A 144,179-nucleotide genomic window follows, 5' to 3' on the forward strand; every position below is an offset into this window, starting at 1 on the left:
ATTATAACAGAACATGGCCAAGATGTTCAAATGTTCATAAATGACCAGCATGGTCAAATAATAATAATCACAGTAGTTGTCGAGGGTGCAACAAGTCAGCACCTCAAGAGTAAATGTCAGTTGGCTTTTCATAGCCGATCATTGAGAGTATCTCTACCGCTCCTTCTGTCTAGAGAGTTGAAAACAGCAGATCTGGGACAGGTAGCATGTCCGGTGAACAGGTCAGGGTTCCATAGCCGCAGGCAGAACAGTTGAAACTGGAGCAGCAGCACGGCCAGGTGGACTGGGGAGACCAAGGAGTCATCATGCCAGGTAGTCCTGAGGCATGGTCCTAGGGCTCAGGTCCTCAAACTTTATCTGGAGGAAACTCCAACATGGTTGCTGAGGTAAGGGATTAAATTGAAGCCGTTAACGGGAAGAAAACTCCATCTGTAGCTCATTTATGAGCGGAATAGCACGGTTGCTAGGGTGAAAACTGTGGTTGACGCCTTAGCTAGAGGAATTGTTGGATTTCCATTGTTGTTTTCGTTGCACTTGCATTCCATAACATCTATGAATCACATTATTATTAATAGTCTTGACGTCAAATGGGAGAACCAAGGACACAGGTGGCTCTTAATGTTGTGAAATTCTTCCTAGTGTTTACAGAACAACTGGTTCTGAGAGGTTAGGATCAGGACCAGAAAATGTAACAGTAAGCAAATGTAACAAAATGGATGACTGCAGTGTAGCTGTTATTATGAGTACATGTTGTTTGGATTGCTAAGGCATAAGAATATGAAAATGTGTATTCTTATTTTAAATGTACAGTATGTAGTTCTGTACCAGTCTATTAATATTATGTATTATGTCATTTTATGTAGTTCTGTCCTTCAGCTGTAATTTACTATTAATATGATGTATTTTGTGTTTTGTGTGGCTCCCAGGAAGAGTAGATGCAGCTTTGGCTGTAGCTAATGGGAATAAAAAAAACAAAATACTTTCAAATAAAACGTAGGTTATATTCTGATTTCTCTAATTGTTCTGTTGTTGTTTGATATTGTCCATGGATAGACTTGACTTTGTATTTTATAGTGTATACGCATGACTTGAACAGCTTCGTCCCAAATGGCACCCTATTCCCTACACAGTGCACTACTTCCTTATGGGCTCTGGTTAAAATTAGTGTACTAAATGGGGAATAGGGTGCCATTTGGGACTCTAGCCTAGATAGTCTATCAGACTGTTTTTTAATTACTCACCAGTTTGTTACTCACCAGTTTTGTTTCCTTTTCCTTTTTCCAGGAAAAGTATAGCACAATTTGTGGAACGTTCACAGGATTGATAAATGTTCTAGGGGAAAAGAAGATGGAAACATCAGGGCCTCGTTTCCCAGAGCCTTCGTTATTAACTTTGCTCTTAAACACCTTCCCACATCTAAGAGTGATCCAGACCACTCATAGAGCAGCCAAAGGACATTGTTCGATTTTTTTTTGCCCTTTTTTAACTACTTTATTCACAGAAGATCTCCGCTAAACATAGAATCAAGATGTTTAGGCTAGGTATCTGTTTGACTGTGACCGCAGATTCAGAACGAAGTTGACAACCAACACAAAGTTCCCAAAGCGTTTTGCAATTGTTACAAACAACAATGAAACGTATATGGGTTAAGAACTTTTGTGAAAGAGCACAGTTTGAAATATATGGCAAATAGAAATCAAACCGGATGGACATCAGAAATAGATGGGGGAGATTGAGGGTAGAGGAAGGACAGGAGTAAAAACAAACAAAATCTAACTATTTTAAAATAGACTGTGTCCATAAAATGTATATAGTATGTATAAGCTGGAAGTAGAGGCCTAAGCGTTGTTGTTCACTATATATATATATATTTGGCAAAAAATATATGGGGGATTGGAAGTGATGCAGCCAATTACATTGATGGATGCTACAATCTATCTGCAATATTAAAGCTGATCTACCCCCTAAAAAAAGAAGAATAACTAACATCACACAAAAATTCCCATCAAAATCTGTCTGTTGAAACTAGAGATATGTTATTGTTTTTTTTGCATGGGCTGCGTCTCAATCCACCACATCCGCTGACGTCGCCCTGAAAGGTGGCAGAGCTAGAGCGGTGTTTGTCAGATCATGAGACATCCTGAAAATGGGTCTTCTCACCAAAACGTCTGTTGTGTCCGAACGGTTTGGCCTACAAACTATTATGACCACTCTATTGAAAGATGAGACACTCACTAGCAGGATGATGTTCTCCGTTTTGCTTATGGTCTCGGTGCCAGTATATATGGAGATAGTTTAGCGCCTAAAATAAAGGGATAAATACATGCAAAAACATTTTAAAATAGTTTCCTGATCTTTCTTAGAGCTCTCAGATATACAGTACCAGTCAAAAGTTTGGACACTCCTACTCATTCAAGTTTAAATTTTTTTTTTTTTTAACTATTTTCTACATTGTAGAATAATAGTGAAGACATCAACACTATGAAATGACACATATGGGATCATGAAGTAACCAAAAAAGTGTTAGAAAAATCAAAATATATTTTATATTTGAGATTCTTCAAAGTAGCCACCCTTTGCCTTGATGACAGCTTTGCACACTCTTGGCATTCTCTCAACCAGCTTCATGAGGTAGTCACCTGGAATGCATTTCAATTAACAGGTGTGCCTTGTGAAAAGGTGTGCCTTTCCTTAATGTATTTGATGTGTTTAACATGTTTGAGCCAATCAATCAGTTGTGTTGCGTTGTGACAAGTTAGGAGTTCGCTGCAGCTAGCGACTGGAACGAGCTGCAACACTCAAACTGGACAGTTGTATCTCAATCTCTTCATTCAAAGAATCAATCATGGACCCTTACTGACAGTTGTGGTTGCTTTGGGTGATGTATTGTTATCTCTACCTTCTTGCCCTTTGTGCTGTTGTCTGTGCCCAATAATGTTTGTACCATGTTTGTGCTGCTACCATGTTGTGTTGCTACCATGTTGTTGTCATGTTGTGTTGCTACCATGCTGTGTTGTCATGTGTTGCTTCCTTGCTATGTTGTTGTCATAGGTCTCTCTTTATGTAGTGTTGTGTTGTCTCTCTTGTCGGGATGTGTGTCTTGTCCTATACTATATATATATATATATATATATTTTAGCCCCCGTCCCCGCAGGAGGCCTTTTGGTAGGCCGTCATTGTAAATAAGAATTTGTTCTTAACTGACTTGCCTAGTTAAATAAAGGTTAAATAAAAATATGGTAGAATTGCTTCATGGTAGAATTGCTGAAAAGAAACCACTACTAAAGGAAACCAATAATAAGAAGAGACATGTTTGGGCTAACAAACACAAGCAATGGACATTAGACCGATGGAAATCTGTCCTTTGGTCTGATGAGTCCAAATATGAGATTTTTGGTTAAAACCAACCGTGTCTTTGTGAGACGCAGAGTAGGTGAACGGATGATCTCCGCATGTGTGGTTCCCACCGTGAAGCATGGAGGAGGAGGTGTGATGGGTTGGGGATGCTTTGCTGGTGACACTGTCTGTGATTTATTTAGAATTCAAGGCACACTTAACCAGCATGGCTACCACAGCATTCGATACAGCATGCAGCGATACGCCACCTCATCTGGTTTGAGCTTAGTAGGACTATCATTTGTTTTTCAACATGACAATGACCCAAAACACACCTCCATGATGTGTAAGGGCTATTTAACCAAGAAGTAGCGTGATGAAGTGCTGCATCAGATGACCTGGTATCCACAATCACACGACCTCAATCCAATTGAGATGGTTTGGGATGAGTTGGACCGCAGAGGGAAGGAAAAGAAGCCAACAAGTGCTCAGCATAAGTGGAAACTCCTTCAAGACAGTTGGAAAAGCATTCCAGGTGAAACTGGTTGAGAGAATGCCAAGAATGTGCAAAGCTGTCATCAAGGCTACTTTAAAGAATCTAAAATATATTTTGATTTGTTTAACACTTTTTTGGTTACTACATGATTCCCTATGTGTTATTTCATAGTTTTGATGTCTTCACTATTATTATACAATTTAGAAAATAGTAAAAATAAAGAAAAACCTTTGAATGAGTAGGTTTGTCCAAGCTTTTGACTGGTACTATATGTCAGACTCTTCAGAACAAACTTATATTCGATTTTGTTGGGGGACTATCTGTTGTTCCATGTAGTGAATCTGTTATTCAACGCTTACTATTGGCTAATAGCAGTAATGCTAAATTCAATGCTGCAATCCAATAAGTTTTTCTATTTTTTTTATACCTTCAGGGGTCTTAAAAGTCTAAATCAAATAGCTAAATAATCCTTGCTATGACCATCTTAAAAAATTCCATATGTTAGCTTAGAATCCTCCCCAGGTTTAGACAGGGCTTAGACTCTAAGAGGGTTTAAGGTAAGATTTGAGTGCAGAAGGCTGATCTGAGAGCGGCATTGCTTTTAATGTGATCCTACAAGTATCGACCTACGGTCTAACGACGCATTTAGCGAAAATTCTCTCTACGTGCTTGTTTGGGAAACACTCTTAAAAAGTTGGCTCATAAATAAAGATGCAACTGGTATGATCCACTTCCGAAGATGTAACATGCGTTTTCCAAAACACCAAGCAGATAGAACGTTTGCAAAGTGCGTTGTTGAGGCATGTGTCGACACTGATAGGATCGAAAGAAAAGCAGTCCTGCTCTCGGATCAGCTTTCTCATATTTTTTTTACATTTTAGTCATTTAGCAGACACTCTTATCCAGAGCGACTTACAGTAGTGAATGCATACATTTCATATATATATTTTTCCATACTGGTCCCCCATAGGAATCAAATCCACAACCCTGGCATTACAAACACCATGCTCTACCAACTGAGCCACACATATAAACAGGTAAACATACTGATTATATGTTTAGTGCAGGAGGGCATTGTCATGCTGAAACAGGAAAGGGTCTTCCCCAAACTGATGCCACAAAGTTGGAAGCACAGAATCGTCTAGAATGTAATTGTAGGCTGTAGCGTTAAGATTTCCCTTAACTGGAACTAAGGGGTCTAGCCCAAACACTGAAAAACAAGCCCAGACCATTATTTCTCCTCCACCAAACTTTACAGTTGGCACTATGCATTGGGGCAGGTAGCGTTCTCCTGGCATCTGCCAAACCCAAATTCATCCGTCGGACTGCCAGATGGTGAACTGTGATTCATCCCTCCAGAGAACGCGTTTCCACTGCTCCAGAGACAATGGCGGTGAGCTTTACACCACTCCAGCTTATTTATTTTAATGCATTCATCTTGGTTTTCATTTTAATCATCATTTTATCCTTCACTTGTTTGTAACAATTGCAAAGACTTTGGCAACTTTGTATTGGTAGTCAACTACGTTGTGAAGTCATCGGCGGCCACAGTGAGACAGATAAACTTCTTCATTCAATGTTTAGCGGAGATCTAAAGTGACGGGGAAGGGGAAAAAGCATCTAACGACTCACTTAGCCTGTTCTATGAGTGGTCTGAGGCAGTCGGTAAATAACAAGCGTTTTCAAGTGCAACTTTAATAACGATCGTTTTGGAAAACAGCTCTAAATGTATTGATGCTCCTACGAAAGTTCTAAAGATGAACTTAGCCTTAATATGTAGGCCAAATCATATTTAATAAGGCAATATACAAACTTACCAAGATATATTGATAGCATGTCAGTGAGTTCTCCAAGACTATATTATAGGCTACTTTATAATTCACACAGAGCTTTTTGCAACATTGTTTCACCCTCACCTTTAATAACATTGCTGCAGCAAGGTGCTTTGGGCGGTACTGGTTGTTGCTGTTGTCGTCACGTTAGTAACTGTCCCCATGGCAACATATCTAAACAGTAAATTGCTTTATCTTATCATTCATGGATGATTTCAAAATTTTATTCTATGAGAAATGGTTTTCTTTCTGACCAAGGACCCTTCAAATTGATACGAGCATTCATTAATTAGTCTTGTTTCTAGAATTCTAGAACTCTTTACATTTTATAAATCGCAAAATCCAAAGATGAGATAGGATGGGGTTTATTGAACCACCAATGTGAACATTGCAAATTCAAGTCGGCCTACTACATGCAATATAGTATACCGATAACCATGTGTTTGCCACCAAGTGATCGCTATTGCCTCTGTGGATGATTCGTTGAAGATATTGTAACGACCCCTAAACAATATGTTTATGTTAGATCTGACACACTGTAGACAGATATCCACAAGTTCATTTTCATGTTAGGGAAGGACTGAAGCCCCACGAGGCCTTTTACCCTAGTCTATATCATTCCAAAGATTATTTCAATGACACCATTATTAGGTATAACATCTATACTTTGCGATTGATATCAGGTATTTCATTGTTTTGTTTATTCAATTGCTTCCAATAGAGTATGCATGCATTCCTTGTCATTATCAGTTTTGTTTTTGAAGTGACCCCGTTTTGCCCATGTGTCTCAAAAAGTAACATTTCTGTCTTATTGTCCTATAGATAGCGAATACCTGCACAAAGCGAGACAAGGCAACATGATGCTTCACAATGCGAAACACAGGATTTATTTATATATATTAGCAACAAAACATTTGTGATGTATTTTTCATGCAAAGATCATTTTGATGGGGCTTCTCGTTAAATTCATTTAAAAACACAATTTATATGTATTTCTAATGTGCATTAGTTTTACTGACCATAGTAGCACCGATTCTGTATAGGCATTCATCCACTAGTGGAATGACAAGTCAACTTCTTCGCACACTCTCTGGATGCCAAATAATTAACATAACGCAGAAAAACTGAAACTTAAGCACCAAAAAAATTAAAATATTACTCATTCCAATTAAAGTTGCACTTGGCTTCCGTTATTAAACTCCAGGATGCAACCGTAAGGAAATGCTTGGAAATGCTTTCTCAGTCACAGGGATGCCTCCTCGAAGTCAGCAGCCCAAATATCTTTCAGAGGGCGCTGAACTTTTCAAGATTTAGGAAGTGGCTTTTCTATTCACCACATATCACAAGCAGTCCAGCTATTATCAGTGAACATGGGTAACCTTTGGAATGATATAGACTACATTCGCAAGTTGTGGAGTTCTGGGCATTTTGTGAATAAATAAACACTAATTTGTATGTCTGCAAAGTATATACAGTTTATTCCATGCAGGGGTGTGCCAAGTGACAGAGAGGTTTGAAAGCAAACACACATTGAGGCAAATTGCCTGCTCAATTTATTGTCTCCTCATACACTTTACACATGGAAGAAATGTGTATTTTGGAAATATTTAGAAGGCTATGATTTTAGGATTAAACAAAACAATGAAGAAAAAAAAGTAACCATGGGGCACCCATATTCTTTCCCTTAATTACTCCCTGAACTATCAAATCACAGTAGCCAGGGCAACACATCACCATACCCCTGGACAGGTCACACCTGTGACATTGGCAAAATGATAAGTGAATTTACTGACAATGCACAACAACAAAAAACACCTGTCTAGTGTGTTAGATCTAAACAGAAACATGTGTGCTGACAGGTGCACTGTAGTTTAGAAAGTACCAAAGGGTCCTGGAAAAAACACCAGAGGAGATTAAGTGTGTCAAGAAGTTCAATTTCATCTTTAATTTGATCCATTCATGATGTATGCAGTGTCTGACAACAACAACAGCTCATCTAGCACAGATTAGAAATGTTTTTAAAGAAAAAGGAAATGGAGAAAAATAAAATGTTTGCACGGCATATTCAACTAGTCATCTCTCTTCCTGCTGAACCAGTTTTCCCAAATCAGTGATTAAGCATGGCGATACCTAGGGCACATAGTAATGTCATATTTTCTCCATGATCTTTTTTTCAATCACAAAAGCACATTATTCATTTGATTCAACATTTTACTGATAGTCATAGTCAATAAATTGAATAATACAATGATTAATTAGTGACAATTAAAAGCAGCAACTTGTTAAAAATAAGACACATGAAACCCCCATATGATTCTGCATCAATTATGGCTTTCACAATTAAAAAGATATGAGCAAAGTCACATTGTAAAAGCTTGCACATGTGTAACTTCAAGTGAAAATGTAAGGCTGATTTATTCAATCCAGCTACCACAGATACATGGAGCTGCATGCATTTGTTTTGATTCTTACTTTTCGCAAACCAATTCTTGTAGTTTCCATATTATTACATTGATTCTTCATCCTCTGAACTTTCGGCCACAGATCGAGCGTGTTCAGCATAGTCAAAGGCAGGTAACTGGATACCCAGCTCGCTCCACTTGTTGATGTTCTTCCTCTTTTCATCATACGTCACCAGGAAGTTCTTGACGTGAAGACAAGGACACTCGATTCCACGGTAGAGCATCATTGAACCCCACCTCTGCAGGAAGAAAATCGATGTGAGTGGACAGTTGGCTTTGTAACGTGCATTTACAGTAGATATAGATTGAAATGTTTGAATATCTATTCAGGGATTGACATTAAGGGTTGCCCTGTTGCCTTGGGAAAATGAACTAAGCAGTCACGCAAGTTGAGCCTGCTCTGAAAACAACCAAACAGAAAGAATTCTAGTAGCCTAAAACTGATCATTTGGGTTTCTCCCAATTGTTTAAGTGAAAGACAGACACTTTTTGGCATTTATGGCAGTTGGGCAAGTTGAGCCTGCTCTGAGAATCTTTTACTGATAACAACCAAAATACAATAATTCCAGTACCGATCTTTCTGATTCCTCCCATATGTATAGGTGTAAAGTAGGTAATATATGGCTCTCCTGCATGTAAAAAGCAAATGTAAATTTTTAGGCAAATCTTCAGGCAACCCCCCCAAAAAAATACTCCTTACTTGCTTGATTTGCAAGTGCCTTTCAAACTTTAATGTCAATTGTTGTTTATTATAGGTGAACACCAACATCTTTCTCTCTTTACAGAATTAGGAAGGGGCATAGGCCTACCTGTCCACAGTCTTTGCATGCTATGAAACCATTGGTGTCGTAGTCCAGTAGCCTCTTAACAAGTGAGGTGTTTTCTCTTTGAATGAAAAGTTCCCTGCAAAAGAGAAAACAGACATTGTTTCAATAATAACTTACATTTGTGGTTGAGGGGCTGTATGCAGACTCAAGGCAAGCATTTTAAAATGTGAATATAGGGGTTTGGGGTATATCTTTTAGTTCTCTGATGCTAGAACGTGTGTACAACACATCTTTACCAACAACCGTGTACTGTATAGTAGGCTACAAACTTGCACAGGTTGGGTTACTTTGACAAGAGGACAGCTGTTTGCAGCAAAACATACTTAAATTGGGGTGTTACGTTGACTCTGTGCATATTTTCAATGATTTCAACATCTTCCCCAGAGCAGACTGGTTTGTTGCAGCTTCTACAACTGAACTTCACTTTGGACGGGCTCTCCTTTTTCATTCCTTTCTGCTTCTTCTTGGTTGTTCGCACTCTTTCCTCCATGATCGCCTGAATCTGGAATTCTTTAATCTGGCAACAAACAATTAAAATGCAATTAGTATATCATTTTTTTGTTGTTGACGTTACTCAACTAGGTTTAAGAAATCAAATCTTAAAATATATTTCATTTTAATATCAAGCTGGCAGTTAAGAGTTGAGAGGAGACTTACCCTCTTTTCATATTCCTCTTGATCTAATTTCTTGACTTTATCGATAGCTTTGCTCATCATCTTCTCACGGTACTCGTTGACACTCTCTCGTTCAGCGACCCCAGAACCCTCCCCTGCCACTAAGGTATAACTACTGTCCTCAGCTCTGCCTCTGCCTCGGGCCTACAAGACACAAACACAGTAAACATGTTCTCATTAAACCATGTGAGTGAGCGCTTGAAGTCATGCTAACAGCATGATAATGCGGCTCGAGTTATACAGCGAGTACATTGTCTGCTAACCAGTGAATACTATTTATTTGGCGCATACCAAAAGAGTTAGCAGACGATACAGAATCTAAGTTCATAGTTCTTAGTTAATAATGACACTGTGGATATTGACATGTTTTTGGCAAAGCCAGTTAACCATTAAATCACTGACCTGAATCATAGCGATCTCATTGGTCACAAGCTCATATCGTATCACAAAGTTACATGCTGCTATGTCCAGACCCTCTTCAGCCACTGTTGTTGCAATCAGCAAGTTAACCTCCGCATTCTGAAACTTGTTCAAAACATCCCTTTGTTCTGCCTGAAAAACACAAACGTGGGCAAAATACATTATTCAATACAATGTAATTAAGCACAACTTTACACAGAAGAGGATGTATGACAGTGTGCATTAGTCAAACAAAGATGAACCAATTTGATGTAATACTACCGTCATCCACTTAAGTACATTTTCACAGTGAATGTTTTCAAAGTAATCTGTTTAAGTAAAAAAGCAGACTCGGCTGACAGCCAGCCTTTGTAAAATGTGAAACAGTGCACTCACAGCGGTCATTGGTTTCACGACACTCTGGCCTCCTCCTCCAATCACATGGCAAGCTTTTACTCCGACTTCCTCGAACTTGGAGTTCTCCTGAACCCATTGAGCTAATGCGATGGCACTGCGACGGGTTTTGGTGAAAATGATCCCTCTAGCCTTTTCTCTAGATGTAAACTCATGCAGGATTTTGGTTCTCAGCTTAGCTAGGCTATTATTTTCATACTGGGGAAGCTTAGCCAACTCCTGCAGTTTCACTTTGCTATCTGCAAGAAAGTAGATTTTGAAGAAAGCCGTGAAAAATAAACTCCCAGATATCTATGTAGGGCTACATTACAATGTACTAAAAACATTAGATGTACAGTAAGCTACCTTTAAAGAGTGTGAAAAGGAATCTCTCTGTGTCGGTCTTGATGATGGCCTCCTCATCCTCTGGGGCCACTTTCTTCTTCAGCTCCTCGTCAAAGTATTTGTCCAGGAAGCTGAAGGCATCCCACATGCGGATGGTTTTGCCTAGGTACAGGGCCTCGTTGTACTGCCGTAGATGCTCAGCACAAACTCGCACTTTCTGATTCTCCTCTTTTGCAGCTGTAGGAAAACATCGATAGTTGCTTAGGAACGTACACTGAACAAAAATATAAATGCAACATGCAACAATTTCAAATATTGTACTGAGTTACAGTTCATATAAGCAAGCATTATCTTGGCATCGGAGAAATGCTCACTAACAGGGATGTAAACAAATTTGTGCACAAAATTTTAGAGAAATAAGCTTTTTGTACATCTGGAAAGTTTCTGGGATCTTTTATTTCAGCTCATGAAACATGGGACCAACACTTTACATGCTGCATTTATATTTTTGTTCAGTATACTTTTGGGGTATACCAGGGTGTCTATTTATTCAGCTATCACACTTGGTTGGTATAGAGAATGGTTGAAATATATTTAGATCAAAAGAACATGAAAATAAATGTGTTCCCTCACCATTTTGTTCTTTCTGGACCACCCACTGCTCATAGTTCTGGGTGCCTAGGTCACAGGTAGGGTTCAGTTCAGCATGGACGTGAATGGCATTCATGATTCCTTTGATAACATCACCAAAGGGATCCTGACAAGAAATAATTAAACAGATGTAAGTACATAAATACATTTACACACTTCAAAAACTCAGGATTATGTGGATTTTCATGAAATAATATGTATACATCTCTTTCTACTGGGAATAAATAAATAATTTATTTTTTTAAAAGAGTACCTCTTTTCTCTCTTCGGCAGTGGCAATTTTTTTGTGCGGTTCTTTTTTGTTTTCCCCAAGGTTCCCCGTCATTATTTTGTATGCGTCTAAGTTTGCACAGATCTACAAAAGGCAGAACATGAATTGAACGAATGAGCAAAAACATCAAAACAAATACGATGAGGTTTATTAGAAACCACCTACCTCTGTAATAAAGATCAGTCACAATGCATAGCAATGCAATACTGTACTTCCAAAGTAGTGTTCTATTAATCAATCACACAGTATATTCAGTGGTGGACAAAGTACCCAATTGTCATACTTGAGTAAAAGTAAAAGATACCTTAGTAGAAAATGACTCAAGTAAAAGTGAAAGTTACCCAGTAAAATACTACTCGAGTAGAAATCTAAAAGTATTTGGTTTTAAATATACTTAAGTATCAAAAGTAAATGTAATTGCTAAAATACACTTAAGTGTATCAAAAGTAAAAGTATAAATAATTTCACATTCCTTATATTAAGCAAACCAGACGGCACTATTTGATTTTTTTAAATGTATTTACGGATAGCCAGGGGCACACTCCAAAGCACTTGTGTTTAGTGAGTCCGCAAGATCAGAGGAAGTAGGGATGGTCTCTTAATAAGTGCATGAATTGGACCATTTTCCTGTCCTGCTAAGCATTCGAAATGTAAAGAGTACTTCTGGCTGTCAGGGAAAATGTATGGCGAAAAGTACACTATTTTCTTTAGGAATGGAGTAAAAGTTGTCAAAAATATAAATAGTAAAGTACAGACACCCCCAATAAACGTAGTAGTACTTTAAAGTATTTTTACTTAAGTACTTTACACCACTGAGTATATTCAAATAAAATAACAATAACATCTATTTTGCATCACCACTTCAGTGTGACCCGTTGAGAGTTAAAACCAAAAGCTGTTTCCAATTTTTTCCTGTGTGGAGATTTTTTAATTTTTTATTTAACCTTTATTTAACTAGGCAAGTCAGTAAGAACAAATTCTTATTTACAATGACGGCCTACCCCGACCAAACGAGGACGACGCTGGGCCAATTGTGCACCGCCCTATGGGACTCCCAATCACGGCTGGTTGTAATACTGCCTGGATTTGAACCAGGGTGTCTGTAGTGACGCCCCTAGCACTGAGATGCAGTGCCTTAGATCGCTGCACCACTCAGGAGCCCAAAGTAGGCATGGTTAAAAAAGGCATGGTGAGGTTTACGGCTGCCTGAAGTGCAGAGGCCATGTGGAACATTGGAAACAGCTTGGCTGAGCAGGGGTGAGCACTGAGCAGAGTAGTAACTGAATGAGGGAGGGACAAAGGGCGGGTGGGGAGGAAGGGAGGGAGGGAGGGAGGAAAGTGCTTAATGAAAAAGAGTTATGGCAAGAATGAGAATGACGAGGGTGTGTGTCTTGAGAGAGAATGAGAAAGAGGGAGAGAGAAAAAAAAGAGATGTAGTGTATGGTATTTACTCGTAGAATGTGCTCCTCTGCTTTCTCAATTTTCTTGGCTCCCCCGACGCCGGGTGAGGCGGTCAAGCCTAGGATCTGTGGGATGTCCACTGTATCCTTCTGCTCTTTCTTTAACTTGGCGTTCTTGTGCTTCTGCTTGAGGTAGCGGATCATGATGTGGTTATAGACTCCTCCCTTCTGTGTGTGGTGGCACTCATCGATCACAATCAGTGACAAATCTACACGACAGAAACAAGGAGCAAATACACTCATGCGATTGATTGGAAGACAAAATGAAACATATTGGTTTAACGTAAGAACGTGCCATATAATGGATATAGGAGACAGCGGGTGTACATTTCAAATTACAAACATTCCTGCTGTTACGCATTCAACAATCTAAAACCGTCTAACCCTCATAGACCGTAGAAAAGCTTCCGCCGAGGCCAGTTTGGTCTGCTGATCACTTTGTCTCCTCTAAAGTCTGATTTTCCCATTACATTGTGCCGTGGGTCTGGTTACATTGCTGTAGGGCTCCTAGGAACAATAGTTGGCTCTAGCTTTACTACCTGTATTCAACATTCCCTTTGTTTTATCTCCCATAATGCTAGTGCTGTAAATATACTTAAGTGGTTTATTGACACCCAGAAATTACACCCTCCCTGGTCTGGCTCTATGTCTGAGGCCCTCCCACACTAACCACTACTTTTCTAGGAAGTCTACGATGCATTTTCCACCACACTGCATGACTGCTGTGTCGCTAGAGTCCATTTCTCAGAAAGGTTTAAATGTGTATTTCACAGCACTGAGAGACACGTGATGAGGTACGAACATCCACAAATACAACTTTAAACAGAAGTGCTATAATTCCCTTCCCCAGAGGGCATAAGAGTCTGGAGTGGAACATTCAGTCTGATGCAGTGACAGAGGCTCTCATGTGAATTTGATCAGCCACACACTGATGGCTTGAACAGACGTGTGGCCTGGAAAGCACCAGAAAAAAACCTAACCCTCTCAGGCGTTTCAACAAACAGCATATGTTACACTGGAGGGATATTCCACCTTGGACTGGCGAGTGCCAGCAAGAGCAAGCAGGAGAGCCGGAAGCAACTGACTGACAAGAACCTGTCAAATTAATTCTCAAGAGGAAACACGTCCTGTTTACTTTCCATTTCCAATTCCAAACCCCGCTTAACGTCCATCGCTGTGGCCAGCAAACTGACTTTGGACTAAGGCGGAGATAAAAACCCACGGTCAAAGTTTTACATAAACATGCCTAGCTTACTGTAGATATGTTTCCCATTAACATTACTCCCATCCCGGATTTAGTAATTAGGAAACTCAGTTCAAGAAAATGATGTCAAACCTGAAAGTTTAATCCCATCGTCATCTCCACTGTGAGCCCTTTCCAAGTAGTTCTCCAGAATCTGGGCTGTACAGATGACGATATCGTTTTTCTGGACAATGTCTGTGAAGGAGATTTTGAGCTGGGAGTCCCCACTGACCCTCTCAACTTTGTATTTGTTTTTAAGGAACTTCCAGAACTCTGTGGAGTAATGCTGCTCTACCAGGGGCACCTGAAGGAGAACATATAATTATTAGAAAGACTAGCGGTTAATCACATTCAATATGTGAGGGCCTGTCTCTAAAAAGAAAGCAATACTGTATTTCTCACTGTCAGTATGCACTTAGCTGGTGCATATGTACAGTTCTTTGTTTGAAAGTACAACTACTTATGAACAGAGTTAATTAAAAAAATGTTTAGACTGACAAATTGGACGTGTGTTACAATAATGCGTGCAACAAGATCACAGATTGTGTTTTTTTTTTTAGTTTGGGGAGGTACTCAAGTTATTTCTACTTCAATGAAGATGCATATCATGTTGTGTGTTTTATTGAATACATTTTTCAAATTGGATCGGGATGTATATTTTAGATGCTGAGAAAAAGAACACTGAGTAACTTCATAACACAGTCATACGTGTAGGGGTGTGCATCGTTTATACAGTGGGGGAAAAAGTATTTGATCCCCTGCTGATTTTGTACGTTTGCCCACTGATAAAGAAAGGATCAGTCTATAATTTTAATGGTTGGTTTATTTGAACAGTGAGAGACAGAATAACAACAAAAATATTGAGAAAAACGCATGTCAAAAATGTTATAAATTGATTTGCATTTTAATGAGGGAAATAAGCATTTGACCCCCTCTCAATCAAAAGGATTTCTGGCTCCCAGGTGTCTTCTATACAGGTAACGAGCTGAGATTAGGAGCACACTCTTAAAGGGAGTACTCCTAACCGAAGCTTGTTACCTGTAAAAAAGAAACCTGTCCACAGAAGCAATCAATCAATCAGATTCCAAACTCTCCACCATGGCCAAGACCAAAGAGCTCTCCAAGGATGTCAGGGACAAGATTGTAGATCTACACAAGGCTGGAATGGGCTACAAGACCATCGCCAAGCAGCTTGGTGAGAAGGTTACAACAGTTGGTGCGATTATTCACAAATGGAAGAAACACAAAAGAACTGTCAATATCCCTCGGCCTGGGGCTCCATGCAAGATCTCACCTCGTGGGGTTGCAATGATCATGAGAACGGTGAGGAATCAGCCCAGAACTACACAGGAGGATCTTGTCAATGATCTCAAGGCAGCTGGGACCATAGTCACCAAGAAAACAATTGGTAACACACTACGCCGTGAAGGACTGAAATCCTGCAGCGCCTGCAAGGTCCCCCTGCTCAAGAATACATATACATGCCCGTCTGAAGTTTGCCCATGAACATCTGAATGATTCAGAGGACAACTGGTGAAAGTGTTGTGGTCAGATGAGACCAAAATGTAGCTCTTTGGCATCTACTCAACTCGCCGTGTTTGGAGGAGGAGGAATGCTGCCTATGACCCCAAGAACACCATCTCCACCGTCAAACATGGAGGTGGAAACATTATGCTTTGGGGGTGTTTTTCTGCTAAGGGGACAGGACAACTTCACCGCATCATTTGACGGGGCCATGTACTGTCAAATCTTGGGTGAGAACCTCCTTCCCTCAGCCAGGGCATGGAAAATGGGTCGTGGATGGGTATTCCAGCATGACAATGACCCAAAACACACGACCAAGGCAACAAAGGAGTGGCTCAAGAAGAAGCACATTAAGGTCCTGGAGTGGCCTAGCCAGTCTCCAGACCTTAATCCCATAGAAAATCTGTTGAGGGAGCTCAAGGTTCGAGTTGCCAAACGTCAGCCTCGAAATCTTAATGACTTGGAGAAGATCTGCAAAGAGGAGTGGGACAAAATCCCTCCTGAGATGTGTGCAAACCTGGTGGCCAACTACAAGAAACGTCTGACCTCTGTGATTGCCAACAAGGGTTTTGCCACAAAGTACTAAGTCATGTTTTGCAGAGGGGTCAAATACTTATTTCCCTCATCAAAATGCAAACTATTTTGTAACATTTTTCACATGCGTTTTTCTGGATTTTTGTTGTTGTTATTCTGCCTCTCACTGTCCAAATAAACCTACCATTAAAATTATAGACTGATCATTTCTTTGTAAGTGGGCAAACGTACATAATCAGCAGGGGATCAAATACTTCTTTCCCCCACTGTATGCAGTGCTTGACTTGGGCAGGAGCTCACTGGAGCTGAGTACGGGCACCTACATTTTTCTACTGCTGGACTTCCTGCACCTCATATAATATTAGCTCAAAAGTATTGTGAAGCTCCTGCACTTAAATATAAACCGTAGCGGCACCCAAAATGAGTACCAGCATACCCTACATGTGAACCGTGCTAGATGTGATATGACAATTGTTTTTACAATATAGAAAAAGAGCATGGGAATGACTGCCAAACTGATTGTTGTAAAGTGGTGTATTTTATTACTCTTAAAGAAATGATTTGTGTTGAGTAGAGACTAACTGTGTCACGCCCAGTACTGTGCTAGCAGCTTTCTTTGTGATCTCTATAGGCCTAGCTACAGTATGTGACAATACACACACACATACTGTACAGACAGGTTGTGTGCACGGGACATTGTATGGGAAACTGGAGTACCTTGTTAACCAAGACAACCACTTTCCCTGGTTGGCCCTCCTTCCTCCTGCTGTCCAGATGTTCTTTGGTAATATAGACAGCAACTCTGGTTTTACCACTTCCTGTTGGGAGACATATGATGATGTTTTTTCCCTCCAAGGCAGGCCTGGCCACGTCCATCTGATAATCTCGAAGAACAATGACATCTTTTGGGGGGCTTTCAGCAGCAGCGGCAATGCAGCCTGTAGAGTAGAGGAGAGAGGTTCAGATCAAAACTGTTGTCCACATTAGCACCCTGAAAATCCTTGTTTATCCCACCTACTCCCCTTCACCAACATTGATTGAAGTGGATTTAACAAGTGACATATAAGGGATCATAGCTTTCACCTGGTCAGTCTATGTCATGGAAAAAGCAGGTGTGCTTCCATGTATAACTACAAGGAAAACATTTTAATCTCCCTACGCATACATTGTATGTTAGAGGTCTCTCGTCTGAAGTAACATTATTAAATTGGACTCCTGCAACACAAACTAACGGAGAGATATGGTGTCTTAAACTCAATAGGAAATAGACAGTGAACTTTGCTCTCCTGGTATTTTATCAGCAAATCCCAGACTTATTAGAGAGGAGATTCCACCATGGTTAATGCCATGTCAATAAGATATGAATCCCACAGAGTGTTTTTCCACCTGATGGAGAAAGCAGAATGCAATATACTGTATTTTAATGAAGTACTCCCAATGTCTTCTTTAAGCCGCAGAGCACATATGCCACAGGTTTATGGAAACGCACCATAACCCCATATGTATTGGATCTGCTCACATCAGGCATTCTGCCCAACTTCCAGAGTAGCTAAATAAATAAAAAATCCACAACATGTGGCTGAATATGGTGACTCACGGTCTTGATAGCAGAGTAATGTAAGCAAGATTGAGAGTAACTCAAAATAAAGGCGATACAAACAGACACACAGTGGTGTCAGAGGCTGGTTTGAGTGACAGGAGCTGTCCGCGTCGGTGTGTTAGGCTTCACATTAACGTCCCATGACTCATCACTCCGCATCATCATCATCATCATGATGTCACAGACCCCTTGTGGCGGATTCATGGTATAAATATCAATTGGCTGATTTATAAAAGCCTATTAAAGTGAACTAATCAGTCACATTTTTTTATGTGAGGTGAGAAATCTAAAAGTGTTGCCTCTAAAAAAGCAAATGCCTTCATACTTAAATTGATTTCAAGCGTGTGAAACGTGGATCCCAAGGCATCACTGTCTAACATAATGGTACTGCATCTACTCATTCCAGGGTTTTTCTTTATTTTACTATTTCTTACATTGTAGAGTAGTGAAGACATCACAACTATGAAATAAATATGGAATCATGTAGTAACCAAAAAAAGTGTTAAATAAATCAAAATATATTTTAGATTCTTCAAAGTAGCCACCCTTTGCCTTGATGACAGCTTTGCGCACTCTTGGCATATTACTGAATCATAACCATGTAACGACATCCAACTCTTCATTTAGTCCCTATTTGGACTCTAAATAGCATGTGTTTGCAATTGGGAGCTTTGGCTATGCTCCGTCCTCTTTAACGTGTGTGGCTTGTCATGATACACATGGAACCTATTCTCTGAGCCAAATAGGATAGGCTCTAGGAACTCTTCCATTCAAACTTGTCTCTCATTCCAGTTCTCTCTCACCCAAACTATGGATTCTCCTCCAAACGGAAAAACCAATTGAAAGTTCCTTTCATTCTATCATATTCAAAATGTTAACTAAAGTACAAGCAACAATGCTTATTATAACTTTACTATAATTACAAATTCATCTAATTATTTTCAGGGATCTGAATTATTCATCAGCGCAACACCTGGTTTTGAAATTCGATTGATCGAGGTCCTGACAGATATTATGGAATGTTTTAAATGCATAAAACAATGAAGAGAGCTTTCAAAGAATGTTATGAGGACATGATGCAATATAAGACTAACATCACAGCAGGTTGACAAGAAACAACAATAGCAGACTGGATTTCATTGCATATCTGGCCTTCATTTGAGCAAGCTTTGCAAGCTCCCTCTCCTTCTCCTACATAGATAGTTCCAGCATTTAATCACTCATTCCCAAAAGTGTTCAACTGATTCCACCATTATCATTTCAAGATTAATGCTAACAGACACCGTGCAAGTGCTGCTAACTTAATCCAAAACTGCAGACGGCAGACTAGAGTGAGGGATGATTAGAACTCCCCTTCAAGTGTGACTTTGATGGTTCCCCATTTTGTACATGGTGGAGGAGTTCAGTAGGACTATATTTGTGATTGACTGATGACTCGCAACACTTCAAACTGTTTTAAGAAGAGCCTCTGCTATGAATCTAACATGTAATCCAACTGCATTATTTTCTAAGGTAATGTCAGATACAGTTTCTAACTTTTGTTCAAAGGATGATTAGGGGTTGAGCTATTTTCCAAAAATTGCTGCATATGAAACAGAACAGGAGAAGGTGAATTAAATATTACCTGACGTTGAGAGATCCAAGCTATTTTTCGGTGTCCCATTTTCCATTGGTTCTTCTGTGCCACTATATAGGTCTAAAAATATAAAAACAATTATTATTTACACAACTGACGTGTTAATAATTTTCATCCATCCATCTCAGTGTGATAATTTCAGTTTAATGTGTTAACATTTGTTTACACAGATTTTATACTGCACAAAATATAAATGCAACATGTAAAGTGTTGGTCGCATGTTTCATGAGCTGATATAAAAGATCCCAGATATTTTCCATACGCACAAAAAGCTTATTTGTCTCTAATTTTGTTCACAAATTGGTTTACATCCCTGTTAATGAGCATTTCTCCTTTACCAAGATAATCCATCCACCTGACAGATGCGGCATATCAAGAAGCTGATTAAACAGCATGATCATTGCACAGGTGCACCTTGTGCTGGAGACAATAAAAGGCCACTCTAAAATGTGCAGTTTTTTCACACAACATAATGCCACAGATGTCTCAAGTTGAGGGAGCATGCTGACTGCAGGAATGTCCACCAGAGCTGTTGCCAGAGATTTTTATGTTAATTTCTCTACCATAAGCCGCCTCCAACGTCGTTTTAGAGAATTTGGCAGTATGTCCAACCGGCCTCACAACCACGTAACCATGCCAGCCCAGGATCGCCACATCCGGCTTCTTAACCTGCGGTATCATCTGAGACCAGTCACCTGGACAACTGATGAAACTGAGAAGTATTTCTGTCTGTAATAAAGCCCTTTTGTGGGGAAAAACTCATTCTGATTGGCTGGGCCTGGCTCCCAAGTGGGTGGGCCTATGCATGGCTGCACCCCAGCCCAGTCATGTGAAATCCATAGATTAGGGTATCATTTATTTATTTCAATTGACTGATTTCCTTATATGAACTATAACTCAGTAAAATTGTTGCATGTTGCGTTTATATTTTTGTTCAGTAAAAATACTGTACAGTTGAAGTCGGAAGTTTACACACACCTTAGCCAAAGTTTTTCACAATTCCTGACACTTAACCCTAGTAAAGATTCCCTGTCTTAGGTCAGTTAGGATCACCACTTTATTTTAAGAATGTGAAATGTCAGAATAATAGTAGTTTGTAAAACAAGACATTTGTGGAGTTGTTGAAAAACGAGTTTTAATGACTCCAACCTAAGCGTATGTAAACTTCCGACTTCAACTGAATTTACTGCTTTGAACTAGTACTGCTTCAGTGTTTCAAAAATGTGTCTCCAATGCACCTTCCTCTAGCACTCTACTTATTTATCCTTAAAGGTTGAATATCCAACCGGGGCCCGTATTCATAAAGCGTCGCAGAGGAGGAGTGCTGACCTATGAACAGCCCCCCCCCCCCCCCCCCCCCAGTGTCCATTCATTATCATCTAAAATGCTAAACTGACCCCAGATCAGCACTCCTACTATGAGACGCTTTATGAACAAAAGGCCCAGTACTACAACCTTGACTCTCATGATCAATGGTGTAAAGGTCAGTAAAAGGGTATGACTGTGTTATATTGCACCTGCAGTTTCTGAGTCAGCCTCTGAAGGTTCATCCAGATGCATGCTGGTCACACTGCTGTCCAGTGTCTCCTGCTCTGGGAGAAAAGAGTTCCCTGCTGCTTCTACAGGACCCTCCTCCACCATGTGATCCACATTCCCTGGAGCTTCATTCACAGCCATCAGGACACCTGGCTCATCTGATGTATTGATCATGTTATAAATTATATCATGATGAGAAAAAGACAGGGATAGGCTAGTCAATATGTACAACTTATTCAAAGCTACTATTCAAGTTCAAAGGAGCATGGTTTAGGCTAGCATGAAGGACAATATATGGGCAATCTATAAAATCTTACCTATCAAGTTATCACCAGGTGACTCCCCTGTCAATTCTTTAAACAGGTCCTTGTGTTCAGTGTTCAGTAAGGCCTTCAAGAAGATGGAGAACCATCCGGGCGGGAATCTCACGATTCTCTTGAGTAGTTCACGAGCACCACCCATATTTCCTCGGTTTTTACATTCAGCTAAAATCTAAAACAGAAATAGAATCAGTTAAATATAGGATCATGTAAGAGTTATGCACTCACATCAAAGCTGCAGTGCAGTTAGTGGCATTAGTCTGCCCTCATCTGGTCCAGAGATATATTACATAAATACACTAAGTGGACAGTTTATTAGGTACACCCATCTAGTACCGGGACGCATCCCCCTTTGCCCGCAGAACAGCTTGAATTCTTCGGGACAGTAAAACATTGCTGAATTGTCATCAAGGGACGTAACGTGTGCTAGGAAAACATTCCCCACACCATTACGCCACCAGCCTGTACCATTGACACCAGGCAGGATGGGGCCATGGACTCATGCTGCTTACGCCAAATCCTTTTCCACTCCTCAACTGTCCAGTGTTGATGATAGCTGCCCACTGGAGCCGCTTCTTGTTTTTAGCTGATAGGAGTGGAACCCGGTGTGGTTGTCTGCTGCAATAGCCCATCCGTGACAAGGACCGATGAGTTGTGCATTCAGTGATGCTGTTCTGTACACCGTTGTACACTGCACCATTATTTGACTGTTTGGGGCCCGCATGTCATCTTGATGATTTTTGCCATTCTCCTTCTGGCACTGACGATCATACCACGCTCAAAAATGATTTTCTCTGATTGTCTATGCTATTAAAATGTGGGCGAAAAAAGGGAAACAAATAATACATTTAGTTTTTGAGAGGCGAAGGACACGGTCTACCAGTATCCTAGCTAGCTGTGTACTGGTGACCTCCTAGCTAGCTAACACACAGTGTCCTTTGCTCCCACCTGCCCTTGTTAGCAGAACAGTGCCTGACAGGTGGGGGCGAAGGACACCGTCTGTGTCCTAGCTATCGTTAGCTTGCTAGCTACCTATCCCGCCTGCTGTGCACCGTAGTCCTCGCTAGCTAACTGTGTCCTTTGCTCCCGTCTGCCGAACACCTGCCCTCAGAGTTGTTAACAGCATTGTGGGAAAACAGTGCTTGACAGGCGGGGGCGAAGGACACTGTGTATCCCAGTGTCCTAGCTATCGTTAGCTAGCTACCTCTCCCGCCTGCTGTGTACTGGAGTTCTAGCTAGCTAGCTACCGGCGTTGTCGCCCCCGCCTTTTCTTCTGTGGAATTTATCAGCGGTTGGCATCCAACGTTACGGAGCATTACCATACTGTTACCATGCAGTACTGTACTGTACTGGAGCGCCCCAGCCTCATACCTGTGTACCGAGAAGAGTGCAATTGCGTTGCTGGATGTGGGATAAATCCATTTGAAATCAATCCCTTTTTTACAGCACCCCTTTTTTATTTGAACGAAACCATCCATACATACAGTGCCCTCAGAAAGTATTCACACCCCTTGACCCCCCCCCCCCCCCCCCCCCCCCCAAAAAGTGTGTTACAGCCTGAATTTAAAATGGATTAAACTGAGACTTTGTGCCACTGATCTACAAACAATAATATGTGGATTATTTTTTAGCTACTAGCTAGTACAACTGTAGACAGTGTTTTACCGCTTAACGACGGTATGTGTTCGGCAGGCATTAGCGAAGGACACTGGGTGCTAGCGAGCTAGCTAACTACGGTATACAGCAGGTGGGATAAGTAGCTATCTAGCTAACGATAGATAGGACACCGGTAGATAGTGTTCTTCGCCCCCGCCTGTCGGCAGTGTTTTCCCGCAGTTCTATTAACGTCGGCGAGGGCAGGTGTTCGGCAGATGGGAGCGAAGGACACTGTGTGCTAGCTAGTTATCTCTAGAAGGACTCCGATACACAGCAGGGGGGTAAGCGGTGGTGACACTGGTGGTGACACTGGTAGCTCAACAAGGTCTCACTGCAGAATTAGACATTCATCCACGTTCTCCAAAAGTCAAATTTCGAAGTGTTTTTGTTGCTTCTGCTGCTCTGTATCATTCCATTTCTCCAAAGGTCAAATAGAAGAAAAAAAATATTCCAAAACACTAATATAAAAATTTAAACCAGTGTCCACGACTGGGATCGAACACAAAACCTTCTGATCCAGAGTCAGGGGATTGTTGCTCCTGCTGCACTCTATCGTTCCATTTCTCAAAATGTCACATTTTAAGGGTTAAGTTGAGGCACTCATTCCGAATGGTTAAGGGTCAAGGTCTGGGATAGGGTTAAAACATTCAGTTTCGGCACTCATTCCGAATGGTTAAGATATGGGTTTGGGATAGGGTTAAAACATTAAAACAACCTTTTGGACCAGAGCCATGGGATTATGTTCATCCACCACCCACAACACTCGTTACAGAATCCCCCTGCCGATGCCACTGTGGGACTAAATTCCAGCGTGTTTTGTTGTTGTTTATGTGTGGCTGGAGTTGCGCTGACTGCCTCTCACCAAACCTCACCCTTTCTCACCTTCACATGAGAGACCAATATCACCTCCAGCTCATGGCTTCAGCCAATCGGACAATAGCCATATGTCGCACCCCTGTGCACGCTCTAGCCATGCAGTCTCTCTAGGCCCGGATTGGCTTTGCAAATCATACTTTACAAATATCTATTCGGGCCTGTGTATTTATCTCCTGTATATTATATTTATTATATATCTGTTTCTGTCCATTACAGAACCATACCCATGTATACACATTTACATACCCATGTACATAACCATGTTCATCTTCTCCTGTGTGCGAGTAAAGTTCATGTGTGTGTTAAGTCTTAGTCTGATTTATTCCCCTCTAACCAAGGGGTGTCAGTGACTCACAAACCAGTAAAATATATAGAGCCGGGTCGCTCTCTTTCAACTAGCAAAACCTAAGCCTACTTGATGGTAATTGTGCTCACTGTTGCCCCTAGGGTCCGGTTTTGAAGGCATTTCCGAACATCCTCAGGACATCGATATACGTCAAATTTCCACATCAATCTTGAACGACCTGAATGGGTAGCTAGTTAAAAACTCAGATAATACTGTTATTTCCTTTTTGACCCACATTTTAAATCGCACAGACAATCAGGGGAAATCCATAATATTGCCTTGCAATGCCCTGATTGCGAGCCGAAATTGCACCCTTCTTGTACATTTAGGTCATCATTAATAATCTGATTTAATAAGAGTTAAAAAAAAAATTGAAATGTTTTTATTTAACCAGGCAAGTCAGTTATGAACAAATTCTTATTTACAATGACGGCCTACAGCGGCCAAACCCGGACGACGCTGGGCCAATTGTGCGCTGCCCTATGGGACTCCCAATCACGGCCGGTTGTGATACAGCCTGGATTTGAACCAGGGTGTCTGTAGCGACATCTCTAGAACTGAGATGGCGTGTCTTTTAAGACCGCGCCGCCACTCGGGAGACAGTAGAAATTTAGGCTATGGACCTGTTAGGTTCTTATTTTTCAGAGTAAATAACTCGCAGACACTAGAGAAGCTTTAACCAAGTTTAATTCTTCCCAAAGGGTCTGTATAGCTGTAATTCAGACAGCCAAACATTTTTCACCATCACAGGTTTTATATATATATATATATATATATATACATACACACACATACACATACACACACACAGCTCAAAAAAAGTAATACAATTAAACAACACAATGTAACTCCAAGTCAATCACACTTCTGTGAAATCAAACTGTCCACTTAGGAAGCAACACTGATTGACAATAAATTTCACATGCTGTTGTGCAAATGGAATAGACAACAGATGGAAATCATAGGCAATTAGCAAGACACCCCCAATAAAGGAGCGGTTCTGCAGGTGCTGACCACAGACCACTTCTCAGTTCCTATGCTTCCTGGCTGATGTTTTGGTCACTTTTGAATGCTGGCGGTGCTTTCACTCTAGTGGTAGCATGAGACGGAGTCTACAACCCACACAAGTGGCTCAGGTAGTGCAGCTCATCCAGGATGGCACATCAATGCGAGCTGTGGCAAGAAGGTTTGCTGTGTCTGTCAGCGTAGTGTCCAGAGCATGGAGGCACTACCAGGAGAGAGGCCAGTACATCAGGAGACGTGGAGGAGGCCGTAGGAGGGCAACAACCCAGCAGCAGGACCGCTACCTCCGCCTTTGTGCAAGGAGGAGCAGGAGAAGCACTGCCAGAGCCCTGCAAAATTACCTCCAGCAGGCCACAAATGTGCATGTGTCTGCTCAAACGGTCAGAAACAGACTCCATGAGGGTGGTATGAGGGCCCGACGCCCTGTGCTCTTCACAGATGAAAGAAGGTTCACACTGAGCACATGTGAGAGTCTGGAGACGCCGTGGAGAACGTTCTGCTGCCTGCAACATCCTCCAGCATGACCGGTTTGGCGGTGGGTCAGTCATGGTGTGGGGTGGCATTTCTTTGGGGGGCCGCACAGCTCTCCATGTGCTTGCCAGAGGTAGCCTGACTGCCATTAGGTACCGAGATGAGATCCTCAGACCCCTTGTGAAAGCAGGTTCACACTACTGTATATGCTGGTGCGGTTGGCCCTGGGTTCCTCCTAATGCAAGACAATGCTAGACCTCATGTGGCTGGAGTGTGTCAGCAGTTCCTGCAAGAGGAAGGCATTGATGCTATGGACTGGCCCGCCCGTTCCCCAGACCTGAATCCAATTGAGCACATCTGGGACATCATGTCTCGCTCCATCCACCAACGCCACGTTGCACCACAGACTCTCCAGGAGTTGGCGGATGCTTTAGTCCAGGTCTGGGAGGAGATCCCTCAGGAGACCATCCGCCACCTCATCAGGAGCATGCCCAGGCGTTGTAGGGAGGTCATACAGGCACGTGGAGGCCACACACACTACTGAGCCTCCTTTTGACTTGTTTTAAGGACATTACATCAAAGTTGGATCAGCCTGTAGTGTGGTTTTCCACTTTAATTTTGAGTGTGACTCCAAATCCAGACCTCCATGGGTTGATAAATTGGATTTCCATTGATTATTTGTGTGATTTTGTTGTCAGCACATTCAACTACGTAAAGAAAAATGTATTTAATAAGATTATTTCATTCATTCAGATCTAGGATGTGTTATTTTACTGTTCCCTTTATTTTTTGGAGCAGTGTATATATATATATCCCACTTAAGACAAGCCTCCTTCTCTACAATCCTTACATATTATGGTTCCACAGGAAGAGGGTAACAGGATACTAAACCCTTATTACTCCCTTCGGGGGATCTGACCTCACCCCCTCCTTGGCCTAGTCCACAGTTGTCCATCTGCCTCCCTATAGCAATCCTTTGATCTCTTCCCGTCCACCCAGCACATTCCACAGCCACTGTCTTTCTACAGAGCTCACTCCTTAATATACTATGCGTCTGATCTATCATGTCTTTAATATCTCAATGTTCAAAATGTCGAATCCAACAGATCATACAGTCTACACATATATTTCTTTATTTAACTAGGTAAGTCAGTTAAGAATACATTCTTATTTACAATGCGGCCTACCCCGGTCACACCCGGACGACACACATACAACTACTTACAATTTCACGGTCCTCTTCGGTGAGAATTTCTTTAGAAAAGCAGTCCCAGCAAACATCAGTAGTCTTCATCTTCAAAAGACTTGGCGACAGAAGTTCAATTAGTCTGACGCAGTTGTCATTCTCTGCCTCCAGAGCAGGACATGGAGGGCTATCCTCCACGTAGACGGCCGCATGTTTACAACCCCCAGCTGACAGTGCATCCACAAACTCCCTGAACCAACCGTTCGGAAGTGGCCGGATCCTGATGATTGTATCAATAAGTAGATCCACTGCCTTTAGATTGCTCTCTTTTCTCGCCTTAGTTCGGATCAAGTCCTTGTTGTCATTGTCTAAGAAGTTCAGGTGATCCAGTACAAACTCGACTTCAATGAGTTTCCGCAGCCTAGGTCTGAAATCGTCAATCAGACGGATGTTGGCGGCGTTATCTTTGTCAGCGGCCATCGATCAGGTTGATCAGAGATATACACGAAATGCCTGGTCACATCGAAGTCCTGAGTCACGTAGACAAGCACACGGAAGAGTAGGCTAACTGCAGTGCAAATAGTTAAATCAACATGCATCAATCGAGATTCTATTCCCGTCAATGCAAGCACTTTCAGTTTCGTTTCTCCCTCTGCAGTCTGGTTTCCACCAGTTACCACAGCCACAAAGTCAAATATGAATGAAAACTTAAATGAGCTGTTTGGTCTTATTTTAAGGTTAGAGTTAGGCATAAGTTAAGCAGTGTGGTTAGGTTTAAAATAACATTTTAAGAAGATACATTGTAGAAATATGCGAGGTTTATTTTTTATTTGTTTTTATTTATATATATATTTTGAATTAACAATAAATCAATACAGGAAGTACATGTGGGAACACAAGTATGTATGAATAATATACAATGGACAATTGGGCTAGGGGGTACAATATCACATTACACAAGGGACATACATACACTTATAATTCTAACCGTTTTTTGTATTGTTTAATTGTCTTAAAAAACAGTTCAATTTATTTTTGTATGGTAAGATTTTTTTTTTAAATTTACATTTGTGAAAATGAATTTTGGCCAAAAGAATAATGAAATGAATTACATAAAACTGTTTCAGCTTATTTCTATCGTAGGTAAAGATTCCAAGCAGTACATCTCTCCATTGGCGAGGTGTATTAGTTTGTGGCTGTGGAAACTAGTGACGACACTGCAGTCTCGAGGAAGCACTGCCATATAATTGCCTACCGCTAGAGCAATGTATTGATAAAAAAACGAGCTGTTGACTACTAAACTTCCAATAAATGGAACGATTGAGGAACACCGGTGTGATTTTTAGCAAAGGGAAGGGAACGCCTCCAACCAACGCGCATGAATACAAGAGCAAACTGAAGTGAATAGGAAATTCAGCAACACTTGATAAAGTGCGTCATTATTAAACGTAAAAAAACAACGCATTTCGGTTTCATAACTTTCATCAAGGCTTTACAGATAGAAAAGTGAAGATGGCTTTTATACATTTCAAAACAGCCACCTATGGATTCAGGGACCAATCAAAATACAAAACAAACCAGCCCGGTCTCAGAGCATTTTGTATTATTCTATTCATAAATCTGAGACACTCGATTTAGTATGATATAATGTTTGGTATGGTTAAGTAAAAAAGATGGGTGGGTGTATATCGCAAACATCTAGCAACCCAAAGGTTGTGAGTTAAATTCTCATCATGGACAACTTTAGCATTTTAGCTAATTCAACTACTTACTACTTTTTACCTACTTTGTGCCTACTTAGCATGTTAGCTAACCCTAACCCTAACCTTAACCCTTTTAGCTAACCCTTCCCCTAACCTTAACTCTTTAACCTAACTCCTAAACTTAACCCTAACCCCTAGCCTAGCTAATGTTAGCGACCTAACTAACGTTAGCCACCTAGCTAGAATTTGTAACATATCATACATTTAGCAAATTCTTAACATATTGTACGTTTTGCAAATTCGTAACATATCATGCGAAACAGGTGATGAAAATCGTTGAGCACAGCGTATGTCTTTAGGGCTCGGTCTCCATTGTGAAGTAAGACCTTCATGATCTTTAGCATTACTTTCTCTGATCGGTTGGGTCTGTCCAAGTATACCTTGGTTTTAGGGACACTCAACATGAGCCTGCTTTTCTGCTTTTCCTGTATGGTGTCATGAAAGATCGTTAGGTGCTGCTCTTTACATGTCTTGCAAGGTCGTCTGAGGGTGCAAGCATCAGCTTTGTGGGATCGTCCAGCTTTTTTTCTCCATCCTTTAACCACTTCACAATCTGTCCTGTGTTACGCTTCTTGAACTCTTTACATGAGTTGAGAAAGGGTTCTTTATTGTCACAGTGGGGACAGTATGGCTTGGGTTTGGATTTCTCCTTGGATTGAGCAGGCTCCTTGGGGTTTGGATCTCCACTTGCGTTGAAAAAGATTTAAGCAGATTTCTCCATTTGCTTAGGCATATCACATTAATAGAGGACTGCAGCTCTGCTTAATATGCGCTTAGCCTGGGATTTCTTCTGCAACCAGGCTGCCAAGTTGTGCAGGGTGTACATCAGGTCTGTGCCAGTCCTGAGGATGCCGCAATCGAACCAGTACTCAATTAATTCATCCCGGTAGCTCTGTGGCATCTTGCTCAAGAGCCGGTCGATGTTGGATCCACATCTGAGCTCATAGCCGTTCTGCCCCTCAAGGGTCCTGAGCATGCCTACCAGAGTGGATAGACAGTACTGACCGTACTTGTCCTGCAGAGCTTGTAAGGCAGCAGTGTAAGGTCTCATGTTGTGCATGTAGGCCTTAGCGAGCTGGACTGCACTCTGTAGTTTCAGGTGGGCCATGAGCACTTGATACTTATATATGATGAGGCAATCAGCAGGCTCCGGGTAGAGTGCCATCTGTCCCGGGGCAGGATAATGTGCATCTGGACTGGGATAGGGCACGGCTAAACCTGGATGGAAGCCTGGTGTTGCTGGAACTGGATAAGGCATGCTTTGTCCCGCAGGTAATTAGGGTTCACCTGGAACAGGGTATGGTGTAAATCCTGGTGCAGGATGTGTCGATGGTGCTGACGGAGATGGCAGCATCGCGACTAGCTCTTAGAAAACTTTGCAGTATTTTTTTTTTTTTATGTACTATTTTTTTTACATTATTAGCTCAGGAAATGTTTTGTGTCATTACATACAGCCGGGAAGAACTATTGGATATTAGAGTGCCGGTAAATCACCAGGACTACCAGCATTATGACCAGGAATACGACTTCCCTGGAGCAGATCCTTTGTTCACTCTCCCCAGAGCAATTGAACTTATTCAGGAGGCCGACCCAAAACATCACTGGTGGAGGAGAGGCACTCGAGGCGGCCTGCTGGTTCGAATTCGGAGGCGCGCACACCACCCACCGCTTCCGAGTATATTACTCGCTAATGTTCATTCTTTGGATAAGAAAGCTGATGACCTTAGAGCAAGGATTTCTTTCCAGAGAGACATCGAGGCCTTTAACATACTTTGTTTCACGGAAACATGGCTCTCTAGGGATACTCTGTCGGAGTCAGTAAAGCCAGCAGGAATCTCAGTACATCGCGCAGACAGGAATAAATATATCTCCGGGAAGCAGAAGGGCAGGGGTGGGGGGGGGGTTCATGATTAACAACTCATGGTATAATTCTAGGAACAAACAAGAACTCAAGTCATTTTGTGTACCCGACCTAGAATACCTCACAATTAAATGCCGACCATATTATCTGACAAGAGAATTCTCCTCCGTCATCGCCACGGCCGAAACCTCGACTGCCCTCAAAGAACTTCCCTGGACTTTATGCAAACCGGAAACCACATATCCCGAGGCTGCATTTATTGTAGCTGGGTATTTTAACAAAGCAAATCTGAGGACTAGGCTGCCAAAATTCTATCAAGACATTGACTGTCCTACTCGCGCTACTAAGACTCTCGACCATTGTTATTCAAACTTCCGGGATGCTTACAAGGCCCTCCCTCGCCCTCCTTTCGGCAAACCTGACCACGACTCCATCTTGCTCCTCCCGTCCTAGAGGCAGAAACTCAAACAGGAAGTGCCTGTGCTTTGTACTTTTCAACGCTGGTCTGACCAATCGGAATCCACGCTTCAGGATTGTTTTGATCACGTGGACTGGGATATGTTCCGGGTAGCGTGCAAAATTAATCTAGACGTATACACGGATACGGTGACTGAGTTCATAAGGAAGTGTATAGGAGATGTAGTACCTACTGTGACTATTATAACCTACCCTAACCAGAAACCGTGGATAGATGGTAGCATTCGCGCAAAACTGAAAGCGTGAACCACCGCATTTAACAATGGCAAGGTGACTGGTAATATGGCAGAATATAAACAGTGTAGTTATTCACTCCGCAAGGCAATCAAACAAGCTAAACGTCAGTATAGAGATAAGGTGAGTCGCAATTCAACGGCTTAGACACAAGACGTATGTGGCAGGGACTACAGACAATCACAGACTACAAAAGGAAAACCAGTCACATTGCCGAGACTGACGTCTTGCTTCTGGACAGGCTAAATACATTCTTTGCACGCTTTGAGGATAACACAGTGCCACCGACGCGGCCCGCTACCAAGGACTGTGGGCTCTCCTTCTCCATGGCTAACGTGAGTAAAACTTTTAAACGTGTTAACCCTCGCAAGGCTGCCGGTCCAGACCAGGTGGCTGGTGTGGTTACGGGCATATTCAGTCTCTCCCTATCCCAGTCTGCTGTCCCCACATGTTTCAGGATGGCCACCAATGTTCCTGTACCCAAGAAGGCAAAGGTAAATGAACGTAATGACTATCGCCCCGTAGCACTCACCTCTGTCATCGTAAAGTGTTTTGAGAAACTAGTCAAGGATCATATCATCTCTACCTTATCTGCCACCCTAGACACACTTCAATTTGCTTACTACCCCAATAAATCCACAGATGATGCAATCGCCATCACTTTGCACACTGCCCTCTTCCACCTGGACAAGAGGAATACCTAAGTAAGAATACAGTTTATCGACTATAGCTCAGCATTCAACACCATAGTACCCTCCAAGCTCCACTCAAAAACATTATTTTGGTATTTTTTTTATTAATCCTAGAGATGTGGACTCGAGTCACGTGACTTGGTCCCGAGTCGCTAATTTTGCAACTTGAGACTTAACATGGCAAAAAGAAAAATACTTAAGTCGACTTCGACTTGTGTATCTATGACTCAGCACTCACATTTTACTTGAGCTGTAACACTGAAGAGACTCGAGAGACTTGGATTTACCCCTCCCAAAAGAGCAGCACCACCTTCCTCTCCTGTTAAATTCTGTTATTACACCGTAAACAATTCCGTTGCTCAAAGTAGAGAATCGCATATGGGAAATTACCATTCAATTATGTTCTTAGCGCCACAGTGCCGGCAGGTGCGGAAACGCAAGGGGGAAAATAGAGCACTCTCCTATACTTTCAATGCTTGTCACTTGAAAATATGCGCTCTGAGCAAGAGTTTATGTGAGTGTTTATTCTCAGTTCACCACAGACCTCTCAACGTGCATGTAGTGGGCGCGGAGAAAACACTTGATTCTAATTGGATATTTCACAATGTCAGTCAAACGGTAGCTGATTATCAACACTAGCTGTAAGTCATCATTTGGATGGCATTTGTATGAGTAATGATGATTCAAAAACTTGGGGACTTGACTTGAGACACTAAAGTTAGGACTTGGTCCCATCTCTGATCAGTCCATGGTTGAGGGAAGGGAAAACCTAGTTCATGTGACGGGCCATAGTCCGGTGCCCCGGGGCTCAGCATAATCGAATCTGCCAATTCCCATCTGTAAAACCATGATGGATGTGGCTAAGGGGAAAAAAATAAGCATTTCTATAAACTTTTACTGTCCTCCAAGCAGGCCCAGTCCTGGCCATTCTCCCTCCCTGGGCGAGACAAAAAAAATACCCCCCCTCTAGGGGCACCACCCGGCATCCCACCTGGGCGAGCCTGAAGGGCCGGCCAAGGCATGGGCACTGGACAAGCCGGCTGGGGAGTAGAAGCCCGACGAGCCGGCTGAGGTGTGGGAGCCTGGCGAGCCGGCTGAGGTGTGAAAGCCTGACAATCCGGCTGAGGCGTGAAAGCCTGACGCTGAGGCTGGGAAGCCCGACGAGCCAGCTGAGGCATGGAAGCCCGATGGGCCGGCTGAGGCATGACGTGGGATGGGCGCCCGATGAGTCTGCTGAGGTGTAGGAGCCCAACGAGCTCGCTGAGGCATGACGTGGTATGGAAGCCTGCCGACCCAACCGGGGAAAGGAAAACTCTCGAGCCAGCTAAGGCGTGAAAGCCTGACGAGCCAGCTGAGGCACCCCCGATTCCATCGGCGGCGGCACCCGGACCCGACGTCACTAACAAAACAAAAAACAAAAACCTCCCTGATGCTTCGTATAGGGGTGTCAGCATTCTGTAAGGATCACCGCTGAAGACGAGAAGCAGGTACAGGGACTGAACATTTAATAACCACGGACAGGAACAGAATACGGACAAAAACGTGAAGGAGTCCAGGTGAGTCCAATGAGCGCTGATGCGCGTAATGATGGTGACAAGTGTGCGTAATGAAAGGCAACCTGGCTCCCTCGAGCGCCAAAGAGGGAGAGCGGGAGCAGGTGTAACAGAATAGTCCCAATAAGCAAAATGAGCTGCATTCAATCGGAATGTGCCCAATCCCTCATTCAATCGGAATTAGCCCAACCCCTCTGAATCAGAGTGGTGCGTGGGTCTGCCTTAATCGACGTCATTGACAAGTGACACTTAATTGATGTGGCAAGTGACACTTTTGGGACTGAATCAAACAGTGGATAGATTTTGGTAGAATTTTTCCTTTAAGCTTTGGCCATTACTTTACCTATATTTCTGTAAGGATAACATCCTTATTGGACACTATTTTTAATCAACAAACTGTTATAACTGTAATTTTGAGTATTCTATTTATTTGGGCACACTTATCTATTAATCACATCCATTCAGTAAAAACAGCTCTCAATTGTCATTTCCACTTTACTTTACTGACTTTACTGTTCCTGTTGGGAAATGTTGTTGCAGTATCATGTACACGTTTAAAGTGGTGTTTAAATACAGTAGACAATACAAAATGAATAACAGTTACAGTAGATAGATACAGTATACATTGATGAAAGAAGACCAGCCTGCTGGCCTTACTGGGTGGATAGAAACATTAACCTGAGCTGTTTAGGAGGGATATCACATCTGGCACAAATTATTGTCTAGTTCTGTTTTTCCTGCCGGGGGGTGCCCTATACCTGCACCCAAAGGGGAGTTGTTCAAAGTCCAGGTACAGGGGGTGGCTTAGGTCTAAAAGGATTTTGTGAGCCTGATGAGGGCCCTGACCTTAAAGATCTCATCCAAGCCTGCCTGTTTGACTCCAAGTAGTTTGTTTGCTGTGGTGATAATCCTTCTTAGCATCTTTTTCTGTCTGACAGTGGCATTGCCAAACCAACAAACAATACAAAAAGTAAAAATTCTCTCATTGAAAGATTTCTAAAACAGAGTCAGTATAGTACAGTCAACATTAAAAGATCCCAGCTTTTTGAGAAAGTACAGTCTCTGCTGACCCTTTTTGTAGATCCGGTTTGTACATTTACTCCACTGAAGCTTATTGTCCAAGAGGACACCCAGATATCTCTATGTTCTGACCTCTGATAGATATTCAGTCAGTATAGTACAGTCAACATTAAAAGATCCCATTAAGTAAAAACAGCTCTTAATTGCCATTTCCACTCTAGTCAGTCAAGTTCGTAGAGTGTATGGGGCACGAGATAAAGCGCGTTGAAGTGCAGGCATGGAATCGATATTGCGCTCAACACTACAAAGTGTACCTTTTAATTGTTTTCTTGTGTTAATTGTGCAGTGGGACTGTCTGAGGAAGTGCTATGACGCGAAGGCAAAACAATAGTGTTAAGTATAAACCTACGTCCCGGAATACAAGCAAATTGGGATTACTTACGACTCGACTTTATCGCTTGAGAACCTTGCAAACCATGAGATGGAGGCGGATAGTGGGAGTTCAGAGATCGAATCTGACAAAAGTGAAGAGGAAGAACCTGCTTTGACAGGTGTGGGGAAGGCTTCTGAGCCTCACCCCAATGAGCAAGAAAATGCCCGAGATGACTCTGGCCCAGTGGGAGTGCATTTTGTGGAGAAAGTGGAGTCATGTCTTTTGGCCGACCCATTTGTGGCATCTGGCGGAGTGGAAAAGCAGTTGGCTGTTGTTAACACACTCAAAGTATCCAGAAGTGGATTTTTTGTATGTCTTCCCCCAAGAAGAAGCGGGCGCTCTGCCTCGCGCCCTCAGGACAAGAGCTGTATATTGCTTTGCTCTCAGGAGCAGAGTACCACTGAAAGGAATGAATTCCGGGGTGGCTTTGAGTGTGAAGATGGATCAACTGAAGTTGAGGATCCATGGAGTCTGTAATGCATGCAGTTTGGTGAGACGCAGACCTGGTGGCGAGCGTGAAACTGAGGAGACCACGTCTATCCTTTAGAGTTTTGATATTGAGTGCCTGATAAAGTCATGCTATGATATATGGAGTTATCCATTGAGAGCCTTTGTTCCAAATCCACTACGATGTTTCAGGTGCCAAGGCTATGGTCATGTAGCAGCAGTGTGTAGGATGAAGATGCTGAGGTGTGAGAAGTGTGCAGGAGGGCATCGGACAAAGGAGTGTGTAGGTTTGGAAGAAAAAGTAGTGTTTCAATTGTGGGAGGAGCCCATGTTGCTGGGGATCAGAAATGTCCTGTGTGAGTGAGACAGGTTGAGGTTGCCAGGGTTCGAGAAGGGCAGAAAGTGTCATATGCTGAGGCAGTGAGGAAAGTAGAGGATGATGGGCAAAGGGTGAGGGATCATGAGAGGATACCACTAAGTAGTAGACCAGGTCTGAATGACCCGAACAGTTTGTGTTTTATCAAGGTTGGTTTCTTGGCATTCATTGCTATGGTAATTAACTGTACTGCAAAGTGTGGAAAGGAAGTCGCAGAAGCTAAAAAGTAGCAGCAGCAGAAAAGTTATTGGAAGTGAAAGATTTTAAGGCAGAAGAGTTACAGGAGGTGTTGAAGGGAGGAGTCCTGTCCCCCCAGGCTGGTGGCCAGGAGTAGGAACGATTAGGGCAAAGTAGTGGGATAAGGGAGGTGTTTAGTAGTTTTGGTTTTATAGTTGCAGGGTTATGTGTGGTGCAATTTTTTTTCTTCTTCCCGTTCTTTTTCTTTTTTGTTTTGTCACAATGTGGAATGTACATTCCGAACTGAGAAAGGCAGCAATTCACCAAAAAACGTCTAGTCTGCCGGAAATTCACACGAAGAAGAATTTTGCCGGTATTTTTAATTGATTGGCTATACACCTGTTCTTGATTGTTTGAACTCTTGGAGCTTGCAAGTTCAGACTGGGGAATAATGTGTTTGAAGAGAAAGGTATGAATGCTGTCCATCTTTTGTAGACAAGTTTATAGCATGTTAAACTTTTATCTTTCGGTTTGTTTTTACCTGTCTTCTGAAAATATCCTAAACTTTTGATATCTTGGTCCTTTTGATTTTAAACCTCTGAAGTGCACTGAGCGACTTCAGTCTCCAATCCATTGACTGTGTTAAAACATCTGTCCTGGCCAATAAACAGTTCCATGGATTTTATGTTGCAGGCCTTTTGGTTGTTGTTTTGCCAAATAGGGCCTACCTGTGAGTTCCTTGAAAAACATTGCATTATGTTCTGAATTCCTGTGCATTAGCGCCATCAATATGAAGAGTTAAGGCTTTACACAGGATGGTTGATGTGCATTGATGACGACCATCCATGAAAAAATGATAAAAGACATGGTACACCTGACCTTGTATTAAATATACTTTTTATTTCTTGAAATAGGCAAGATAATTAGCTAAATCAATTGTACTCTATACATTGTGTCTGTAATCACTTCAGCGCAGAAACATTCCAATTATTTGTAGTGGAGTGTAAAAAGCATGACACGTTGAAAATCCATCAAAACATAATAAAAAAAAATAGACCAACTAATTGTTTCTCTTTCCCCCTAGTTTGTGTGAATCAGGCCAAATTTCTGCAAAAGCTTACTAAGGACTTTACCACGTATTTACTTTCCATGCAATACCTAGGCTACTCATTTCAGGAAATGTAAAAATAAACATTCATTAGTTGGAATATTGTGATTATACGTTTACTGTCTGCTACTCTGTTATATGTGTCCTTGTTTGGAAATGGACTAATGTGACACACTCGTTCTATAATTATAATACAGTAATCATGGAACCTAAATCCTTCCACTGCTTGAACATTTTAGTGCTTTGGACATGCAAGTATACTGTCTTGTCTTCATTCATTTATATTGAAGAGAGAGCAAGGGCATTTGTTATCCCATACTGTAAATACTACAGTACACCATTGATAATGGATGCTAAATGCATGCATGAGACAAAATAATTGCATTGCTGAATATTCAAGCAGCTTTTAGTGCAAAATACATTTCCCCCACGAAAAGATATGGTGGACCAAATCTTTAGAAAAAAGGTCAACCAATTGGACGTTCTTCAAAAGTAAATGCTTCAGTTTCATTTTATTGCTCCCATAGATTCAGGACAAACATATGGTACCACTAACATTTCAATTGCACCCCATCCTTTAATGTATTCCTTAATAAATAAAAATACATTTACATATTTGTACATGTCTTTCCTATAAGATTTTATTCATGTGCATTTACTATGAGAGCAGAATACATTGGAAAACAATGTGATTGAGTTGATGTTGAGAATGAGCAGAGTGAGGCTACATAAAGCTACTGATTTGATTTTTGGATTTAGTTATAGGCACAATACACCATCTATATTTCCTGGGCCTATTGATAAGCTAACATTATATCGCTCCATGTGCTACATAACATGTAATACTATGTATGCATAATCATTTAGTAAAATAAGCTGCAATCTAAAACAAAGTCTGAAGTATATGGACAATGCCTTTCTCATACAGCTACTTGTGGTTCAAATAAGCAGTGCAAATAAAAGAAACATACTACGGTGAAAATAAATGTACTGTCTTGTAAACCTACCAAAATCACACTTGCCTGTCAGAGGTCTGAATCAACGCTACCATGCAACGTAAACAATCTGTCATGCAAATCATTTCAGGAGGAAAACTACAAGATACTTCACATATTGCAACGCAATTAAGAGAGAATGAAACCCTGAGTCACACTTCAGAGAAGACAGGCAAAATGAAAATAAGAGATCTTGCTCTATGGCCTTGGAGGTCCTGGGTCTGAGACTGGCCTATGAAGTCCTGTGTTGGGAGATGAGTCTGATAGTGGAGAGGAGTCCTCAATAGGAAGAAAGAGAGATTTGGAATGCTGATGCCCTGCAGGTTTGTTCTGTGTGTGTCTTTGTACAAGCAGTACTGTAAGGCTGTCCTCTATTGGTGAATCATCCATGTAAGCCAAGCCTGACAGCGAGTCTTTGGATTCCTGATGACTCCTCTCCAAGTTGAGTTCAGGACTCTGATAATGTAAAAGAAATAACAGCAAACACACACACACACACACACACACACACATTTCAACGTAAGTGTGTGCTTTGACCATTAGAAAGTGCCTCAGAACCCTTGGAGCTGGTCATCACTTTTCAAAAATGATATCCATTCCGTGTTTAAAAAGTCTTAGTCCTTGATTTCCATTGTCTGTCTGTTCTGTGGAAATCAACAGTTCAGTACGTACTTGTGATGATGAATGGCTGAAGCAATGGGTGCTGGTCAAAGCAGCAATTGGCTGGACCCTAACAGCTGGCCTTTGATAGTCTGGACTAGCGGTCACAGTGCTGTAGGCAGGAGGTCCCAGTGTGGACTGCCTCTGCAGGAGCTGCAGGATGGTCTGAATATCTGATGTCATCTGGGACTCCAGCCTGCAAACACAGAATGCAGAAAATGAACGGCTACTCTTGGTTATAGGGACTGGAGGCTAATGGAAGACAAGTTCAACACCAATCAATAACCATACTGTCTCTAGGCTATCGTTGTTTTGTTTTTATTGTACAGTTGTTGTATGTGTCACATTCTAGCACTAGGGGGCGCTTGTGATCTATGTTGACATTACAGGATCATCATGGTTGTCAATTAAATCAAAAGGCTTGGGAACATGTTCTATCGGCTCTCTATGTCTAATAGTCCTACCGATTCTCTCTCTGGGAGTCATAATGAATCAGTAAGGGTGGGGTAACAATGTCTGGCTAACTCACATTACCGGTAGTCATAATGGATGCATATCCTCCTGCTGCTATATATAGAGCATTATCTGTGGTAATGCTGATGAATCATTGTAATTGCCCTTAGCAGCCATCCGACAATCAGAAATAGTGCCATTATGCACATGCTTGGTAAAATGCCTTCATCATTTCTTCAGCAGGCCGTCACTCTTGACACATACGGGAAGACGGATTCTCTGCCATTCAAATAACAGACAACCTTGTTTCGTTTAGTGTAATATAATGGCTGTGTTGAGGAGACCAGCAATTAGAAATTATTTTAGCGCTGCTCCCCCCCCTTTGAACGATGGTCATTAGGCTACCGCTGAAATAGAGCCTAAATGGTGGAGACATGTTGCTAAAACCACACAAAAGGTAGCTGCTAATGGTTGGGTAAAACCCAGGGTCAGAAAGAGTGCACTGGATAATGTGAGTCTTTTGGAGACAGAAAAATGGGCCACCCGGATGCAGGAGCCCTCCAATGCGTTGTCTCCTATTCTGTGATAATTTCTGCTAAAAATACGGTACCACCTGCTGTTTGACTGTCTACTCTTGGCAGCCTGCTGGCTGCAGGTGTGTTATCTCTCCACTCAACCTGTTTGTCTGCCTCAGGAAATGAAGGGGGTTCAAATGTACTGTATTAATGCACATGGAACAAGTAGTCCATTTACATGTAATGTTGACATGGATGGAAATGAAGCTAGCTCGCTAGCCCGAGGCTAGTACTTTTCAGACCAGGCTAGTAGAAAATGTGCCAAACTAGCCCGAGATCCAGATGAAATGTTGTCTTTTCCATTATCGCATAGCAGATTTCAGACCAGGCTACTTTTCAGACCAGGCTAGTAGAAAATGCAGTCTACTAGTGCCCAAAATACTTCTAGGAAAATTATACTCAAACTATATTTTGGTATTTGTTTCATTAATCCACTGTTGATACAGTCCCAATATGTTTTGCATGTCAACAATCAAGATTTCAAGATATAGAACTTTCAAAATACAGAAAGTGTCACAGTATGAGGCATTTTACAAATACTATGATAGTTTTTGTGTGGTATTTTCCTTTAAGTTCCATCACTGGATGTTATCAAATGTTGTCTCCCTTCTGGCTCTCACATCTTATTATTGGTCTTTATAGCTGGAGTGAAGCTAGATGTTCATGAATGTTTGACATTACATTGTAGATGTCAGAGACGGCCAAAGGAGTGCAGTACAGTAGGCCAACCTGTTCAAGTGCTCTTCGAGCTGATCTAAGCGTTGCTCCACCTCTCCGTATGTGATTTCACTGGCATCGCCGTCCTCGCCCCTCAGGTCCTGCAATTGTGCTGACTCATCCAGGTAGTCTCGGGGCTTCTTGCAGACCCATTTGTCATTGCACAGATCTGGCAAGGGAGGGAAATACACATCCTTTATAAGCTCACATGTGGGTCAGAGCACAGGTGCCTGGTAATCACTAAACCATCCAACCATTGAAAATAGAACAACACTATTCTATTCATCTTTGGGTGAAAAGCTTCTGTATGTTGTTCCTTGTGTTTGTAATTTATTAGCCTAGCTAGTGTTTCAGGAGACAATGGTTCTATGTCGTGGTGGGACATTCGGGCTAACTCTGGTGTTATCTCTGCTAAACACACTGCTAATACGTGCTGTATACACTGATTAATGCTGGTGTGGGTAAAAGCAGCCTTTTTTTATGATTTGAAACAACTGACAGGCTGATAATGAACTTTAATCACGTTTATCTGTTGTAGCAGGAGCCTTTGGGATGCCCAGACTGAAATACACACTCCTCTTTCTGTGGTCTCTATTGTAAACATCAGGCCATTCATAGAACAATGTGAGCCTATTGGAATAGTCATCATCGCGAATTCTACGTGTGACTTAGTCAGCGACACACTGTTGTGTGTGTTGTAAAGACGCGTGAGTAACATTGATTTTCTCCATCAGAGCATGGAAATCAATTGCTGTTCTCCTATAGACACTCATCTACAGTCACCCCAGGTAACGCTGTAGGCCTATTTCTTATAAGGTATTGAACTTCTGGGATGAGAACTAACTAGGACGTACCGTGCACATTTGGAGGGCGAACATCTGTGCGAAAGCAGTGCAGCAGCTTTCCCTAAAGTCTCTTAAAAAAGGCTGCCTGTGACTTAAGCTGGTGAAAGAAACTGTTCCACTGAGACTCGTTTTGGTACACATTTCAGCTCCATGCACATGGCTCTACTCAGGGATTTACAGTGGGGTGGGGTTTGATTGATAGGCCTATATTGTCTTTGTGTCTTCGCTCTTAGCCTCCTACACAGGTGCATTTACTGTCTCACTGTTTCTGGATACTTCGTCTTGCACCCACCCACTGACATGGTGGGGTGTTTTTGGCTGTACAGTATGTGGTACTTTTCGTCACCATGTAGCTGAGGCAATGACCAAATCAGAGGCCTATCTTAACAGTATGACTGTGACAAGACAATGATGGGGGGGGATAAGTGGATGATGTTCTATGATCCTCTTAAAAGGGATGTTTTACAGCGGTGGTCATCTCCCAACTGATATGAAGTCATCCCTCTTAGAACTCAGGGGCCCAATCAATGACCTTAACAGCACGTGGCCCAGGGACCGTACAGGCCGTACCGTACAGCTCCTTTGAAATCCACTAATGAACTGTAGATCATTCTAGAAAGTAGTATGAGTAGAAAGATCTGACGATTAATGTGGGGACATTTAGTTCCTGTGCTCCAACAATAGACTTGGGTGTTAATGTGTGAGCACAGAAAGGGTTACGATTGTATTGCTGCTCACCAATGTTATCGTCATAAGAGGGAGTTCTCTCCATGATGTCTCCAGGGGGATTGGAGTCGAGCCCCAGTGCAAGGTCTTCCACCGAGGGACACCCCTGGATGGCCGACCCCTTGGACATCTGCTCCTCCTTCCCTGATTGTTTCAGGTCAACTGAAGTTCTCTTTAGGCACAAGTAGGACTCCCTCTCCCTCCCGGAGTCATTTTCTGTTTCCTTGTTGCTTCCCCCTGTGGAATTGTAATCAAGACGAGGCAGTGGAACACACCGTGCTCTAGTATTACAGAGAGAAAGCACTGAACTCCTCTGGGACTGAGAGAGCTGCTCAGTGAAAAATGACAAGAGGAAGTGCTCGTGCAAAGTGTGGACACAGAACTCGCCTTTAGTTGGATGTGGTGTGAAGGAGATCCTTCTTGTGATCTTTGTGCTCTTAACGTCTTCCTCTGGATCTGAGTCACTAGCGTGAGAATACGCGGCCTGCAACGATGGAAACGTCAGAACATACAATCACTGAAACTAGGCCCACCTCGCTAATGTAATATCATGCAATAAATATTACATAATTTGCTACAGCAACATCTAATTAAAGCCACAATGTAGCATCTCTGTTTAATAGCGGTGGCCGTGAGCATAGTCAATGAATACTAAGTAATGTCAGTGTAGTCACATACCCTCAACATACACATTAACATAACGTCATAACGCATAATTGTCATCGTCATGCAATGACCTTTCCGAACATATAGTTAAGAAATACTTATGAATACAGGGAGTGAGCTTTTAAAATATTATTACAGATTATATAACGTTTTGTTTATCACAATCTCATATGGTAATTATAATATTTTTTTGTTATAGTCGGGCCTATTTCATTGTCAAAATATGCTACAGAATACTGTATGTTTATTGACCATACAGTTTCGACAGAGGACCCAACAGGCTAGTGTTATGACCATGTGCACTGTCTGACGTACAAAAACATAAGCGCAACATGTAAAGTGTTGGTCCCATGTTTCATGAGCTGAAATAAATGATTTTCCATATGCACAAAAAGCTTATTTCTCTCAAAATGTGTGCACAAATTTGTTTACATCCCTGATAGTGAGCATTTCTCCTTTGCCAAGATAATCCACCCACCTAACAGATGTGGCATATCAGGAAGCTGATTAAACAGTATGATCATTACACAGGTGCCCCTTGTGCTGGGGACAATAAAAGGCCACTCTAAAATGTGCAGTTTTCTCACACAACACAATGGAACAGATGTCTCATGTTTTGAAGGAGTGTGCAATTGGCATGTTGACTGCAGGAATGTCCAGGAATGCACAGAGATACCGTGATGAGATCCTGAGGCCCTTTGTCGTGCCATTCATCCACCACCATCATCTCATGTTTCAGCATGATAATGCACGACCTGTACACAGTTCCTGGAAGCTGAAAATGTCCCAGTTCTTCCATGGCCTGCATACACACCAGACCTGTCACCCATTGAGCATGTTTGGGATGCTCTGAATCGACAGCGTGTTCCAGTTCCCGCCAATATCCAGAAACTTCGCACAGCCATTGAAGAGGAGTGGAACAACATTCCACAGGCCACAATCAACAGCCTGATCAACTCTATGCGAGGGAGATGTGTCACGCTGCACGAGGCAAATGGTGGGCACACCAGGTACTGACTGGTTTTCTGATCCACGCTCCTACCTTCTTTTAAGGTATCTGTGACCAACAGATGCATATCTGTGTTCTCAGTCATTTGAAATCCATAAATTAGGGCCTAAATCATTAGTTTCAATTGACTGATTTCCTTATATAAACCGTTACTCAGTAAAATCGTTGAAATTGTTGCATGTTGCGTTTATGTTTTTTGTTCAGCGTCGATATACCTTGCCATTCTCGTCTCTGAGGTTGAATGTCAGCTCCAGATTTGTCAGGAAGAAATCGGCAAACTCAGGGTACATGTCAAGCACCTCTAAGAGATCATCTCTCTGTATGGTATGCAGGTCACAGTAACTCAGGGCTCTGACGTCCGCATTGGACTTTCCAGGTTTGGCATACAGATGGATCATTTCTCCAAAGATGTCATTCTTTCCTGGCGAGTAGAGAGAGAGAGAGAGAGAGAGAGAGCGAGAGAGAGAGAGAGAGAGAGAGAGATTGGAGATGAGGTTAGGTTCTTCTTAGAGAAAATTATCAGGAGAATACACCAGACATCAGGAGAGCTGGTTGGAGTCTCAGCGAATAAAGGATGGTCATATAATCTCAGAAGATTAGGAGAATTGCTCTGGTCTGTCTGTGTGTAGACTAATGGATTGGACTGATGTAGAGAAGGACGTCCTGTCTGGGTTTGCCTTTTGAGGATACGAATGCCTATCGAGTGCCTATTCTGTCTGTCTAACCGCCTGTTGTATATTTTTGTTAGTGTATCATCCACCCTTCACCAAATGTCATAATGTAAACACTTTTAAATGGACATGCATCCATAATTTCAAAGCTCCTTACATTGAATCACATCTCATTTAAAAGCCCATTTCATAGAGAATGTTAAAAACTGGATTATATGTAGTAACATCTGTAAGTCCGGTCCTGGAGTGTCTTAACAAAATTAAACCAAAAATATTTAGGCCTATTAGGGTGTGGTGCCTGGCCTTAAAGGGCATCTTAAGAGACCTTTCAGTGGTGTCAATTCTTAATAAATGTCAACCCCTGTGCAGCATTTTGTGTGAATGAGATGCAATAGGTTGGACTGCTGTGTGGCTTTAAGTGACTTATGAGGAGTGGTCTCCAGCCTTAGTGTTCCAACTCAGCAGGGACCAGACACCTCCAACATGGAAGCCTACACATAGCTCACACACCAGGGCTTTGTACCAGGGTTACAATAGAACAATAGTCTTCAATGGAATATTAGCATACAAACAATCGTCATTTTGGAGGGTTTTGGTTCTCAAAAGCATTCATTATACATACAAGTTGATTTCCCTATGGCTCATTGCAGTTTCACTTTCTTAAAAGTGTTCCCTGGGCAGATGTGCTCTAGTGGCAGAATTCATTTAATTGGCTTTTGGAACGTTGCTCTGATATATCAATGTATTGTTTCCAAATATGCGGATCTATGAGATATGCATCTTCCAGTGTAATTCATATTATTGGTTTTGTATTACACAGCAGCTTTGGCCTGGTTCTGGCCTTATTATGTCAGGTCTTTCATGTGATGAAAGATGCTCAATTTAATCTAGGCTTAGCCTGCAAAACCTGGTAGTCAGTGGGTTTCAAGTGTGATATTACTGTATGGAAAACAATTCCTTACTACTCTCATGTGTAGGCCATTTTAATAACTACTAACCAATATTACCTCAGTGCTTCCCCCTAAGATTTTTTCTTAGCAATGGAAGCTAATTTCCAATTGTACACATTTTGCCATGGCTTATGCCGTGTTCTTATGCTATCTGAGTGACTCAAACATTAGAACAAAAATCGATGGGGGCCCCATGCCATGACATTTTTGTAAATGTAGATTCTCCCTGACTGTTTAGTTTTGATTTAGGTGATTGTCGGTTCTCGAAGATAGTCTTATTTAAAATTATATTGCTCCATTATATTTTGTAAATACTTTATATCTGGTTATAGTCGGTTAGGTTTACACAAACGTTTTACCATCACAAATGTGTAATATTTTATTTTTCCTTTTAAGTGGCGGCCACGATTTAGCAGTGGCGGTGTGCTGCTGCCAAATGCATATAGGTGAAACACTATACCTATAAAACAATACTGTTAAGAACTGTTGACAATCAGATAACAGAAGATAACATCTCCTCCTTCTATTGTTTCTTATGCCTCTGCTATGCCTCTGTTGTGTTCCTTCACTTTTGCAGCTATTAAAAGAGCAGTGGTGCAATGCAATGACAGCTGTTTCACTTTGCTCTTTGAAGTTGCCAAACAGTCTCACGCGGAGCCACTTAATATAAATGTCAGAGCCTCCATTCTGTCAGATGAACAATTCTAATGCAATAACGCTGTACCTACATATACAGAGCACATGTGTAAAAGAGACCGAGGTCTCAATATGTCTTCCCGGTTAAAATAAAAGGTTAAATCAAAGAAAATAAAAAATAAGACCTTAGGAATGGAGGTTTTACTATTATTGTTTAAGAATAATAAGAGAATAAGATAAGGCAGCTGGTATAAAATACATTCAGGTGTTCACGCTTACGAGTCCGGGTAGATGAGACAGAACACATTGTTGCAGTCAGTTGTCAGATTTGGACAAGAGAACTCCCACTGCAGGACTGCTGCAGTGGGTCGGTGTTTAAATAACCAGCCATCTTTCCTCTGGGAGGTGACACTGTGTATCTCTGCCTGAGTTGACATCTAGCTCTACACATTGCCAAATATCATATGAGCACGAAACCCTACACTGGCTAGGACGGAATAATTCAAATCAATAATTAAATTCAACCCATCCAGCAAACATGCCAAAACATGCTTAAAAAGCTACCAATCCGCATTAGCTGTCTTCCAATCAGCATGTATAGAGCCTTGAGTTTTTCCTGCTCAGATCACATGGTAAGAAAACCCCCCTGCCCCTAACCAGGCTCCGAACTAACCTTTCCCCTGGTGGCACCAGCCCATAAAATCATTCACAATGATACTTAAATAGTTTGATTCAAGAAATAAGTTGTTTCATCTAACACACAGGTGTCAAACTCAGTCCATTGAGGGCCATGTGCTGCGCGTTTTCACTCCCCCTTGTGCTTGATGGATCAATTCAAGTTCACTGATTAGTTAGGAACTCCCCTCACCTGGTTGTCTAGGTCTTAATTGGACACATATTGAAAGCAAATAACAAAAACCAGGAGACACTCCGCCCTCCATAAAATGCATTTGACACCTGTGATCTAACATGTCCAAGCAGCAGGAATGCATAATTCAAGATATTGTATTGATCGTCGCAATATGAGCCACATTACGATTCCCACTTCGTGGGTTAACCCTATTGGTGCGGGTGGGTGTTTGCCTTTCATGCCAGCGACCTGGGTTTGCTTTTCAGAACCCACCTTTTGCTGCATTGGTGTAAGAAGTGAAATGGTGGGCATGAGTCATAGGAAGGCACAGCCCGGACGTGTGAGGGGGTTGAGTATTCAATGCAGTGGAACTTGCCTCCCTGTTTGGAGTGGGCAGTGTAGTGATTCTTGCTATATATGCCACCTTACAATTCCCACCAAGTGAGTTGACCCTATTGGTGTGATGTGTAGGGTGTTTACCTTTCATGCCAGCAATGTGGGTTCGCTTCCTTGCTCCACTATGGCTACATTATTTTGATGAGCAACCAGTGATTTTCATGAATTTGGGGATGACAATTAGGCCACTGTTGCGATATCAAAATAGGGCTCCAGAATTTGACTCCTTTGTTCAATAGATTAATTTGCTTATATCTTTTTTTGTGTACTCACATCACATAGGCTAATTTTTGGGGGGAAATTCATCATCTGAGGAAGTGGAACGTGCTGACAATGTACATTGACACGGTCGCCAGGTGTACGGTGTTTCCTCCGACACATTGGTGTGGCTGGATTCCGGGTTAAGCGGACGTGTCAAGAAGCAGTGCGGCTTGGCTGGGTTGTGTTCCGGAGGATGCACGGCTCTCAACCTTCGCCTCCCCCGAGTCCGTAAGGGAGTTGCAGCGATGGGACAAGACTGTAACTGCCAATTGGATACCACGAAATTGGGGAGAAAAATGTGTAAAAAAAACGAAATAAAAAAATTCTACTTGAATGGGTAGTAGAATAGGCTAGAATAGAATCAGAACAACAGTTTTCAGCTGTGCTAACATAATTGCAAAAGGGTTTTCTAATGATCACTTAGCGTTTAAAATGATAAACTTGGATTAGCTAACACAACGTGCCATTGGAATATAGGAGTGATGGTTGCTGATAATGGGCCTCTGGACGCCTATGTAGATATTCCATAGAAAAAGCAGCCGTTTCCAGCTACAATAGTCATTTACAACATTAACAATGTCTACACTGTATTTCTGATCAATTTGATGTTATTTTAAATGGACAAAAATGTGCTTTTCTTTCAAAAACAAGGACATTTCTAAGTGACCCCAAACTTTTGAACACCAGTTTCTTCAAACAGTTGAAGTCGGAAGTTTACATACACCTTAGGCAAATACATTTGAACTCAGTTTTTCACAATTCCTGACATTTAATCCTAGTAAAAATGCCATGTCGTAGGTCAGTTAGGATCACCACTTTATTGTAAGAATGTGAAATGTCAGAATAATAGTAGAGAGAATGATTTATTTCAGCTTTTATTACATACACTCAATTAGTATTTGGTAGTATTGCCTTTAAATTGTTTAACTTGGGTCAAACGTTTCGGGTAGCCTTCCACAAGCTTCCCACAATAAGTTGGGTGAATTTTGGCCCATTCCTCCTGACAGAGCTGGTGTAACTGAGTCAGGTTTGTAGGCCTCCTTGCTCGCACATGCTTTTTCAGTTCTGCCCACAAATTTTCTATAGGATTGAGGTCAGGGCTTTGTGATGGCCACTCCAATACCTTGACTTTGTTGTCCTTAAGCCATTTTGCCACAACTTTGGAAGTACGCTTGGGGTCATTGTCCATTTGGAAGACCCATTTGCGACCAAGCTTTAACTTCCTGACTGATGTCTTGAGATGTTGCTTCAATATATCCACATAATTTTCCTCCCTCATGATGCCATCTATTTTGAGAAGTGCATCAGTCCCTCCTGCAGCAAAGCACACCCACAACATGATGCTGCCACCCCCGTGCTTCACAGTTGGGATGGTGTTCTTCGGCTTGCAAGCCTGCCCCTTTTTCCTCCAAACATAACGATAGTCATTATTGCCAAACAGTTCTATTTTTGTTTCATCAGACCAGAGGACATTTCTCCAAAAAGTACAATCTTTGTCCCCATGTGCAGTTGCAAACCGCAGTCTGGCATTTTTATGGCGGTTTTGGAGCAGTGGCTTCTTCCTTGCTGAGCGGACTTTCAGGTTATGTTAATATAGGACTCATTTTACTGTGGATATAGATACTTTTGAACCTGTTTCCTCCAGCATCTTCACAAGGTCCATTGCTGTTGTTCTGGGATTGATTTGCACTCTTCCCACCAAAGTACGTTCATCTCTACGAGACAGAACGCGTCTCCTTCCTGAGTGGTATGACAGCTGCATGGTCCCATGGTGTTTATACTTGCGTACTATTGTTTGTACAGATGAACGTGGTACCTTAAAGGCGTTTGGAAATTGCTCCCAAGGATGAACCAGACTTGTGGAGGTCTACAACTTTTTTCCTGAGGTCTTGGCTGATTTCTTTTGATTTTCCCATGATGTCAAGCAAAGAGGCACTGAGTTTGAAGGTAGGCCTTGAAATACATCCACAGGTACACCTCCAATTGACTTAAATAATGTCAATTAGCCTATCAGAAGCTTCTAAAGCCATGACATCATTTTCTGGAATTTTCCAAGCTGTTTAAAGGCACAGTCAACTTAGTGTATGTAAACTTCTGACCCACTGGAATTGTGATACAGTGAATTATAAGTGAAATAATCTGTCTGGAAACAATTATTGGAAAAATGACTTGTGTCATGCACAAAGTAGATGTCCTAACCGACTTGCCAAAACAATAGTTTGTTATCAAGAAATTTGTGGAACGAGTTTTAATGACTCCAACCCAAGTGTATGTAAACTTCTGACTTCAACTGTATATATATATATATATATATATATATATATATATATATATATATATATATATATATATATATATACTGCTCAAAAAAATAAAGGGAACACTTAAACAACACAACGTAACTCCAAGTCAATCACACTTCTGTGAAATCAAACTGTCCACTTAGGAAGCAACACTGATTGACAATACATTTCACATGCTGTTGTGCAAATGGAATAGACAACAGGTGGAAATTATAGGCAATTAGCAAGACACCCCCAATAAAGGAGTGGTTCTGCAGGTGGTAACCACAGACCACTTCTCAGTTCCTATGCTTCCTGGCTGATGTTTTGGTCACTTTTGAATGCTGCCAGTGCTTTCACTCTAATGGTAGCATGAGACGGAGTCTACAACCCACACAAGTGGCTCAGGTAGTGCAGCTCATCCAGGATGGCACATCAATGCGAGCTGTGGCAAGAAGGTTTGCTGTGTCTGTCAGCGTAGTGTCCAGAGTATGGAGGCGCTACCAGGAGACAGGCCAGTACATCAGGAGACGTGGAGGAGGCCGTAGGAGGGCAACAACCCAGCAGCAGGACCACTACCTCCGCCTTTGTGCAAGGAGGCACAGGAGGAGCACTGCCAGAGCCCTGCAAAATGACCTCCAGCAGGCCACAAATGTGCATGTGTCTGCTCAAATGGTCAGAAACAGACTCCATGAGGGTGGTATGAGGGCCCGACGTCCACAGGTGGGGGTTGTGCTTACAGCCCAACACCGTGCAGGACGTTTGGCATTTGCCAGAGAACACCAAGATTGGCAAATTCGCCACTGGCGCCCTGTGCTCTTCACAGATGAAAGCAGGTTCACACTGAGCACATGTGACAGACGTGACAGTCTGGAGACACCGTGGAGAACGTTCTGCTGCCTGCAACATCCTCCAGCATGACCGGTTTGGCGGTGGGTCAGTCATGGTGTAGGGTGGCATTTCTTTGGGGGGCCCCACAGCCCTCCATGTGCTCGCCAGAGGTAGCCTGACTGCCATTAGGTACCGAGATGAGATCCTCAGACCCCTTGTGAGACCATATGCTGGTGCGGTTGGCCCTGGGTTCCTCCTAATGCAAGACAATGCTAGACCTCATGTGGCTGGAGTGTGTCAGCAGTTCCTGCAAGAGGAAGGCATTGATGCTATGGACTGGCCCGCCCGTTCCCCAGACCTGAATCCAATTGAGCACATCTGGGACATCATGTCTCGCTCCATCCACCAATGCCACGTTGCACCACAGACTGTCCAGGAGTTGGCGGATGCTTTAGTCCAGGTCTGGGAGGAGATCCCTCAGGAGACGATCCGCCACCTCATCAGGAGCATGCCCAGGCATTATAGGGAGGTCATACAGGCACGTGGAGGCCACACACACTACTGAGCCTCATTTTGACTTGTTTTAAGGACATTACATCAAAGTTGGATCAGCCTGTAGTGTGGTTTTCCACTTTAATTTTGAGTGTGACTCCAAATCCAGACCTCCATGGGTTGATAAATTGGATTTCCATGGATTATTTTTGTGTGATTTTGTTGTCAGCACATTCAACTATGTAAAGAAAAAAGTATTTAATAAGATTATTTCATTCAGATCTAGGATGTGTTATTTTAGTGTTCCCTTAATTTTTTGGAGCAGTGTATATATATACATATATATATATATAACATTCTATCGGTTGCAAGAGTTGTGTATAATAATTGAAATTGAAAAATTCAAAGTTTTGAATCCGGCGTCGTTTTGCATAACAGTTCATAAACAACGTGCCATAGAATCAGTACATCAAAAATCTATTTTTAAATCTAAATGGCACAGCTTTCAATTTGTTGGTCCTTAAATGAAACTGCTTTGTTTAAAATGTAAATGTTTTATTTAACCTTTATTTAACTAGGCAAGTCAGTTAAGAAGAAATTCTTATTTACAATGACGGCCTACACCAGCCAAACCCGGACGACGCTGGACTAATTGTGCACCGCCCTATGGGACTCCCAATCATGGCCGGTTGTGATACAGAAAGCTGAGGCCCTCCTCTCTTCAACGGTTAAAAATAAAAAAACAGAACATTTTGAGTGAGCAGATAGAATTTGCAGCTCGCACAGATGCAACCAATTAAGATATGTACTCTCACAGCCAAGTCAAAGGGTTGCAAAATGTGACTAAATGGTCGCAGTCTGGAGCCCTGCCTAATAATAGCATATAATTTAATTTTTCCTGACCACATGACCAGGGAAAAAAAACCCAGTTTCTATAGTTCACATGCATTTACCCAGAATGGCTACCACAATGTCATCTTTCAGGATCTCTATGGAGCCCCGAGACAGGAAGTAAAGTGCAGTTAGGACGTCTCCGCTGTGGACCAGGGTGTCCCCTGGGGGGGCGTGGGTGGTCTGGAAGCGCATGGCCAGGGCTCTCAGGCAGCCCTTGGTGGCTCCGTGGAAGGCCTTGCAGCTCTCCAACAGAGCCTGGTTGAGGTGGAGGCAGATATCTGCCTGTAGACACTCAGGGAAGCCTTTTAACACCTACAGTGTTTGTAGAGAAATGAAACAATTATAGAATGCAACCACGATGGATTCACCTCAGGAGTCAGGAAACAGTGTTTCACATGTATGTTGTCATTGTTATTATCACCCTTCTCAAATGGTTAGTATTTCAATATGTTTTTATCTCCTGGAATTTAAAATAGGCTTCCGGTTGTGACAAAAACAATAACAGAATATACTTACCTCTACAATACATGCGAATGAATCTGGGCTAAACTATTCCCCTGTTGCCCCACTACAGTGTTTCAGTGATGCAAATGCACATACTATAAAACACACGCCGTTAGGACCTTTTTCACAATGAAAGATGCAGTAAGTTGTCCAAAGTTTTTCTACAGTATGCTGTACTTGAAAAGGAAAAAGCACCACTGTATCCTTCAAGCAAGCTCATGCATCCACATGCACACTTTTTAGTATTTTTTTAAAATCGTTTTGCCTGTATATCGTTGTATTTGTGTGACTGTCCTTGTCTATCAGTGTTTTGTTACTTGTCATGTTTTTGTGTTTTTTGTGGACCCCAGGAAGAGTAGCTGCTGCTTCTGTAAAAGCTAATGGGGATGCAAATAAAGCCAATCTGTGACATATGCCCTTGGCCTCAGCTCAAAGCACTCGGGTAATTGTAATCTGGCATGCATGTGGAAGCTCAGCTTTGGGCTGTTGGCACACAGGAGATGGTATGGAAACTCAAACACCTCACTCTAAAACTGAATAGAAAAGTGATGATGATGGATTATGGTGTTGCTGGTTGTCTACTGTCTACACATGGGCTAGTATGATATTATGATTTAAAAGCCAAACAAAAATGTAAAGCAATTAAGCTTAACATGGAAATGGTTTACATTCATACTTTCACATATGTACCTCCTGCTCTTACCAGCGTAGATGTTATTCCATTTGAAAAGCAGAAATGAAAAAAAAGTTTTTTTTTACATTTTGCATGAGGATCACATTGGCAAGCAATAGGATTGAACTATGTTGGTATGCTGAATTGAGGTTTTGCTGCTTACCGTGTTCATGTCGATGCCATTCGTGTAGGTCCAGGAGTGTTGGAAATACTCCTCCAGCCGCTGCTTTAGTGGGTTGGGGATCTGGTGGAAGCGGATGAACTCTCGAACCCGGAGCATCTGGGTGTGGTACCTGGCCGTGCCCGAATACAGCCGCTGGATGATAGCTGACACGTTACCGAAGATGCTGGCATACATGAGGGCTGCACAACACACAGACAAAAGTAAAAGTCACCCGTCCTTTGTGCTAGCTATTAGCACAATGAATCTTGTGAATGCTAGTTAATTCTAACATTCCGAGCAGCTTAGTATAAGGAAATAGGAAGTATCAGACTCACAGCCAATCAGCATGACACAGATGGAGAAGATCTTTTCTGAGTTGGTATTTGGGGAGACATTCCCAAAGCCCACGCTGGTTAGACTGCTGAACGTGAAGTAAAGTGCTGTGACGTATTTGTCCTTGATGGAGGGCCCAGAGCTAGGGTCACTGAAGTTATACCTCTTGCCAATGGATACCCCAAGATTGTCGAGCCAACCAATGTTGTGCTCCAGGTAAGGCTTCTCCACATTGCCAATGGCGTACCATATGCAAGCTAGCCAGTGAGCGATGAGTGCAAAGATGCACATGAGTAGTATGAGTACAGCCGCTCCGTACTCAGAGTAACGGTCCAGTTTCCGGGCAACACGCACCAATCGCAGAAGTCGGGCTGTCTTCAATAGGCCAATCAGAGTGGTGGTCTAAAGAGACAAGACATGGTACATAATTAGCAAGGTCTCCAGTAATAAGAGAGACATGATCAGACGTTGTGAAACATGTTCCTTGCATTCACCTTTTACCAAATATGAATAATACATTTTATGCAAAGTTGGTACTGATTTACTGTATTTGATATCACAAAGATGCATTGGAAATATATTTCAGCGCTCAGCCATTACCAAAAGATGTTTTACCAAAAAAGAGTCAACGTCACTTCATCAACATTAGTAATGACTTTTCTCTAGACTCCTCTCAACAGTACAATTCAAAGATTCTTAATCTTGGCAACTTTCTATATAATGGCTCTGGTCAATGTCAAACTAACACGGAACTGTGAAACAAAGAGGACGCAGATAAAATCTGCTTTATTGATGTCTGGGCAGGAGGAAAGTAACACAATGAACGAGTCCCAGGGAGGTTGCTGCTCGCTCTGTCTCATCAACAATGGCTCGAGCAACATTTATACAATTGTCACCTCCAAGGAGATCATTTATTTACCTGACAATTATAATATGGCCCTGGAAAGTGAGGCTAGTAGCTGCGTTTGGTTATTTTCAGAGGCTCTTTAACGGATAAAACTGACAGTGATTCTTATGTGCAGTCAAAAGGGTGGACACACCTACTCATTCAAGGGTTTATCTTTATTTTTTACTATTTTCTACATTGTAGAATAATAGTGAAAACATCAACTATTAAATAACACATACAGTTGAAGTCGGACGTTTGCATACTAAGGTTGGAGTCATTAAAACTCATTTTTCAACCACTCCACAAATTTCTTGTTAACAAACTATTGTTTTGGCAAGTCGGTTAGAACATCTACTCTGTGCATGACACAAGTCATTTGTCCAACAATTGTTAACAGACAGATTATTTCACTTATAATTCACTGTATCACAATTCCAGTGGGTCAGAAGTTCACATACACTAAATTGACTGTGCCTTTAAACAGCTTGGAAAATTCCAGAAAATTATGTCATGGCTTTAGAAGCTTCTGATAGGCTAACTGTCATCATTTGAGTTAAATGGAGGTGTACCTGTGGATGTATTTCAAGGCCTACCTTCAAGCTCATTGCCTCTTTGCTTGAAATCATGGGAAAATCAAAAGAAATCATCCAAGACCTAAGAAAAATAATTGTAGACCTCCACAAGTCTGGTTTATCCTTGGGAGCAATTTCCAAACGCCTTTAAGGTACCACGTTCATCTGTACAAACAATAGAATGCAAGTATAAACACCATGGGACCACACAGCCGGCATACCTCTCAGGAAGGAGACACGTTCTGTCTCCTGGAGATGAACGTACTTTGGTGCAAAAAGTGCAAATCAATCCCAGAACAACAGCAAAGGACATTGTGAAGATGCTGGAGGAAACAGGTACAACAGTATCTATATCCACAGTAAAACGAGTCCTATATTGACATAACTTGAAAGGCCGCTCAGCAAGGAAGAAGCCACTGCTCCAAAACCGCCATCAAAAGCCAGACTACCGGCACGTGGGGACAAAGATCATACTTTTTGGAAAAATGTCCTCTGGTCTGATGAAACAAAAATAGAACTGTTTAGCCATAATGACCATTGTTATGTTTGGAGGAAAATGAGGGAGGCTTGCAAGCTGAAGAATACAATCCAAACTGTGAAGCACAGGGGTGGCAGCATCATGTTGTGGGGGTGCTTTGCTGCAGGGGGGACTGGTGCACTTCACAAAATTGATGGCATCATGAGGGAGGAAAATTATGTGGATATATTGAAGCAACATTTCAAGACATCAGTCAGGATGTTAAAGCTTGGTCGCAAATGGGTCTTCCAAATGGACAATGACCCCAAGCATACTTCCAAAGTTGTGGCAAAATGGCTTAAGGACAACAAAGTCAAGGTATTGGAGTGGCCATCACAAAGCCCAGACCTTAATCCTATAGAACATTTGTGGGCAGAACTGAAAAAGCATGTGCGAGCAAAGAGGCCTACAAACCTGACTCAGTTATACCAGCTCTGTCAGGAGGAATGGGCCAAAATTCACCCAACTTATTGTGGGCAGCTTGTAGAAGGCTACCCGAAACGTTTGACCCAAGTTAAACAATTTAAAGGCAATGCTACCAAATACTAATTGAGTGTATGTGAACTTCTGACCCACTGAGAATGTGATGGAAAATTTTTTAAGCTGAACTAAATCTCTCTCTACCATTATTCTGACATTTCACATTCTTAAAATAAAGTGGTGATCCGGGTTGGCGCTCCCCTTGGCTTGTGCCATGGCGGAGATCTTTGTGGGCTATACTCGGCCTTGTCTCAGGATGGTAAGTTGGTGGTTGAAGGTATCCCTCTAGTGGTGTGGGGGCTGTGCTTTGGCAAAGTGGGTGGGGTTATATCCTGCCTGTTTGGCCCTGTCCGGGGGTATCGTTGGACGGGGCCACAGTGTCTCCCGACCCCTCCTGTCTCAACCTCCAGTATTTATGCTGCAGTAGTTTATGTGTCGGGGGGGCTAGGGTCAGTCTGTTATATCTGGAGTATTTCTCCTGTCTTATCTGGTGTCCTGTGTGAATTTAAGGATTCTCTCTCTCTCTCTCTTTCGCTCTCACTCTCTGTCTCTCTGTCTCTCTGTCTCTGTGTGTGTGGACCTGAGCCCTAGGACCATGCCTCAGTACTACCTGGCCAGATGACTCCTTGCTTACCCCAGTCCACCTGGCCTTGCTGCTGCTCCAGTTTCAAATGTTCTGCCTGTGGCTATGGAACCCTGACCTGTTAACCGGACGTGCTACCTGTCCCAAACCTGCTGTTTTCAACTCTCTAGAGACAGAAGGAGCGGTAGAGATACTCTGAATGATCGGCTAGGAAAAGCCAACTGACATTTACTCCTGAGGTTGCACCCTCAACAACCACTGTGATTAGTATTATTTGACCGTGCTGATCATCTATGAACATTTGAACATCTTGGCCATGTTCTGTCATAATCTCTACCCGGCACAGCCAGAAGAGGACTGGCCACCCCTCATAGCCTGGTTCCTCTCTAGGTTTCTTCCTATGTTCTGGCCTTTCTAGGGAGTTTTTCCTAGCCACTGTGCTTCTACACCTGCATTGCTTGCTGTTTGGGGTTTTAGGCTGGGTTTCTGTACAGCACTTTGTGACATCAGCTGATGTAAGAAGGGCTTTATAAATACATTTGATTGATTGATCCTAACTGACCTAAGACAGGTAATTTTTACTAGGATTAAATGTCAGGAATTGTGAAAAAACTGAGTTTAAATATATTTGGTGTATGTGTATGTAAACTTCCGACTTCAACTTTATAGATGTCACGTCCTGACCATAGTAAGATGTGATTTTCTATGGTAGAGTAGGTCAGGGCGTGACAGGGGGTGTTTTGTGTTTTTCTATGTTTTCTATTTCTATGTTTAAGTTCTAGTTTTTCTATTTCTATGTTTTTGTTTTTGGGGTTGATCTCCAATTGGAGGCAGCTGGTCTTCGTTACCTCTGATTGGAGATCTTATTTAAGTAGGGGTTTTTCTTCCTGGGTTTTGTGGGTAATTATATTTTGAGTAGTGTTTGTTTCTCGCTGCGTCAAGGGTTGTTGTTTTGTTTATTCAGTTATTTGTGTTTAGCAAAGTTTCACGGATTTAATAAAATGTGGAACTACAACCACGCTGCACTTTGGTCTGCTCCTTTCGACAGCCGTGACAATAGAACCATGTAGAAACCAAAAAAGTGTTAAATAAATCAAAATATATTTGAGATTCTTCAAAGTAGCCACCCTTTGCCTTGATGACAGTGTTGCACACTCTTGGCATTCTCTCAACCAGCTTCATGAGGTAGTCACCTGGAATGCATTTCAATTAACAGGTGTGCCTTGTTAAAAGTTAATTTGTGGAATTTCTTCCCTTCTTAATGCGTTTGAGCCAATCAGTTGTGTTGTGACAAGGTAGGGGTGGTATACAAAAGATAGCCCTATTTGGTAAAAGACCAAGTCCATATTATGGCAAGAACAGCTCAAATAAGCAAAGAGAAATGACAGTCCATCATTACTTTAAAACATGAAGGTCAGTCAATCTGGAAAATTTCAAGAACTTCTAACATTTCTTCAAGTGCTGTCGCAAAAACCATCAAGTGCTATGATGAAACTGCCTCTCATGAGGACTGCCACAGGAAAGGAAGACCCAGAGTTACCTCTGCTGCAGAGGATAAGTTCATTAGAGTTACTAGCCTCAGAAATTGCAGCCCAAATAAATGCTTCACAGAGTTCAAGTAACAGACATCTCAACATCAACTGTTCAGAGGAGACTACGTGAATCAGGCCTTCGTGGTCAATTTGCTGCAAAGAAACCACTACTGAAGGACACCAATGAGAAGAAGAGACTTGCTTGGGCCAAGAGACATGAGCAATGGACATTAGACCAAAGGAAATCTGTTCTTTGGTCTAATGAGTCCAAATTCACGATTTTTGGTTCCAACCGCTGTCTTCGCTAGACGCAGTGTAGGTGAACGGATGATCTCCGCATGTGTGGTTCATGGAGGAAGTGTGATGGTGTGGGGGTGCTTTTCTGGTGACACTGTCTGTGATTTATTTAGAATTCAAGGCACACTTAACCAGCATGGCTACCACAGCATTCTGCAGTGATACGCCATTCCATCTGGTTTGCGCTTAAAGTGACTATCATTTGTTTTTCAACAGGACAATGACCCAACATATCTCCAGGCTGTGTAAGGGCTATTTGACCAAGAAGGAGAGTGATAGAGTGCTGCATCAGATGACCTGGCCTCCTCAATCCCCCGACCTCAACCCAATTGAGATGGTTAGGGATGAGTTGGACCACAGAGTGATGGAAAGGCAGCCAACAAGTGCTCAGCTTATGCAGGAACTCTTTTAAGACTGTTGGAAAAGCATTCCACGTGAAGCTGGTTGAGAAAATGCCAAGCGTATACATAGCTGTCATCAAGGCAAAGGGTGGCTACTTTGAAGAATGTAAAATATATTTTATACATTTTTGGTCACTACATGATTCCATATGTGTTATTTCATAGTTTTAATTTTTTCACTATTATTCTACAATGTTGAAAATAGTAAAAATAAAGAAAAACCCTTGAATGAGTAGGTGTGTCCAAACGTTTGACTAGTGCTCTATGTGTGGCTGAGTCCGTGGTGTGGCTGAGGGAATGTATGTTTGTTGAATGGCCTTAGATTTCAGAGTTGAAGCTGCAGTGAGACATAGCTGCAGGGCATTATGTGAAACAGGTACAATTGAAAACATTGATAATTTCCTCCAATTCTATGGATTTTGCCATGTTCTTTTGCTGACAATTAATACCAAAATGTTTTTGGAATTTTCAGTTCCACTCACTGTCTAGCTGATTCTTTTATTTAAAATGATATAGGTCCATGATCTTTTCTACATACTTTATATCTGGTTTTTACACTGAAAACTTTTTGGCCGCTAGACTAATTTACCAATCTACATTTTTTTTTATCTGACATGGGCTAATTCCGTGGCTATCAATTACTGACATGAAAAGAAGAAAAACTGCTGATGCACTTGCAACAAGTTTTTTTGTTGTTGGGGGGGGGGGGGCTTCAAAAGGGGTGCGGCTCGCAGGCCACCAGTTGCCCATCCCTGATCTAGCTCCACATAGGGCTTATGTAATCAACCTGGTCTGAGCTAATGTTAACGTTAGCTAGCACTAGGGGGTAAGGTTAGGTTTAAGGTTAAGGAGTTAGGTTAAAGGGTTGAAGTTAGGGTTAGGGAAAGGGCCTAGAGTTAGGGGAAAAGTTAGCTAACATGCTAAGTAGTTGCAAAGTAGCTATTTAAGTAGTAAGTAGCCTAGTTGCAAAGTTGTTCAAATGCTAAAGTTGTCTGTGATGAGATTCGAATGTGCAACCTTTGGTTTACTATAGACACATCCATCCACCCTGACCAACCACCCTCCTTTGCCTTAAGTAACCTTCTATCTTATGTAACCATACCAAACATAACATATAATATTAATGTGAGTGTCCTGGATTTAAGTTTACTATGTTACGTCTAATCTATGAGACCACTATGATATAATAGCACAACAAGTCCTTTACCAACATAAAATAGACTCCATATTAACATGCCCTCTAAAGCCCAATTTTAATAACTCGTCAAGGAGTGCAAGTCAGGCCAAAATACACAATGCAACATGCAACAATTTCAAAGATTTTACTGAGTTACAGTTCATATGAGGAAATCAGTAAATTCAAATACATAAATTAGGCCCTAGTATATGGATTTCACATGACTGGGCAGGGGCGCAGCCATGGGAGGGCCTGGGAGGGCATCGGCCCACCCACTGGGGAGCCAGGCCCAGCCAGTCAGAATGAGGTTTTCCCCACAAAAGGGCTTTATTACAGAGAGAAATACTCCACAGTTTCATCAGCTTTTTGGGTGGCTGGACTCAGACGATCCAGCAGGTGAAGAAGCTAGATTGTGGAGGTCCTGGGCTGGTGTGGTTAAATGTGGTCTGCGGTTGTGAGGCCAGTTGGACGTACTGCCAAATTCTAAAAACCTGTTTTTACCAAACATTCTAAAAACCTGTTTTAACTTTGTCATTATGGGTTATTGCGTGTAGATTGATTTATTTAATCAATTTTAGAATAAGGCTGTAACGTAACAACATGTGGAATTAGTGAAGGGATCTAAATACTTTCCGAATGCACGGTGTGTGGATATATATACACTACCGTTCAAAAGTTTGGGGTCACTTAGAAATGTCCTTGTTTTTGAAAGAAAATAAAAACATTTTGTCCATTAAAATAACATCAAATTGATCAGAAATACAGTGTAGACATTGTTAATGTTGTAAATGACTATTGTAGCTGGAAACGGCAGATTTTTAATGGAATATCTACATAGGCGTCCAGAGGCAATTATGTTAGCACAGCTGAAAACTGTTGTTCTGATTAAAGAAGCAGTACAACTGGCCTACTTTAGACTAGTTGAGTATCTGGAGCATCAGCATTTGTGGGTTCGATTACAGGCTGAAAATGGCCAGAAACAAAGAACTTTCTTCTGAAACTCATCAGTCTATTCTTGTTCTGAGAAATGAAGGCTATTCCATGCGAGAAATTGCCATGAAACTGAAGATCTGGTACAACTGAAGATTTTGTACTACTCCCTTCACAGAACAGCGCAAACTGGCTCTAACCAGAATAGAAAGAGAAATGGGAGGCCCCGGTGCACAACAGAGCAAGAGGACAAGTACATTAGAGTGTCTAGTTTAACAGACGCCTCATAAGATCTCAACTGTCAGCTTCATTAAATAGTACCCGCAAAACACCAGTCTCAACGTCAACAGTGAAGAGGCGACTCCAGGATAAGAGTTCCTCTGTCCAGTGCCTGTGTTATTTTGCCCATCTTAATCTTTTCTTTTTATTGGCCAGTCTGATATATGGCTTTTTGCAACACTGCCTAGAATGACAGCATCCCGGAGTCGCCGCTTCACTGTTGACATTGAGACTGGTGTTTTGCGGGTACTCGTTTTTGGGGGTATCTGTACTTTATTTTACTATTTATATGTTTGACTACTTTTACTTTTACTATATTTTTACTACATTCCAAAATAAAATCTTGTACTTTTTACTCCATACATTTTCCCTGACAACCCAAAGTACTTGTTACATTTTGAATGCTTATCAGAACAGGAAAATTGTGAAATTCACGCACTTCATCAAGATAACATGTGGTCATCCCTACTGCTGTTCTGGCGGACTCACTAAACACAAATGCATCTTTTGTAAATAATGTCTGAGTGTTGGAGTGTGCCCCTGGCTTTCCATACATTCTTGAAACAAGAAAATGTTGCTGTCTGCTTTGCTTAATATAAGAAATATGCAATTATTTATACTTTTACTTTTGACAGTTAAGTATATTTTAGCAATTACATTTACTTAAAGTATATTTAAAACCAAATACTTTCACTCAAGTAGTATTTTACTGGGGGACTTTCACTTTTACCTTTTAATAGAAAGTTATTCAAGTATCTATACTTTTACTCAAGTATGACAATTGGGTACATTTTCCACCACTGCATATTGACATGGTATAAGTTATGGCAAAATGAGTATAAATGCAGGAAATTCGCTTTAAAACAGAAAAAATAAATATCCACCTCATGCCAAAATGGATAGAATTATCTGTAAAACTGCAACTTTTTTCTCTCTGCCCCATGGCAAAATGAGTAGAATTGCATTATATTTGTTATAAAATTGTTACATGTACTCTATGCCCGATGACAAAATGTGTAGAATAGGCCTTAAACACAGCGCGGGAGCCTGCTGGCTTGGTTATGAAGCTCCCTGATCATTCTGTTAGACACCAACATTGCTTCGAAAGGGTAAAGATGTGAATCCATTAACACTTGCAGGTTGTGATAAAATAGCTCAATAAAGCAAATTGATAAAAATGGTCACCAATTACCCCTAAACACAGGCTGTAGGTCTACTGAACAACCTGTTTCATAGGCATGGTGCAGTTTCATCCAACACATACAGTGCATGAAAACATCTGTAAAAAAAAGGTGAGACAACCTTGGTGGCATAGAAGACAATGGGGCTAAATTGAACAGTGAACGATTTTGTATTAAAAAAAATTGTGACATGCTGAAATGAAACCATGACTCGGCACCGGTTTTTATTTTGATTTGTTGTCAATATTCACTGACTGACTTTAAAAATATACAGTGAGGGAAAAAAGTACTTGATCCCCTGCTGATTTTGTACGTTTGCCCACTGACAAAGAAATGCTCAGTCTATCATTTTAATGGTAGGTTTATTTGTACACTGAGAGATGTTATAAAATAAATGTTATAAAATGATTTGCATTTTAATGAGGGAAATAAGTATTTGACCCCTCTGCAAAACATGACTTAGTACTTGGTGGCAAAACCCTTGTTGGCAATCACAGAGGTCAGACGTTTCTTGTAGTTGGCCACCAGGTTTGCACACATCTCAGGAGGGATTTTGTCCCACTCCTCTTTGCAGATCTTCATTAAGTCATTAAGGTTTCGAGGCTGATGTTTGGCAACTCGAACCTTTAGCTCCCTCCACAGATTTTCTATGGGATTAAGGTCTGGAGACTGGCTAGGCCACTCCAGGACCTTAATGTGCTTCTTCTTGAGCCACTCCTTTGTTGCCTTGCCCGTGTGTTTTGGGTCATTGTCATGCTGGAATACCCATCCACGACCCATTTTCAATGCCCTGGCTGAGGGAAGGAGGTTCTCACCCAAGATTTGACGGTACATGGCCCCGTCCATCGTCCCTTTGATGCGGTGAAGTTGTCCTGTCCGCTTAGCAGAAAAACACCCGCAAAGCATAATGTTTCCACTTCCATGTTTGACGGTGGGGATGGTGTTCTTGGGGTCATAGGCAGCATTCCTCCTCCTCCAAACACGGCGAGTTGAGTTGATGCCAAAGAGCTCCGTTTTGGTCTCATCTGACCACAACACTTTCACCCAGTTGTCCTCTGAATCATTCAGATGTTCATTGGCAAACTTCAGACGGGCATGTATATGTGCTTTCTTGAGCAGGGGGACCTTGCGGGCGCTGCAGGATTTCAGTCCTTCACGGCGTAGTGTGTTACCAATTGTTTTCTTGGTGACTATGGTCCCAGCTGCCTTGAGATCATTGACAAGATCCTCCCGTGTAGTTCTGGGCTGATTCCTCACCATTCTCATGATCATTGCAACTCCAAGAGGTGAGGTCTTACATGGAACCCCAGGCCGAAGGAGGTTGACAGTTCTTTTGTGTTTCTTCTATTTGCGAATAATCGCACCAACTGTTGTCACCTTCTCACCAAACTGCTTGGCGATGGTCTTGTAGCCCATTCCAGCCTTGTGTAGGTCTACAATCTTGTCCCTGACATCCTTGGAGAGCTCTTTGGTCTTGGCCATGGTGGAGAGTTTGGAATCTGATTGATTGATTGCTTCTGTGGACAGGTGTCTTTTATACAGGTAACAAACTGAGATTAGGAGCACTCCCTTTAAGAGTGTGCTCCTAATCTCAGTTTGTTACCTGTATAAAAGACACCTAGGAGCCAGAAATCTTTTTGATTGAGAGCGGGTCAAATACTTATTTCCCTCATTAAAATGCAAATCAATTTATAACATTTTTGACATGCGTTTTTTCTGGATTTTTTTGTTGTTATTCTGTCTCTCACTGTTCAAATAAACCTACCATTAAAATTATAGACTGATAATTTCTTTGTCAGTGGGCAAACGTACAAAATCAGCAGGGGATCAAATACTTTTTTCCCCTCACTGTATATATACTTAACCTTTATATAAATAGGCAAGTCAGTTAAGAACAAATTGTTATTTACAATGACGGCCTACCCAGACGAAAACCTAACCCAGACGACACTGGGCCATTTGTGCACCGCCCTATGGGACTCCCAATCCCGGCCGGTTGTGATACAGCCTTGAATCAAACCAGGATCTGTAGTGACACCTCTAGCACTGAAATGCAGTGCCTTAGACTGCTGCACCACTCGGGAGCTGACTCAGTAGTAGAGGTGGAATAGGTGATTATGCTTTATAATGAATCGCAAGCTGTCTTTCTCTCTCTCTCGTGTTCTGGTGAGCCCATAGAAGCCTGTTCTATTCATTCTTATTTCTATGGGTGTGCCAACAGAGCATGATAAAGCACTGAAAGGATATTCCCTCATTAACAAACAAGCAAACATGCCGGCCTGCCCAGGGCTGGATTAATGCAGGGGCTTACAGGGAAGCCCCTGGACCAAAGCCCACAGGAGCCCACTCTCAATGTTCAAAATACACCAGAAAGCATAATTTAGCCACAGAGAATCAATAGTTTCAAAAAACATAACTGTGAATTAAGTTTTATCACAATCACATACATGTAACTGCTAAAATAAAGGAAACACCAACATAACGTGTTTAAATAGGGTGTTGGGCCACTACGAGCTGCCAGAACAGTTTCAATGTGCCTTGGCATAGATTCTACAAGTGGACCTAAACCATGGCAGGAAAATGCACCCAACACCATAACATATACTTTGTATCCCTCATTTACTTATTTCTTTTATTTTGGCAGTTACAGGTATGCCTACCGTCAGTAAGGCAGCAATTTGGGCAGAATGCCAGCCAAATATAGAACACCTTGTTGTGTTGTGGCCATAGACATATAATTCATAGAAGGGTTTTGGAACTTCTTACCCTGGTAATTTGATTGTTAAACTCATGGGTACACTACAGTAGCAATGGCTGCCATTCCTGACTTGAATGGGAACTGCTATCTATGGACTATATTTATATGGTTGGTTGCAGCTGTCAGTTTGCCTTTTAAAATGTTTTAAATACATACATTAACATTTTAGTAATTTAACAGACACTCTTATCTAGAGGGATTTGCTGTGACAACGTCAGATTATCATCTAGTCGACTCAGGAATTCGATCCAACAACCTTTTGGTTATTGGCCCAATGCTCTTAACCTCTAGGCTACAATCACGAGAAAAAAGTACAGTTTTTAAAGCAAATGCCTACTGCTGAAAAGAGAAGACTAATCTGCCTGTAGAACCAATAACAGAACAAAAGTACTCAACAACTCCCAATTTTGAGCGAACAACAGCATTGTTTTTAAAAGTAGCTCATCTTGAGATAAGCTATTGCCACGGGGAGCGCAGCGGCCATCACCGGTGAGTAGCCTATGGCTTCATCTTCATCACTGGGTGAGTCAGTGTGGCACTAAAAAGTTTATTTAGTAGCTTACTGTAGTATGTATATACAGTGCATTCTGAAAGTATTCAGACCCCTTGACCTTTTCCACATTTTGTTACGTTACAGTCTTATCCTAAAATGTATTAAATATTTTTTTTTCCCTACACGCAATACTCCATAATGACTTATTTGGCTTCCAAAGCAAAAACAAGTTTGCACATTTATTTTTTTTAAAAGACTGAAATATCACATTTACATAGGAATTCAAACCCTTTACTCAGTACTTTGTTGAAGCACCTTTGGCAGCAATGACAGCTTCGAGTCTTCTTGGGTATGACGCTACAAGCTTGGTACACCTGTATTTGGGGAGTTTCTCCCATTCTTCTCGGCAGATCCTCTCAAGCTCTGTCAGGTTGGATGGGGAGCGTCGCTGCACAGCTATTTTCAGGTCTCTCCAGAGATATTCGATCGGGTTCAAGTGTGGGCTCTAACTGGGCCACTTATTGACTTTCAAAGACTTGTCCCAAAGCCACTCCTTTGTTGTCTTGGCTGTGTGTTTAGGATCGTTGTCCTGTGGGAAGGTCAACTTTCACTCCAGTCTGAGGTCCTGAGCACTCTGGAGCAGGTTTTCATCAAGGATCTCTCTGTACTTTGCTCCGTTCATCTTTCCCTCGATCCTGACTAGTCTCCCAGTCCCTACCGCTGAAAAATATCCCCACAGCATGATGCTGCCACCACCATGCTTCACCGTAGGGATGGTGCCAGGTTTTCTCCAGATGTGACGCTTGGCATTCAGGCCATAAAGTTCAATCTTGGTTTCATCAGACCAGAGAATCTTGTTTCTCATGGTCTGAGTCCTTTAGGTGCCTTTAGGCAAACTCCAAGCAGGCTGTTGTGCATTTTACTAAGGAGTGGCTTCTGTCTGGCCACTATCATAAAGGCCTGATTGGTGGAGTGCTGCAGTGATGGTTGTCCTTTTGGAAGGTTCTCCCATCTCCACAGAGGAACTATGGAGCTCTGTCAGTATGACCATCGGGTTCTTGGTCACCTCCCTGACCAAGGCCCTTCTCCCCCGATTGGCCAGTTTGGCCGGGCAGCCAGCTCTAGGAAGAGTCTTGGTGGTTCCAAACTTCTTCCATTTAAGAAGGAAGGAGGCCACTGTGTTCTTGGGGACCTTCAATGCTGAAAACATTTTTGGTACCCTTCCCCAGATCTGTGCCTCCAAATTTCTAAAAACCTGTTTTCACTTTGTCATTATGGGGTATTGTGTGTAGGAAAACATTTATTGTATCCATTTTAGAATAAGGCTGTAACGTAACAAAATGTGGAAAAAGGGAATGGGTCTGAATACTTTCCGATGCACTGTATATATACTGAACAAAAATATAAGTGCAACATGTAAAGTGCTGGTCCTCGGTTTCATGAGCTGAAATAAAAGATCCCAGAAATGTTCCATACACACAAATAGCTTATTTCTCAAAAATATTGTGCACAAATTTGTTTACATCCCTGTTAGTGAGCATTTCTCCTTTGCCAAGCTCATCCATCCACCTGACAGATGTGGCATATCAAGAAGCTGATTAAACAGCATGATCATTACACAGGTGCATCTTGTGCTGGGGACAATAAAAGGCCACTCTAAAATGTGCCGTTTTGTCACACAACCCAATGCCACAGATGTCTGAAGTTTTGAGAGAGCAAGCAATTGGCGAGTTCATTTCTCTACCATAAGCTGCCTACAATGTCGTTTTAGAGAATTAGGCAGTACATCCAACCGGCTTCACAACCGCAGACCACGTGTAACCACACCAGCCTAGGACCTCCACATCTGGCTTCTTCACCTGCAGTATCATCTGAGACCAGCCACTCGGACAGCTAATGAAACTGTGGGTTAACACAACCGAAGAACTTCTGCACAAACTTTCATAAACCGTCTCAAGGAAGCTCATCTGCTTTCTTGTTGTCCTTACCAGGGTTTTGACCTGACTGCAGTTCGCCGTTATAACCGACTTCAGTGGGCAAATGTTCACCTTCGTTGGCCAGTGGCATGCTGAAGAAGTGTGCTCTTCACGGATGAATCCCGGTTTCAACTCTACCTGTCAGATGGCACACAGCGTGTATGCCGTCGTGTGGGCGAGCGGTTTGCTGACGTCAACGTTGTGAACAGAGTGCCCCATGGTGGGGTTATGGGTTGGGCAGGCATAAGGTACGGACAATAAACACAATTGCATTTTATCGATGGCAATTTGAATGCACAGAGATACCGTGACGAGATCCTGATGCCCATTGTCATGCCATTCATCTGCCGCCATCACCTCATGTTTCAGCATGATAATGCACAGCCCCATGTCGATCTGTACACAATTCCTGGAAGTTGAAAATGTCCCAGTTCTTCCATGGCCTACATACAAGACAATGTCACCCATTGAGCATGTTTGTGATGCTCTGGATCGACGTGTACGACAGCGTGTTCCAGTTCCCGCCAATATCCAGCAACTTCACACCGCCATTGAAGAGGACTGGCACAACATCCCACAGGCCACAATCAATAGCCTGATCAATGCGAAGGAGATGTTGTGCTGCATGAGGAAAATGGTGGTCACACCAGATACTGAGTGGTTTTCTGATCCACGTCCCTACCTTTTTTTTTGCTTTTCCACGGCCCTACCTTTATATATATTCATTCATTTATTTCCTCCAATTATTGTCAAATCTGTGTGTCCCTTCATTGGCCTGGGCTATTGTTTTAATTCAAGACCAGATCATTTTTATTGATCTCAGTTTGTCAGTGTCAGAGCAGCCACTCATTTCATTCATTTGTGTGGTATAAAAAAGTATTCTACTAATGTCTTCTGCCATGTAAATGAAATGCATTTATAAAAAGCCCCCCAAAAAATCCCAACCCTGCTTCAAATTTTCCCCCATGTCTAGAAATCCTAAAAATGCCTCTGCTCAACAGTAGCCTATGTCACATCGCAAGTGTTATGGCTTTATTATAAAGGGGCTTTATCTTCAACCGTAAATTTACCATGCACCGATTTGCAACTTTGTGCGCAGATTTGTTTACAGAAAATTAGGGTGTGTCAGGAGGGGGGGGGGCATAAAAATCCTAAACCATGGGGCCTATGATTTCTTAATCCTGCCCTGGGCCTGCCTGCCAATGGGCCTTTCACATCTGTATGTCAGCTGTGCACACAGCACTGCTGGGCTCTGCTGGCTCGCTCCTCATTTAAATGCATCATTGAAGCCATTAATCCACGTAAATGGATTTTGGAACGACGGCCATTCAAAAAAAAACAACAACAACAACATGCAATTTAATACAGTAATCCTTTCAGAGCCGAGACAGAAAAATTCAGCCTTTAAGAAGTAGCCCACGGGCATAAGTCTGAGCTTAATAAATGGGAAAAGAGTGGAAGCACTGCTGAAGTGATATGCAATAAACCTCCCAGAGAGAAAAACACAGGGAAAGACATGCATTAGGGATGACTTACTTCATCTGATCCTGAACCGAAGATAAGCAGGTCAAAGGGGATCGCAGCCACCATGTCTATAAGGAACCAGCCTTTGAAATAGTGAATGGCGATCTTCCCTGGCTGGCTGACCACTTCCTCGTTCAGGTTCACATAGGTGGTCCGGAAGTTGATAACAATGTCAACGATGAACATGATGTCCACCATGAAATCCACCACGTTCAGGGGATTGCAGGAGTATCCACACTCGCGCCTCATTTGCTCCTCGCGGTCATTGAGTAGGAAAGCAGCAGAGTAGGGTGTGAGGATGGCTGTATAGATGACCAGCAGCAGGATGAGCCAGTCCCACATAGCTTTGAACGGGCTGTAGTGGAGGATGGTGAATCTGTCCATGCGTGGAGTCTGGAGCTTGTATTCTGGAAGGACATCAGCACCCAGTGACAGTACCTGTAGTAGCAGAGAGAAGAGGGGACAGCAATCACCAAGAGCACTAATTTAAACAAATTCGGACAAAAAGTTTTACTCTGTAGATTTGAGTGTCGAACATTTCTCTAAGTGGCAATATAATAATCTATCCGAGGCAGCTTTTAACTCCCTTATCTCAGTAGCTGGCTATTGCCGGAGCAATCGAGGTAATGTGCCTGCCTCAAGGACTTGACAGCCGCTATGATTCAGCTAACCTGAGAGTAAGTGAGGTACAGTCCAACTCTATTAGGACAAGTCCTCTCCTCTCATTTGACAGACAGGACGATTGCCACCGTCTTGGGATGTGAATAATATGATTTCCAATATCAAATGTGTTCCACAGGATCACAAGTCTGGGTAACAGTCTTTTTAGCTAACATCCCACTCCTGTCTTTGGCAAATTACAAGGAGTGGATTGTAATTGCTGAACAGAGACGGCAACCAGGCTACAGAATCACTGCCTTACCGTCTAACATTCTGGTAGTAAATTCATGTATAGATTTTTGGGGGTAGAACATTTTGAAAATGCAATTTGATTTAATGATAGAATTGAGGGAGGATAATCAGGTTACATATCCTAGCAATATATCTTTTGAAAATAGTACCTTTTACAAAAGCTTTTTACATTTGCAGTGCTCTATTCATAGCAATGGTAGAGCTACAACAGACAGTGTCCATTATTCAACAGCTTCTGGGTTAGCTTCTCTCCATGGTTGGACTCTGACTCTGGGGCTTATTATGGCTATCTAAACAATGTTGTACTCTATTTAAGCAATAATGCCCTTTGGGGTGTGGTATATGGCCAATATACCATGTCTAAGGGTTGTTCTTAAGGACGACGCAACGCGGAGTGCTTGGACATAGCCCTTAGCTTAGATATATTGGCCATGTATCACAAATCCCCGAGGTGCCTTATTGCTATTATAAACTGGTTACCAACATAATTAGAGCAGTAAAAATAAATATTTGGTCATTTCCGTGGTATACTGTAATGACTGTTTGATAACGCTCTCCGTAGCCGATTTGAGCAAGACCTTTAAACCGGTCAACATCCACAAAGCCACGTGGCCAGATGGAATACCAGGACATGTACTCAAAGCATGTGCAGACCAACTGGCAAGTGTCTTCATCGACATTTTCAACTTCTCCCTGACTGAGTCTGTAATACCTACATGTTTCAAGCAGACCACCATAGTCCCTGTGCCCAAGGAAGTGAAGGTAACCTGCCTAAATGATTACCGCCCTGGAGCACTCACGTCGGTAGCCACATGAAGTGCTTTGAAAGGCTGGTCATGGCTCACATCAACGGCATCCTCCTGGATACCCTAGACCCACTCCAATTCGCATATTGCCCCAACAGATCCACAGATGACGCAATCTTAATCACACTCCCACTGCCCTTTCCCACCTGGACAAAAGGAACACCTATGTGAGAATGCTGTTCATTGACTACAGCTCAGCGTTCAACACCATAGTACACATGAAGCTCATCAATAAGCTAAGGACCCTGGGACTAAACACCTCCCTCTGCAACTGGATCCTGGACATCCTGACGGGGCGCCTCCAGGTGGTAAGGATAGGCAACAACATGTCTGCCTCGTTGATCCTCAACACTGGGGCCCCTCAGGGGTGTGTACTTAGTCCCCTCCTGTACTCCCTGTTCACCCATGACTGCGTGGCCAAACACGACTCCAACACCATCATTAAGTTTGCTGACGACACAACAGTGATAGGCCTGATCACCGACAATGATGAGACAGCCTATAGGGAGGAGGTCAGAGACCTGGCAGTGTGGTGCCAGGACCAGAACCTCTCCCTCAATGTGAGCAAGACAAAGGAGCTGATCGCGAACCACAGGAAAAGGTGGGCCGAACAGGCCCCCATTAACATCAACGGGGCTGTAGTGGAGCGAGTTTCTACATCAACAACGAACTATCATGGTCCAAACACACCAAGAAAGTTGTGAAGAGTGCATGACAAAACCTTTTCCCCCTCAGGAGACTGAAAAGATTTGGCATGGGTCCCCAGATCCTCAGAAAGTTCTACAGCTGCACTATCGAGAGCATCCTGACCGGTTGCATCAACGCCTGGTATGGCAACTGCTCGGCATCTGACCATAAGGCACTACAGAGGGTGGTGCGTATGGCCCAGTACATCACTGGGGCCCATTTTCCTGCCATCCAGGACCTATATAATAGGCGGTGTTAGAGGAAAGCCCATAAAATTGTCAGAGACTCCAGTCACCCAAGTCATAGACTGTTTTCTCTGCTACCGCATGGCAAGCGGTACCGGAGCACCAAGTCTAGGACCAAAAGGCTCCTTAACAGCTTCTACGCCCCCAAGCCATAAGACTGCTGAACAATTAATCAAATGGCCACCGGACTATTACATTGACCCCCCCCCCCCCCCCCCCCATTTGTTTTGTACACTGCTGCTACTCGCTGTTCGTTATCTATGCATAGTCACTTCACCCCTACCTACATGTACAAATTACCTCAACCAATCTGTACCCTTGAACACTGACTCGGTACCGGTACCCCACTATTTTTTACTTTAGTTTATTTGGTAAATATTTTCTTAACTCTTCTTGAACTGCACTGTTGGTTAACTTCATCGGGGTAGGGGGCAGTATTTTGACGTTCGGATGAAAAGCGTGTCCGTAGTAAACTGCCTGCTACTCAGGCCCAGAAGGTAGGATATGCATGTTATATAGAAAACACTCTGAGGTTTCTAAAACTGTTTGAATGATGTCTGTGAGTATAACAGAACTCATATGGCAGGCAAAAACTTGAGAAAAAAATGCAACCAGCAAGTGGGAAATCTGAGGTTGTAGTTTTTCAAGTGATTCCCTATCCAGTATACAGTGTCTGTGGGGTCATTTTGCACTTCCTACGGCTTCCACTAGATGTCAACAGTCTTTAGAACGTTGTTTCATGCTTCTACTGTGAATGGGGAGAGAATAAGAGCCATTGGAATCAGATGACTGAGAAAATGACATGAGCTCAGACAGGCGCGCGCCCGTGAGAGTTAGGTGTGTTCCTTTTTATTTCTGAAGACAATGGAATTGCCCGGTTGGAATATTATCCAAGATTTATGATAAAAACATCCTAAAGATTGATGCTATCCATCGTTTGACATGTTTCTACGAACTGTAATATAACTTTTTTGACTTTTCGTCTGAACTTACTGCGCGAGCACAGTGCATTTGGATTACTCGACTGAACGTGCGAACAAAAAGGAGGTATTTGGACATAAAGGATGGACTTTATCGAAACAAAACAAACATTTATTGTGGAACTGGGATTCCTGGGAGTTCATTTCGATGAAGATCATCAAAGGTAAGTGAATATTTATAATGTTATTTGTGACTTCTGTTGACTCCAAAATGGTGAGTATCTGTATGGCTTGTTTTGGTGTCTGAGCGCTGTACTCAGATTATTGCAAAGTGTGCCTTCGCCGTAAAACTTTTTTGAAATCTGACACAGCGGTTGCATTAAGGAGAAGTGTATCTATAATTCTTTGAATAACAGTTGTATATTTTATCAACATTTATGATGAGTATTTCTGTAAATTGATGTGCTCATTCACCGTAAGTTTTGGGAGGCAAAACATTTCTGAACATTACACGCCAATGTAAAATGTTTTTTTTTATATAAATATGAACTTTATCGAGCAAAACATACATGTATTGTGTAACATGAAGTCCTATGAGTGCCATCTGATGAAGATCATCAAAGGTTAGTGATTCATTTTAGCTGTATTTATGGATTTTGTGACGCCTCTCCTTGCTTGGAAAATGGCTGTGTGGTTTTTCTTGTCTAGGCGCTGTCCTAACATAATCTAATGTTATGCTTTCGCCGTAAAGCCTTTTTGAAATCGGACACTGTAGTTGGATTAACGAGAAGTGTATCTTTAAAATGGGATATAATAGTTGTATGTTTGAGAAATTTGAATTATGAGATTTTTGTTGTTTTGAATTTGGCGCCCTGCTATTTCACTGGCTGTTGGCGAGTGTGTCCCGCATGTGGGACGCTAGCATCCCACATACCCCAGAGAGGTTAAGGGCTTGTAAGTCAGCATTTCACGGTAAGGTCTACACTTGTTGTATTCGGCGCGTGTGACAAATAAAGTTTGATTTGATACGATCTGATATACCATGGCTGTCAGCCAATCAGCATTCAGGGCTCAAACCACCCAGTTTATAATGGCCAGTTAGTATGTGGCCTTCCTCTCCTTTGGATCTTAATGAGCTCTGACAGGCTGCAAAGAGAGACCTTCTATCTGATGATAGTGCTGGAGAAATGATGAGGACAGAGGGCTTTGTTTTATGTTGCCTCGGTACATCTACAAGATGAATTATGGATTCTCCCATGCATCTCGACATCTACCGTATCTAATGTGGAAAAACCCACCCACCGAATGGCCAATTCAAGGTAGTGCAACCCAGAAAATTCAGCGCGTTCAGTCGGATGATGGCTGTACTTATGAGTGAGAATGGCTTGTCTCTTCTATAGAATGTCATTGTCAGGAGGAGTGCTCTGTTTTTCGCCTGTCAAAGAAGGTCTGGTTGTACGGGAAAGCTTGGTGTTCTACCCTACAGCCTGTGCTGAGGTTTGACACTGACGTTAATGAGAGGACAGTCACTATACAGCACTATACAGCGCTAAGGAACAAGCAGGAGAGATTCTACTGCATACTGTATTACACTGCTGGACTTGTTTTTCCACGGAGCAAATGTAACACCGGCTATTCATTGATGAGATTGTTTCTCCAATTCATTGCATTAGCACCCATGTCAAACAGTGTGGAAAAAAGCAGCCATTAGTGCAGACATAATGAATAATATAGGCAGCAATGTGTCTGGCATTCATTTGGTAAATGTCTCATTTTGTGGCCCGTACGCATAATGTGACATGAAAGTTGTACGAAAAAAAGAGTCAAATGTGCTTTCCAGACAGCCAATTGTCTCACCTGTGTGACTTTTTCAGTGACGTTGTGCGTTCTGTCCTTAACCTTGGGTGCTATGATAGTGTTTTCTGACGATGGGGGAGAGTGTGCCTTATTTTCGTTATTCCGCTCCGCGAAGTTGAGCGCAATCAGCGGGATCTTGTTGATGGTGCTGTACTTGTTGATGTTGGATTCAGAGGTGGAGCCAAGCAAACTGGACTTGAGATGATTGAACGGACCTGGAACGGAAAGACAACCCAAAGACATGGACTGTAGAGAGATGGTAATACAGTATAGCACAGCTCTAGTAAAGGACATTGAGTAGTACCTGGACAGAGGTCAAAACTGTAGCAGTGAGCCAAACATCACACATTTGATGATGGTTGGCGTTGGTGATCAGGGAAACTGATGGGAAGCAGACAGAGCATAGTGACCACTGATCCCCCCCCCCCCCTCTCAGAAAGCAAAATAGCTTTCTTTCATGCAAGTGTTGGGTTGGGTGGGGATGGCAATATTAGCAGTCAGTGGAGGCAGCAGGCTTTCATTCAGGGGGTGTTGATCAATCATCCAAAGACATTTAAAATAGCTGACATGACAAAAACACTCAACTGTCTAAGTCACAACACATTCTCAAGTGCAGCGCTTCGTTGAGTGTAGAATTTCAGGGAGAAATCATCATCACTCGTGGTCAATTGGCTTGACTAGGATACATGCGTCAAACAGTCCAATGCACGACAAGCATGGTCAGGGAACACATCGTTACCTCTGATATAGCGACCATTGTCTAAAAGCAGCATCATAGTGGCGAAGGGAAGAGAGAAGATAGAAATAGTACTGTGGATGCAGATAATGTTGGCATGGATACGTAATAGTATACCGTAATACACAATTCCTGAGCAAGGAGTACTCACAAGACACAAAGATGACAATAGCTCTGTCCCCATTCAAAATCTAGGGACCACAAAGCTTTCGCTAGACATTTCATCGTCCTACTTTACCTTCACTTGCGTGTCGGTCCCTGAACATGCTCTTGGAGTTGTTGAAGCCTTCTATGTCTTGGACGGAGGAGGCTCGCCTCATGCTGCTCCCGCTGATGCTGCCTCTGGAGATGGTGTGTGCGAGGCAGGTGGTGGACTGGTGCGCCTCCGTCTGGTACAGCCTGTCCCACGGGTGCTGCTTGGGAGAGGAGTGGTCCAGGGGTCCGGGTCCATGCACACTGGCCTGGGAGGAGTGGTGGCTGGAGCTGATGAGGGCCCGTGTGTCGTTGGCATCGGTGGGGCTGCAGTTGTCCTCGGTCGGGGGCGACTGGAAGTTGGTCAGAGCCACAGAGTCCTCGTTCTGTTTGGGGGAGGGGGAGTCCACCATGACGGCATCTGGGTCTTCTTGTGGAAGAGACTGTTTGTTGGAGACCAGACTAAAGGCAGCCTGGCGGAATCGGAAGAATCGTCCCTTTCCTAAACAACAGAAAATGTTGGACGTGTTTATTCCTGCACCAAACAATCAAATGATAAGAAAGTATGATTTTGACTGTATACCATAACATGTAAAAGATCTAAAGCATAAGCAATAGCAACAATTATTTAGTCAATTCAGTCACATTTTCAATGAATGCAAATCTCATTACTGTTCTTTGAGCTGGAAGGTGCACTTTCATTTATCTGATTGTGTGGAATTCTATAATGATGTGTTCATGATCAAAGAGAGGAAGCAGAAAGCCGGAGAATCAACCTCTAATCCAATGGCATTCAATGGTACGTGACTGAATAACCTTGATCTGCCCTTTACCCATAGTGCATAGTGTGTATACTGCTGTAATGCCTGTCATAGTGTTCTTTCTTATTTGATGATTAATGAATTAAACCGTTGATAAATTGACACTATGTATTGACGTACACCGTAGGGTATCATAATATATCATACCACATTCAAGGTTATAAGTGAAAACACTTAACGGAAAATGAATCTCCTTCCTTAATTTAACAGAGGTGGTATGTTCAGTATCTCACGTGTGCCTTATGTGTGTCCACTGTGCAGTAACGTCTTCAGAGTGACACACAGGCACATATAAACCAGTGAGGGAACTGTAGTTTGGGTTCATTAACAATAGAAGTGGTGAAAGTGAGCCCCAGGCTCACTCATAAATATGAGGCAGCCATCGTTCAGCACCCTCCTTGCATCATGTCACTGCCATCTGCTTCCATTCCCCAACCACATGTACTTATGTTACAACCCTAATACACAATAAAGCCATCACACTCAACAGGGCCCCTGGACAGGCCTCTGAAATAGCCCCTAACGACAGGAAGTCTGCAATTTAGACCCGTTTTTTTTTATGGACATAGGAATACATGTCTCAGCATCTCTACTGTTGGTGTCTTTGATTTACAATCATATGAGATGCCAGAGGAAAGTAGAAGGATGCGTATTTCAGGTGAACTCCAAGTTCCAGTAGTATAGAGTTATGGTTGCAAAGTTCTGCTTTTCCAAAATTCTCAGGTCTTCAGGAATTCCCAGATGGAAGACTCCCGGAATCAGATGGAAATCCGGAACCAACCAAGATATTGGGGAAGAAATGTGCGAAAGTTACCAGAATTTGGCAAGCCTACGTTCAGTTTTTTTGGTTGTAGCCTACTGGATTTATTACTTCTTTCCTCCTCTCACTTATTTAATCTGTATATAAATGACATCAATGTGTAAACCCAGCATCACCAGACATGGCCTCCTTCACGAGCTGACACATGCTTTGTTTTCATTCCCCTGCAATGGCTTGGTATGAATGCAGATAGAAGCTGTTGATTTATGAATGGTAGGGCAGAGAGCACTTGATCCTCACTGAGCCTTCTGAATTAATAATGGCTGTTTTAGTGTTTTACTCCTGCTTATGTCAAAATGTACTTATGTAGAACACAGTTCCTGTGTGTTCTGTAGAAATGTCAAAGGAACAGGATATAGAAGCAATACAGAAGCAAGAAGACAGGGAATTCAATTTAGAATATGCTTTTTTCGTTTCAGCCCCACTACTGTAGAGTATGTATTTCCATTGGGAAGAAAGAGAAAGCATGTGGAGGTCTTGCTCTTTTATACCGTTAAGCCTTCTAGGCATCATTTACTCTAAACACATTCATTTTCCATTCCATACAGCAGCTATTAATCCGTCGCAATAACTCAGTATGAAATTAGAATGAAATGGTTCAGAGAGGCAGAAAAGCTATTGGTTGCACCCAGAGAATTTAGCTGACAATGAAGTCCTGAATTCAAATAATGTATTGTGGTTTATGTGAATCTATACCACCGTCATTTCCCTATAAATAGCACGGAGGAAAGATTCATTTTCTTACGGTCCAATGCATCTCTTTTCTCTGTAATTTTGTACTTCTTTTTGCTGAGAAGGGGGTTCTGTGTGCAGACTGTGAAGAAGGGATTATTCTCTCCTTTGCTCATACTATTGTGCTAGTTGCTATGATACCTGGAGACAGTATGCATGGGTTCATAATTAGTCCCCCAAAATCACTTTGCAAGAGAAGCATATTTGTGTGAGGCCAATAACAGCAAGCCGATGCCTGTGGTGAGGAAGCTGCTGATCGATCACACGACATGCTTATCTTTTCCTTCTTTCTGTGGCGTTTGTTCCCCTCAGTAAAGACCTTTAGTATGAAAAATCTAACAATCAGCTCTGATCAGTGGTGTCACGAACACACACACACACACACACACACACACACACACACACACACACACACACACACACACACACACACACACACACACACACACACACACACACACACACACACACACACACGCACACACACACACAGATAATGCACACACAGATGACACACACAACACGCACACGACACACACAGAGGACACGTGCACCCCCCACAGCCTTGGGTGCAGTGTAGTGTTCAGGATTCCTACTGAACCGTGCGGATGGCTCTGCCTTGCTCAGTGAGAGGAGATGCTCGGCACCTCCAAAATCAGGAGCAAGCAGAGACGTCTTGTTGACATTTACACCCTCTGACACACAGCAGTGGAGGAGATGGTAAAGAGACACAGCCTCCAGTTCAAATACCACTGCTTTGTTCCCTATCTAAAAATAAGCACAGACGAAGCAAAATAAAGAGATGGCAAAATTCCACAATGACGGAGGCCAAATAAATGGTGAAATAAAAATCTATTCAGTTTACTTGTGAAGAGAAACACAATCTAGTGTGCTGTCTTCCAGATGATAAAATAACTGACCAGTAAACATCAGTTTTAAAAGTTCATATTCTGTTAACTCATACCCAAATAATGGAAATGCCTCGCCCTATACTCATACTCGCGGCCAAAGCATAAATTGGTGGGGAAAAAAAACACTTAAAAACCCCACCTCAAACTTGTCATAGAAATCTGGAAACACTGGACATTTACTTTAAGCTACATTTGTTCCAGGGACTTGGGTTGAATTTCTACAACTTGCCTAATTAGCCTCTTGCAGATGTAGATGAGGATGAGCATGAATAATTGCAATTAGTAGTATCCATATGTGTAATTGCCCTTCTATAGAAGAGGAGTGTGTCTTTGGGAACTGGAAGGAAGGCACTTCTATTAGTGGACTACAAAGTCAGTTAGGACTTCCTATGGGATGAGCTCCCCCTGATCTAGCTGTGGTCTTACATCATTACACAGGCTGTGTCCTAAATGGCATCCTATTCCATATTTAGTGCACATTTTATAGGAAATAGGGTGCAATTTTGGGTGAAACATTACATTTCATTACAAAAAAGGTAATACTGCATATCCACATTACCAGTAGACATATACAGGGCAGGAATCCGGATACTCACTGGAATCAGTTCTTTCCGGGGATGAGTGATTCAGCTTCTCTGTCGAGTCACTGCTTCCTTCCTCAAGTACGTAATCAAAGTTTAGAATGAACAACATCACTACGCCTTCCTCGTTCTTCACCGGGATTATGTGAGTGTAGCACTGGAAGTCCGTCCCTGTAAGAAATAATAAACCTGTCATGTCTAAAAGCTAATGCTCCTCATCATCTCCTTCCACAGTTGAGCTCCACTACAGTATAACTTCTAATCCATTCTAAGATGGATGCCTGTTACTCTACCTGAGAACGCTCCAATTTAATAATAATGTAGTGTTGGAACCCATGGAACCCTCTGCTCTCTGAGCAGAGGAAAATCGTGTCCTGCAAAAAAAGAATTTTGACCCCTAGATGGCAATACTTAGAGAGATGATTATTATTCCAATTATTATTTTTCCTCTAGCAATATTGATATCGTAATGCCATGTTGCTAGCACCTCTCTTAGTGCTAAGTGTTCATCATGAATTTCCTAGCTTTATGTCAGTAAGGCAGTTTGCTGATTCAACATGGACACAGACTGGTCAAGAGGGCACCTTATAGGTAGCGTGCTTTATCCTGGATACAGCACACATGCCAGAGCTTCACATTGCACACACAATGTGCCCAAATGGCACCCTAGACCCTTTATAGTGCACTACGTTTGACTAGGATTCATTGGGCTCTGGTCAAAAGCAGTGCTCTACTGTATACAGCGAAAAGGGTACAATTTACAATGGACACATAGGAGGACAGGACTATGCTTGGAACAGAGTCAACTCCCAAGGTTTCTACTGGGTCATACCAGACCCACTACCGCTGAGCTGCCTTCTCAAGAGGAGGAAAAATCCACTATCAAGATCTTGGCTGCGTCCCCCAGTCAAAAGTAGCGCACTAGGGAATAGGCCGCCATTTGAGACAAAGTCCCTTTCTTGTGCCCATAAGATGGCAATATCTGGGATGCACTGAATGGATTATAGAAGGATCAGTACCTTGGGTTGAATTTCTCCAGGCAGAATGAAGCGAGAAAAACAACTGACCCCCACCCAGTGAATGTGTGTTCTACGGAAACGGAAGCATTTAGGCTACAACACAGTATATGCAAAACATTGAATGCAACATTTAATCAAAGCTTAATAATCTCATCACCAAATCAGTATTATGTTAGGTAATAGTATTACTAAATATGTTGTACTTGAATTATCACACAAACCCCTAAAACTATTAGAATATCCACACCAGAACTTAATAGGGTCAAGAGAGTTTTAACAGATTGCAAATGATTTCAGCACTGCTGGAGACACTACATACAAAACAACAACAATCTGCCAGCCTGAACGCTTGTCATGCTATAGCTGAGCCATGCTGTAATAATATAGGAAGAAAAAGTTGACAACGCCATCAGCACCTTTTTAAGTGAGATTGACTGTTCTCTTCCAGTTACCTCAACTTGGCTGAATTCGGTGTCAATTAGTTATAACACATATGCTAAAGCTGCACTACTACCTAATTACCAGCAAAAATGATGATACAGGAAAAATGGGTTTTGGTTCCTTAGGGTCCTCCAATCTATTTAGAGCCGGTGCAATATGTTAGGCCAGCTTCCCTGAGGCCTCGGTAGGGCATCAATGTCAGTAGAATTGTGTTGCTCGCTTATTTCAAAGGATACCAAACAAGCTTCTCAGAAAGCATCGTAAACAGAAATACATACTGAAATGTTAAGGGTCCTTCCATATAAACAAGTAGAAACTATATATGTTTGTGCGGCTATATCATTTCAATAGGAGGCATTCCTTCAAAAAGAAGGGAGGACCAAGGCACTCTTCATATAATTCATTAAAATGCCTTTATTTGTATGGCATGTTCAATGGAAACAAAGATTAAAAACGCTGACGTGTTGTTTCGGCCGCATGGCCTTCGTCAGGGGAGTACAAAGATATGATAACGCAAGGTCCTCTTTTTGAACAGCTTTTTCTAAATCAACCCTAGTAAGCAATACTATGCACATTAAAAAGTGAAATACTGCAGATACCGTACCTTATCAAAAATGCAAATCAAAGTTTGACCCATCAGAACCCCTAGAAACCTTGAATATGACTGGGCAAGGTGGTAAGAATAGGAGAGCCATCTATTTTATAGTACACTAGACCCCAGAAAACACGGACCACCGCAGTCCTTATCGCAAACAAAATCATTTCAGAAGCGCACGTTGTCGTCAGCAAATGGAGGGGCCAGGAGGTTGAGGGTGGTCTCATGGTCTAAAAATTAATATAGCCTTGGTACTGATGATGCCGATTTATCTGGTGGCTAAATCTGTCATTAGATCAACTGATGATTTTCCAGCCCTAATCTCCTAGTGCAGCCTCCATACCCCTATATCTCCATAACCCTATATCTCCCACTGCATTATAATGCCATCAGCATTATCATTGAATTGTAAAAAACGGGTTCTGACTAATTCAGAGTCATGCAGAGTAGAAGCATCAATGCCAAAGAGAAATAAATCCTTTCATCAGTGGGACTCCATTTCTCCCAGAGTCTCACTGCCCTCATAAAACAAGCCACACATCTGCTGCCCTTCCAGGAAGAACACCCGATGTGCCATAATAAGCAATACGCAAAGAAGATCAAAAGATGCCCATCCGTCCCTATGCAAATGTGTCTCTCACCGTCTACCAGCCAGGCCAGCAGAGGACACATTACCAGTGTTCATAGTAATCTCCTCCAGAGCTGGATCTCACATCCACACTGCCAGTCACATTCATCAGCAGTAGGCTGTCTGTCTGATTAAACACAACAATCCTCCGTTGGACTGCATTTCCGCGTCAGACTTAAATAGGAGCCCCAGCGGAATGACCGTTCTTCACAACAATATTTTATGTCCAAAACTGTGAAAAACAGTTACATTTACATTTACATTGGATTTGTATTTTGTACATTTAGCAGACACTTTTATCCAGAGCGACTTAAAGTCAGTGCATTCAACTTACAGTAAGTAGTTCGGTAAGACAACCACGTAATCACAATTATTGTAATTGTGGTGAACTGGTAATAAGAGAAGCGCCTTCGTCTGGTATGGGTTATAATGTCCGTTGTATGAAACTCCTCACTCATCTCCTCCGATATCAATACTGCTCATTGTCATTGCTTTAAAATCATTAATCATTCATCAATTTTAGTTAACTGCATTTAGGTTTCCCCACAATTACATGACGGAAATTACCCCCATTCATCTCCTTAGACATCTATCTCAGCAATAAATGATTCAGTGTATACACGGATCTTGTATCGGTTAGTTGGCATACATTAATGTTTCACACTGCGTCACGTTTTAGATCTGTGGAAACTAGCTGCTGTGTGACCAGAGTGAAGAAAATGCTGCAGGAAAGAGGAGACCCAGAATGATTCTGTGGCAGCATGTTTGGGAATTGATTTAACTTACCAGATGGGAAAACAATACCCCGCTAAAAGGCTGAGCTATTTGGGTCCCTATTTGGGTGACTCCTCATCCTGTCTCCTGCTGAAAGTCACCTACTCAGGTGTATAATAGCCAACGTTCTCCTTTTTTACCTCCACCGGGGTGATGAATGGCACAATCCGAATCATCATGTTAGATACTTCTGATGATCTGATGACATATCCAGCCTAGTCATGTGATCTCAAGATTATTCTATCACAACACAAGATGGTTTAACGTTATAATATAATGTTAACATACACACAAATGCACACACACATGCTTACTCTAGAAATAAGTTACAAGCAAATAGAACTCGGAGTAAAACAGGCCAATCATTTCCTAGTCCTGGTTTCATGTGGTCAGGAGACTATTCACACCTTTCATTGTCATTAGGAAGGATTGTTATGGCAGACAGACTCTGGTGTGTTGATTGAATAGAGAATTCCCCAGTTCATTCCCTCTGCCAGTACACGGATCACATCAGACCACGTGCATGATTGTGGAAAGCTGCCAGGATAAACAGTGTTGCGTACACTATGTGCATCTCTCAGGTTGGTGGTAAATCACACTGAAAAGCACTGGGTGATGTGCCATAAGAGCATTTAGGGGTGCATTTGACCTATGGTTTAAGACATGTTATTCAGTGCTATACATATCCTAAACAATTGCGTTATCAGTTGCGTTACCGAGTTGTATACACTAGGCACAAATGGCAAACAACGGACTGAAACAAGGAGGGACTTTCTGAACGTGTCCAATACGAAATATAGTGTGCACTAATGAACACAACCCAGTTACCGCCTCCTCCCTGTGTGAGTTGTAGATCATTTGCAGGCAGGTTGGGATAACTGAAAGTGGCAGGTTCAGGAGAACACAAAGGTCTAATAGTGTACATTAGTGTCTCTCCTAGTGATTGGAGGTCTATCATTAATTTCAGTCGGTGGGCTCAAGTTTCCCTTCAAGTGTCAATCTAGCAGCCCCTTCAGCCCCTAAGGAGCTGCCTCAGCCCCCAAGCATGATCACTGTCTTCAGACTGGCAGAAGGTCAAATGAGATTTCCAGCGTTTTTACCATGGTCCCATTGAATGTCAGATTCCAGGCCACAGAGAAATGCTGATCTTACTGATATTGTGGCCTTTAAGGATAATACACCTGTCATGGAAAAAAAGCTTTTATCAAGCTGAGTATGAATGCAGAAGCTCAGCGAGCAAAGCAATTGTGTGATTCCTAAGATGCACAGATATGAGGTTTAGGAAAATAATGTGGTAACTGAAAGATTTGATAGTCTTACAATTTCACATTTTCCCAAAGGTCTGCAGAAACAAAACTGATAAGGGAAATTGATTCTTAATTTAATTAATATATATTCAATGTGTTGACAATAGTAAGTGAAGTCTAAATTGTGACAGATCAGATATATCTGAATTCGTGTTACTTTGCATACTATACACATGATGACCGTACATCACCTTGGCATTGCAAACTATAATTTTCCTTCCAATGCTTTTCAAGTATGGATAAAAATAGATATCATTCCTTACCAATGACTGCACAAGGTCAATGTCTTGCCAGTCCTGTAGAAGTATTGTGCCTGTGTGAATACATAGATACAGCGCTGTACTGATATCAGTTCCCATTTCAAGATGATGGAAATTTCATTAGATTCTATTTCCACCATCAATAATTGAAAAGATGGCTGCACATCGAGCCATTATTGATTGCTAAAGGTCTACAGCTGTGTGATCTCCGTCTTGGAATACTTCTCTGTACAGAAGCATTCTGACGAGAAAGAGAAGTCTTAAAGTACTTTTATAAGGGTGGGTTTAGGACAGTTAGCTATGAGTAGTACTTCCTTTAAACATAGGACCTTCAGTACTCACTCAAACTATTTAGGATCTTTATAGGTACGTTACATTAATGAAAACAAAAGTGATATAGGCACACGTTTTTGTTATTTTGCTCAGCAGACGCGTCTTAAGGTTAAATGCTAGTGCGACGAGGGGAGAAACATTCCCATATTAAAAACATTCAACACTGATCTTCATTTTTTTGGGTTCGCTATGAATCCCAACATTTAGAGAGAAAAACAGCAGTTCCAGATGGAGCAGGCTATACATGAGTCATGACACTCTCCACGGTTATCGTGCTAATACAATGTGACATGGTTGTTGCAGGGCTGTGTTGCGGAGGCCATACACAACCGCACCGGGGCATAGCCAATCAAGAGGGGAATATGTAAGGGGAGGGAAGGCATACTAACCCTTTGTTTGGAGTCTGTTGGCCATGTGGCCATATCTCGCCTCCGTTAAGACTGCCCTAAGCTAGTCATCATGGCCTACTTTCATCTTTAATCAGTGTCCTCTAAGTCATCAAGATGAACACCAATTTCAAGTGCATCTTGCTGTATGTGTTTTGCTAGCAAGCCAGCTAGCTGATATTTGTCATCCAATGGGCTGAAATAGCTAATTGCTGGCAAAAGCTAATTGGAAGTAAAACAGATGGTTTGGTGGCTGTTGGATTGGATTCAAGAGGGTCCCCCATGAAATGGAGATATGAATTCATATGTGGACATGTAGGGCGACTGGCCAAGGCGTGTGTTCGTGATGTTCAGTGCTCCATCTGCTACCTACTGTACTCAGTGTTAATTAGCTTTTTGTCAGATGATAATTACAGAGAGCCTGTCAAGAACAGCTTTTATATCAGGCCCATTTGATCGAAGACTTCTGCAAAATCTACTAATCTAATTCAAACCTGATATGTTTTAATTTAATCCGATCATTATTCTGATAGGATGGCTTCTTTCTAATAAACGTCTGACCTTGGCAAACGCTAAATGTGTTTTGCGACATACTGGGAGTAACCAAAGAGGCTAAGATCAATAAAAAATGCATGCACCTCTTTTTGAGCGCATCCATCCAGGTCTCCCGAAGCAGCCAACTGTGAGTGCCCCTGTGTCCCCCCCGTCGCCCCCACCCTCCCCATCACCCTGCAGCGGGGAGACGGCCCTCCAGCTCCTCAAAGGGGAGTCACCTTTGAAACCCTGCACCCACGCATACCTCAGCAGCACGGCTAGCTATGCTGGGACTGTTATATATTTAACTTCAGCGTGCTGCTCAGTGTCAAGCTTCCCTTTGTACTCACTCATTCAGTCCCAAAGTACTATTACACCCGTCGGAATAGGATCGTTTTACAAAGCCCAGCAAAGGAAGGCATTTATCTCATTGATTAGGAATCTTCTTTGAGAGGGAAGACGTTGTGATTTCGGATTCATCTCCTCTCACAACTATATACTGTTCAACACCGAGATGAGCGATAATGTGCCTGTGGCGACGGTTTTGGATGTGTATCTCACTGCGGTCTCGATTGTCCTTTTTCGAAGCATACGCATGAACAGCTTCACTTTTCAGCTTTTTTTTGCGGGGGCAAAGAGCTAGAGATGTGTTGCTGATGATGTCGTCACCGGGCATTTCAAGACCCCCCCCCCCCCCCCCCCCCCCCCCCCCTCCTGGGAACATGACACAGTATGAAAACCAAATTAGAGATCCTTATATTAAGCATGACTATTCCCATATGCAGTTTTATACTAACATGTCGGCATGACTATGATTCATTTGATAGTATCGCGCTCCTGTAGACGGTGAGTGAGCAAGCAAGAGGGAGCACCTGAGGTCTAACACCATCGAGTTGTGAGTCATGATTTAATATTGGCCAGGCACACTTCCTCCATTTCCTGTGCCGTGACACTATCGCCTATTCATCCTTATGCTCAACTATTTCTCTATGTTGTCAACACTGGTTCAGCCCTATTGTGGCTAATGTCATTTCCACTCGGTGAAATGTGATAGGCTTTAGCTAAATGCTTTAGCAAAAATGGGGTCGACAAACAACTCGCGTCGATAGGCCCATTGCTCTCAAGGATGTCATGAATCTTGCATTTGTGTTCCCGTCTACGGGAGCCTGTGGATTGTGCCCTTCCATGGCCCTGTAATGCATTTACGCGGTAAGCCGCTCACTCCCAGTCACCGCAGTGTCATCCTTGACATCTTTATTCATGAGCCCTGCGCCTCACTCTAGACTCCTCTGAGAAGTATTAAGAGACCTGTCTCGAGGCACGGGAGGGAGGGAGAGCGAGTGTAATGATTAAGTTTGAATGTGTCGCATGGCTTTTACTCTGCTCCCATTCCTTATTAACCATGATTGACACATTGAGTTTATACAGAACTACACGGAGACTAAAGTGACTTTAAAACCCTGCTCTTCAGAGAGGTACTCCTCACCAATGGCTCCCTAGGGTACTTTGTGTTATTGTCTTTCTCCAGGATTCTAAAACAATCTATTCGACTTACTCGAGGAACATCTGGCTCTGATTCCCACGTGATTAGCAGAAATATGCCTAGGCTGATGACTGCTGCTGCTGGAAGATAAAAAATGGAACTATTTTGATTTTTCGGTGAATCTACAGTCATTTTTCACTATGCACATATATAGTGAACAAGCAGAGAATAAGTTGGGTTAAACGTTCTTTATTGCCGTGAGCCGGGGGAACAAAAAAATATGACCTGCCTTCCTGTCATCATATACTATCCCTTGAAAAGAGGAGCGACACTGCAATGACTTTGAGGGGTGAATTATACTGACCAAAAAGCGCACTGCCTGACAATGGCAGGAGGTGGCATTACATTTTTAGATGTATGTCATTGAGCAGCAACTTCCTTTTAATTCACTGCGACTACACAGTACTGCTGCCTGCACTGAACACGGTTCATATCATGTCTAGAGTCAAGCTAAAAAAGCACTGAACCCATGTGGGGATAGTGGCCCAAGAAAATGGTACCCAAAGAGGACTGAAGGTCCTCGCCAGAACAGTCAAACAAGGATAGACGAGATAATAACCACATCTGCTTTTTGGATTACATCTAGAGGAGTCAAGGACCTTGAACGTATGCTGGAATAACAATGCCTCATAGACATAATGCACAGTACAGTTAGAATGAAACCTGGTGTCACCCCTCACAGGGATGAAGCTCAATACGGTAGCTCACATGTCCTTTCCTTGCTCAGTTCATGTGCTCAGGAAAAGCCATAGAATTAGGAATTCGAATAGGATCTCTATGGGAAAAACTCGGAACCGACAGTTAAATCTAATTGAGAGGAAAACAGAAACGCCCACCTTTTGAAGCTGGGGCGGCATCCCAAATGGCACCCTATTCCCATAAGGATCTGGTCCAAAGTAGTGCAGTATGTAGGGAATAGGGCACTATTTGGGATTCAGCCCTGGTTCCAGTCTGATGACGGTACATTGATTACTGGATTAATTGTTTTTGTTCACTCTCATAGATTTCTCTACAAGGGTTGTGACTGGGCATGGCCCGTCTCGCCACTGTTGAGATATTTTACAGGATGGTATGCAAATACTGCAGTAATTCATTGATTTATCGTCATTGTGAAACAAGACTACATTGATTCGCTGTTAGCTATTTGTATCGTCATTACAATCGTCTGGAACAGCCTTGGAGGAAGGCGGGTGAGTCGCGGCATATTGTGCTCTAGACCAGAGTGAACTGAGACAGCACTTTCCTTTCCTCTGTCAGTCACAGACAACACACTACTCCCTACCGTGCCATGGCAGCTGACCAAGCCCCATTGACCTTGTCAGAGTCAAGATCCACTCTCTCTGCTGCATGTGTCTTAGTGACAACTAGGACCAAGAGAAGGTACAAACTACCATATTGCCACTGACAGTCTCTACTATACATACAATTGGAAATTGATAATATGCTGGTTCATGCTCCTAGATGCTGTATATCACTATAATACCTCTCCGATGCCAAGGTCTTCAATAAATTGGAATGTTCAGCTTTCTGGCATTGTCTGCCAAGCAACTGATTACACCTCCATTATGCAATGGCATTTAAAAAAAATAAAAAATCAAGCCAGATATCACTGTCAAAGGTTATCTTGCTTCCTCGCTTAGAGTATAATAACATTTACTGAAACTCTCACATCATACCTCATCAAAACAATGATATCCATAATGGTTTAAGACCTACATTGTTATTGTTGGTAGCTAAATACAATATTTTCCAAAGTAGCGTTGTTCAGTAAATGCAAAGGAAGATCCACATTCTACATAGATAGGGGAAATGGCTATTGATAGTCCTTTCCTATAAATGTTAATTGCTTATAAATGTTGTTTGCTCCATCCACATGAATAGCGACGTTTATTGCACAGGTCAATGGAGACACTTTCTTAATTGAAGGAAAAGCTCTCATTACTTCTCATTGTCAAGTGCACTGTCAAAACTGTATAACCTCATCTCTACTGTGTTCACCGATTCTCTCATATCTGCACATGTAATCAAAACAAGGTTGCATCTCAAATGGCACCATATTCCCTTTGTAGTGCGCTAGAACCCAAAGGGCTCTAGTCAAAAGTAGTGCACTATAAAGAGAACAGAGTGCCATTTGGGACTCACATCGAGGTGGACGTCTTGCGGTGGGACTGTAACTTATGACAGCATGTCACACCTAGTGTATAAAGGCCACCTCTCTGTTGCTGGCCCGGCTGACTGACTCACCATCTTTGCGATGATATGTGATTTCCACCTTGCGCTCCTCTGAGCCCATCAGAGCCTGGTCCACCTGGCTGATGGCATGTGTGTCAGTGTGCTCGCCGTGGAGGAATTCACAGGTGCACGGCTTCTGCATGACGTCTGGTCTGGAGTAGCCAGTCATCTCACAGAAGCCATCGTTACAGTAGATGATTGCACAGTTCTGCACCCGGGCATTGGCTATGACAAATTTCCTATCTGCAAGAAAAAGGAAACAAAAACTCACAATGCTATCAAACCAATTGGTTTGTAGTGTCTAGATTTGAGGTTTATGAACATTTTAAGAGTATTTGTAAATTGAAGACAGTCCAGTATTTGATATCATTAATACAAATGTGGCATAATTTGAAATAACTGTCGAGAAGTTGTCAAATAGCACTTGATTTATGAGAACATCCATTGACTTAGACTAAAGCATAACAGAATACATTCTTGACACTGCTTGATGTGTTCCTCTAACGCATTCTTTAAATGAACAAACCCATTCTTAATTGGAGGAATATGAACGTTAATTCATACGATCCAACAGCTTTTAAAACCTAACTTTATGCCCACTCTATACCCACTTTTACAAACAGACTAACATAACACACGCGCCACAACGCGAAGAACAACACTTTAGATTAGCACGAGGATACCAAGGATGTTATACTTACTCTGTCCCTCGAATTTCCGTATTATTATCCCAAGAAATGTATTTTGTGGCGCAACGTGACCTCTTCGTACAGGCATGATTATTCCGTGCTCTTGTGTAAAGGCGCTTTCGCAATGAGACCCTGAAGTTACTGTTGTTGCCTCTTGCTGATATTTCCTTTGTCACAAATCATTCTCGGCGCACTCACCTTGCACTTTAAATGACCTTTCCCAAATTCACTTGAATACACTTCAGCCAGCATGCATACCAGAGCATTTGAATGACTCCTTGCCGATACTACGGAATCGGGGAGGATTTCTGCTTTGGTCAGATATAGTTTGTAAACCATTTCTAGTTGAAGATGGATGCGATGTTGACGTTCTCTGTGGCGATGTGGTGGACAAGAATAGAGGACAGGGGCTGATATGCCAGGGGGAGTGACGTTACCCCCCTAAGGGCTTAGTGCACAGCGCTACCACCTCGGGTAAGGTTAATTTGCAGTGCTGAGAAACTACAGTCAAGCAATCTCGACCTGTACATACAGTATGTCGTGTTCAGTGCGTAGGGAATATGTGCGCTATGAGTTAGATATTTTGTCCTTGCTATCTGTGATCCTTGGGACGTCGTCCCTGCCAATTTTGAAGTTGAAATGTAACATGGTTAAGGTTGGAATTAGGGTAAGGTTAGGGTAAGAGTAGGGTTTAGGGTAGGACGTCCTAAGGACCCCTGATAGCGCTAACCTTGGCATCTTTGAGCCACGTGGTTTTTATTTACGTAGAGTATATATGTTATATCATCCACTGACAGTATAGGCTATATATTCACGAAAAAGGCTTTGCTCGGTGAGTTCACAGGTACAAAAATAATGAAGCCACAACGAGAAATTAAAGATGTACTTTATCCACAGTATGTGTCATGCCATTACTGGGCAGCTTGAGCTTTACATTTCGAAATGACAACATGAAAGCGTTCTGTAACAGCTCGTGAGAAGCCTATGCTGTTATAGCACACGAGGACTTGTCCATGGTGCTGAAGTTTCAGACGCTAGATTTCCTTATATAAAATACTCTTTAACACTGTTTTTGGCGTTTTTATTTTATTTACATTGTTATGTCTTATTGTGTAGCAAAACAATTCAAATGTACTCAATGAGTGTTACATTTGAACTCGTGAAATCCCTAAATGACCAATCGGCAGCTCTGCTAATCTCTGTGTAAACAAATGCAAATGTGTGCAGAATGAAAAGCCCTTCTTACTGTCCTGCAACATCTGTCCTTATATTTCAGTAGGAACGCACCACCCATCTTCTCCAGTAAAACAACATATTCAATAGATGGCATGTGTACTGCACTGTCCCCTTCTTTTTTTATGCCTCCTTTCATTATAAGCGTTTACTTGTGGTGTGTAAAATCTTGCATCATATTTTGTCTTCCAGCGTTCTTTTTAGAGGGCTATTTTAATCTCATTCTGGTATGTATATCCGAGTATTTGAACTGCATGCAAATGCACAATATAGCACATGCAAGACATCTACAAGTAGCTGACAAAATCATGTCAACACTTGCTTCCACACAGGTGTTGATCCTGCGTTAATTAAGCAAATAACATCCCATCATGCTTAGGGTCATGTATAAAACTGCTGGGAAGGCCATTATTTTGGCTAGCATGGCTATGCCCCCTATAGGATGACAATGCCTCCATCCACAGGGCACGAGTGGTCACTGAATGGTTTGATTATCATGAACATCATGTAAACCAAATGCCATGGCCGTCTCAGTAACCAGTCAACCCAATTGAACACTTATGGGAGATTCTGGAGCGGCGCCCGAGACAGAGTTTTCCACCACCATCAACAAAACACAAAATTATGGAATTTCTTGTCGAAGAATGGCATTCCATCCTTCCAATAGAGTTCCAGACACTTGTAGAATCTATGCCAAGGTGCATTGAAGCTGTTCTGGCTCGTGGTGGCCCAGCGCCCTATTTAAGCCACTTCATGTTGGATGTTTCCTTTATTTTGTCTGTTACCTGTATATTATCTTGTAAACGATATGCAGCTGCGTACACTATTAGTTATTGTAATGCTATTGGTCACGTTAACAGCTGAGCACTCCTTTTTCCCAAGACCGGTAAAAGGCACAGCTTCTTTGTGAAACTTAGTTTCTCAGGCATTTAAAAACAAATGTAATCAGTGACAGTTCTTCACAAGTCTCAATTAAGCCATATTTTGGCTTCTGGCAAAACATATTTATAGACCCAGAGTGAATGTATGTGTATTTTTGCTTTGACCTGATGTGTTGTGATCTCTGCAAGGCGTGGTGGTTCTGCTGTGGCTAAGCAGAGCTGTTGGTGTGTCTTACAGGAAAACACAGCCTCCCTCTGGCTTTAAAGCTGTATCTGTGGGCTTTTATTCAATCACAGTTGCATTAAGGGAATCGCGAGGCCTCACCCATTACTCATTCTACAGTTACACTGGGACCCTGCAGATATGTACCAGGCCTGGTCATCATTCACCCACAATCAAGTTATGAGTTATAAAATAATAAAATGGCGTGTGTTTTGATGTCATCCGTACTGTTGTACAATTAAAGCTGAATTTGTTATGTTGAAACGGATTCATTCTTAGAACAGTGCAAGACACTACAAAATGACTTGTATTTACTCTAGAGATGGGGCCAGAATATGACTAATGCACATATCTTAGTCACGGGTGTGTTTGATTTATATGATCAAATATGCTGAGTGTTCACGGCAGAGGAGAACCGACGGGTGGGTGAGGGGTAATATTTACTGATCTCGTTTGAGTGTTCTACACAAAGCAAGCAGTCTCCCACCGACGCCCTAGTGCCCTTGGGTATGGACATTACAGACCCTCCAATCTGGCCCCTTATCTCTCAGCAGTCAGCATCCTGAGTGTGAAAGACAGGAAATAGCTCCAGCAGTGCCTATGACGGCTGGCGCTCACTTTGATTGCAAACCATGACATGGTAAGGGCACCTACTTACCAGCGGTGGTTTGATGTCTCTAATGGCTGCTGGTTACTGAAGTCCTAATTAGTCGTATATAAACAGGTTAATCTGGGATTGGTACATGCATTATTTTTAAATCCCAGATTGCCCCATTAACTAAGTTACTGTCATTAAAAGAATATGATGCATATGATGCATTGCAGAAGAAAATCTACTGTCTGTACTGTCTATACTGCTTGAGAGATGTCAGAGACTAACAGTACTACGGGAGTAGAGGTATTGGGGTTTATAACATTGACAAACAGATACCGCCAGTGAGCGAAATTACATGACTATTCTCCCTTGTGTGATGCTGCACACACATCCCTAGGTCCTCGTCTATGACATTGCAGGGAGTGGTTACTCTGATCTATTGTTCCCATGTGGATCACTATGCAGTCTGGAGTAGTCTGACATTAAGACTGGCATTAAAAGCCCCACTAACAGCCTGTAGTGGAAGGCTGCATAGGAATATGGTTAGCATCATTCAGCTAAGGACATTGATCATCAGCCCGACGGGTGCTCTTTAAACCTTGAAAGTGAGCAAAGCGATGTAAACCTCCTGATAATAAAGTAAAGACTGTACCCAGCACTGTTCATGCTTGTTCTATTTATATTTGTAGGACTTTTAAGACCGGTATACAGTGAGCTTAATGGATAATGTACCTTCAACAGTAGATCATCAAACAGGATCCCATGTATACTGTATATTAGTTTTTATGGATGTGTTCTGGATATTGCATGGCTGTTTTGATATTAAGCATTTTCCCCCATGACAGACTGTCACTGTTCATTCATTTTCCCCTTAATCTCAGAGAATTTAGAGCAATTTGAAAACAGCAGCCAGTGCCTAATCCAGCTCTCACGGCAGGCAGAGAGGCAGGGACTGCATCTCTGTCCCCTGCAGTGTCCGCCCCTGCTGCTCTCCTGTCTCTCTCTCTCACACACACACAATCTCCACTGATTAGGGCGACCCTGGTAACACAGCACAGCAGAGGGCTTACTCATTGTCCATATAAACCATTACTGTCCCATCTTGGAGAATAATCTACCGGCGCAAAACACAAAATAGAGTGCTGTGCTTATACCCCACATCCTGCAAGCAGCCAAAACCATCTGCAATGAATGAGATAAAAAGAAAAACAGAATGAACAACAAGAGCTGACTCACACCTGTGGCCATTTCATGTGACTAAAAGCATCCTCAAATCTCCTAGAGGTTGAGGTTTAGCATGTAACATGCAGGGTTTACACAAATTACTATTCCTGTAGCTGATACTATGCCAGTTGTAACAACAGATTCTTGTCGGAAATGGCAGAGTCAAGCAGGACAACAACTGGATACAAGGCCATGGAAACAGATCACACTAAACAGAGTTAAAAATATATAGTTTATTACAATGTTATAAATAAGTAATTACAGTTTCAATGACTCAATCCCGGGGTAGGTATTGAAGGCCGACCACAAATTGTTGCCTGTTGCACAAGAATCTTGCTGAGAGTAGGCAAGTTGTGGCTAGGTAAAGTTTCAAGTTGTATTATACAAAGTTTCAAAGTTTAGCCACCTGCACAGGAAACAACAGGTGTAAAACAGTAGAGTGAAATTATTACCTTGAGAGCTCTATCACAGCAATGCAGTGATAATTACAATAAAGATAATAGAATAAAATAAAAACCGAACAAGAACTATGATGCGAGTTAGAAACATGAAAATGCAAGTACATTTGAAGTCGGAAGTTTACATACACCTTAGCCAAATACATTTAAACTCAGTTTTTCACAATTCCTGACATTTAATCAGAGTAAAAATGTCCTGTCTTAGGTCAGTTAGGATCACCACTTTATTTTAAGAATGTGAAATGTCAAAATAATAGTAGAGAGAATTATTTATTTCAGCTTTTATTTATTTCATCACATTCCCAGTGGGTCAGAAGTTTACATGCACTCAATAAGTATTTGGTAGCATTGCCTTTAAATTGTTAAACTTGGGTCAAACGTTTTCGTTAGCCATCTACAAGCTTCCCACAATAAGTTTGGGGAATTTTGGCCCATTCCTCCTGACAGAGCTGGTGTAACTGAGTCAGGATTGTAGGCCTCCTTGCTTGCACACCCTTTTTCAGTTCTGCCCACACATTTTCTATGGGATTGAGGTCAGGGCTTTGTGATGGCCATTCCAATACCTTGACTTTGTTCTCCTTAAGCCATTTTGCCACAACTTTGGAAGTATGCTTGGGGTCATTGTCCATTTGGAAGACCCATTTGCGACCAATCTTTAACTTCCTGACTGACGTCTTGAGATGTTGCTTTAATATATCCACATAATTTTACTTCCACATGATGCCATCTATTTTGTGAAGTGCACCAGTCCCCCCTGCAGCAAAGCACCCCCTCAACATGATGCTGCTACCCCCGTGCTTCACGGTTGGGATGGTGTTCTTCGGCTTGCAAGCTTCCCCCTTTTTCCTCCTAACATAACAATGGTCATTATGGCCAAACAGTTCTATTTTTGTTTCATCAGACCAGAGGACATTTCTCCAAAAGTACGATCTTTGTCCCCGTGTGCAGTTGCAAACTGTAGTCTGGCTTTTTTATGGCAGTTTTGGAGCAGTAGCTTCTTCCTTGCTGAGCGGCCTTTCAGGTTATGTCGATAATGGACTTGTTTTACTGTGGATATAGATACTTTTGTACCTGTTTCCTCCAGCATCTTCACAAGGTCTGGTGCTGTTGTTCTGGGATTGATTTGCATTTCTCGCACCAAAGTACGTTCATCTCTAGGAGACAGAACGCGTCTCCTTCCTGAGTGGTATGACGGCTGCGTGGTCCCATGGTGTTTATACTTGCGTACTATTGTTTGTACAGATGAACATGGTACTTTCAGGCGTTTGGAAATTGCTCCCAAGGATGAACCAGACTTGTGGAGGTCTACAATTTTTTTCTTCTGAGGTCTTGGCTGATTTCGTTTGATTTTCCAATGATGTCAAGCAAAGAGGCAGTGAGCTTGAAGGTAGGCCTTGAAATACATCCACAGGTACACCTCCAATTGACTCAAATGATGTCAGTTAGCCTATCAGAAGCTTCTAAAGCCATGACATCATTTTCTGGAATTTTCCAAGCTGTTTAAAGGCACAGTCAACATAGTGTATGAAAACTTCTGACCCACTGGAATTGTGATACAGTGAATTATGATGAAATAATCCGTCAGTAAACAATTGTTGGAAAAATGACTTGTAGAAGTAGATGTCCTAACCGACTTGCCAAAACTATAGTTTGTTAACAAGAAATTTGTTTTGGGGAAGGGGGTTTTGGGGGGCAAGTGTTTAAATTGTGCAGTATTTAGCAATCATGATAAGAGTCTGGTAGCAGCAGTTGTGATGTGTGGGTAACAAGAATGTATACGTGGGTGTGTACGTGAGTGAGTGCATGTGTTCTAAGGTAAAGAGAATCAAAGCAGGTGGTCAGTCCAGTTCAGGTGTTCAACAGTCTGATGGCTTGTAGATAGAAACTGCCTCCGAGGCTGTTGGTGTCAGACCTCATGCTCCGATACGTCTGCCTGTCAGTAAGGGAGAGAATAGGTTGTGGCTGGGGTGTGTGGGGTCCTTGATGATGCTGCGGGCCTTCATCAGGTACCGTTTCGAGTAGATGTCTTGGATGGGTGGGAGCACGGTGATGTACTCTGCTGAATGGCATTGCAGTCATGGACGGAGCAGTTCCCGTACCAGGCCATGATGCAAGCGGTCAGGATGCTCTCGATGGTGCAGCGGTAGTTTTTGGAGAGGACCCGGGATGGTATGCCAAATTTCTTCAGCCACTTTAGGAAGTAGAGACCCTGTTGAGCCCTCTTGAGAAGAGTGGTGGTGTTGTTGTTCCATGTCAAGTCCTCTGATGTGGACGCTGAGGAACTTAAAACTGCTGACTCTCTCGATTGCAGTCCCGTTGATGTGGATCGGGGCATGTTCCCTCATCTGCTTCCTGAAATAAAGAATCAACTCCTTTGTTTGCTGACATTGAGGGAGATGTTGTCCTGGCACCACAATAACAGTACATCTACCTCCTCCCTATAGGCTGACTCGTCGTTTTTGGTTATCAGGCCAAGAACCATGGTGTCGTCAGCAAACTTTGAGTTGGTGTCGTGCAAAGCCACACAGTCGTGGGTGAACAGGGAGTACAGCATAGGGCTGTGTTAATAGTCGGTGTGGAGGATGTGGAGCCAATCCTCACTCACCAATCTACACTGAACAAAAATATAAAACGCAACATGCAACATTTGACGATTTTACTGAGTTAAGGAAACCAGTAAATTGAAATATATTCATTAGGCCCTTATCTATGGATTTCACATGACCGGGAATACAGATATGCATCTGTTGGTCACAGATACCTTAAAAAAAAGGTAGGGGCGTGGATCAGAAAACCAGTCAGAATCTGATGTGACCACCATTTGCCTCATGCAGCGCGACACATCTCCCTCGCATAGAGTTGATCAGACTGTTGATTGTGGACTGTGGAATGATGTCACACTCTTCAATGGCTGTGCGTAGTTGTTGGATATTGGTGGGAACTGGAACACGCTTTCGTACAGGTCGATCCAGAGCATCCCAAACATGCTCAATGGGTGACATGTCTGGTGTGTATGCAGGCCATGGCAGAGCTGGGACATTTTCAGCTTCCAGGAATTGTGTACAGATCCTTGCGACATGGGGCCGTGCATTATCATGCTGAAACATGAGGTGATAGCGGCAGATGAATGACACAACAATAGACCTCAGGATCTCGTCACGGTATCTCTGTGCATTCAAATTGTGTTCATTGTGTGTAGCTTATGCCTGCCTATACAATAACCCCACTAAGGGGCACTCTGTTGAAAACGTTTATATCAGCAAACCGCTCACCCTGCGGTCTGCGGTTCTGAGGCAGGTTGGACGTACAGCCAAATTCTCTAAAATGACGATGGAGGTGGCTTATGGTAGAGAAATATACATTAAGTTCTCTGGCAACAGGTCTGGTGGAAATTCCTTCGGTCAGAATGCCAATTGCACACTCCCTCAAAACTTGAGACATCTGTGGTATTGTATTGTGACAAAACTGCCTTTTATTGTCCGCAGCACAAGGTGCACCTGTGTAATGATCATGCTGTTCAATCAGCTTCTTGATATGCCACACCTGTCAGGTGTATGGATTATCTTGGCAAAGGAGAAATGCTCACGAACAGGGATGTAAACAAATTTGTGCACAACATTTGAGAGAAATACGTTTTTTGTGCGTATGGAACACTTCGGGAATCTTTTATATCAGCTCATGAAACATGGCTCATTTAAACGCTGCGTTTATATTTTTGTTCAGTATAGTTAAAAGGATTTCAAACACTTAATATACTGAGTATACCAAACATTAGGAACACCTTCCTAATATTGAGTTGCACAATAAGTTCTTCGGTAAGGCACAGCAAACGGTTCAGAAGCCACACAATGCTTACTGGTGAATAACACAGCAAACAGAACAAATGTGAGAAGCCACACAAGGCTGCAATAGTTAGTGACGCAAAGCTACATTCAATACAAAATGTTAGCCTTCCCCTTTAAAGAGTATACATATCAGAATACAAACAATTCAGTAGGTTGGCTTTACCTTGTTGGGCTCAAAGCGGCCACAGCAAGATACAACCAATGACTTTACTTTAAAAAGAGCCACTACGCCGAAATCACTCTATTCTAATAGTTTGCTTAATTTCAGTTTGTGACAAAACAAGTATAGCCTAGAGAATCGTTGTCCCATCTAAACTGCTGTGAAATATATTTTCCATAACGAAAAATATTGTATTTTCAGCTGTTATACAAAACTGAAAGTAAAAGACCCAAACACGAAACTTAAGAACGGGAAGCATAGACATAACTCAAATAGAACAGATCTACCGCTTCTTAGACTGATGACAGTATATAACACACATTTCTATGTGAATTTGGTCAGGTCACTCAAAAGTTCTATATTTATAGCTTTGGCCGTCAACAATACAACTCAACCTTACAGCAACTGGCATTGCAACTTGATATGGCTTGGCTTGTACCCAAAGCACACCATTATGCTCCTCAATTATAGGGAGGGGCACAGGTGTGCTCAATCAGCTCATTACCTGAAGCAAACAGACAAACAGAATCAAACCCAGAGCACATTCAACACAATAGAAAACACTGAAGAACTCTACCAGTAACAGGAAATATCCACCCTGTTAGAAACATCTTGGGCAACATTTTAAAGTTTATACTGTGTGAACTGAGTTTTAAGGACACATCTGCTTTCAAAAAGAAAACGATGAGCTCATTCATCGATTGTCAAGTCCTAAACTGAGTTAGATTGAGGTGGTACAGTAGTAGATGATGCATCACTAAGGCATAATGAGAATGCATACTGCAGTGAAAACCTCCCAATTATCCTGCTCAGTCCACAGCTTGCTTTGAGACCTCGCCTTGCTTCCTATTTTCCCATTCATTTGCAGGGTGAAAAATGTGGCACCATGTGTCCCTAGTGCCTCTATGTGTAGGAAACTGCTGCTGGGTCCCGTGAGAATAGAGCAGCACGCAGGCAGGCAGGGTACACTGTAGGCCAGGAGTGATAATTCACCCTGATGTCACCAACAAATAGGGCAATGACCTACGGTGAACCGCTGGCGTTGTCTACTGTCACTGTCCAAGCTGGGACTGCAGGCTCATCTCTCTAAGCTACACATCCTTCTATTATCTCCAGTGTAACACTATGTAACAGTATTAGTTGGCTGGTGGCACTCATCCAGGACTCACACTCTAGAAATACACAGCACTTAGAAAACATAAGCAGGAACTTAAATGCTTGGTGACAGCCAATTGAATTCAGTTTGAATAATATTTTGGTCTTTAGAGTATTTTTGACATGATTCAGCTGGATGACCATTCAGCAAATTAATGAAACCGTATAATGATGAAACAAAAGGCACGTGCTTACGTAGGACGTCTCGTTTAGTGTCTGCATTACTGGCTTAAATTGGACCCAATCAAATAATCAGGGAAGAGATATAAATCCATCTCGTTTGAGAATTCACTTTAAAACCTTTCATCATTTCCAAATGGTCTTGTAATAGTTTCACACTGAGCTGATCCAGCTATAAGTGCCCCTATTTATCGGATGGAAATGGCTTTCCAGGCCTCTAATAACACCAGATTGTTGATCATTTACCCAGGGGCATAGCTCTGCCATTTTCAATGGAATGCTAAAGGTACCATCCTTGAGCTGTTTTCCAAAGTACCAATTTTCTATCATAAATAATTAATTTGTTTTGCACAATGAAAATCTTGCCTCAAAACCATTACGGTAGGAGACAAAGAGAAGACAAAAAAAGGGCATATGATTAGAGAGAAAGAGAGGTGGAGCAGGAAGTATTTTATATGGAAAATATTCTGAATATAATATTTCAACTATATTCATATGAAACCACTTATAAAGGCACCACCTATAAAAGCACATGCATTTTATTTATCTGCAGTAGCATTAGAACACAGCTGATAGAACAGGTATGATGTTACACAGACAGGTTAGGAGTATTATTTCATCCTGCCACTCACTAAACCAGCCATTATAAAACCAGCTGGACATATTAATTGTGGATGAAAGCAACTGTTAGTTTTCTGTCTTTTTCTCTTTGGGAGATTTCTTGATATGGCTGTCACAGGATATGGAATAGCTCAAAACTATTAGCATCCTTTTGGGAGTTTAGAAGGGAACCAGTTCATTACCACTGTTGTCAAACTGTTGGCAGGCCTCAATGGAGTGATTACCTCATTGCTGCTAGATCCATCCGGTCTGCTTGATCAGACGTTTCCATGGAAACTGCTGTACCCCAATGGATCCCTGCCTGCCTTTTTTTTCAATGTAAATTGACTTCCCATAGTTCTAAGGCATCTCTTCATAACACATTGGCCAGACTTCATATCTGTCCTGCAAATATGGAGGCTTGGGATCAGAATGAAACAACTGTAATGCCAACTATTTTCAAGTCATTTGAACTGTGGGAAACTCAGCTGCTGGCAGCATTGAAATGTAGCTTGCTATTGCAGTTTGATACAACAGAAAGCAACAACCAGGTGAAAGCGTATCCCCTTACATCATACAGCTCTCTTTGTGTCTTTACCACGTAAGTGCATTACACTGTATTCGGCAAGCCCCTCTCCTCCAGCTCGGTCTGCTTGACACAGCCCACACTGGGGTCTCTCTTTGTGGGTTGTCTGTCTGCACAGCAGAGCTACTCTGGAGGACTGCCAACACATAAAGCCCTTCTCTACCCTCTCAAATTATGTTATGCTTCAATTAAGCAGCCACATTTACGTCAGTCTCTTTCCTTAAGCTATCTTTCCACATTCACATTCACCAAAAAAATGTATTATGTGAAACCCATCTTTTAACTGACATTATCTTGCACTTGAGTAGAATATGTTGAGGAAAAAAGACATCAGTTTACAGCTATGTATGTACAGAGGGGAAACTGCTACACCTCAAATAACAGTAATTGAACATTTATGGTCAAATATATCCTGGCAAGGGCAATTCCTTTGCAAGGGGAAAATATTATAATTATTCAGTAATATGGCTAGCCTACAGTAAGCGTCTTTAATCAACACCCTGGATTCACTTGGAGTTTTTCCTCTACTGTAAATTGTCCCCTGAGATACTGTATATCAGACCTCAGCATGGCATTAGTCACGGAAAGGTCATCCATACTAATTGGAAATTCATGCTGCATAATTTAAGGTGTTCCAGGAATGATGAGGAACTCTCATTTGATGCAATCTAATTCACTAGGTACCCTTTATTAAATGACAATGAGCAGCGTAATTACTTAATAACTCATATTCCAAGACCAGGCAAAAGATCAGTTTGTTAAATGTACACAGCCCCTATTCAGACATCAGTTGTTGGAACAGCCCACTGGAAGCTCCGTTATTGTTTTCATTTTAGCTGCCTCATATACCATCACTACCGGCACAGTGATGAAATTGTAATTCAACCTGATTTCGTATATATATATATATATATATATATATATATATATATATAAAATTATTGCCTCAGAGAACAATTTATTATTGCTATCTTTAAAAGAATGTTACCTCACACTCCAACGTTCTCAACCTACTTACCTATATGCATAACTGGTTCTATGTTCCTTATAACGTGCTTATATATGTCGATATATGCTTGTTTTTGTTTACGTTTATTTAGATCTAGTTTTTTGATAAGCATAAGTAAGTAAGTAAGCCCTTGTCCAAGCCGGAATGGCCCAAAGGGCAGAAGCTTATGTCCTATAGGTGCCTTGAGGCAGCTTGATGTTCAAGTACACCCTCTGTCACAGGGACTTGTTTTTGTGTGATTGTGTTTCATTTATAAGGCATCGTTTTAACCTATTTAGTTGGGTTTCATAATATTTCGTTGGATTTTTTAATTCAACAATATCCATCTATGACAATCTTAACGTTTGGCATGGCCGAACAGTAAGGTTAGATTGGATGAAGATGCTCTTTCAAATGTTAACTTTTTGTGATGCGACATGTAATACTCTTTTGGAGAGTGTGGAGTAGACTATCAATGTTGAACGTCCTGATTTATGAAAAGTTGTATGCTGCCCTCTTGTGGAAGATATGAGCGTATACATTTAGAATTATTAAGATCAGGTACTCTGATCATGGACATATTTACATCGCGGCAACAATGACTTAAAATCCAGACTGAACTGAAAGAACTAACTGACTTATAGAATATAACTTTGCTCAAAGGGATCCGTCGTATCCTACATTAAAGGCGGGCTGAACATCTTTGTATAGATTTTTAGTCAGCTCATATCCATGAGTATACACATGTGCATGTACATTTTACATGTTTAAAGATGAAATGTCACAATTATTGATCATAACATCTTCAGAAATGAGCAATTTGGACAGCTTTTTGGGCACATTCTTACCACAATTCTCCTCTTTATATATCTGGCACACCTGGCTTTTTTGGTTGTGCATTCTACAGTGCCTTGAGAAAGTATTAACACCCCTTTACTTTCTGCATTTTATGTTACAGCCTGAATTGAAATTTGGATTAAATTGAGATTTTTTCTTGTCACTGACCTACCCAATAATGTCAAAGTGGAATTATGTTTTTGAAATGTTTACAAATTGATAAAAAAAATTAAAAGCTGAAACGTCTTGAGTCAATAAGAATTTAACCCCTTTGTTATGGTAAGCCTAAATAAGTTCAGGAGTAAAAATGTGCTTAACAAGTCACATAATAAGTTGCATAGACTCACTCTGTGTGCAATCGTAGTATTTAACATGATTTCTTAATGACTACCTCATCTCACTACCCCACACATACAATTATCTGTAAGGTCCCTCAGTCGAGGGACCTTACAGATAATTGTATTCAACTACAAAGACGAGAGAGGTTTTCCAACGCCTCGAAAAGAAGGTCACCTATTGGTAGAATTTTTAAGACACTGAATATCCCTTCGAGTTTCGTGAAGTTATTAATTACACTTTAGTTGGTGTATCAACAAATCGAGTCACTACAAAGATACAAGCATTCTTCCTAACTCAGTTGCTGGAGAGGAAGGAAACTGCTCAGGGATTTCACCATGAGGCCAATGGTGACTTTAAAACAGTTTCAGAGTTTAATGGCTGTGATGGGACAAAACTGAGGATGGATCAACAACATTGTAGTTACTCCACAACACTAACCTAATTTACAGAGCAAAAAGAAGGAAGCCTGTACAGAATAAAAAATATTCCAAAACATGCATACTGTTTGCAACATGGCACTAAAGTAATACTGCAAAAAATCTGGCAAAGAAATTAACTTTCTGTCCTGAATACAAAATGTTATATGTTTGTGACAAATCCAACACATTACTGCCCCACCTACCCTGAATGACAGGTCGCCACTGACTGTACGTCACTATGAACATTTCTGTAAGGACAGACGCTTGGAGACGAGAAGCAAGTACAGGGAATGAACATTTAATTAATAAACAGACATGAAATAGGACAGGACAGCATCTGGACATGAAAAACATAACATTAATGCTGACCTGGGGAAGAAACAGAGGAACAGACAGATACAGGGAAGGTAATCAAAACGTGAAGGAGTACAGGTGAGTCCAATGACGCGCTGATGCGCGTAATGAATGTGACAGGTGTGCGCAATGATGGGCAGCCTGGCGCCAGGGAGAGGGAGCGGGAGCAGGCGCGACCCCCCCCCCCCCAGGGGCGCCATCCGGCATCCCACCTGGGCGAGCCTAACGGGCCGGCCGAGGCACGAGAGCCTGACGAGCCGGCTAAGGCGTGGGAGCCTGACTATCCAGCTGAGGCATGAAAGCCTGATGATCCCGCTGAGGCATGAAAGCCTGACGATCCCGCTGAGGCGTAGAAGCCTGACGAGCCGGCTGAGGCGTTGGGAGCCTGATGAGCCGGCTGAGGAGTAGAAGCCTGACGAGCCGGCTGAGGCGTGGGGGCCTGATGAGCCGGCTGAGGCGTAGAAGCCTGACGAGCCGGCTGAGGCGTGGGGGCCTGATGAGCCGGCTGAGGCGTGGGAGCCTGACGATCCGGCTGAGGCGTGAGAGCCTGACGAGCCGACTGAGGCGTGGGAGCCTGTCGAGCCAACAAAGGCAAGAAAACCTCTTGAACCAGCTAAGGCATAGAGTGAGTCTATGCAACTTATTATGTGACTTGTTAAGCACAAAGGCCCAACGAGCCAGCTGAGGCACCCCCTGTTCCATTAGCACGGCACCCGGACCCAGCGTCACCAACAAAAACAGAAACTCCCCGACTCTTCAAATTGTGGTGTCAGCATTCTGTACGGACAGATTCTTGGAGATGAGAAGCAAGTACAGGGAGTGAACATTTAATTAATAAACAGACATGAAACAGGACAGGACAGCATCTGGACATGAAAAACATAATGACATTAATGCTGACATGGGGAAGAAACAGAGGAACAGACAGATATAGGGAAGGCAATCAAAACGTGAAGGAGTACAGGTGAGTCCAATGAAGCGCTGCTGTCCGTAATGAAGGTGACCGGTGTGCGTGATGATGGGCAGCCTGTCGCCCTCGAGCACCAGGGAGGGGGAGCGGGAGCAGGCGTGACAATTTCATACAGTTATGGCAAAGTGTAATTGTCCAATAAGTCCCCATTGAGCTGTTTGGCGGCCATATTGGAAAAAGGCTTCTGTGTTTCATTTGGTGACAATCCAAAAACATAGCTGCCTCATTTTATTTGTTTTTATTAACCCATCCCTCTTCGTAGGACAAAAATAACTTTTTACGTTTTTACAGCTTTGTTGTTACATTTGACAGACATGGTACTTTTATATACAGCATTCCCTTGACAAACATTACCGATCATAAGCTCCTGAATCCCACCCATCAGCTACTCTCAGCCCATCCCACCTATCACCGTAGACCACCCTCATTTGGTTTCCATGTGCCATATATTTTTCAACTGTGCTGTGATGTTTTTTAATCTTTCTAGTTACATAGTATCCACAGACTGTGAACTGAAGATGAAAACCTTTCCTACGAGTTTTATTATATTGTTGATTTATTGATTAAGGCTTTCCAAATCGCCCTAAACTGCTATTTGTAGGTTTAATTTTAAAAGAATGTTGTGATTTTTTTTTTTACCATTCCTGAACCTGTGACCAGAAACAAACTACATAGGGGCTATACCAGAATAGATTATCTAGTTATTCTGTCTCCCCGTGGCAAAATCTGCAGACCTGAGATGTTTGTATGCCCTATCTATATAGCATTCTGTTGGTGGAAATAATTTTTTTAATTGAAGATCTGGAAGTGTTGAATCAAGTGTTGTTTTTTTGTATAGTTTCATATACCATGTGCTATGGAATCGTTACACTGAATCTCTTCCCAGCTATTTTGCAACCTGTATGGTGCAGATGTCAACATTATTGTCCTCAAATGAAACTATTTATGCCAATCCCTTTCAGCCAATTTGTATCTTTAATATATGGCAGACTAACAAGTTACCGACCTTCTCCCTCTTCCACTTGCCTCCTCCATAATTGTGAAGGTTGGTTGTAACTTTGGATTGAGCAAACATTCCTATATATTTTCAATAGCTGCAAATGTGACATAACTCCACCATAATATATATTTGTTCATAAGGAATGTTTTTTTTCCCAATCAGTATATTGGAGTTTAACCGTAATATTTGTTGTAATATTTGTTCTGTGTTTTCTGGAGGATAAAATTGAAATTGTAACCATCTTTGTATGGCTTGTTTAAGAAACAGCGATACTTTGAACAAAGTTTAATTTTTAATTAAGCAAAAATGAGAAATTGTAATCTGTATAAAGGCAAAAATAAAAAATTTGAACAAAGGATGAGCCTCTCTTAATAATCTACTGGAGAACCAGTTCAGGTTTACATATAACTTATATATGAGTGAAGCTTTTAATGAGAGGTTTACTGCCTTAATATTAAATTATTTCAGCCCCCGAACTCATATTCATTATATAAATAGGCATGTTTAATTTTGTCCGAGTCATCTGGAGTAGGCAGCGCTATTAATAAGTAAGTAAAGTGTGATAGGACCAAAGAGTTAATCAATGTGATTTTTCCCATAAATAGACAAGTATTTACCGCTCCATGGTTGCAGAATCTTGTCTATTTTTGCTAACTTTCGATTGAAATTGGTTGTGGTAAGTTAATTTATATTTTTGAGATATGAATAACAAGTATGTCTACTTCACCATGAGCCCATTTTATTGGTAAACTACAAGGTAGTGTAAACTTTGTGTTTTCTGCCAGAGAGGCAGTGATCTTCAATGAGACCATGCAGGGATCCAGATTTCGGACTTAAGAAGAAACTTCAGTCATCAGCATACGTTGACACTTTTGTTTTAACCCCTGGATATCTAACCCCTTGATGTTCTTGTTGGATCTAATTTTAATAGCTAGCCTTTTTAAGGCCATAATAAATAGATATGGAGACAAATGACAGTGTCACGGTTGTCGTAGGATGAAGCAGACCAAAGTGCAGCGTGATTATCGTTCCACATATTTTATTGAATTGTGAAACTATGCAATACATACAAAATAAACTGAACAAACAAAAACAACAAACCGTGACGAATAGTTAACATACACGTACTCAAAAACCATCTCCCACAAACCCAGGGGTTAAAAACACCTACTTAAGTATGATCTCCAATTAGAGACAACGATGACCAGCTGCCTCTAATTGGAGGTAATCCCAAACAAAACATAACATAGAAATACAAAAACTAGAACATAACATAGAAAATCTAAACTAGAAAAAAAACCTGTCACGCCCTGATCTACTCTACCATAGAAAATAACAGCTTTCTATGGTCAGGACGTGACAGTACCACCCCCCCCCCCCCCCCCCACCCCCCACCAAAGATGCGGACTCCGAACGCACCTAAACAAACACGAAAACAAAAGAGAAAAAAAGGGAGGGTTAGGGAGCATGACTAATGTCTATGGCGGCTCTGGTGCAGTACGCAGAACCTTCTCATCCCGCGGATCCTCCAGCAGAGGAGGCGGCTCTGGTTTGGGGCGTAACCCCCGCTCCGCCCACTGATCCCTCCGCTTTTGTGTCACCGGACCCTGGATCGTCGCCGAAGGACCCGGACCGCGGATCATCACCGGAGGTTCCGGACCGCGGATCATCACCGGAGGTTCCGGACTGGGGACCGCCGTTCCACTGGAGGTTCCGGACTGGGGACCGCGGATCATCACCGGAGGTTCCGGACTGGGGACCGCCGTTCCACTGGAGGTTCCGGACTGGGGACCGCCGTTCCACTGGAGGTTCCGGACTGGGGACCGCCGTTCCACTGGAGGTTCCGGACTGGGGACCGCCGTTCCACTGGAGGTTCCGGACTGGGGACCGCCGTTCCACTGGAGGTTCCGGACTGGGGACCGCCGTTCCACTGGAGGTTCCGGACTGGGGACCGCCGTTCCGCTGGAGGTTCCGGACTGGGGACCGCCGTTCCGCTGGAGGTTCCGGACTGGGGACCGCCGTTCCACTGGAGGTTCCGGGCTGTGGGCCGTCTCACGAGGTTCCGGGCTGTGGGCCGTCTCACGAGGTTCCGGGCTGTGGGCCGTCTCACGAGGTTCCGGGCTGTGGGCCGTCTCACGAGGTTCCGGGCTGTGGGCCGTCTCACGAGGTTCCGGACTGTACAACTGTCGCCGGAAGCTCTGGACTGGGAACTGTCGCCGGAAGCTCTGGACTGGGAACTGTCGCCGGAAGCTCTGGACTGGGAACTGTCGCCGGAAGCTCTGGACTGGGAACTGTCGCCGGAAGCTCTGGACTGGGAACTGTCGCCGGAAACTCTGGACTGGGAACTGTCGCCGGAAACTCTGGACTGGGAACTGTCGCCGGAAACTCTGGACTGGGAACTGCCGCCGGAAGCTCTGGACTGGGAACTGCCGCCGGAAGCTCTGGACTGGGAACTGTCGCCGGAAGCTCTGGACTGGGAACTGTCACCGGAAGCTCTGGACTGGGAATGCGCACTGGAGGCCTGATGTATGGGGCTGGCACAGGTGGCGCCAGACTGGTGACACACACCTCAGGGCAAGTGCGAGGAGCAGGCACAGGGCGTACCAGGCTGGATAGACTCACTGGAGGCCAGGTACGTGGGGCAGGCACAGGATATACTGGGCCGTGGAGGCGCACTGGAGGTCTCGAGCGTAGAGTTGGCACAACCCTTCCTGGCTGGATGCTTACTTTCACCCGGCAAACGCAGGGCGCTGGCACAGGATGCACTGGGCTGTGAATACGCATTGGCGACACAGTGCGCAGAGCCGGCGCAGGATATCCTGGACCGAGAAGGCGAACTGGAGACCAGGAGCGCTGAGCTGGAACCACCCTTCCTGGCTGAATGCTCAACCTAGCTCGACAAATGCGGGGCGCGGGCACAGATCGCACCGGGCTGTGAATGCGCACTGGCGACACAGTGCGCATCACCGCATAACACGGTGCTTGCTTCGTCACTCACTACCCACGGTAAGCCCGGGGAGTTTGCTCAGGTCTCCACCCTGACTCTGACAATTTTTTGGGGCTGCCTCTCGCACTTGCCTCGTGGTTGGTATAGTGCCTCGTAATATCACCGCTCCGCTTTCGCTGCCTCAATCTCCACTTTAGGACGGCGATACTCCCCAGCCTGCCTTCAGGGTCCTTTTCCGTCCAGTATCTCCTCCCAAGTCCACTGGTCCATTCTACGCTGCTTGGTCCTTTGGTGGTGGGAGATTCTGTCACGGTTGTCGTAGGATGAAGTGGACCAAAGTGCAGCGTGATTATCGTTCCACATATTTTATTGAACTGTGAAACTATGCAATTCATACAAAATATACTGAATAAACAAAAACAACAAACCGTGACGAAGAGTTAACATACACGTACTCAAATACAATATCCCACAAACCTAGGTGGGAAAAACACCTACTTAAGTATGATCTCCAATTAGAGACAACGATGACCAGCTGCCTCTAATTGGAGATCATCCCAAACAAAACATAACATAGAAATACAAAAACTAGAACATAACATTGAAAATCTAAACTAGAAAACCTCCGTCACGCCCTGACCTGCTCTACCATAGAAAATAACAGCTTTCTATGGTCAGGATGTGACAGACAGCCTTGTTTTACTCCTCTTGACAGCTCAATACTTTCAGAGAAGTAACCATTATTTACTATTTTACACTTGGAGTTGTAATACAGAACTTTAACCTTAAGAGATACTCCAAGATACTCCAAAATTCAAATAGTCCAGGAATTTATATATACATTCTAGTCATACTTTATCAAAAGCCTTTTCAAAGTCTGCTATGAAGACCAGGGCTGGTATCTTGGATGTTTCATAATGTTTTATTGTTTCAAGTAATGATCGTATATTATCTCCAATATGTCATCCTTGTAAAAAACCTGTCTAATCAGGATGAATAATATCTGGTAAAAGCCATTTAATTCTATGTGCTATGCATTTCGCATGGATTTTCACATCACAACATTGCAGTGTAAGAGGCCTCCAGTTTTTTGAATGGACTGGATCTTTATACTTACCATTACATGGAGTTCTATGGCTAAGCTTCCCACATTCTGATGTCAATGGCACAGTATGTCTATTTTTAATCAATAGTTTTAGCTGTTGCTTTCAAAAGTTGGTAAAATTATATATAATTTGAAAGGTAATTTCATGAACTTTCAGAACCACTTGTCAAACAAAGTTTAAAACGTATCGTGTATCAGGAGAGCAACTAGTAGGCTATTGCTTTATAGCCCTAATAAAAATAGTTTGATTGGTCGCACTGCTGTTCAAATGTACAAAAAGCTTATCTGAAATGTAGCCGTACACATAAACAACCGTTGTTTTATACAATATACAGTATCAGTCAAAAGTTTGGACACACCTACTCATTCCAGGGTTTTTCTTTATTTTTTTTACTATTTTCTACATTGTAGAATAATAGTGAAGACATCAAAAATATGAAATAACAAATATGAAATCATGTAGAAACCGAAAAAGTGTTAAAAAAAATCTAAATATATTTTATATTTGAAAGTAGCCAAAGTAGCCACCCTTTGCCTTGTTGACAGCTTTACACACTCTTGGCATTCTCTCAACTAGGTTCATGAGGTAGTCACCTGGAGTGCATTTCAGTTAACAGGTGTGCCTTGTTAAAAGTTAATTTGTGGAATTTCTTTCCTTCTTAATGCATTTGAACAAATCAGTTGTGATGTGACAAGGTAGGGGTGGTATACAGAAGATATTTGGTAAAAGACCAAGTCCATATTATGGCAAGAACAGCTCAAATAAGCAAAGAGAAACGACAGTCCATCATTAGTTTAAGACATGAAGGTCAGTCAATGCGGAAAATTTCAGTCGCAAAAACCATTAAGCTCTATGATGACACTGGCTCTCATGAGGATTGCTACAGGAAAGGAAAACCCAGAGGTACCTCAGCTGCAGAGTTACCAGCCTCAGAAATTGCAGCCCAAATAAATGCTTCACAGAGTTCACAAGTGACAGACACATCTCAACATCAACTGTTCAGAGGAGACTGCATGAATCAGGCCTCCATGGTCGAATTTCTGCAAAGAAACCACTACTAAAAGGACACCAATAATAAGAAGAGACTTGCTTGGGCCAAGAAACACGAGCAATGGACATTAGACCGGTGGAAATCTGTCCTTTGGTCTGATGAGTCCAAATTTGAGATGTTTGGTTCCAACCACCGTGTCTTTGTGAGACAGAGTAGGTGAACGGATGATCTCTGCATCTGTGGTTCCCACGGTGAAGCATGGAGGAAGAGGTGTGGTGGTGCTTTGCTGGTGACACTGTCTGTGATTTATTTAGAATTCAAAGCACACTTAACCAGCATGGCTACCAAAGCATTCTGCAGCGATATGCCATCACATCTGGTTTGCACTTAGTGGGACTATCATCTATTTTTCAACAGGACAATGGCCCAACACACCTCCAGCCTGTGTAAGGGCTATTTGACCAAGAAGGGGAGTGATGGAGTGCTGTATCAGATGACCTGGCCTCCAATATCACCCAACCTCAACCCAATTGAGATGGTTTGGGATGAGTTGGACCGCAGAGTGAAGGAAAAGGAGCCAACAAGTGTTCAGCATATGTGGGAACTCCTTCAAGACTGTTGGAAAATAATTCCAGGTGAAGCTGGTTGAGAGAATGCCAAGAGTGTGCAAAGCTGTCATCAAGGCAAAGGGTGGCTACTTTGAAGAATCTTTGAAGAATCTCAAATATAAAATATATTTGATTTGTTTAACAATGTTTTGCTTACTACATGATTCCATATGTGTTATTTCATGGTTTTGATGTCTTCACTATTATTCACTATTATTCTTCACTATTATTCTACTGTACAATGTAGAAAATAGTCAAAAGAAAGAAAAACCCTTGAATGAGTGTGTACAAACTTTTGACTGGTACTCTATATATAAAACTATGTAGACTTCCCTTTAAATTTGTGGTTTTGGCTATTTCAGCCACACCCATTGCTGACAGGTGTATAAAATCGAGAACACAGTCATCCAATCTCCATAGACAAACATTGGCAGTAGAATGGCCTTACTGAAGAGCTCAGTGACTTCCAACGTGCCACCGTCATAGGATCCCACCTTTCCAAGTCAATTTGTCACATTTCTGCCCTGCTAGAGCTGCCCTGGTCAACTGTAAATGCTGTTATTGGGAAGTGGAAACGACTAGGAGCAACAACGGCTCAGCCGCGAAGTGGTAGGCCGCACAAGCTCACAGAACAGGACCGCCGAGTGCTAAAAATCATCGGTCCTCGGTTGCAACACGCACTACCGAGTTCCAAAATGCCTCTGGAAGCAACGGCAGCACAAGAACTGTTTGTCGGGAGTTTTGTGAAATCGGTTTCCATGGCACAATGACAAGTGTCGGGTGGGTTGGTGTAAAGCTCGCCACCATTGAACTCTGGAGCAGTGGAAACACGTTCTCAGGAGTGATGAATCTCGCTTTATCATCAGGCAGTCCGACGGACAAATCTAGGTTTGGCGGATGCCAGGAGAACATAACCTGCCCCAATGCATAGTGCCAACTGTAAAGTTTGGTGGAGGATGAATAATGGCCTGTGGCTATTTTTCATCGTTCGGGCTAGGCCTCTTAGTTCCAGTGAAGGGAAATCTTAATGCTACAGCATACAATGACATTCTAGACAATTCTGTGCATCCAACTTTGTGGCAAGAGTTAGAGGAAAGCCCTTTTTTGTTTCAGCATGACAATGCCCGTGTGCAGAAATGGTTTGTTGAGATTGTGTGCAAGAACTTGACTGGTCTGCACAGAGCCCTGACCTCAACCCCATCAAACACCTTTGGGATGAATTGGAACGCTGACTGCGAGCCAGGCCTAATTGCCTAACATCTGTGCCCGACCTCACTAAGGCGCTTGTGGCTGAATGGAAGCAAGTCCCCGCAGAAATGTTCCAACATCTAGTGGAAAGCCTTCCCAGAAGAGTGGAGGCTGTTAGCAGCAAAGGGGGGACCAATTCTATATTAATGAGCAGGTGTCCACATACTTTTGATCATGTAGTGTATAATCACACAAGATAGATATGTGCACCACGAGACATACAAGTGTGGCTGAAATGTAGCCGTAGCTGCCGTAGGCCTACACATCATTTGTGCCTACCAACACTCACAGATCAGCTCGACAGAATGAGCAACTCCAGGCTATCAAAGATTCTTACATACTTCATAGATTAAACTTAAATAACTGGAACTATCAGTGACGTGTATTCATGGATACCAATGGAAGCTAGGCATCCCCAAAACATTGACCAATGAAAAAAGAAAAAAACATAAAATAATGTATCTATCATCTCTCTGTGTTTCATAATTTTCCTTCAATTCAGAAGTGGCTGAATGTACAGTAACTCACAGGAGAAAGCATCCAAGCGAGCGAAACAGTGCCCCTCTGTCTCTCTACAGTGCATTCAGAAAGTATTCAGACCCCTTGACTTTTTCCAAATGTTATGTTACAGGTTTATTCTAAAATTGATTAAAGTATTTTTTTCCTCATCAAGCTATACACAATTCCCCATAATGAGAAAGCAAAAACAGGATTTTAGAAATGTTTGCAAATTTATGAAAAATAACAAAACAGAAATACTTTATTTACATAAGAATTCAGACCCTTTGCTATGAGACCCGAAATTGAGCTCAGGTGCATCCTGTTTCCATTGATCATCCTTGAGATGATTCTACAGCTTGGAGTCCACCTGTGGTAAATTCAATTGATTGGGCATGATTTGGAAAGGCAAACACTTGTCTATATAAGGTTCCACAGTTGACAGTGCATGTCAGAGCAAAACCAAGCCATGAGGTCAAAGGAATTGTCCGTAGAGATCCAACATCAGATTGTGTCGAGGTACAGATCTGGGAAAGGTTACCAAATAATGTCTGCAGCATTGAAGGTCTCCAATAACACAGTGGCCTCCATCATTCTTAAATGGAAGAGGTTTGGAACCACCAAGACTCTTCTTAGGGCTGGCCACCCAGCCAAACTGAGCAATCGGGGGAGAAGGGCCTTGGTCAGGGAGGTGACCAAGAACCCGATGGTCACTCTGACAGAGCTCCAGAGTTCTTCTGTGGAGATGTGAGAAACTTCCAGAAGGACAACCATCACTGCAGCACTCCACCAATCAGGCCTTTATGGTGGAGTGGCCAGACGGAAGTCACTCCTCAGTAAAAGGCACATGACAGCCCACTAGGAGTTTGTCAAAAGGCACCTAAAGACTCTCAGACCATGTGAAACAATATTATCTGGTATGATGAAACCTAGATTGAACTCTTTGGCCTGAATGCCAAGCGTCATGTCTGGAAGAAACTTGGCACCATCCCTACGGTGAAGTATGGTGGTGGCAGCATCATGCTGTGGGAATGTTTTTCAGCAGCAGGGACTGGGAGACTAGTCAGGATCGAGGGAAAGACGAACAGCGCAAAGTACAGTGAGATACTTGATGAAAACCTGCTCCAGAGCAGTTCACCTTCCAACAGGACAGCGACCCTAAGCACACAGCCAAGACAACACAGGAGTGGCTTTGGGACAAGTCTCTGAATGTCCTTGAGTGCCCCAGCCAGAGCCCGGACTTGAATCCGATAGAACATCTCCGGGGAAACCTGAAAATAGCTTTGCAGCGACTCTCCCCATCCAACCTGACAGAGCTTGAGAGGATCTGCCGAGAAGAATGGGAGAAACTCCCCAAATACAGGTGTGCCAAGCTTGTAGTGCCATACCCAAGAAGACTTGAGGCTGTAATCGCTGCTAAAGGTGCTTCAAGGGTCTGAGTACTTAGGTAAATGTGATATTTCAGTGTTTTGTTTTATATAAATGTGCCAAATATTTTAAAAACCTGTTTTTTTTAATTAATTTTAGAATAGGGCTGTAACGTAACAAAATGTGGAAAAAGTCAAGGGGTCTGAATACTTTCCTGAATGCCCTGTATGTGTAGGCCATCTATCTGATGCTGTCTGGTCCAAGCGAATACGACATTGTTGCCACCAGTTGCATTGAATGCAAGGGAAGCCTGCGAGCATTTGGCCTCCCTTGATAAAAAAAAGTGTAAAATTATAGCCAATCAGTGTTGAGCTAAACTGAGTGAGATCAACTGTGAATGGTCCTGGAGCACCAAAAACAGTGTCAAGGGAAGCCAGCTTGGATTTGGCATCTCTCCTATCAAATCGCATTGGGAGCATACCTCATTGACAGAAACAACTTTAATTGTTGCATCTCGTTGTGTTGTTGTCCTCCAGTGGCTAGCTAGCTAGCTAAAATTGTCCGTTTACTAAATTTGCCATGGATGGCGATAGGGATTTGGACTTTTACTTAATTATCCGTACTGGCCAATGACTATAACGACGATTCTGATCCAACCATTAATTCATACATTGTTGTGTCCCTGGCCTGAGAGGATGGAAGTTCAGTATGTAGTTAGATGTAGAAGGCTAATGTTAACTAGCTAACGTTGCCTATGATAGGAAGTTAGGCTAGCGAGCAAGCATTTTAGCCAGGTAGCGTAGGAAAACAAAAAATAAAAGTGTGTACTGTATGACAGAGTGATAGACCGTTTTATCAACATGAAAGAAAGGAGGATGGCATTGGCGTTTCTCTACAAGTAGGGTGAGTCGAGATGTTTTTTCCAGTTGCACGAACGTGCGCGCGCACACACACACACACACACACAGAAATCAGAACCATGGACAGCCACATCATATTTCGTTTACGCTGATTGGACTAAATTGTTTTTGATATCTTTTTGTTGTCACTGTATTAGACTAAGCATGATGTTGAAATGATGAAGTTGAAATGGTGCTGGAATAGTGGAGGCAGCTCCTGTGTTCTTTGTGACATGCGATAAGTCTCCGTGGTTCTAAATCAATAGTTGTTTAGTGGTCCGAAAATGTTGGAAACATTAACTTGCTTGACCACGCTGTAGGTCATGTAACTGTCTGTTACATGCAATATGCTTTGTGGACTTCACCAGACAGATGTTGCTCTCCGGTTTTGTGATGAAACAAAGGCGTGGTTGAATTTATTCTGCCACCGTCTTCTTGTTGTCTTGACCTTAGGCCTATATATCACGGTCGCAAGGCATATGAACAAGCAGGTTATAGAGCAAACAAGACAATTATCACAACACAGTTTGTAATATGGCTTATTTTCTGGCTTCCCCAGTCTATAAGCTACATTTCTGTCAAATTTTTGACACTCCTTAATGAGCGTAACCTACATTAAGCCTAGCCGCCACTTCTCCAGGTGCGCAATATTTTCTGTGGGAGACTTTCAGAAAAGCAAACAATCAAACTAAGTGCATATTCTATGTCCTACATGACCAATTTTAATCTGTTGCGAATTAAAGAAAATGCCCATTCAGAGAACAACGCGCACACACACACACTCACACACTAGCAAGAGAGCAGGGAGGGGCCAAAAAAATAGGCTATGTGTAATTTTCATAGTATTGACATCACATTATGACTGTGAGTGAATGCAAATGAATGATAAGAGTGAACATTTGCCTACTTCTTTTAGTAGGCTACACATTGTATTGGTCATATACTACTGCGACATACAGAATGTACAAAAATGTAGGCCAATTTGAAATGCAGTCATATACACAACTGTAATTTTATGCACACGAAAGCACACAATGTTGAAGAGAAGCTCCGCGAAGAAGGCCAAGATGCGCTCATTAAAACAGCACACACCATAACCATCGAAGAACAATGAGTGGGGTCCATTTGTTGTTGCTTACTGGGGTTGCGATTCAGTTTGCAAGGCACAATGAACTCCTGCTTCCCCTGGTTACGTTTTGGGTAGATCCATTAATGGATTAACCTTGTTCACATCCAAAACGTTTGGGCTCTCGGAATCCATGGCACACAGAGCTTCCACCAGTTTATTATCGCTAAATTGTGACGACATTTCCCCAGCCTAGCATGCAAAGTGCTGAAAAACTTGTTTACACTCCCTCTCGTGTCCACCATCATGCTGAACCACTGTGCTTTCAACTAGGCTACATACTCTTGCATTTTGGCTGGTATGCTCGTGGCCTAGCTCCTGACATGCCTCCCAAAGCTTTTCGAATTCACATAACAGTTTTTCAGTTTCAGTCATAACAGTTTTTCAACACGCCAATACATACTGCAGACAGCTTTGACACTGGTGTGCAGATCAGTAGCTTCAGACTGCAGTACATTGTTAGGATGGTCAAGGAGCCTCAGGATTTTGTGAGTCATGTTAGCAATAAACTTAAAGCTCAGCTCTGTCACTGCTTTCAATAAGCCTGTGACCTCAAGTCTCACATCTGCGCCTTATGCGCGAGTAGATTTGACCCCGCCCTGGGATCCAATGAGCATCCTAAACAAGTTAATGAAGATGATACCTTATGACATTGTATGACTATGTGCCCATTCAGAATGCATTTTTGGATGCTGCTACCGTAGACTTGACAACATGATCCACATGGCCTTGGGATGTTAGCACACCATGTTTTCTCTCTGCAATTGGGCATCGTTGGCAAAAGCGGGCACATAAGTAATTCATACCCAAGCCCCCATGAAAACTTTGGCGGCATACCCTTCACTCGTGACATACCACTTCTTCCTAATCATCTCGCAAATCTCAATTCTGCACAAGACTAACTTTATGACCAAAATTATCCTATTTACACTTCGTAGTCAATTTTGAACCCTAGAATAAATGTTTCTGACTCATATCGATGCCACATAGTCCATTTTCAAAAGGAGAAGTTGCTTTTTTTGGTTCAGTTACCCTTTAAAAAAGATGTGGTTGAAGGGCCAGTTCAATCAAAAATGGGATTTTCCTGTATTTTATATATATTTCCACACTATGAGGTTGGTCTTCCTATTATTCTACAGTGTAAACACTGGAATGAGTAGGTGAGTCCAAACTTTTGACTGGCACTGTACATCAATGCTTGTGATTGATATGTTAGTCCTTAGGAAATTGATCAGCTGACCATTTTTCGGAAAAAAAAGATACACAAGATTGATTAGGTCAGAGTTCAGAACTATAGAAAGTTTAGAGTTCATATGGGTCTTAGATTTATACTTCGGACATGGCTTCACTAACTTGCTAGCTGAGCAATGCCTTGGGGTATAAGGAAAAGTGTGACATTGTACTCATTGTTCGTAAACAATGTTATTTTGGGAATTGTGACTTTGCAGAAATGTAAGCCAAGCCCTTCACACTATTGATTACTCACTGACTTGTGAAGTGAACACAATCCATATGGGTTTCAAACAGTGACTAGAATGTATTTTCCCCACTTCTAAAGCCTATCGGATCCAATTTATTATAGGCAGACAGACTGTATGGGAACTGCATGGAAAGATGCCGGCTCCATTAACTCTGTAGAGGAACAGGAAATAAAACTAGTTCACATTCAAATAGAAAACATTCTAGTTGTAAGGAAAATAGCCCATAGGATGAATTTCCATGTGCAACGGCTATTAAGTTTCAGCCGCTGGAAAGCAATTTAGTCTCATAAACAATTACGGTCATGGCTGGGCAATTTACCAGATGGTATTAAGGACATCTAAAATAAATACTGAGACCCAATGACGCAGAAAGCAGATCCAAGGTCTTTATTTCAGCACGGGAGGTTTTGGCTATCGGGTAAAAGCAGTCTGGAAATATTATGGTTTAAAGATGGGTTCATATTTGTGGATGGTAAGCATCACACTCCTAACAAATGCTTCACATCACTTACGACATTCTTTATCAGGCTTATGTTTTTGAGATCAAAATTTGGATAAAAACATAGATAATTATTATGAAGTTAGATTGACTTTTAGATGTGATTAGATTGCTTAACAGCAATGGGAAAATTGACCAACATTGATCTACATCAAATACTTATTTTAGGTAGCTCAAAGACACTTGAAATCTTATAGTGGAAAGAGTGGAAGCCTTATATGCCCTTACAGTTAGTTTCTCAGTGTTGCTTTTCCTAATGGTCATTTGTCTAATGTTCTTCTTAACCATCCACACCAGTTAATGGTGTTTTGTTCAATTTCACTCTGACTTTAAGATGCTGCAGTAGCTGGAGAACTGTTTTTCATCTGTTTGGGATAATAAAGAAGTATAGCATACTATATTTTTATATCCTTGTACACAATACTTTAGAACTGCACCCCTATATTCACAATATCATTATATCTGTGCTCTTTAACCTGTGCCAGTAGACCAGAGAGATAGCATAGCATGGCCTTAGAAGTGTGGCGCAAGGAAAATAACCTCTCACTCAACATCAACAAAACAAAGGAGCTTGGACTTCAGGAAACAGCAGAGGGTTCACCCCCCTATCCACATCGACGGGGCCGGAGTGGAGAAGGTGGAAAGCTTCAAGTTCCTCGGTGTACACATCATTGACAAATTGAAATGGTCCACCCACACAGACAGTGTGGTGAAGATTTACCTGGCAGCACACTCCTAACCTCAGGAGGCTTGGCACCTAAAACCCTCACAAACTTTTACAGATGCACTATTGAGAGCATCCTGTCGGGCTGTATCACCGCCTGGTACGGCAACAGCACCACCCGCAAACGCAGGGCTCTTCAGAGGGTGGTGCGGTTTGCCCAACGCATCACCGGGGAAAACTACCTGCCCTCCTGGACACCTACAGCCCCCGATGTCACAGGAAGGCCAAAAAGATCATTAAAGACAACAACCACCCGAGCCACCGCCTGTTCACCCCGCTATCATCCAGAAGCACCAACAAATCCACAGATAATGCAATCTCTATTGAACTCCACACTGCCCTTTCCCACCTGGACAAAAGGGACACCTAGATGAGAATGCTATTGTTGCGTGCTCAGTCCCCTCCTGTACTCCCTGTTCATTCATGACTGCACGACCAGGCACGACTCCAACACCATCATTAAATTTGCTGATGACACAACAGTGGTAGGCCTGATCACCGACAACGATGAGCCAGCCTATAGGGAGGAGGTCAGAGACCTGACCATGTGATGCAAGGACAACAACCTCTCCCTCAACGTGATCAAGATAAAGGAGATGATTGTGGACTACAAGAAAAGGAGGACCAAGAACGCCCCCATTCTCATTGATGGGGCTGTAGTGGAGCAGGTTGAGAGCTTCAATTTCCTTGGCATCCACATCACCAACAAACTAACATGGTCCAAGCACACCAAGACAGTCGTGAAGAGGGCACGACAAAACATATTCCACCTCAGGAGACTGAAAAGATTTGCCATGGGTCCTCAGATTCTCAAAAGATTTTACAGCTGCACCATCGAGAGCATCCTGACGGGTTGCATCTCAGCCTCCGACCGCAAGGCATTACAGAGGGTAGTGCGTACGGCACAGTACATCACCGGGGCCAAGCTTCCTGCCATCCAGGACCTCTGTACCAGGCAGTGACAGAGGAAGGCCCTACAAATTGTCAAAGACTCCAGCCACCCTAGTCATAGACTGTTCTCTCCGCTACTGCACAGCAAGCGTTACTGGAGCGCCAAGTCTAGGTCCAAGAGGCTTCTAAACAGTTTCTACCCCCAAGCCATATGACTCCTGAACAGCTAATCAAATAGCTACACAGCGACCAGCGGTGCCCCCCACACATTGACATATTGATTCTGTACCGGTACCCCCTGTATATAGCCCCGCTATTGTTATTTACTACTGCTCTTTAATTATTTGTTATCCTTATCTCTTACTTTTTTTGTGATTTTCTTAAAACTGCATTGTTGGTTAAGGGTTGTAAGTAAGCATTTCACTGTAAGGTCTACATGTGTTGTATTCGGCACATGTGACAAATAAAACGTGATTTGATTTGATGGCGAGATCAGTACAGGTGCATCAAAGCTGGGACCGAGAGACTGAAAAACAGCTTCTATCTCAAGGCCATCAGACTGTTAAATAGCCACCACCTGCACCTTAGAAGCTGCTGCCCTATATACATACACTTGAAATCACTGGACACATTATTAATGGAACACTAGTCACTTTTATAATGTTTACATATTTTGCATTACTCATCTCACATGTATATATTGTATTCTATTCTACTGTATCTTATTCTATGCCGCTCCAACATTTCTCGTCCATATATTTGTAGAATTTCAATTCCATTCCTTTACTTTAGATTTGTGTGTATTGTTGTTCGATATTACTTGTTAGATATTACTGCACTGAAACACAAGCATTTCGCTACACCCGCAATAACATCTGTTAAACATGTGTATGTGATTTGATTTAGAACTGACCATGACAGTGATACCTTTCCTTACCAGCAGAGTGCAGGATTGACCATTATAGCTATAAAGCCCAGCACAATTTTAGATTACTCTCCAAAGAATGTACATAATTGCTGGGGATCCAAAATATGAAACGTTGACACTAATCATTAGGGTTGGTTTGTAATGGTCACATTAATGTAATTTCTCAGAGCGTCAATGGCCAGTAAAAAGCAGCAGTCGTTGTACGTAAGGTACAGGTACTTGAAGTAAAAAATAACGATGTTCAGGAACTATGGGCAAGCTCTTTGAATTCATCACTAAACATTTGGGTTAGGGTTAGAATCCAGCAACGGAGGGCCTCGTTCTTTGCGTTAAATGTGTGGTTGCCTCCCAATTTGAACACAAAATGTATTAAATAAACTTGATATGTTACAGACGACACGTATGCAGTAACGTTCGTCCCAAACCTGTGCTTAATTATCCATTCTCAAACAGAGAAAAACAACTGGATGATTTCAGACAGATGCTCCTATAGTGACCTCTGTGGGACAGAAGACAGACGTGTGTGTGACTGGTGATATGAAGAAGTGGTGCTCCGGGCCATGCGTGACGGGTGTCAGAATACCATACTGTATGTAGTCAGACGAGCAGAGCTGGGCTAAAAACCCACCATATGGGCTCCTGTAGTTGAGCCAGGGATGGTTGAGGAGAGGAGAGCATCCCTCCCCCAACACATTATGGCCCCAAATGGCTGTATGGCTGTTTACAGTTGACAACATGGCTGTATGGCTGTTTACAGTTGACCACATGGCTGTGTGTTCACTGTCTGGGTATTTTTCGAAACCGAGAGACAGACGGAGTAAACTTTGAAGTTTTCTTTTCCCTCCCATGAAGCAGGAAGATGGAGAGAGTTATTCAAACGCCTGGCTATTATAATAGCTTAATGGAAGCGGCTCTATTGAGGGCCAAAATGCCACCGTACTGTACCTATGTAACATTCATATCATTTGAATTATAAATCAGAGTGAGGAGAAGTCTGTATTCAAAGTTGGTGCATATTTAATGGGTTGAGTATACAGATCAGCATATTGACAATGGGAGAATACTAATTTCCTCCCTCTGTTTCTGATGAGAGTTTAAACAGAATGCCAACTGCATAATTTAGTTTGGTTTTTGCATTTTTCCTACCTTTTGATAGGGCTTTTTTTTGGTTGAATAACTTCTGTTTTTTATTTCCTATAAAAAAAATAAGGATTTTCCCTTAAAAATGTATGCATGGCAAGACGCTGCATGTAAATGAGAGAGCACATAGGTGATGTCTGTGTTTTACATTACAGAGAAGGTAAAGGAGTACTCACTCCTCTACCACTCAAACATATTAAACATACCAATTGAACCACTGTTATTGGTACATTTAATATCTTGCTTTAAGGGCCTTAGATGAGCAGAAAGACCTTCATGTCTACAGGCCCCTAGTTGACATGTAAAGAGCACAGTAGTCTGACCAGAGCACAGATGGTTCAATTGAAAGTTGCATTTAACTTGCTTGGAACCTGGGCAGAGAAACACGGTTTCTTTAATATCGTTATAATTCCTCTCTCTGGTAAGAATGTGCTGCTTTGTGAAAGAGCGAGCCCATGCAGGTGAGTGTCTAACAGTAAGGAAATCAATATGATGTGAATTATTAAGAGCTCAGGAATGTGTCTGACCCCCGCTGTTTTGCACCGGGCTGGGCTCTCAAGTCTGGCAGGTGGACGCCTGGCTTGGACTTTCCCTCTAACACTCATTAGTGGCTGGGAGCTCGGGCTCCCTGTGAGTGGGAAGGCAGGGATCACAGCGGGAAAGTGATGGCCTAGGCCTCTCACATCCCGACTCAGCCTTCGCTCCCGGCTCCTTCAGCCTCTCCCTGGAAGCTCATTAGTAAGTGCACTGATGCATAAGAGCTAGTCATTAGCTGAGCATTTTTTTCCCCCGTCTTCATCTCTCTCCCCGACACCATGTCTGATCCCGGAGACCAGTGGCAGCGGCAGGTTTAAAAGACAGGAGAGGTCCACATGACTGCGGGTTGATGAGGAATAAAGAGTAGCTAGCAGTGGTAGCTAGCTAGCAGTGGAAGGGCTATAAGCGATTTGAAGGGAACTCTTCAAATGTAGTCCATCCAAAAGCCTTCCAAACCAAAGAGTAAACATTAGCGCTTGACAAGGACCTTGGCTGTGCGTTCCTCTCTTCCTCAGCGGTTGGTTTTGATTTGGGGTATTTGCTTTAGCTGCTGGTCAGATCCCCTCAGCACCTGATGGCTGGCCAGGCTCTGAGTAAATAAGATCTCAGGTCCAGTCCTCTCCAGGGCTGCTGGGTAAATAAGGTCTCTGGTGTGTATAGCGTGCCTGGCAGCAGGGTGAACGCTGGTTCAGGGGCCTCCAGAGGCCCTCCATCCTCCCTTTTCAATATCTAGCACTTTAACTATCGCTCGCTCTCTCTCTCGCTAGCTATCTTTTTATCTATCTCTTACAGATACACACGCACACGAATGGACGGAAACAAAAATACAACAGGGTTGGTTGTTTACCAGCAAAACCGAGGTGTGAGCAACTATGGGGGAAAAAGACGGTTTGGCTTAGATTGCTGACAACATGTAAGATATAATTATTTAGTCTACAATGTTTATTGAAATAATTAATGAATTTGCACAATGGGCACTTGTTGTCTCTCAAATCGTTACTGTTGTTGTCAGCTAGTGAATTTGAGCCCTATTAGCATTGACATGAAATCAATCAAAACACCTCAAAATAAGACATGGTATCAGGAACAAGATGAAACGAGCCGAGACGAGCCACTTACGATTCACCACATGGCAGCTTCTTGTCATTCTTGCTCGAAAACTGGCCGTCCAGAATCACAACAGCACGCTGATTTCTGCCCCATGGGAAGCACCACATCGTTTTCATGACGTTGTCAACTAACCCATCTATACGCACTCTAGATAATCCGCTGTTCATGATAAAATATCAGCGTTGCCTCATACTCAGTATCTTGAACTCTTACAGACAACTGTAAATGTGATGACATTTCTCATATGCCATAGAAATATTGCATACAGTATTAATAACACATCCTATTTTTTGGTTTCCTTTTCATGTTGCCCAAATCACTGTCTTACATGAATACATGTTTGTAGGAAAATCTAAGGTATAATCCCAGAACTGAATGTAATGCAAATAACAACAATAACCATCATTTATTTACACATTTGGCTTTTCGATTGTGGTCCCCACTAGAGAGCGCAAAAATGCAAACACGTGCACACACATACATACACCTCTCAGCAGGTCAGCTGATCACTGTTAACCACTTTTACTCATGAACTTTTATGGCTTCCAAAGCACTAATAATAGCTGCCCATTTGTATACCGCAACAACACCCGCAGCTATGGAATTGTATTGTTCATTTATTTAAGGCATTATGTACAGGTTGATCCAGTAAGACAGATGAACATATGTTTTTATATCTGCAGTGCATTTAAATGGCCATCATTTATTTTTCAAAACAATAGTAGGCCTAGATATCTCACTCAAGTCACTTGGAGGGTTTTACAATGCCGTTTATCTCAATATGCCCAAACAATATTCTCAATGGTAGCACATACAGTAGCATCATTTTATGCCATTTTATGCCATGTATAACCTAAACAGCATCTGCTCTTTTTAGAATTGGTAGGATTATGTTCAGTCATATGAATATGGCATACCAGCAGTTTCAAAATCTAAACATCTAAATACAGTGGAAGAAAATATAAAGGCAACATGCAACAACTTCTAAGATTTAAACTGAGTTATATAAGGAAATCAATACGTTGAAATAAAAACATTAGGCCCTAATCTATGGATTTCACAGGACTGGGAATACCGATATGCATTTGTTGGTCATAGATACCTTAAAAAAAACAGTAGGGGTCTGGATCAGAAAACCAGTCAGTATCTGGTGTGACCACCATTTGCCTCGTACAGCGCAACACATCTCCTTCACATGCAGTAGAGGTGATCAGGCTGTTGATTGTGGCCTGTGGAATGTTGTCCCACTTCTCGTCAATGGCTGTGCAAAGTTTCTGGATATTGGCGGGAACTGGAACATACTGTCGTACATGTCGATCTAGAGCATCCCAAACGTGCTCAATGGGTGAGATGGGGCCGTGCATTATCATGCTGAAACATGAGGTGATGGCGGCAGATGAACGGCACGACAATCGGCCTCAGGATTTCGTCACTGTATCCTTGTGCATTCAAATTCCCATCGATAAAATGCAAATGTGTTCATTGTTCGTTGCTTATGCCTGCTTAACCACACCGCCACCATGGGGCACTCTGTTCACAGCGTTGACATCAGCAAACCGCTCGCCCACACAATGCCATACACGCTGTCTGCCATCTGCCTGGTACAGTTGAAACCGGGATTCATCTGTGAAGAGCACACTTCTCCAGCCTGCCAGTGGCCATTGAAGGTGAGCATTTGTCCACTGAAGTCAGTTATAACGGCGAACTGCAGTCAGGTCAAGACCCTGGTGAGGACGATGAGCATGCAGATGAGCTTCCCTGAGACGGTTTCTGACAGCTTGTGTAGAAATTCGTCCGTTGTGCAAACCCACAATTTCATCAGCTGTCCGGGTGGCTGGTCTCACAGGATCCCGCAGGTGAAGAAGCCATTGGGCTGGCGTGGTGGGCTGGCGTGGTTACACGTGGTCTGCGGTTGTGAGGCCGGTTGGGTGTACTGCCGAATTCTCTAAAACAACATTGGATGCGGCTTATGGTAGAGAAATGAACATTGAATTCTCTGGCAACAGCTCTGGTGGACATTCCTGCAGTCAGCATCCCAATTGCATGCTCCCTCAAAACTTGAGACATCTGTGGTATTGTGTATTTTGGAGGGGCCTTTTATTGTCCCCAGCAAAAGGTGCACCTGTGTAATGATCATGCTGTTTAATCACCTTCTTAATATACCACACTTGTCAGGTGGATTGATTATCTTGGCAAAGGAGAAATGCTCACTAACAGGGATGTAAACACATTTGTGCTCAAAATATGAGAGAAAAAAGCTTTTTGTGTGTATGAAACATTAAGGGGGATCTTTTATTTCTGCTCACGAAACATGGGACCAACACTTTACATGTTGTGTTTATATTTTTGTTCCGTGTATAATCAAGCATTGCTCTCAAAGGAATCCTGTGGCATTTAGTGAGACAGAACGTCATAAATGCTGAATGATGAATGACACCTGCAGATATTGTCATTACTGTTGCCATTCCAATCTCCCAAGCCACAAACAAATGTATTATATATCCTGCAAAAAGATTAAACAATTGAAATCACATTGAATGTATTTTTCAATGATTGTTAAACATTACGTGACCATAGGGGAGGTCCCTAACCATCCAAACACATTGGATCAAGTTTACCACTGCTACATTTCCACATCCTCCTCAATGCACTCTGCTAGTGATAGTACGCCACAAAATTGTTTTTGTTCAATTAATATTCTGACACAATTAAATAAGAGTCAAATGTACTCTGTATGTGAGAGTAAGGGCCAAATAAGTGGCTAATTTGCAGTTATGTGCTATGGTATCATTCAGTGGGTAAAGGAGGGATTTGCTGTTGTAGAAATGTACCAGAAATGTACCGCGTCAAATCAACATCAGCCTAATGTGATCTGGCGCTGACTATGTAGGAAACTTTCATGCCAATTAATCCAGGTTGTAACTGGGAGAGACTCCTGCCGACTTATTCACATCCATTGTTGATTGTTTTTGGCTACAGGAGCTCAAAGTCCTTGTTAGTGCCATAACTGGAGGAGCCCACTCCTCTCCTTCAGCCCCTTCGCATTGTGTGTCGATTGCCAGCAATTAGTAAAGCTATGGAGGCAAAGAAGTGACAAGATGGGACATGGCTATTGCAATGCACGGCCGCTGTTGGCTCACACGCCAGCTGAAAGGCTCTACAATGTTTGTTAACCCCTGGGGTCATCCCTGATTCACTACTAAAGACAGAAAACAAGATTTATGTAACACAAATCAATACCCCGGCCAGACTTTGACCATTGTGGACGGGCAATTGAGGCAGCACTCTTTATCAGCCTAACATGACACTAATAGTTTTTATCCCTGTTTAACCCAGGTTGTGATGAATCTGTTGGTAGGCTAAGACAGAGACGGTGAGAGGCAAGCTGCCCTTAATTTGTTTGGGAATACATGCCAACACGCAGACAGAGGCTGATGCACTCGCTTGTTGTCGAGGCGATGGCCTATCAGTCTTCTAGTTGCAGCCGGGTCCTTTATCTCATGTTTGTCGCTGTCTGCCATTGTGAGAAGAATCAGCAATTTGCATCCTCCAGCCAGACAGTGTATCAAGAGGACTAATGATAGTGTGGCTTCGCCGTGATCCCACTCAACGCTGTCTGAAGTAATTCGAATAAGTGCAGTTCCCAGAGCTCATCCACATGGGGAGTGTTTTCACAGGATCTCACAGATCCCCTTTATTCACCGGCCTGTCGCCTGTGATTTCATTAACACTGCTTGTCAGCCAAACACAATAGGGCACACACCTGGCAAAGCACTCAAGCAAACGGACACATGCACACACACTGCACTGTAGATTACCAAAAAAAAAGGAACACTGCTCTCACAAGCGGGCCGGCACAGTGCAATACAATAATGTACAATTTGTTTAATTTCCTCCCCGCTTAGTGTGGAGGAAAATTGGAAAGCAACATGACTGACGTGTGGTATTCTCTGAGCATTGAGCAGGAGCCACAATGGGAGGACAGAGCTCAGTGCCAAGTTCCAATCCGAGGGCCGCATTCCAATTGATTAGGAGGCTTGTGAAACAAACGCTTGTGACAGAGGAGAGAGCAACGGTCCTGGTAACAGTTGGGCACGTTGCCAGGCCAGGCCTACAGACTCCCATCAGCCCCCCCCCCCCCCCCCCCTCTCTCTCTGCAGCCTGCAGCACAAGTATGACAGCCACTGTAGGACCAGTGGGATGCTTAGGATCATTATCATCTCAACCTGAATGGAATTACTGTAATAAATGTCCACAAGTTATAGATATTGTTTGTAGCCATTACTTGAATCCCCTATAAATGCATGCCTTCAAAGTGATTTCATTTATATTAACGTATGTTTAGTTTACCCATCATGATGATATACTTAGAATAATTTAAGTGTACAGCTCCCAATACTGTATAAAATCTTAGCTTTGAGGGGAAAACGTAGCTGAAAGATGACTTAAACTGACAAATAGGATCAATGGGAACATTCTCTCAGTAGGTCAAATGAAGACTGTTGAAGCAGATGTCAGTTTGCCATCCATGATCAGTGAGCACATCAAATGTGTATGTGTTCTGAGCAGCAACTCGTCTTAAGTATCAACCTCTCTTTATTGGGAGTTGAGTAAAGTTGATGGTTGGATAAAGTGTGCAGATGAATGTGCTGGAAAATAAAAGTATAATGCACAAATTGCATTTAATGAGCTAGTGAGGATTATAAAACAAATGATCCCAGAAACACAACCCACTCACTTAAAAAAAATGGTAGACTGGAGCTTTTTGTAATACAATAGAATTTTCATAAGGATACATTTAACTTCTATTTGTAGTTATAATGTGAAATAATAGCATAAATATGTGCTATGTACTCATTCGTGAAGGACTCCATCTTGATAAAGATTCATTTGATTTTGCTTGTAACAATATGAATTCTATATAGCCTACTGTATTTGACCTACAGTAATTAAATACATGCCACGTTATTTCAACATTGTTGCATCCTACATTTGACCAATCCGCTTTGACTGTGACAGGTATCAACAATCCATGCATGAAATTTATGCATGGCAAACGAGAAGTTCGGTATGCCTAACAAAATGTTGTTCAATTAAAGGAAAAGTAATGGCATCCCATACAACAAAGACAATCAGTGGATACATAAAGTGACAGAAAACCATGATGGCTAGTTCTCCTCCCTTCATGCTATGTAATTCAGCTAATGCATTTCCCCTTGCTCTTTAAAACACTTGCACATTCAAATTTGCCATCATAATCTCTATGACAGAGGACATTAATTATGGACGTCAGTCGATCGTTGTTGCTTCACAACATCTCTGATTCAAATTTCACACATTGTAATGATGTACTTCAGAGCTAGAAGCTGTGAAATTTACTAAGCAGTCAATGAGTCTGAATTTTTTTAATTGGGAGATTCGTTTGGCATAAAAAAAGATGACTTACGATCCATGGCAGCACAAATCAAAGGCATAAAGTGCTTAAGGAAAAGCTTTATTTACATGCAAATGGTAATATATCTTCGCAACATGTTCATTAAAATATTGTGCAAATGAGGGAACAACAAAGCGATAACTTCTCTCCTGATATGTGGGTTCAGATTTCATATTTGGGAAGTTTAATTAAGCAATAGATTATGTTTTGAAGGGAGTGTTCAGTTTAATGAATCCCCTGGGAACGCCGATAAACACTGCAGTAGTATCAACACATTCATCTCTTTAATGGATGTGAAAATTAGCCATGTAAATGATCTAGAGCCTTTCTTTTCAACGCTCGTGGGAATGTTTACCAGATAAAGATGACACTTATGTAACCTGCATTATACAAGCTGTTTTTGGAAAGTGTCTGAATGGGATTTTAGGTATGCTCTATTAAGGACTGATAGACAAACACCAAAATCTTCTAATGCATCCTTATCAGACTCATCAACAGTGAGGATGGATGTAGAGTGGTTTTCTGTGTCAATACCCATTCAAATCAGCATAGTATGCCTTGGAAAGCCAGACAAATACAAATGATCAATAATCTATTACAGATCTACTGCATATATGAGCTCTTTGTTCTACAGGAGTACACCATGAGTGAATTGGTGGTCATTTAAGCTGTTGGTTTTTCAATAAGATCTACCTCAGTGTGGGTCTATGCTGCAATTGTGAAACAGAACAAAGTCTGTGAACCCCAAGTACACTGTGTGATGGAAGAGTGTTACGTGCCTAACATTCACCTCTGCTAGGCTTCCTGTTGTTTAGCCCTGTAATGTCCATTTTATTGGGAATCTCAGCGAGCCTTCACACTACCTGCTGTGCTCAGCAGTGTGGAGAAGCCAGGGCCAGTTGAGTGGTGGTCAGTGGCTGTCCATCACAATCTCAGGGATCAGTTGGCAGACATCAGTCTCAAGCTCTGGCCTGGTATTGGTTGTCTTACGTCTTTTGATGGTATAGAGGAAGGAGGAATGCCACAAAGGGTTGTAAACATAGTAGACAAATTCTATTGTAAATGTGTTTGGTTCCGACTTTGTATCATTTTGTGGGATTTCTTTATATTTAAAAAAAGAAAAGTAATTCATATAGGTAACCAGGAGGAGTCCCATCAACCTTCTGCCCCCCCCCTCTCCCCCTCCCCATTATGTATCTCATACTACTGTATTGAGTTGAGCATGTTATGCCAGTATAGCATGAATAGTGTTTTATGATCCTTTGTGGTATGTATAGAGATAGGGAAATTCGGTGGGAAAAAACGGTTGTCAAAATAGGCCAGAGTGAAGAAACAAGAAACCTTAGCTTGGAAAAGTGAACAGTCAGAGCCAATCCTACCTCCACCTCTCTCTTGAGGGGAACAGGGCTGTCTGTAGTCTCTTAGCTGCTGAAACACATCCACAGATCATTGATAATCTCTTCACCGAGATGACAAAACCCTCTGGCCGCTGTTTGTATGACAAGAAGTAAACAACAGCCCCGTCGACAGTCGGCGGCAGAATTCCTCTTCTCTGCGTTTCATTTGCCGCTCTGCCCTTCTCCGTCTCCATCCCTGACCTTGTTCCCGCCCCTAATTTCTCCCATCACATTCAGATCAGAGCTGCCATCGGTCAGCTTCATTATAGCCAATGTTTTAAATCACCTCGCCTGTGTTTCTCTACAGTTTGGTTCTGGGTCTCTTCTGAATCACCATCATTTACATTTTCCAGCAGTGATTGCGGTTGCAGGTGGTAATACATTAAGGGACTGAGACAGCCAGTGGCAGTAGACTGAAAGACCTTTCTCCATTTCCACTAAGTTTCTCCTTACATTCTTGGGCATGTAGCCCTAATTAGGGGCAATGGTTTTGACTGTGGTCATATTCACATGGGACAACTCACTTTAAGTTGTACAACAAGGTGACGCTTCATTACATATATTGTGCTGGGCCAATAGATTATGCCAGGGGTCTGGGGGAATTTCAAGTAGAAATTCTAAGCTAATCAAAGCATAAAAAGACTGTCTGGAAATACAGTTGAAGTCGGAAGTTTACATACACCTCAGCCAAATACATTTAAACTCAGTCTTTCACAATTCCTGACATTTAATCCTAGTAAAAATTCCCTGTCTTAGGTCAGTTAGGATCACCATTTTATTTTAAGAATGTGAAATGTCAGAATAATAGTAGAGAGAATTATTTATTTCAGCTTTTATTTCTTTCATCACATTCCCAGTGGGTCAGAAGTTGACATACACTCAATTTGTATTTGGTAGCATTCCCTTTAAATTGTTTAACTTGGGTCAAAGTCTCAGGTAGCCTTCCACAAGCTTCCCACAATAAGTTGGGTGAATTTTGGCCCATTCCTCCTGACAGAGCTGGTGTAACTGAGTCAGGTTTGTAGGCCTCCTTGCTCGCACACGCTTTTTCAGTTCTGCCCACAAATTTCCTATAGGATTGAGATCATGGCTTTGTGATGGCCACTCCAATACCTTGACTTTGTTGTCCTTAAGCCATTTTGCCACAACTTTGGAAGTATGCTTGGGGTCATTGTCCATTTGGAAGACTAATTTGCGACCAAGCTTTAACTTCCTGACTGATGTCTGGAGATGTTGCTTCAATATATCCACATCATTTTCCTCCCTCATGATGCCATCTATTTTGTGAAGTGCACCAGTCCCTCCTGCAGCAAAGCACCCCCACAACATGATGCTGCCACCCCCATGCTTCACGGTTGGGATGGTGTTCTTCGGCTTGCAAGCATCCCCCTTTTTCCTCCAAACATAACGATGGTCATTATGGCCAAAATGTTATATTTTTGTTTCATCAGACCAGAGGACATTTCTCCAAAAGTATGATATTTGTCCCCATGTGCAGTTGCAATGCAAAGTCTGGCTTTTTTTATGGCGGTTTTGGAGCAGTGGCTTCTTCCTTGCTGAGCGGCCATTCAGGTTATGTTGATACAGGACTCGTTTTACTGTGGATATAGATACTTTTGTACCTGTTTCCTCCAGCATCTTCACAAGGTCCTTTGCTGTTGTTCTGGGATTGATTTGCACTTTTCGCACCAAAGTACGTTCATCTCTAGGAGACAGAACCTGTCTCCTTCCTGAGCGGTATGACGGCTGCGTGGTCCCATGGTGTTTGTACTTGCGTACTATTGTTTGTGCAGATGAACGTGGTACCTTCAGGCATTTTGAAATTGCTCCCAAGGATGAACCAGACTTGTGGAAGTCTACAATTTTTTTCTTCTGAGGTCTTGGCTGATTTCTTTTGATTTTCCCATGATGTCATGCAAAGAGGCACTGAGTTTAAAGGGAGGCCTTGAAATACATCCACAGGTACACCTCCAATTGACTCAAATGATGTCAGTTAGCCTATCAGAAGCTTCTAAAGCCATGACATCATTTTCTGGAATTTTACAAGCTGTTTAAAGGCACAGTCAACTTAGTGTATGTAAACTTCTGACCCACTGGAATTGTTATACAGTGAATTATAAGTGAAATAATCTGTCTGCAAACAATTGTTGGAAAAATTACTTGCATCATGCACAAAGTAGATGTCCTAACCGTCTTGCCAAAACTATAATTTGTTAACAAGAAATTTGTGGAGTGGTTGAAAAACGAGTTTTAATGACTCCACCCTAAGTGTATGCAAACTTCCGACTTCAACTGAAGCTTAATGCTCATTTTATCTCTGCCTTACAATTTCATAGAAGGGCATAATATTCTCTAGATCAGGGGTAGACAACTCTGTTCCTTGTGTGCCGCAGGATTTTGTTCCAAACAGGCACCACACCAGACCAACTGAGCAAATTGATCAGTTCAGTGATTGCCTACATTCAACACATGGTCTTCCAGGTCTGTTAAATCAAAACCATGAAGTGTCTGCTGCACCATATGACCCGGGTTGTTGCCTACCCCTGCTATAGATGATGCTGCATGTGCTCCTTTTTTGTTTTGTTTAAGATGTCACATAACGCCGTTAATCTAATGAATCCATGACTTTTGTAATAAGAGGAAAGTAGATATTGTATTGTAGAGACCCTGATATACTGTACCATATTAAACATCCGATCAAATGAATTGGCACACATTGTAGTAGACAATGACTTGATAGATCCCTTTGAAACAAGGTGGTCTTCATGGTGAGTCTCTCAAGATGAACTCCTTTAACAGGTAAAACCTCCAGAAGCCCTCAGTCCATTTCCATGTAGCCTCCAGCAGTGTGAGTGCTATGACATCCTCTTGGGGCAGGGGGATTATTGAGAGCAAGCCTCCCCTAGCTTGGTGCCTCTGGCTGGGCCCAGCCAACCCCCCCCCCCCCCCCCCCCCGTGTGCCTCACAGTGCCTCACAGCACAGCCCACCAAGCACAGAGAGCAAAGAGGCACTGGGGACCCCTCTAATTGTTCATGCTTTGGGCGCCTCTCCTTTAGCCCAGCATGAACACAGCCTGCTCCAGTCCCAGGGCTGTCCCGCTGCTCCCCACTCAGCCCCTACACAGGGAGTCTGAAGACAGAGTTTGGTTTGAGCTTCTAACATACTGACTGAGGCAGAATTCCATCTGGAAATGCTGAGAATATTTCTGAAGTTCTGCAGTCAATATGGCTGACTGACAGTGCCATCTCCGTATGACATGGTTATACCATCTTCACTGGCGTTATCAAGTTTATACCATCCACACACTTCTCAGTGAATAAAATACTATCAATATGCAGTATTGTATGATCCTATATTCTGAGCCTCAGTCATAAAATTTACATTAAATGACAAGCATTTTGTAATTGCTATACCAGTTGGGCAGAAGAGTCACTAGATTTGTAGAATTGATAACATAAACAATACCCATGTAAAATCCTACACTATATTCTGACTGACTTTTTCTGTAGATATTTCTATGTGCCTTGCAGGACTCCAGTTCTTCAAAGGCTCCAGTGAGAGGCTGTAGTGAAAATAGACTGTGCGGAGCCTGAGGAGCTGGGGGAGACAGTGGGGAAGCTACTGGGAGTTGATGAGGACTGACAAGGCCACCCAAAAAACAAAGGAATAGGCAGCACAGAGCCATCCAGTGGGGGAGGGGAGAGCACATATTCATTCACAACACACCACTGTAAGTAAGTACCTTTGATATGTTCAGCTCTTCGAAATCACTCCATATTTCTCCCTGTGAGAGTCAAAGAGAACTTTGGCGAAGCATGTATGAATTGCATTTTTGTTTCTACAGTATCTGGCTGCTGTTACAGGTAAGCACTGATGTGGCAGTGCTAAAACATCCCAGATGGTTGAAAGGATGAGGAGAGACAACTGCAATGAGTAGTTACAGATCAAATCAAATCAAATTGTATTAGTCACATGCGCTGAATACAACAGGTGTAGACCTTACAGTGAAATGCTCACTTATGAGCCCCTAACCGACAGTGCAGTTTAAAAAAATATGGATAAGAATAAGAGATAAAAGTAACAAGTAATTAAAGCAGTAAAAAATAACAATATATACAGGGGGTGCGGGTACAGAGTCAATGTGCGGGGCACCGGTTGGTTGAGGTAGTATGTACATGTAGGTAGAGTTAATTAAAGTGACTATGCATAGATGAGAGTGGCAGTGGTGTGGAGGGGGGGCAATGCGAGTAGTCTGGGTAGCCATTTGACTAGATGTTCAAGAGTCTTTTGGCTTGGGAGTAGAAGCTGTTAAGAAGCCTCTTGGACCTAAACTTGGCGCTCCGGTACCGCTTGCCGTGTGGTAGCAGAGAGCACATGTCACATCTGCTCCTGCCACGCCCTCTAGTGCTCATCCGCTGTCTCCTACTCTGTCCTGGATTCCCCACTCTACGCTCTCTTGGATTCCCCTCCGGACCTGCTTACCCTGTCCACACACCACTCGCTCCAGCCTCATCCTCCGTACCTGGTTTCCAGCAACCAGCCCGAGCCTCCCCTGGCCTCAACTCAATCTTCCCCCCGTGTTTCAATAAATACCTTGGTTACCTCATCACAGTCTCCTCGTCTGAGTCTGCTCTTGGGTTTACCTGTTTCGCTCCGCGTGACAGAACAGTCTGACTAGGGTGGCTGGAGTCTTTGACAATTTTTTGGGCCTTTCTCTGACACTGCCTGGTATAAAGGTCCTGGATGGCAGGAAGCTTGGCCATTCGAACTACCCTCTGTAGAGCCTTGCGATCAGAGGCTGAGCAGTTGCCATACCAGGCAGAAATACAATCAGTCAGGATGCCGTCGATGGTGCAGCTGTAGAACCTTTTGAGGATCTGAGGACCCATGCCAGATCTTTTCAGTCTCCTGAGATGGAATAGGTTTTGTCGTGCCCACTTCACGACTGTCATGGTGTGCTTGGACAATGTTAGTTTGTTGGTGATGTGGATGCCAAGGAAATTGAAGCTCTCAACCTGCTCCACTGCAGCCCCATCGATGAGAATGGTGGCATGCGCGGTCCTCTTTTTCCTGTAGTGCACAATCATCTCCTTTGTCTTGATCGCGTTGAGAGAGAGGTTGTTGTCCTGGCACCACACGGCCAGGTCTCTGACCTCCTCCCTATAGGCTGTCTTGTTGTTGTCGGTGATCAGGCCTACCACCGTTGTGTCATCGGCAAATTTAATGATGGTGTTGGAGTAGTGCCTGGCCGCACAGTCATGAGTGAACAGGGAGTACAGGAGGGGCCTGAGCACGCATCAGCATGGCGGATGTGTTGTTACCTACCCTTACCACCTGTGGGCGGCCCGTCAGGAAGTCCAGGATCCAGTTGCAGAGGGAGGTGCAATAGAGACTGCATCATCTGTGGATCTATTGATGCGGTATGCAAATTAGAGTGGGTCTAGGGTTTCTGTGATGATGGTGTTGATGTGAGGCATGACCAGCCTTTCAAAGCACTTCATTGCTACAGATGTGAGTGCTACGGGTCGGTAGTCATTTAGGCAGGTTACCTTAGTGTTCTTGGGCACAGGCACTATGGTGGTCTGCTTAAAACATGTTGGTATTACAGACTCAGACAGGGAGAGGTTGAAAATGTCAGTGAAGACACTTGCTAGTTGGTCAGCGCATGCTCGCAGTACATGTCCTGGTAATCTGTCTGGCTCTGCGGCCTTGTGAATGTTGGCCTGTCTAAAGATCTTACTCACATCGGCTGCGGAGAGCGTGATCACACAGTCTTCCGGTACAGCTGGTGCTCTCATGCATGTTTCAGTGTTATTTGCCCCGTAGCGAGCATAGAAGTAGTTTAGCTCGTCCGGTAGGCTCATGTCACTGGGCAGCTCTTGGCTGTGCTTCCCTTTGTAGTCTGTAATGGTTTGCAGGCCCTGCCACATCCGACAAGCATCAGAGCCGGTGTAGTACGACTCGATCTTAGTCCTGTAATGATGCTTTGCCTGTTTGATGGTTCGTCGGAGGGCATAGCGGGATTTCTTGTAAGCTTCCGGGTTAGAGTCCCGCTCCTTGAAAGTGGCAGATCTAGCCTTTAGCTCAGTGAGGATGCTGTCTGTAATCCTGTAATCCATGGCTTCTGGTTGGGGTATGTACGTACGGTCACTGTGGGGACGACGTCATTGATGCACTTATTGATGAAGCCAATGACAGATGTGACGTCTTCCTCAATGCCATTGGAGGAATCCCGGAACATATTCCAGTCTATGCTAAAAAAACAGTTCTGTAGCTTAGCATCTGCTTCATCTGACCGCTTTTTTATTGATCTAGTCACAGGTGCGTCCTGCTTTAATTTTTGCTTGTAAGCAGGAATCAGGAGGATGGAGTTATGGTCAGATTTGCCAAATGGAGGGCGAGGGAGAGCTTTGTATGCATCTCTGTGTGTGGAGTGTAGGTGGTCCGGAGTTCTTTTCCCTCTGGTTGCACATTTAACATGCTGATAGAAATTTGGTAAAACTGATTTATGTTTCCCTGCATTAAAGTTGTCGGCTACTAGGAGCGCCGCCTCTGGGTGAGCGTTTTTCTGTTTGCTTATGGTGGAATACAGCTCATTCATTGCTATTTTAGTGCCAGCCTCTGACTGTGGTGGTATGTAAACAGGTACAAAGAATATAGATGAAAACTCTCTCGGTAGGTAATGTGGTCTGCAGCTTATCATGAGAAACTCTACCTCAGGCGAGCAATAGCTCGAGACTTCCTTAGATATCGTGCACCAGCTGTTGTTTACAAAAATATATCGACCACCGCCCCTTGTCTTACCAGACGCCGCTGTTCTATCCTGCCGGTACATCTTATAACCAGCCAGCTGTATGTTGATATTGTCGTTGTTCAGCCACAACTCCGTGAAGCATAAGATATTACAGTTTTTAATGTCCCGTTGGTAGTTTAATCTTCACAATAACTTGTCCATTTTATTGTGCAACAGATGTACAACACATTCTGTTTCAACCACTAACACAGACCAAGAGCAGCCACACAACACCTCATACATGTTCACTAGGCTTGTTTCCTCATGGGTTTTCACACTGATTCTGGATCAGAAGTTATATCATAGAATATACACATATTCTACAGTTGCACATACTGTACCTTTTATGTGTGTTGTATTTTCTCTGTTGGTTGGTTGGCTTTAAACTGGGTTAACTCCAAGCAAGGACTTAATTCCTGAGTTTCAATGACGTCATGGATTATAAGGGCACAATTACAAAACAAGCTCCTGAAATCACTTTCAGGGATTATGTATTGTAAAATGTGATGCTTTCTAATGGCATGATCAACCAATCAGAACTAAAAGTAATTATAAATTAGTTGGCATTGACATTTTAGACATTAAAATGACCAATCTTTATTTTCTTAACAATTAGTCTATCTACATACAGTATATTAGTGATATATGTCATGCAGAATGTATTTTATCAGGCCACATATGTACCTTGCGTTGATCATGTAGATTTTAATATCCCTGTCTTTCCAATAATGAGCAGTCTCATGGTTAGTAGTTGACAGATCCTCAATTCTTGCGTCACAATTTCAAGTCCAGTATGGGGGAAAAAAAATCCCTGTTAAGATGGAAGGACAAAAATGAATTCTCCAATGGGAGTAAATATCCATTCAAAGGAGGAAACTCCAGATTAGACAACAGTCTTTTTGATATCTCAAACATATTGCCGCACAGACAATCAATACTTTTAAGGGTTGAGGCACACACACACCCACTGACACAAGCACACACTCTTTGAAATCACAGGACACACACACAGAGATGATTGATTTATCTGTATTATACCATGTTTCAGCAAGCAGCGAAAACAGTAACTTTAGATTAACTGTCAGTGAAGTTCTAGATATGAGTTATATTGTTAAGGATTCTCCCCAGAGTTTGTCGTCCCCATGACTCTGAATGGACAAATTAGACAGCCCAAATGTGCTTGTGCTGAATATATTGTATTACTATTCAAAAAGTTATGAGAGCAATAAATAAGTACTTTGGAATGGTGGCCATGCCAGGAATAGTAATGAAAAGGATAACTAGACAATAGCCCCTAACTGAATTGTGACAGGCTAATTATTGTGCCTGCGTAATAAAACTCTCTTTACATAGGTCACTTGGAAAGTGTAATTAAAAATGCATTATAGATTATTTTTTATTGAAGCAATTAAACCAAAAACCCCAAAAAGTAATTAAGTGCTGAGGTAATAATAGTGTTGGTCAACAGCATTTGTTTCAGAAAAGGATTTGTCTGCCTTGTCTCTCTAATGAAGCCCAGCGCACATCCCTATTCATGGTGTGTGATTTTATAAATGCATCAGTAGCTTTGACTGCGATAGCCAATTATATTTATAATGCCACATTCTGAGCAGAATTTAGTTAAACTATTATCACGTGTGGTAATTGCAAGCAAAATGCTAAGATTATTTAAATTACCTATCTACCTATGTATATTAAATGTCTGAAGATCCCAACCATTCCCACTAGCCGGTTTATAATTATGTTAAATTGGTTGTCTTATCAGTACTTAAAGAGTTGGGATTATCAGCGTCTTGACTGTATGGACTGTGCCAAAATCCTGGCGGATGTACGGCCGTTTTCCCGTACAAAGAGAAAAGGGAAAAGATAATATTTGGAGGTTAAACTCCACAATTTCCTCTTTTAAAGTGAGGAAAGAGGAGCCATTGCACAAATATGCTCCCTCTTTGTGAAGTAAATCGGACTGACAGGTCTGTGCGGCATTAACATCCACTTGACTTTGAGTGCAGCAGATTTTCTAAGGCAACACATACATGTAGCTGACACATAAACTGTGTTGATCTCTGCAATTGTCAAGTAACTGAATTCAGATGATATGTTAATGTGAAAGGGAAATATGTTACCCTAGTTAGCATATGGACCAATTGCATTCCTGAAGCTAATTATCATTCCGTGTGCACATCTTCCTAACAGCACAATAATAATCTAATTGTCAGGTAGAAAAATATGTTTGCATAATTTTACAAGGTAAAAGATAGTTTGTTAAACCAAGATAAAGGGTTTCTATTCTCAAAGTAAGCTAATGTAAATTGTTAAGTTAAGTAATTTTTGACTCAGACAGGTTAGACTTTGTAATAAACTAATGTTAAGATTTTTAAAGACATGATGATGCTGTATAAACAGGAAGTTGGGTCCTGAATATCCTGGTGCTAAATCCTTGGAACCTATTTTGCAATACAGTATCAACCCATCAAACCAGGAACATTCCCAGAACATTAGCTAAGATTCCCATTAAATTCTACGTAGTTAAGATTTTATCTAACATTGGGATGTTTCTGATAACAAATAATATATACTGCTCAAAAAAATAAAGGGAACACTTAAACAACACATCCTAGATCTGAATGAAAGAAATAATCTTATTAAATACTTTTTTATTTACATAGTTGAATGTGCTGACAACAAAATCACACAAAAATAATCAATGGAAATCCAATTTATCAACCCATGGAGGTCTGGATTTGGAGTCACACTCAAAATGAAAGTGGAAAACCACACTACAGGCTGATCCAACTTTGATGTAATGTCCTTAAAACAAGTCAAAATGAGGCTCAGTAGTGTGTGTGGCCTCCACGTGCCTGTATGACCTCCCTACAACGCCTGGGCATGCTCCTGATGAGGTGGCGGATCGTCTCCTGAGGGATCTCCTCCCAGACCTGGACTAAAGCATCCACCAACTCCTGGACAGTCTGTGGTGCAATGTGGCATTGGTGGATGGAGCGAGACATGATGTCCCAGATGTGCTCAATTGGATTCAGGTCTGGGGAACGGGCGGGCCAGTCCATAGCATCAATGCCTTCCTCTTGCAGGAACTGCTGACACACTCCAGCTACATGAGGTCTAGCATTGTCTTGCATTAGGAGGAACCCAGGGCCAACCGCACCAGCATATGGTCTCACAAGGGGTCTGAGGATCTCATCTCAGTACCTAATGGCAGTCAGGCTACCTGTGGCGAGCACATGAAGGGCTGTGCGGCCCCCCAAAGAAATGCCACCCCACACCATGACTGACCCAGCGCCAAACCGGTCATGCTGGAGGATGTTGCGGGCAGCAGAACGTTCTCCACGGCGTCTCCAGACTCTGTCACGTCTGTCACATGTGCTCAGTGTGAACCTGCTTTCATCTGTGAAGGGGCGCCAGTATTGCCAGTGGCGAATTTGCCAATGTTGGTGTTCTCTGGCAAATGCCAAACGTCCTGCACGGTGTTGGGCTGTAAGCACAACCCCCACCTGTGGACGTCGGGCCCTCATACCACCCTCATGGAGTCTGTTTCTGACCGTTTGAGCAGACACATGCACATTTGTGGCCTGCTGGAGGTCATTTTGCAGGGCTCTGGCAGTACTTCTCCTGCTCCTCCTTGCACAAAGGCGGAGGTAGCGGTCCTGCTGCTGGGTTGTTGCCCTCCTACGGCCTCCTCCACGTCTCCTGATGTACAGACCTGTCTCCTGGTAGCGCCTCCATGCTCTGGACACTACGCTGACAGACACAGCAAACCTTCTTTCCACAGCTCGCATTGATGTGCCATCCTGGATGAGCTGCACTACCTGAGCCACTTGTGTGGGTTGTAGACTCATGCTACCACTAGAGTGAAAGCACCGCCAGCATTCAAAAGTGACCAAAACATCAGCCAGGAAGCATAGGAACTGAGAAGTGGTCTGTGGTCCCCACCTGCAGAACCACTGCTTTATTGGGGGTGTCTTGCTAATTGCCTATAATTTCCACCTGTTGTCTATTCCATTTGCACAACAGCATGTGAAATTTATTGTCAATCCGTGTTGCTTCCTAAGTGGACAGTTTGATTTCACAGAAGTGTGATTGACTTGGAGTTACATTGTGTTGTTTAAGTGTTCCCTTTATTTTTTTGAGCAGTGTATATATATATATATAATGTTTTAAATGAAATATCCTTGGAATGTTCTAATATTCAATAAAAGGTTATGCACAACATCTCTAGCAACCACCACAGAACATTCCCCAAAAGTTCTCATTAGGTTTCTAGGTAATAACAGAATGTACCAGTAATGTTTTCCCAGCAAACCAAAATTGGTTAAATGAAAGCTCCCGGAACATTTGTTAGGTTGCAGCAAATGTTCTCATAGCACTAATCCGCCCAGTTGCGCTGGTTATACAATGTTTGTATAAAACATTCGCCTGATGTTGCATGAACATTCCCAGATCAAATTTACTCTGTTCTTTAAAGGTTCCCAGTATGTTTCATTAGGTTGTGGGAACAGTTTGGTGGGAACATTGTGGGGACATCACAAAAGATATGTTCCTAAAACACAACAAAAACTGTCCAGTCGTGTGGATGATTCTACAATGTTTCTTTTCAGGGTATAAAAAACCCTCACCTGACGTTACAAGAACGTTCCCAGAACACAAGTGGTTTGTTCTTTAAAGGTTCCAAGAATGTTTTTTTATATATATTGTGGCAAAGAAGGGGGTCGAGTGATAAATGGCAGATATGTGAGGGCAGAACTAATAAACGGGCTCTGCCCGATCACTAAAATGGCCACCCCGATCAGAACTACAGATCACAAAATGGCCGACTGCCAAAACTACAATTCCCAGAAGCAAGGGGAACCCTCAGAAGGTGGAGCCGACCCACAGATAAAAGGTCAAGAAAAACCAGGAAGAGAGAGAGAGGGCGGGAAGGATCTATGAACCATAGAGAAAGAGACAATCTACATTGGCTGGATTTACCGTGTACGAGCTGGACTGTTTTGGACTTACCTGTTGGCGTTTAGACCTGGACCTACCGAGAACCAGATTTGTGTACCGAACCCTGCTATCCTTGACCTTACCTGCGGCCTGGGTGGACCAGGACAGCGAAACAAACACACAGGTACTGTCATGTTCGAAATAACTTTCATTCTGGGCTGACTTTGGTGACAGTTTCCCACTTAATTTGTAACAAACACTCCTAACTTTGAAGAGGTTTGCCACAATATATGGGTTCGATATGGGTTCCCCCCACTCTGATAAAAGAGATGGGTTCCCAAAAATCCCTAACAAGAAATATCAAACAGGCAAAGCTCCAACACAGGACTAAGATTGAATCTTACTACACCGGCTCTGGTGGTGGCCGAATGTGGCAGGGCTTGCAAACTATTATGGACTACAAAGGGAAGCCCAGCCGTGAGTGACGCGAGCCTACCAGACAGGCTAAATGCCTTTTTATGCTCACATCGAGGCAAGAAACAATGAAGCATGCATGAGTGCACCAGCTGTTCTGGACGACAGTGTGATCACGCTCTCCATAGCCGATGTGAGCAAGACCTTTAAAGAGGTCAACATTCACAAGGCTGTGGGGCCAGATGGATTATCAGGATGTGTACTCAGGGCCAACTAGCAAGTGTCTTCACTGACATTTTCAATCTCTCCCTGACCGATTCTGTATTTAGCCTCCCTGACCGATTCTGTAATACCTACATGCATCAAGCAGATCACCATAGTCCCTGTGCCTAAGAAAGCGAAGGTGTCACGTCCTGACCAGTAAAGGTGTTATTTGTAATTAGAGTTTGGTCAGTACGTGGCAGGGGGTATTTGTTTTATTTGGTTTTGAGTGTGTGTTTATGTAGAGGGGCGTTTGATTTATCTTTCCGGGGTTTTTGGTTTAGTTCTATGTTGTATAGTTCTATGTCTGTTTCTAGGGTGTTTATTTCTATGTTTAGTAATTGGGATTTGGGGCCTTCAAATGGAGGCAGCTGGTTATCGTTGCCTCTGATTGAAGGTCCTATAATTAGGAGTATGTT

General features: G+C 42.5%; 2 protein-coding genes across 3 annotated transcripts; both read right to left on the reverse strand.

Annotated features, from left to right (window-relative positions):
• Positions 1 to 7,582: 7,582 nt before the first annotated feature.
• LOC106581804 (interferon-induced helicase C domain-containing protein 1) lies at positions 7,583 to 27,780 on the reverse strand. Of its 2 annotated transcripts, none has more exons than XM_014164133.3 (16): positions 27,138 to 27,779; positions 21,538 to 21,712; positions 21,202 to 21,378; positions 19,673 to 19,744; positions 17,166 to 17,386; positions 14,484 to 14,694; positions 13,139 to 13,356; positions 11,670 to 11,771; positions 11,399 to 11,522; positions 10,787 to 11,002; positions 10,424 to 10,680; positions 10,031 to 10,180; positions 9,611 to 9,772; positions 9,277 to 9,470; positions 8,936 to 9,029; positions 7,583 to 8,365 (listed from the first exon to the last, which is right to left on the reverse strand). In XM_014164133.3, exons 1-16 carry the CDS (start codon positions 27,576 to 27,578, stop codon positions 8,171 to 8,173), a joined length of 3,009 nt encoding a protein of 1,002 aa, XP_014019608.2. In that variant the 5' UTR covers positions 27,579 to 27,779; the 3' UTR covers positions 7,583 to 8,170. The 2 variants fall into 2 exon arrangements, with proteins under 2 accessions (XP_014019608.2, XP_045560424.2); XM_045704468.2 differs by lacking the exon at positions 7,583 to 8,365 and adding an exon at positions 8,648 to 8,755 and having other exon boundaries at positions 27,138 to 27,780.
• A 9,231-nt stretch (positions 27,781 to 37,011) lies between these two features.
• Positions 37,012 to 90,741, reverse strand: LOC106581803 (voltage-gated inwardly rectifying potassium channel KCNH7). Its single transcript, XM_045704631.2, has 14 exons — positions 90,384 to 90,741; positions 89,695 to 89,925; positions 79,646 to 79,801; positions 75,812 to 76,267; positions 74,838 to 75,052; positions 69,423 to 69,848; positions 53,824 to 54,223; positions 53,489 to 53,688; positions 52,208 to 52,460; positions 44,101 to 44,306; positions 42,223 to 42,694; positions 40,652 to 40,808; positions 38,907 to 39,090; positions 37,012 to 38,690 (listed from the first exon to the last, which is right to left on the reverse strand). The coding sequence occupies exons 1-14, from the start codon at positions 90,457 to 90,459 to the stop codon at positions 38,433 to 38,435; spliced, it is 3,690 nt and encodes a 1,229-aa protein (XP_045560587.1). The 5' UTR covers positions 90,460 to 90,741; the 3' UTR covers positions 37,012 to 38,432.
• Between the last annotated feature and the right edge of the window lie 53,438 nt (positions 90,742 to 144,179).

The sequence above is a fragment of the Salmo salar genome, chromosome 21 (genome assembly GCF_965601325.2).
Source record: "Salmo salar chromosome 21, fSalSal1, whole genome shotgun sequence".
NCBI lineage: Eukaryota > Metazoa > Chordata > Actinopteri > Salmoniformes > Salmonidae > Salmo > Salmo salar.

Coding starts and splice junctions, on each gene's coding strand:
- LOC106581804 (XM_014164133.3), bottom strand. CDS start 27,578: ATGGCCGCTGACAAAGATAACGCCGCCAACATCCGTCTGATTGACGAT. Junction 21,379..21,537: donor ACCTGGTGATAACTTGATAG/GTAAGATTTTAT, acceptor TCAATACATCAG/ATGAGCCAGGTGTCCTGATG. Junction 10,681..10,786: donor CCTTTTCACACTCTTTAAAG/GTAGCTTACTGT, acceptor ACTTTCTTGCAG/ATAGCAAAGTGAAACTGCAG.
- LOC106581803 (XM_045704631.2), bottom strand. CDS start 90,459: ATGCCTGTACGAAGAGGTCACGTTGCGCCACAAAATACATTTCTTGGG. Junction 52,461..53,488: donor ATGGCATCGACATGAACACG/GTAAGCAGCAAA, acceptor CAAACACTGTAG/GTGTTAAAAGGCTTCCCTGA. Junction 40,809..42,222: donor CTCTTATGACGATAACATTG/GTGAGCAGCAAT, acceptor CTCCCTTGCCAG/ATCTGTGCAATGACAAATGG.